This window comes from Erinaceus europaeus, chromosome 15 (genome assembly GCF_950295315.1).
Source record: "Erinaceus europaeus chromosome 15, mEriEur2.1, whole genome shotgun sequence".
Lineage (NCBI taxonomy): Eukaryota > Metazoa > Chordata > Mammalia > Eulipotyphla > Erinaceidae > Erinaceus > Erinaceus europaeus.
Window position 1 is genome coordinate 65,680,551 of NC_080176.1, and position 144,179 is coordinate 65,824,729.

The window sequence follows — 144,179 nt, forward strand, 5'->3', positions numbered from 1 at the left end:
CAGCTTTCTCAGCCACTCATCTGTCATTGGGCACCTGGGTTGATTCCAGGTTTTAGCTATTATGAATTGTACTGCTATGAACATAGGTGTACACATATGTTTTTGGTTGGGCATTATGGAATCCTTGAGGTATATCCCTAGTAGAGGGATTACTGGGTCATATGGAAGGTCCATGTCTAGCCTTGTGAGAGTTCTCTAGACTGCTCTCCAGAGAGGCTGTACCAATTTACATTCCCACCAGCAGTGCAGAAGGGTTCCTCTGTCCCCACAGCCTCTCCAACATTTGTTGCTGCTGTCCTTTTTGATGTATGCCATTCACACAGGAGTGAGGCGGTATCTCAATGTTGTCTTTATTTGCATTTCTCTGACAATCAGAAACCTGGAACAATTTTTCATATGTTAGTTAGCCTTTTGGATCTCCTCTGAAGTAAAAGTTTTGTTCATATCCTCTGCCCATTTTTGGATGGGGTCATTTGTTTTTTTGGTGCTAAGTTTGCTAAGCTCTTTGTATAGAGTAGGAACATTCTAAGCTGCCCCAATATCAGAATCCATCTTCCTCAGGTGTAACACAGCCTCCCTTCAGAGGATGGAACATTCTCTACCAGTTTTGATCCAAGTTGAGGGCAAGGTCCTATGGGGGTCCACAAAGGGGTCTGTTTTGTTGTTCCTGATACAGATGATCACCAACATATATTTTGAAGTCTAATATAGATATACTATTGTGATATCTTCTTCTTAAGCTGGATTTTGATATAATTACATTTGATGTATGGATTCATATTTGAATAATTGCTATATTTACAATATTAAGTTCTTCTCTCAGTGAATACATAATACAGTCTCTTTTACTCTCATTTTCTTTTATACCTTCAAATAGAGTTTTACATATTTACCGAGATCCTTTTTTACCTTCTTTGACAGGTTGAGTTCTACATATTCTGTAGTTTATGGCTACTACACATGATATTTATTGGGTTTCTGAGTCACATGGCATTACATTAACTTTTCCCTTTTATTTTTTTAAATATTTTTTAAATTTACTTATTCCCTTTTATTGCCCTTGTTGTTTTATTGTTGTAGTTATTATTGTTGTCGTCGTTGTTGGATAGGACAGAGAGAAATGGAGAGAGGAAGGGAAGACAGAGAGGGGGAGAGAAAGATAGACACCTGCAGACCTGCATCACTCCCTGCAGGTGGGGAGCGGGGGCTCCAACCGGGATCCTTACACAGGTCCTTGCGCTTTGCCCCACGTGCGCTTAACCCATGGCGCTACCGCCTGACTCCCCTTCCCTCTTATTCTTGTTGTTGTCACTGGGTCTTCACCACTCTGGGCTAACTTATTCAGACATAAGGAGAGAGACAAAGACAGAGAAAAACACCACAGCAGCAAAAACTTTTCCACTGAGCTGTGGGAACCAGGTTCTGATATGGGTTGTGCGCATGACAGAGCCGGTGCACAGTCTAAGGGAGCTAGCTGGGGGTGGTGAGTAGGTCACTGTATTTTATTTTTTAATTAAAAGAGGTCATTTCAAAGGATCTAGAAGTCTAGATCCTCTGAATTCTTGAACCTGATATCTCTCCCAGGATAATCGATCTCCCTTTTGATTAGTATAAAATCAACTAAGAAACTTAATTATATTTGCAAAATCCCATTATCTTCCTTTACCGCATAAGGTAACCTACTCACAGAAGTGACGTCTCATTCTCAGTCCACCCACACACTCCCAAGAGTTGAAGATCATACAAGGACTTGACTCCATGGGGCTCATCTTAGTATTCTGCCTACCACATACTTCTAGCTCAAATTAGGAACGTAAATTTATCAGTTTTTCTTTTTCTTTAGAAAGGGAGAAAGAGGGGGAGGAGGAGAGGCAACAACCACAGCAAAGCTTCCTTGAGTGCAGCGGGGGCCAGGCTTGAACCTCAGTTCTGCTGCACATTGTCTAGACGAGTTATTTTGCCAGCCCACTCATCCTTTATTTTTCTTTACCCTTTTTCTATTCCATCAAAAACCTCAGTTCTCAGTAATACCAATATAATTACTCATTTGCTTTGTTCTGTAGTACATACTATCTTGGAATAATAATACCAAATTCACCACCAATGTAATTATCAAAACAGTTTCTAAGATTTTGCATGTACGTGTTGTGGTTCTTTTGTTCTTTTGGGTGTGTTCTGCTTGGAAGATGATTTTTCAGTATGCTACCAACTTGTTACAAAACTGGGTTAATGTATTTCTTTTTACAGATCGCCTTTTACTTTAAATTTAATTTTTGTTTCATAAATATATTATTTACATGGTTCTGCATAAAATTCACAGAACAAGATACAGTTAGAGATGTACAGCTTTTTATTATTATCTACTTCCTCCTTGTAAACAGCTTTTAATTTTTTATGATTTACTCTTCTATTCTTTTTAAAAATTTTTTAAAATATTTATTTATTCCCTTTTGTTGCCCTTGTTTTATTGTTGTAGTTATTGTCATCGTTGTTGGATAGGACTGACATAAATGGAGAGAGGAGGGGGAGACAGAGAGGGGGAGAGAAAGACAGACACCTGCAGACCTGCTTCACCGCCTGTGAAGTGATACCACTGCAGGTGGGGAGCCGGGGACTCAAACCAGGATCCTTATGCTGGTCCTTGCACTTTGCTCCATGTGTGCTTAACCCGCTGTGTTACTGCCCGACTATCCCTATTACTTCTTAATATAAGCGGTATGTCTATATCTGATAAAACGGGAGGGTTTTCACTATAATTTCCGATTGTCAATGGTTATTTTCTATTCAAAAGTTCCCTCTCTCCAGGTGTCCTTAATGTGTACATTAAGATATCATTATATATCTTATGTCTATAATGATGCAAATATTATATATAATCATTACATTATATATGTGATATAATTAAAGAAGAGAGACAGAGAGAGAGACCACAGTGGAGGTAGAGGCTGGACTTGAACCTGGATTGTGCACATGGCAAAGCAGCCCTCTCTCCAAGTGAGCTATTTTGCCAGCGCATTATATATATAAACAACTATGTTTATATATATATAATATATATATCTAGATTTTCAGGTCATGTATCATGTTCACAGTATTTTTATTTTATTTTTATTTAATTAATTTATTTTTGCCTCTAGAATTGGTGCAGTCAGTACAAATCCACTGCTCCTGGCGGTTGTTTCTCCCATTTTACTGGGTAGGACAGAGAGAACTTGAGATGGGAAGGGAGATAGAGAGGAAGAGAGAAAGATAGACACCTGCAGACCTGCTTCACTGCTCATGAAACTTTCCCTCTGAAGGTGGGGAGCGGGAACTCAAACCGAGAGTGCTGGGGTACTATGTGTGCTTTACCAGGCATGCCACCACCTTGCCCCCAGTATTTTTATTTTATAAAAAAAATATTTATTATTAAGAGATGGAGAATCAGAGCATTGCCCTAGCATAGTGTCTGAGATTGAATCCAGACACTCAAGTTTGCAAATTTTGTGCTCAACTTCCTGGACCACCATAATCCTTTTTAAGTACTGATTTGGTCTGTAAATTATGTCCTCCTTTTCCTGTGTGCTATGTTTATTTCCTTGAGAGCTTGTTTGGAGGTTCTAGCAGGGAAGGACAGGGGAGCGCAGCTACTCCAACACAGGAAGTCTTCCTCTTTGACCAACAAGCAAGCAGCTTTGGGAGGGACACACATGGAGCGATGAGGGAGGAAGGGGACACCTGCTTAGCCAGCCAGATCAGCCAAATCAACCCTGGTGATCAGTGGGGTGACAGATCACCCCCACAGCCACTGTGATTACTTCCTTGTGTATCCTCTACTTTTTCCTGATTATTTCATCAGAGAGGTTGGTCAGTTTTACAAATTTTCAACACATCATCTTTTAATTTTGTTATATGTATTTTATTGATTTTCTTTTTGTCCTTACTTCTTTATATTATTGATTTTTGTTCTTATCTGTATTGCTCCCTGCCTTCTTATTTCTTTGAAGTTTTGAACTTCACTCAGTTAGTTTCAGTATTACTTGTTTGTAAATATATGACAGAATGCTGACTTCTCCCTTTAAATATTGCCTTATGTATATCGATACTTTGACATATGGTACGTTTGTTGTATTTCACTTCCCCTTATAACTTCCTTATTCTGATATTTAATAGTATATTTTAAATTCCCAGACTTTTAGGTATTTCAAACTATGCTCTTATTTGATTCTAAGTTTACTACCTTGTGGCCTGATAACATAAGCTGTATGATGTTAATACTTTGGAATTTACTAAAGTTCATGACTAGTATATGACTGTTGTTTGTGACTACTGAACACACTTTTTGAAAGTATATATATTCTTTATTTATTGTAAATAAACTCTTAGACTGAGCTTACTAACTGGGTCATTCAAATATATTTAATCTTCACTTAAAAAATACTGATTTGTCAGTTTCTACGCTAGTGTATTAAATGCTCCAATTACAGAAATGTGGAAATAGATCACCCAGTAGCATGCATGTCTTGCCATGCACAAGGCCCTGAGTCTCGGTACTAGATGGAGTACCATGGAAAGCACTGAGGGAGATTCATGTATCGTGGAGAAATATTCTGATCTGGTCTCTCTCCTCTCTGTCAATCCTTCCCTTCTTTCATTCTCGGTAAAGTGAGTGGGTGACACAAGTAGCGCATACCTATCTGACGTAACTGTGCATGAGGACTTGACTTCAATCCCTAGACCCACCTGGGAGCACCGTGGACAGCACCCAGAGGACCTTTCTAGATGGTGATGTGCTACATTGGTGCCTCTCCCTCTTCTCTCTTTCCCTCTCTCCTCTCTCCGCCTCTCCCTTTCTCTTCTCTAAGGATAGGAAATTTAGAAATTGGTTCAGAAGCCCACTCAGTGGCATTGTTCAAATATGAGGCTTTCAGCTCATTCTCTGGCACTGCATTAAAAAAAAAAACCAGGGGAGTCGGGCTGTAGCGCAGCGGGCTAAGCGCAGGTGGCGCAAAGCACAAGGACCGGCATCAGGATCCCGGTTCAAACCCCGGCTCCCCACCTGCAGGGGAGTCGCTTCACAGGTGGTGAAGCAGGTCTGCAGGTGTCTGTCTTTCTCTCCTCCTCTCTGTCTTCCCCTCCTCTCTCCATTTCTCTCTGTCCTATCCAACAACGACGACAACAATAATAACTACAACAATAAAACAACAAGGGCAACAAAAGGGAATAAATAAATAAAATAAATATTAAAAAAAAGAAACATACACAGTTTTAAAATAAAAAAAAAAAACCTGCTTGTGTGGTCCAAGAGGTGGTGCAGTGGATAAGGCAGTGGACTCTCAAGCAGGAGGTCCCAGGTTCAATCCCTGGCAGCACATGTACCAGAGGGATGTCTGGCTCTTTCTGTCTCTCTCTCTCTCTCTTTCTCTCTCTCTCTCTCTCCTCCTATCTTTCTCATTAATAAATAAATAAAATCTTTTTAGAAAGCACTATTTGCTTTTTGCCTTCACGTACGTGCTGACTGGTTAGATTGGTGGCTAATGAAGGAATGGTGGTTGTGGTGATTTCTTTTTCTTTCTTTTTTTTAAATTTTTTTTTTTTTAACCAGAGCGCTATTCAGCTCTGATTTATAGTGGTGCAGGGGATTGAACCTGGGACTTTGAAGCCTCAGGCATGAGAGTCTGTTTGTATAACCATTATGCTATCTCCCCTCCACCCGGCAATTTCTTAAAATGAGAAGACAGTGAAGTTGGCCACAGCTATTGACTCTTGTTCACAAAAGATTTCTCTTTATAATATTTCTCTTCCTAATATTGCTATTAGGTAGCATTTTACCAACAGCAGAACATCTTTCAAACTTGGAGTCAATTCTCTTAAACCTAGCTGCTGCTTTATCACCCAAGTTTATTTGAAATCTCCTCTTGCCATTTCAACAGTGTTCATAGCATCTTCACCAGGAGTAGCTCTGATCTCAAGAAAGTGCCTCCTTTGCTCACCCATAATAAGCAACTCCTCTTCTTTTTAAGTTTGATTATGAAGTTGCAGCAATTCAGTCATATCTGCAGGCTCCACTTCTTTCTTTTTTTATGCCACCAGAGTTACCACTGGGGCTTGCGTACTTCCATGGTCACTCCACCAATCCTGGTGGCCATTTGTTTTCTTCTTCATATAAAGACAGAGAGAAATGGGAGAGAGAGAGAGATATGGAGACACTTGCAACAGATGGGGACTGGGGCTTGAACCCAGGTCCTTATAAACTGTAATGTGATATGTGCACTTCACCAGATATAGATAGTATGCCTTGAGAGTTAAAATAGCAGCCTGGGAAGTGACTCAGTGGGTAGGCTTTTTAACCCTCAAACTTAAGGTTCCAAATTTGAACTCTAGTTTAGCATCAAAGTGATGCTCTGGCTTTCCTCTCTCCTCTCCTTTCTTTTTCTCTTCCTCATAAATAAATACATTTTAAAACAAAAGGAAGTCAGAATGATTCCCTGGCTCATGAGCTGAAGACTGGAGGTTATGTACCTGAACATGAAAACAAAAGAAATCTCCTTGTATATCACAGCCTAGGAGGTGGTACAGTAGTTAGAGGCTTGAGCTTTCAAGCATGATGTTCCAGGTTTGATCTCTGATATCGCGTTTGCCAGAGTGATACTCTAGTTCTTTCTCTATCCCTTTGCTCACCTCTCTCTCTCTCTCTTTCTCTCTCTCCCTCTCTTTCTCTCAATAATAAATAAATAAATCTTAGAAAAAAACAAACAAACCTCCTTGTATTTCTCATCAGCACTGCCTTGGGTTATCAAGTGCATTGTCAGTAAACAGTAACACTTTGAAGGGAGCATTTGTTTATTTATTTATTTACTTTATGAGTAGTGGGTCTTAATAGTGGACTTGAAAAATACAGTAAATCTTGTTGTAAACAGATATGCTGTCATCTTGCTTTGTTGTTCCATTTATAGCGCCTAGGCAGAGTGGATTTAGCGTAATCCCAAATGCTCCAGGATTTTCCAAATGGTAAATGAGTTATTGGCTTCAGCCTAAAGTCACCAGCTGCATTAGCCTTTAACAAAAAGCTCACCCTGGCCTTTGACGTTTTGAAGCCCGGCACTGATTTCTCCTCATTAGCTATGCATGGCCTCTTTCCAGTGCAAGGCTGTTTCATCCATTGAAACGTGTTGAGCGCAGAAACTGTGATGAATGAGTTTAGCTACATCTTCTGGATAACTTGATGCTGCAGCTCCTGTATCAGCACCTAGTTGCTTTCTCTTACACTTTTATATTACAAAGCTAGTTTCTTTTCTTAAACCTTATGAGCCAACCTCTTTCTTCAGACTTTCCTTGCACAGTTTCCTTGCCTCTTCTAGCCTTCCTAGAATTGAAGAGTTCGAGCCTTTTCTTGGATTATGCTTTCTCTTATAGGACTGCTGTGCTGGACTTGATCTATGTAGACCACTCACACTTCTTCCAGTCTGTAATAAGGATGTTTTGCTTTCTTGTAATTCGTGTGTTCTCTGAAGGAAATGAAGCACTACTTCAAACACGTGTCCTTTGTATTCACAACTTGGATAACTGGTGCAAAAGGCCAAGCATTCAGCCCAGCTGAGATCTCCACAGGCAGTAAGCTTGATGATTTCTAGCTTCTGATTTAAAAGGAGAGGTGTGTAACTTCTCTTGCACTTGGACACTTGGAGGCCATTGTAGTTATGAACTGACCTCATTTCAATAGTGTCATGTCTCAGGAATCAGAGAAGGCCTGAGGACTGATCAGATAGCGCAGCAGAGAAAAGTCTGGGGTGAGGTGTGGACATTCAACACCCACGTTTATAAATGTGCCATCTCATATGGGTCCCATTCTTAGTACCCCCAAATCACCACAAATTATAGTATTAAGCTCACTGACCACAGAAGTAACAATAATGAAAAATAGAAATATTGACCTAAAGACAGAATGTGAGCATATACTTTTGGGGAAAAAATGGTCCTAGTATACTTGCTACATGCAAGGTTGCCATCGACTATCTATCTATCTATCTATCTATCTATCTATCTATCTATCTATAAAAAGTCACTGTGTCTGTGACATGCAGTGAAGTGACATGCAGTGAAGTGAGACTATGCCTTCACCCTCTTCCACAGCAGTACCTGGCAAACATCAGACACTTAGTGCATTTTTGCTGGATGAGAGAACTCTGCTTTAACCCTCAGGGAAAATAAATCTTTAAACAAGCATGATGAGACCTACTTTTATAGATGAGGTAAGTAAAGCTGAAACAGAATCCATAATCTGCCCAAGAGAAAACAAGGACTGAGCCACGAGTTCAACAATTGTTCTGCTCAGAGTCCTGATGAAGTTGACTGGAAACAAACAAGGAAAAAGGAAAGCAAGTGTCAGCAGAGGGGCTTGTGGCTTTTGGGGTGAGATCAGCTGAGATAGTCATTTGTGGGCAGGTGGTTGGACCCTGGGGATGAGAGACTTGGAGAGGTAGAGAAAGGAGGCAAACCTCAGACCTAGGCCTGTGATGGTGTATGGCAGCCTTGCCTTTGCTGAGTAATCCTTCTGGCTCCTGGGGAAGCAGTGAGAATTGAGGGCAGGCTGCAGAGCAGGGTGAGCTAGCCTGCATTCCTGGGCCTTGGGGTCAAACCCTCCAACAAAGAACCCTTTCCTAGAAGCTACTGTGGACTGTGGTTGGAATGGGAATCAGAACAGGCATTCTAAGCAGTGTTGCCTCAAACAAGTTCAGACTTGGCTCCCCAGTGGTGTCAATTCTCTTTGCAATAGGGAAGAGCATTGAGGCTTTGGAGGGGTTTGTGTGATGCCTGGGCATCAGCATTATTGACCAGGTAGGGGTTGTCTTGGGATCCAGCCTCTCTAAGGAGGAAATGGGAGGCTAACAGCTGCTGCCACTAGGGCCCTTGAGGACATTGAATTCTCCTTTTCTTTCTGGTTAAGGATGTGTATCTGGATATGAACCCCAGATCTGGCAGCCCTTCTCTACCTGGGCTGAGAGGAGGGGGGATGTCTCTGCACCCTGTGCAGACCAGAAGAGAAAGAGCATGGAGGACAGGAAGTGTGGGGACAGTTAAAAGGCAGCAGCTGGGTGCAGCTGGTCAGGCATGCCAGGGAAGTGAAAGTCAGCCAGGGCAAGGAAAGGGGAAGAAGCAAAGCAGAGAGGCAGCAGTAGTCATCGGGAAAAGAGGAGAGAAAAGTCTCCGAGAGGTAAGTGTTCTGGAAGCCTCAGAGGTACTGCTGGAGGTCTGAAAGGCTGAGTTATGGAACCAGTTTCACACAGCTATTTCCTGATTACTGTACATGAAGTACATGATGTTCATAGCTCTGTCTCCTTCAAGTGCCCCATTTCTACTTTTATTTTTTAAAAATATTTTATTTACTTATTTTAATGCAAGAGATACAGAGAGACCAGAGCACTGCTCAACTCTGGCTTATGGTAGTGCTAGGGATTGAACCTGGAACCTCAGAGTCTCAGGCACAAAAGTCTGCTTATCTACTATGCTATTTCCCCACCCTCTCATTTCCAATTTGAAAAGGTGGTTCTTGAGTGGTTCAGGACCTGGCACAGCTGGGAGAGAGCAGGACTTAATGTATAAAGTCCTGAATTTGAACCCCAGCAGTGCATATGCTGAAGTGCTGTTCTGGTTCTCTTTCCTGTCAATCAAGGTTTTTTGTTTTTTGTTTTTTTTTAAGATGACCCTTGGTTATCCTTAAACTTTTAAAATTAAGTAGCTGTAAGTTTGGCCCAAGGTAAAGCTAAATAATTTCCTCAAGGCGATTTTTCCCCCAAATGCTTTAAAAATATGAAAAGATTTTGGTGGGGTCAAAGGTAAGACATTTTCAATATTGTTAGTGAAAGTCACTACATTGTATATCAGATCCCCAGAACTTACTCATCTCATACAACTATGAGATTGTACAAATATACAGACAATACTACACCACCAGCACTAGTCCCAAAACAATTTATATCACCCCAGAAAGAAACCCCAAATCTGCCAAATTTCCCTCTGTCTCCCACCAACCACTAATTTCCTTGCTGTTCCTCTGAATTTGCATATATTACAAAGAAATGATGTTAAACAATAAAAGGAACTAAGGATGCTGATAATTTTCCCTGTGCTAGGCCTTAGTGGCTGCAGAACTTTACTTCTCAGAGGCCAGTTTTCTTTATTTTCTTTTCTCTAGCTAGAGAGTGGGAGACAGAGGGAAGAGAAGCACAGGGGGTGGAGACACTGCAGCCCCACTCCACAGCTCATGAAGCTTCCTACCTGAAGGAGAAAAACTTCACAAGTGGTGGAGAAGTGCTGAAGACAAGTGGTGGAGAAGTGCTGAAGATAAATATTTTTTTCTCTTCCTCTTCTTTTCCTCGCAACTTCTCTCTGTAGCTATCAAAACAACAACAACAAAACAGAGGGAGAGACCATCAGGAGTAAGGGATTTCTTGTGCATAAACCTGGTAGCAAAAAAATTATATATTTTTAATTAGTTAGGTTACTCTATAGACCCAAGAAAGGGTTCCAAGAAAGGTTCATTTCAGTTAGATAACTGAAGTGCTTCTCTTGGGTCCTAAAGTTAAGCTTATATGAAGCAAGTAATAAAAGACTTATTTCTCCCTTCCCTTCCCTTCCCTTCCCTTCCCTTCCCTTCCCTTCCCTTCCCTTCCCTTCCCTTCCCTTCCCTTCCCTTCCCTCCCCTCCCCTCCCCTCCCCTCCCCTCCCCTCCCTTCCCCTCCCCTCCCCTCCCCTCCCCTTCCCTCCCTTCCCCTCCCTTCTCCTCTCCTCCCCTCCCTTCCCTTTCCTCTCCTTTTTCTTTCTTTCCCTCACTTCACTCCCCATTCCCTTCCCATTTTTTCTTTTCTTTTCTTTTCTTCCCCTTCCTTCCTTCCTTCCTTCCTTCCTTCCTTCCTCTCTTTTTCAACGTGTCTATGGAGATCAAAGGAAAAGACTTTGAACATGGAAATGAAACAAAAATCCAGCCGGGAGCTCTGAAGTCAGACAGTAGAGGTGTCTAGATATCAAGGCTGAGCACCAAAGTAAAAACCCAGTGGTGAGGGGTAGACATGCAGCTTCCTGGGCCAGTGGGGGGTGGGAGTGGGCGGGAGGGATGGGTCACAGTCCTTTGGTGGTGGGAATGGTGTTTATGTACACTCCTAGCAAAATGTAGACATATAAATCAGTAGTTAATTAATATGAGAGGGGGAAATCAATTGTATGTCTCAAAGTTTCTCAAAAGACAAACTGAATCTTTTTAATATATAGGCTGTGTATTTGATATGCGGACTCTCTCAAAAGCCTAGACCAAGTAGATTAGAAGCATCCAATAGCACAGCTATATACAAGATACTGGATACTGTACAGCAAACCATAACAAAGGGACTTTTCAAAGTTAACCCAATTAACAAATAATGTGATGATAATATTAACTATCGATTGTCTTTTTGAACCCTAAGACAGCAGGAACCTCACATCTTCACTATAGAGCCCCTACCTCCCCCAGTCCTGGAACCCTTGGATAGGGCCCACTTTCTGTATGCATCTCCCAATCCAAACCAAATAATATTGCATCCGCCGATCACAACCTAACCAAAGCAACGATTGCCACCTCAACATGCTTCACCTCGGACTGTATCCAGAGACTTCATGTGTGGAATGACAACCCTTCAGCTTCATTACTCGGGTGAGACCTTTCCTTTTATAGTACACTCTAATTTCATCTCAGGTAGTTCACTTTCTAACAAAGTCCCATAATCTAGATATACACCAGTTTCTGTGAGAGAGAGCTTATGTGCACACGTATCCATAAACTACTGCAAAATATATACCTGAAAGCAGAAGTACACTAGAGTTTGCAGTGAGTACCTCCCTAACACTTCCTCTCCACTATTCCAAGCTTGGGATCCATGATTGCTCAACAAATTGTTTGGCTTCATATGTTAACTCTCTTTTCAATCACCAGGTTCCAGATGCCACCAGATTGAAGACCCCACCAATGTGTCCTGGAGCTCAGCTTCCCCAGAGACACACCTTACTAGGGAAAGAAAGAGGCAGACTGGGAGTATGGACCGACCAGTCAACGCCCATGTTCAGCGGGGAAGCAATTACAGAAGCCAGACCTTCTACCTTCTGCAACCCTTAATGACCCTGGGTCCATGCTCCCAGAGGGCTAGAGAATGGGAAAGCTATCATGGGAGGGGGTGGGTTATGGGGACTGGGTGGTGGGAATTGTGTGGAGTTGTACCCCTCCTACCTTATGTTTTTGTTCATTAATCCTTTCTTAAATAAAAAATTTTAAAAAAAAAGATTAAAAAAAAAGATATCAAAGCTGAAACATCTCTAGATGACAGATTTGCCCTGGCAAATTAAGTAATGGGGAAGAGTTTAAAGAAAAAAAGGATTGTGTCATTAACTGTATCATATTCCTACAATCTTCACAACTGAACTTGGGTTTTCCTTTTGAAAGAAATTAGATCTGTGGGTAGGAAGAGTCTGTGTCTCCTGGAGAATTATACTCTGGGGACCTGCAAGATCTGGAGATGGTGAGAATTTTTTCCCAGGTCTCATTTAGAGAACTGAGCCCATCTTCTCTTATACCATGGAAGTTGGAGCCGGAGCGTTTGGCATATGCTCTCTTTAGAGAGAGAACCACAATGACTGTGCTTGGAGAAAGTGCACGACTGAGTGCAGTTCTTCCAAATATCTGATGATCTTTGATACCACAGTTTTGTCAATGTTTCACTTTTATAAGTAAAAATTAAAAAAAAGAAAGTGACAAATGGGGAGTCGGCAGTAGTGCATCGGGTTAAGTGCGGGTGGTACAAAGCTCAAGGACCAGCATAAGGATCCCTGTTTGAGCCCCCCCCCCCACTCCCCACCTGCTGGGGAGTCGCGCAAGCAGGTCTGCAGGTGTCTATCTTTCTCTCCCCCTCTCTGTCTTCCCCTCCTCTCTCCATTTCCCTCCTATCCAACAACAACAACACAACAAGGGCAACAAAAGGATATAAATAAATATTTAAAAAAAATTTTTAAGTGACAAATGAGTGTTGGGTACATAACCAAGCACCTTCCAGGTCTAAACTGGAATATTCCTAGGGCCACTCTGGTCTCACTCTATTCCTTTTCCTTCCCCAAACTAGGACAATCATTCTAAATCACTATCTTCATCTAGGTTTCTCTAAAGAGCTAGAAGCAATAGCTGTCTGAGAGATCAGTTGGCAGAAGAATGTGGGGCTTCCTGGTCTAGGAGGTGGCATAGCTGAGAAAGCATTGGACTCTCAAGCATGAAGACCTGAGTTCAATCCCTGAAAGCACATGTACCAGAGTGATGTCTGGTTCTTTATCTCTCTCTCCTGTCTCATGAATAAATAAATAAATAAATAAATTCTTTAAAAATATATTTTATTGGGAGTCGGATGGTAGTGCAGCGTATTAAGCGCATGTGGCGCAAAGCACAGGGACGGGCGTAAAGATCCTGGTTCGAGCCCCCGGCTCCCCACCTGCAGGGGAATCACTTCACAGGCAGTGAAGCAGGTCTGCAGGTGTCTATCTTTCTCTCCCCCTTCTGTTTTCCCCTGGTCTCTCCATTTCTCTCCTATCCAACAACGACGACATCAATAACAATAATAACTACAACAACAATTAAAAAAAAACAAGGGCAACAAAAAGAGAAAATAAATACATATTCAAAAAATATTTTATTTATTTATTTTAGAAAGACAGAAAAATCGAGAGGGAAGGGAGATAGAGAGGGAGAGAAAGAAAGAGACACCCACAGCCAGGTTTTATCGCTTATGAAGCTTTGCTCTTCCTTTTCTTCCAGAGGCTTGAACCCAAAGGCTTGTACATCATAACATGTGTGCTCGACCAGGCACGCCAACACCCAGCCCCACCCATCACTTTTTATAGGCACCATATTTTATCAGTATTCTTATCTTGCCAGCCAAAGGCTGAGTAAAACCTAAAAGGGTAGACACACAAATATACTGATGGGGGCCAGGCGGTGGTGTACCTGCTTGAGCACACATGAGACAATGTGCAAGGATCCGGGGTCCAGCCCCGGGTCCCCACCTTCAGGGCAAAAGCTTTGCAAGTGGTGAAGCAGTGCTCTAGGCTTCTCTCTTTTCTCTCTCCCTCTCTGTTTCCCCTACTCTCTCAATTTCTGGTGGTCTCTGTCTAATAAATAAGGATTTAAAAAAGTCTCAAATATAAAGAAACAAATGGAGGTCGGTTAATTTCCATTAAAACTTCAGATACCATGTAAACCCCACTAGTTCATAAAGGCACAATTAGAAAAATAAAAATCTCAGTTTACCTCTTCACATAGTCAAGCTATTTTTTTTAAATTATCTTTATTTATTTATTGGATAGAGACAGGCAGAAATTGAGAGGAAGGGAAAGAAAGAGAGGGAGAGAGACACATTGACACCTGCAGCCCTGCTTCACCGCTTGCAAAGCTTTCCCCCCGCAGGTGGGGACTTGGGGCTCAAACCCAGGTCCTTGTGCACTGTAACATGTACGCTCAACCAGGTGTGCCACCACCTGACCCATCTCCATTTCTTTTCTATTACTGACAGAGAGAAACGAAGTTTTTCTCCAGTGGTAGTAGGGGGCAAGCTCAAACATGGACTGTGTGTCTGACAAAACAGTTACATTATTTAGATGAGCTAGACTGCTGGTCTAAGCTATCTCCACTTCTTTCCTTCTTTTTTTTTTTTTTACTTATAAAAAGGAAACATTGACAAAACCATAGGATAAGAGGGTTACAACTCCACACAATTCCCACCATCAGAATTTCATATCCCATCCCCTCCCCTCCCCTGATAGCTTTCCTATTCTTTACCCCTCTGGGAGTATAGACCCAAGGTCATTGTGGGATGCAGAAGGTGGAAGGTCTGGCTTCTGTAATTGCTTCCCCGCTGAACATGGGTGTTGACAGATCGATCCACAGCCTGCTTCTCTCTTTCCTTAGTGGTAGTAGTTTAACAGTGGTTTTAAACTACCAACACTGGCTTAATGAAGGAGAACCTTTGTCTTTGTTCTGCTATTTCTGCCAAGCACAGCTCTCAAAATAGTGGCAAGCTCACAAAAGAAAAAATGTTGATAATGACAAATGCAGGAGGAAGACAAAGAAATAGACTGAGATTTCTTATCTTTTAGTTGTTCACCGGCTTTAATTAGGTGATTAAAATCTTCTTTTCGGGGGCAAGCAGTGGCGCTAAGTGCAAGGACAGTCGTCCCAAGGATCCCTGTTTGAACCCCTGGCTCCTCACCTGCAGGGGGTCGCTTCACAGGTTGTGAAGCGGGTCTACAGGTGTCTTTCTCTCCCCCTCTCTGTCTTCCCTTCCTCTCTCCTTTTCCCTCTGTCCTATCCAACAACAATGACATCAATAACAATAATAATAATAACCACAACAATGATAAAACAACAAGGGCAACAAAAGGGGGAAAAAAATGACTTCCTGAAGCAGTGGATTCGTGGTGTAGGCACCGAGCCCCAGCAATAACCCCGGAGGCAAGAAAAGAAAAGAAAAGAAAAGAAAAGAAAAGAAAAGAAAAGAAAAGAAAAGAAAAGAAAAGAAAAGAAAAGAAAAGAAAAGAAGGGGGTCGGGCGGTGGTGCAGTGGGTTAAGCGCATGTGGCGCAAAGCGCAGGGACCGGCATAAGGATTCCGGTTCGAGCCCCCGGCTCCCCACCTGCAGGGGAGTCGCTTCACAGACAGTGAAGCAGGTCTGCAGGTGTCTTATCTTTCTCTCCCCCTCTCTGTCTTCCCCTCCTCTCTCCATTTCTCTCTGTCCTATCCAACAACGAATTGTGTCAACAAGGGCAATAATAATAACCACAACGAAGCTACAACAAGGGCAACGAAAGGGGGAAAAAATGGCCTCCAGGAGCGGTGGATTCATGGTGCAGGAACCGAGCCCAGCAATAACCCTGGAGGAGGAAAAAAAAAAAAGAAAAGAAAAAGAAAAAAAAAACTTCCTTTCTCTAAATCCATGGTTAGAAATTAACAAGTTTTAGAAATTCAAGTTCCCTAATGACCACTAAAATCTTTTTTTTTTTTTGCCTCCAGGGTTATTGCTGGGGCTCAGTGCCTGCACCACGAGTCCATTGCTCCTGAAGGTTATTTCCCCCCCTTTTGTTGCCCTTGTTGTTTTATCATTGTTGTGGTTATTATTACTATTGATGTTGTTGTTGTTGGATAGGACAGAGAGAAATGGAGAGAGGAGGGGAGGACAGAGAGGGGGAGAGACAGACACCTGTAGATCTGCTTTACCGCTTGTGAAGCGACCTCCCTGCAAGTGAGGAGCCGGGACTTGAACTGGGATCCTTACTCTGGTCCTTGCGCTTTGCCCACCTGCGCTTAACCTGCTGTGCTACTGCCCGACTCCCGTGTCCACTAAAATCTTAAGTTATTTTTGGTAATATTTTGTTAAATGGTTTTAAATCCTCCAATTCCCTAGCACTAGCCAAGATACTTTTAAATACAGTTTCTTTTCTTCTGTCTCTTATCAACTTAGTTTTTTCTTCCAAGACTTCCTTGGTGATGACTTTTTTTTATCTTAGATCATGTTTGTAGTTTTTTATATATATACAGTTTTAAAAAATATTTATTTATTTATTCCCTTTTGTTGCCCTTGTTGGTTTACTGTTGTAGTTATTGATGTCATCATTGTTGGATAGGACAGAGAGAAATGGAGAGAGGAGGGGAAGACAGAGAGGGGGAGAGAAAGATACCTGCAGACCTACTTCGCCACTTGTGCAGCAACTCCCTCACAGGTGGAGAGCTGGGGGCTCGAACCGGGATCCTTATGCCAGTCCTTGCGCTTTGTACCACCTGTGCTTAACCCAACTCCCCTATTCAGTTTATTTGTGACTAATAGTAGGTTACAAAATTGTAAGAGTAGTGTATAGTTCCACACCATACCGACCACTAGAGTTCTGTAGTTCCTCCCTCCCACCTCCCAAAGATAACCACTATAGTTCTCACAAGTGTTATAAACACTTATTTACCTGCTTCCCCCTCCAAAGTTCCTGTGTATCAGTTCTCTAGATTCCACATAAGTGAAAACATCTGGTAGTTATCTTTTATCTCTTTACTTATTTCACTAAACACAGTTGCCTCCAGTTCTATCATTTTCTTCCAAAGGACACAGTATCATCTTTTTTGATTGTAAGTAGTATTCCATGGACTATATATCCCATAAATATCACATATTCTTTAGCCAGTCATCTGTTGATGGGCATTTAGGCTGCTTCAACTCTGACTATTGTGAATAATTCAGCTATGAACATAGGGGTGCATATGTCCCTGCAAATTAGTGTTTGAGTGTCCACTGGATAAATGCCCAGGAGTGGTATTGCTGGATCATAAGGTAATTCCATTTTTATTTGTTTGAGGACTCTCCATTCAGCACATGCTACAGTGCGCAAGGACCCAGTTTTGAGCCCCCAGTCCCCACCTGCAGGGGAAGAGCTTCACAAGTGGTGAAACAGGGCTGCAGGTGTCTCTCTCCCACTCTGTCACTCCCTTCCCTTTCCATTTCTGGCTGTCTCTATCTAATAAATAAATATTTTTTAAAGTGAAATATATATTTAAAACAAAAGACCAGCTTAAGGATCCCGGTTTGAGCCCCCAGCTCCCCACCTGCAGGGGAGTCGCTTCATAAGCAGTGAAGCAGGTCTGCAGGTGTCTTTCTCTCCCCCCTCTCTTTCTTCTCCTCCTCTCTCCATTTCTCTCTGTCCTATCCAACAATGATGACATCAATAACAACAACAAAAACAACAACTACAACAATAACTACAACAATAACTACAACAAGGGCAACAAGAGGGAATACATAAATAAATAAATATTTTTTAAAAACTCCTTTGAATACTTAGACCTCTCTCCCCCCTCCCCCAATTTATCCAGCTGTGTACCTGTTGCAAGTAAGCACTTTCACCTGGTTGGTAGAGTCATGAAAGACTGGTCGAAAAAAAAAAAATTCAGAGTAGGGACTAGATAGTGGCACACCTGTTTGAGCACACACATTATCATGCATAAGGACCAGGGTTTGAGCCCTCACTCCGCATCTTCAGGTGAAATGGTCTCTATCTCCCTCTCCCCTTTCAATTTCTCTCCATCTTATCAAATAAAATAAGAGAGAGAGAGAAAAAAAAGGAAAAATGGCCACAAGGAGGGGTGGATTTATAGTGCAGGCATTGAGCCCCAGTGAAAACCCTGGTGGCAATACAAAAATTAAAAATAATAAAAATTAATTCAGGATGATTTGAGATTTTTAAGGATTTTATTTATTTATGAGAAAGATAGGAGGAGAGAGAAAGAACAAGACATAACTCTGGCACATTTGCTGCCGGGGATTGAACTCGGGACCTCATGCTTGAGAGTCCAAAGCTTAATCACTGTGCCACCTCACAGACCATGTATTTTTTAATTTTTATTTATTCATTATTTATTGGATAGAGACTGAGAGAAATGAAGAGGGAAGAGGGAGGTAGAGGGAGAGAGGGACACCTGCAGCACTGCTTCGCCACTCATGAAGCTTTCCCCCTGCAGGTGGGGATAGGGGCCTTAAGCCAAGCATTTTGGTGCACTATAACATGGCATATCACTGCCTAGCCCTGGAATGAAAAGGTTTTTTAAAGGGCTTATTTTATTTGTTTCATGAGAGAGGGAGAGAGCACCTGCAGTGCCAGGGATGAAACCTAGGGACCTGCAGGTACACATGAAAGTCCTGCACTCTAGTCAGTGTTTGTTTGTTTCAAGACTGCATTGTAGTGATTTTAGAATTGTGGGACATAAATAATTAGGTTAATCAGTGTTGAGTGATTTTTTAAATATTTACTTATTTCCCCTTTTGTTGCCTTTTAAAAAAAATTGTTGTTGTTGTTGTAGTTATTATTGTTGTTGGTATTGTCTTTGTTAGGACAGAGAGAAATGGAAAGAGGGAGGAAGACAGAGAGGGAGAGAGAAAGATAGACACCTGCAGACCTGCTTCACCACCTGTGAAGCGATTCCCCTGCAGGGAGCCGGGAGCTCGAACCAGGATCCTTACGCTGTCCCTTGTGCTTCGTGCCACATGCGCTTAACCTACTGTGCTATCGCCGGACTCCGAGTGATTTTTTTTAGGACAACTTGGATGATTAATTTTTTTAAAATATTAGGCTGACTCTAAAATATCATGTTGTTAATGGGGTTGTCAATTGCCAGGCCATTTTCATGTTAATATTTTAGTAATTTCATTCCTAGGTGGGCAGAACTAGAGGTAAGAGTTCTTTGTCTTTGCCTCTGGGATGGAAGATTAAAGCTCTGTTTCTTCTCACTACTGAGAAACTCCAATCCATTGAAGGTGGAGCCATCAAATAAAACAAAAGAAAGAAGAATGTTTCAACACTCTTCCTGACCAAATCAGAGATGCATTTGTAAAATGAAATGTTTCACCTGGAGAAATTTCAGGAAAGGAATTGGCATAACTCGCTGTGTGTACTTTAGCGTCTCGGTGTTCAAAATGTTTTGCTTGCTCACCCCCTTAGAGGAATTTGAGAAACCATGTTTCCTTTTGTACTTTTAAAGGTCATGTCTAAAATGGCTCATCTTAAGTTTAAATAATAGCTAACTTTGTTATTTCTGGAATATTATAAGTATTGTCATTAAAAAAAGATTATTACATCATTCTCTAAGTGATTTCAAGGGGCTCTAATATCATAATGTATCTAACATCCATTTAAAAAATCTGTGATCAAGCTTTTTAAAAAAAGAATTTTTACATCATTATTTCTCTCTTCATCTTTTTTCCTATCCTACTTGCCCCTGAACATTTTTATAATAAGATTTTAAGCTGAAATGCCTTTTATTGATCAATCTATCATATTTCCCTACAGGAATGTTCTGAAAAATCTTTTAAGTCTCTAAGTTTTAAAAAAACTTGTATTGACTATATTATTAATACAATGCTGAAAACCTGTATTGACTTAACAACATAAATATTACACATTTTGATAAATTGTTAAACCAAACTCTTCCTATTTTTCCTTATTATGGATCAAAACATAAAATAATGAATGTTCACTTATTCAACAAATATTGAGCATCTCCTGTGTTCAGAGTTATTTGAGGCATTTGGGGTAGATTTGTAAACACTACAGATAAATGCCTGCCCTCATGGAATTTATACTGATGAGGGGAAGGTTTGACAGATAGTAAACAACATACACCAGTAAGTTATACAGTCAGCAGAAAATACAGGCTATAAGAAAAGACAGTGCAGGGCAAGAGGCATCTGTGGTGTTGAATGAGAGTCTAGAGTGGGCTGTGATTTTTTTTTTTTTAAGTTGAGGATCTCATTGAGAAGTTGACATTTGACCAAAGAAGGTAAAGGACTTTGCAATGGAGGTGTCTGGGAGGAAATGTACACCATGCAGAGGGTATAGTTGATGCAAAGGTCCTAAGTTGGCATCTTCTAGGATTGACAAAGGTACTAAAGTTATAACAGAGACTAGCCAGAGATGAGATCAGAGAAGTAATTTAGGGTTGGCAAAGTGTACAGACCTTGTAAAAATCCTGTAGACTCTTATACGGATATAGGCAACTAAACAAAATGAGGAGACATCGTTGGGATTTAAATAGAGGAGTGACATGATCTGACTTATGTTTTATGAGGACCATTCTGGCTATTATGTTGGAAGACAAGCATATGAATAGGGAGAGTTTTTGAAGAGCTTTAGTTCAAGCATTAATGGTGGTAGTTCAGAATAAGGAGAAACAGTGGAATTGGGGAGGGGTACTCAGACCTGGATTGAATGTGACAGGCAAAAGAAAAAGGGAATGGGTCCAGCATGACTCTAGGGCTTTTGGTCCGAGCAATTTGAAGGATGAACATGTCAGCAACTAAGATGGGAAAGTTGGTGTTAAATAGCTGTGAAGGAGGAACTTGATCAGCTTGTGGTGTACTAAGTCTGAGGTGTGCAGCAGACTACTGGGTATTAGAATCTGGAATTTAGGTAGATTTGAGTTGAAGATATGAATTCTGCAGTTGTCATCAACATAAATCTTAGATGATGATATCATTTAATATTGAAAGTCAGGAGATTTGATGACATCACCAAGGAAATGAATACAGATTGAAAAGAGAAGGAATCCAAAGAATGGACCCGGTGCTTTTGCAAGGTTAGTGGTCTGGAAAACAGAATGAAATCAACAAAGAAGGAAGAAGACAGGGAATGAGGGATTGAGGGATTGAGGGATGGAGGAAAACAGTGTAGTTAAAAAAAAAGTGAATCAATGGTGCCTGTTGCTGCAGACATTACAGACAGACCAATTAAGATGAGAAGTGAGATGAGATCATCAGCTGCAGACAATGTGAAGTTCACTGTTGACCTTGACAACAGTAGTTTTGATATAAGGATGATAATATTAATGAAGTAAAGTTAAGAGCGGCTAAGAGGCCCTCTCAGCTAAAGACTGACAATAACAGTACATGTATCATCTTGTATATGCTGTTATGATTGTTACATGTACACATAGTCTTTTTAAAATTTTTTTGTTTTTATTTACTTGTTTATTATTGGATAGAGATGGATGAAATTGAGGGGGGTGGGGAGATAGAGAGGGAGAGGCAGAGAGACACCTGCAGCCCTGCTTCACCACTTGTGACGCTTCCCCCGTGCAGGTGGGGACCAGAGGCTTGAACTTGGATCTTTGCACACTGTAATGTGTGTGCTTAACCAGGTGAGCCACCACCTGGCCCCATGTACACGGAGTTTTAACATGCACAGGGTATTTGGCATGCTCTTGGGCTTTGTGTAAATTGTATCATATGGCATACAGTCTACTGCTGTGGGATGGGAGAGGAGTTAGAAGAAGGAAGTATAGACACTTAGAAATTTTGCTGCAAAGGAACTAGAGAAATGGGAGAGCTGATAGTGGAAGTGAAATAAAGAGAACATTTAAAAAATATTTATTCCCTTTTTGTTACCCTTGTTTCATTGTTGTTATTGATGTCATTGTTGTTGGATAGGACAGAGAGAAATGGAGAGAGAAGGGGAAGACAGAGAGGGGGAAAGAAAGACAGACACCTGCAGACCTGCTTCACTGCCTGTGAAGTGATTCCCTTGCAGGTGGGAAGCCGGGGGCTCGAACCGGGATCCTTATGCCAGTCCTTGTGCTCTGCGCCAACTGTGTTTAACCCTTGCGCTACCGCCCGACTCCCCAAAGAGAACATTTTATAGGAGTGGAACTGCTTACAAAATTGTGGGACTGACCCAGTAGCGAAGGAAATACTGAAAGTATGAAAAATATGACAGATAATTGCAAAGTGATAGTGGAGATTTTGATCAGGTAAGTGGAGATTGGGATCTATTGCCTTAGGGGCCTGGAAAAAAGGGGTCCCGTGTATGGTGTGGAAGGTGAAGAAGAGGTTACAGATATTGGCAAGTAGGTGTGGAGAGATGAGCTGGTAGGATTCTATGGAAGCTTCAGTCTCAATTCTTCACTGTTCTCAACTGAGATAAGCATTTTTTTTTTTAAATGAAAAATGAGGATGAGATGGAAGGAGGTGTAGGGTAGAAGACAGAAAAAAAATGAACTCTAGAAGAATGGAGGAGGAAGTAGGATTCCTGGGCAGCACCAAGCATCTACTCAAAGTTCATAGTGCCAAACTCAAATAGAAACTAGTCAGTATGATTGTGCTTTTTGATAGCCATGTTCACATACTTGGGTGTGGTGTGGAGTAGATGGAGAGTGGGCTTGTGTCAGGGTTGTGGTTTTGTCCAGTAAGCAAGGCAAAGGGGGAAGAAGGTAAAAGGTTGAAAGTTTATGTGATTGGCAAAGAGTGGTAAGGGTGGGGGAGCATGGATACATGGGTTGAAGAATGGCTGAGTTAGAATACTGCAGGGAGATGGGAAGACAAGAGGTGGCATTCAGAATATGAGGCCTGACCTAGCGATTAAGATGGAGCAGAGTTTGATAAGAGGCTGTGTTCCCAACTTTCTCAAGCTGAGCAATTTTAGAACACAGTATATATGACAGTGGGAAGTCTGGAAATGAATTTCCTTAAAATTAATCTCGAGGTCTGGGGAGACAGAATAATGGTTATTGAAAAGACAGTGCTTTAAAACACAGTGTTTTAAAACATTGTGTTATACACTTTATTTAGAAACAGTTTATTATTTATTATTATTCATTGGATAGAAACAGAGAAATTAAGATGGGGAGGGAGGGAAGGAGAGAGAGAGAGAAAGAAAGGAACAGAAAGAGAAAAAAAAGCTGCAGAACTGTTTCACCACTTGTAGAGCTTCCTACCTGCAGATGGGGATGGCGTTTTGAAGCCTGGTCCTTGCACATTATAATACATGCACTGAACTGGGCCTACCACTGCCAGACTAGCAAAATACTTTTATGAAAGCCTGAGGCTCCAAGATTCCAGGTTCAGTCCTCACAACACTATCATAAGCCAGAGCTGAGCTGTGCTCTGGACTTTCTCTGTGTCCTTTTCATTGTAATCCTCTATCTCTCATTAAAATAAATAGTAATAAAAAAAAACTAGTCTCAGAAAGTCTTCATGAGCTCAAAGGTAAGGGAACACCAGATTGAAGAGAGAAGAGCCCAGCCTGTTCTTCTAGCATTTGACCTTCTTCCGTAGCCAGTCATCAGCGTCAGGTTGAGCCTGATGTAAAGTTTCGAGACCTCCTTTGAATCTGGAGAGGTGGCAGTCGTTGACTATGTGGGTCATAGTCTGTCTGTAGCCGCAGGGGCAGTTCAGGTCGTCTCTGTCTCCCCAGCGATGGAACATAGCGTTGCACCGGCCATGCATTGGATCGTGGTGCATCTCGTGAGTACCCATTCATTGGGGAAACTGACGATCCTTACTAGCCGACTGAATCCACATGGATCCCAGTCACTTTCAAAGCCAGCAACAAGCAGCTCCTGACAGCTTTCAAGCTGTTGGTCCTTCTCTTCGAGCCCAGCCTGTAATGACCAGGTGCATGGCTGGGGTGGGGGTAGACACTGTACAAGGTAGGAGGGGATTAGAGAGTTTCTCAAGAAAGAATTTTAGAACTTTTATTTTCTCACCAGGGTTATCAATGGGGCTTGGTGCCAGCAGGACAAATCCCACTTGCAGCACTGATCTACCACTGACAAAGCTTCCTCCTTGCAGGTGGGAACCGGAGACTTGAACCCGGGTCCTTGTGCAAAGTAATGTGTGCTCTCTACCAGGTGTGCCACAGCTCAACTGCTGTAACTTTCTAATAATTCATCTTGGTGGGCTCCCCAGTGAAAGTATTTCATGGCTGGTGAAAAGTCTGGTTTATTTGTTTATGCCAGAGCACCTACCAACTCTTGACTTTTTGCTTCCGAGATCAGACGAGATCCTGCGTGTTCAGGGTGGTATGGTCGTAGAAAAGCTCTTGACTTTTTGGTGGTGACAGATTGAACCGCTCACCTGCCAGTCTCCCTGCACATCATCGCTGCACTATATCCCTGGCCCATGAAATTTTTACATGAGAAAAGAAAATGCATTCTTTTTATACGACTGTCAAATAAAACAACTATAACGTCAAGAACAGAGTTTACCAACAGGTATCCTTGCAGCTCTAGAGGATGTGCCTTTCTAGTAATCCCCTTTCTGCAAGAGCCGGTCACTTTCCTTAACGCCAGGCCTGCGAGCCCAGGGCGCTGTCTAGCGAGTTTGAACCTTTGAATCTACAGATCCGCGGTTGGTTTGGAGGAAAGAGAAGGAAGGGGCCGCCATCCGCAGCCGCTTCCCGGAGGAAGCTGCTCCCGCTGCCGTCTCCCGGGGCGAAGCTGCTGAAGTCTCTTATTCGTGCAGAGGCAGGTCCTCAAAAACAAGCCCCGGCTGATCGCTCAACACTCGCCGGACGCCCACTACGTGCCCAGCTCTCCCGCGCGCCTGTGGACTGCTTTGCAGAGGGCTGTGCCCATTCCTCTGCTGACCACTCCCTCCAGGCAACCCCCCCCCCCCGCCTTCCACCCCCCTTTCCGGGCAGCACCCTCCCGCCCAGCCCGAGCCCAGGTCAGGACTCCTGGCCGCCAGGGTTGCCCAGCTGGCGCCTGCGCAGAGCGACCCTCCCGTCACTCCGGGGCGGGGGGCGGGGGCAGTCCGGAGAAAGGAAAGCTGCGGGGAAAAAGGGCCAAACCCTGAAATTACCCGGATGTGGTCTCCGCTCGCGCATGCTCAGTGGCCTCTCGACAAGTTGGCAGCAACAACACGGCCCTGCTCGCTGCCGCCGCTGCGGTAACGGAGCGGCTCGGGTGGCAGAGCCTGTGATCGCGCCCGCCCGCTCTCGCCGGGAGGCCCGGTCCCGCCCGCCCCTCGGCTCCACGGCCGCCCAGGGGACGGGAACGGGAGAGGAGAGTCGGGCGCCCAGCTCGAGGGTCTCCCCGCCGCGGGGCGGCCCGGCAGCTCGAGGCGGTCCGGCCCGCGCGGGCAGAGGCGCGGCGCCCAGAGGGGCGGCCTGAGCGGGACGGCCGGGCGGGGGCCGAGGCGCCTCCTGGCCGCCGGGGGAGCCGCGGGCCCGGCGCCCCCGTGGACGAGCAGCCGCCGGAGGAGCGTGGACGCCCCTCTCCATCGTCCCAGCCCAGGTAACGCCATGCCCCCTCCCCTTGCCCGGGCCGGGCCCGCGCACCCCGCCCGCGGCTTCCCCACCCCGGGGCGGCTCCGGGCTCCGGGCTCCGGGCGGCGGGGAGCGCGGGGGCCGCCGGCTGCGACGGGAGAGCGAGCGCGCCGGTGCGACGAGCCGGGCCGCGGTGCCGCGCGTCCCCGGGTCCGGGCTCGGTCGTCGGGCCCCGGCCACTCGGCGCAGCCGGTCGCGGCGCGAAGTTGGACTCGGACGGGGCTCCCGCGGCGGCGGCGGCCGCTCGTCTTTGTTGCTCGGGAGGAGTTTCCCTCGCGGGGCGCGGTAGCCCAGGTCTAAATGAAAGCGGTCAGTGCTGTGTCTTCATTTCTTCTGTCTGTCTCTTTTTCTTTCTTTCTTTCACCCCCCCCCCCAATCTTGTTTTCCCCTTTGTCCCATGCTTTCTCTTCCTGGTTGTGTATTGCAGTTTGTGTCCCAGGCTGGGGTTTGTTTTCTTAGTTTGAGGTGTTGTGGGTGACGGCGGGCTGCGGGACACATTTCTTAGCAACCTGCCCTCCCCCCCCCCCCCCCCCGCCACCAGCACAGGGCGGTGGGGGCATGAAAAAGTCGTCGCGGAATCTCACTGCCAGGACTACAAGTTACTGAGCGTGAAACTGGTGTCTGGTGGAGGGCGGTGGCTCCATCACATGCCCCAAACTGCTGTTCCGATTTCTCAAGCTAGATTATTCCTATCCGCCCCCCCCAAAGAAAGAGTGTGTTAGGTTAACTTTGAAAGGTCCCTGCGGATATGAAGAGGCGCTAAGAAGCCCCGCTGAAGACCCCACTGAGATAACTGCACGCACACGTTTATTTGTAATTAGTCTTGAAATGAGTTTCTTGCTACCTTTTAGTTTGCACCACAGTTCAAAGTGAAACTGCCGGTTATTAAGTAATAAGGAAAAAAAATGACTGGGTAATAATTTTCATCAGTATGGATTGACTTTCTGAAGACGTGCCGTCAATGACCTTTGATTTTTGCCAGAATTATCATTCTTTTAGTCTTCGTTGCAGTTTGATTTATTCGCAGTACTTTCGCTGGCAGAAACCACTGGGCCCCAGCAGAAAATACAGAAATGCATACTTTCGTGAAGTGCTTAAATTTAGAACATGGCCTCTGAATAACTTTATTTTAGATTTCTTAAGTTACCTTTGCTTTGTTGTTCGGGGGCTAAATATATGTCAAGTTAGGTACAGAAAGTTCTAACGAGTAACTTTTCTTTTTCTACCAAAGACTTATATGCTGTCTATAGTGGAAAATTCAGATATGACTAGTGCATGATTTCTCAGTGTTCAGTCATGTCATGATTTTGTTAAATGGGTTCATCACAGTATGAATACAGGCAGGCCAGGCACTTAAGATTTGGAGTATGGTTTGGTTATAGGTGGATGAATTATGTAGGTTTAAGTTGGAATTAAATCTAAGTGCCTTTCGAGAGAAAATTGATACTACAATCTGTGAGTCTATTAATAGAAGTGGCTTTTTCTTGGCTTTCCAGGCTTTTGGGTGAGGTTGCTTTAAAGACATACTGCATCTTATTATTATTATTTTTTTAAGCAGGGGTGCCTAACTAGAAACTGTTGTTTAAGTATCTCCATTATAAATCCCAGACTTGGGGAAAAGTCCTGCAAATCGGTTTCAGATTGAACGAAGATTTATGCTGAGAAAGTCATTTTGAAAATTATCAGAATACGTTTTATGTGGATCACTTACCTTTTCTGGTGGCTTTGCTGCTCAAAACATTTCTGCTTATATCAGGAAGCAGCAAATCTTGTTTGTTAAAAAAAAAAAACAAAACCAAAAAACTATGCTTCACTAAAACTACATTTTAGTTAAGCTCTGTTTCCATTTGTATGTGAATTCTTTTTCTGAGTTCCCGGCAGACCCCCAATTAAAGTGCAAGAATTGAACTAATTTATGCCCAGTCACACTCCAGCTCTCCAGCTTGGAAGCTGTTTTATCTGATTGAGCCGGTGTTATAGTAACATCATTAGGCACTATTCTAATTGAGCTGTGAATTGCTGAGGCCTCTTAACAGGGCAGTTAACCCTGTAGGATCTGTCTGCCTCATTTAAAATCTATATTTAAGCATTTAGAATGCAAGTTTTTAGTCTTGTCTAAAATTTTGCCTATTTTGGGAAGAACTTGTTCTTCTAATATGTTTTGACTTTACTTATTTGAGTTCTGTTTTGTCCCTTACTAGCTAGTGCCTTTTCCACTTTCTATTCAGTAATTTATTTGCAAAAGTGTTTTCTGACTTAATTTGTGTTAGTGATCTAGTAATGGTGTACAGATCAGAAGATCGCATAGATGTAGCTGCACACTACACCCACCACCAAAGTTCTGTGTCCCCATCCCTAGTAATTTTAGAGTGAATGGTTTTTGAAATGTTTCTTATTAACCATTTCAGTGATTATCACACACATTTGATTTCTTTTTTTTTTCCTAGAAAATTGTGTAGTTAGTTTTTTTAAGTAATAATTAAAGGTGACCCTCAAATGTCTCATCTCGCAGTCCCCAGCGGGAGTGGGAATGAGGTTGAGCAGGGAGGGTGCAGTGACAGTAAAACATTGGACTCTCAGGCATAAGGTCCAAAGTTTGATTCCCGGCAGCACGATGTCTGGTTCTTCCTCTCGATTCTCCTTCCTCATTAATAATAAATAAATAAATAAAATCTTAAAAAAAAACTTTGGACTTGGAGGCATGAGGTCTTGAGTTCTGTCTCTGGCATCACTCGGATCCCCCTCTTGTTAATAATAATAAATCTTAAATAAGCTGATGAAAACAGTCTCATGTGACTTCATTTTCTACACAATATGAGAGCTAATGGAGTTAGACCGACGTAGCACCAGATTTAGTCCATTGTAGATACAGTTGGAGATTTGATTGGTTTGAAATGAGAATTTTAGACAGTTGACAAATACATCTAGCTATCTTCCACTTGAGCACACTCTCACTGTACTTTTGACATTTGCATCAGTACCCTAATATGCCAAAACATATGCTTGGTACAGTGAGTCAGACATCAGATTACTTTTCTCATCTACCCGCAGTGTGAATTTTTGGTGATAGGAAATGTGACTGAATTCCAGTTTCTGAGGAACAGGGTATTATAGGTTGTGTCACCTGTGGTCATATGTGGTGTGATTGGCATCTGGGAAAATTTGTTTCAACCAGGAGAGTGACTAGAAACCAGGATAAGTGCTTGCCTATGTGAAACTAAGATTTTGGTTAGACTTTTACAAGTCTTGATTTGCTACTGCAGATTTTGTCATAAATAAGGTAGAGACTTACTGTAAAGAATGCCTATTGTCGGGGGCCGGGTGGTGGTGCACCTAGATGAGTGCACATGTTACAATGCTAAAGGACCTGGGTTCAAGCCCCCAGTCCCCACCTGCAGGGAGAAAGCTTTGCGAGTGGTGAAGCAGAGTTGCAGGTGTCTGTCTTTCTTCCACTCTGTCTCTCCCTACCCTCTAGATTTCTGGCTGTCTCTATCCAATAAATAAATAAATAAATATATATATATATAATTAAAAAATTAAAAAGGAATATCTACTGTCTGGAATTGTACCTTTGGTCTTGTCAGTATTTCAAGATGTCTGTTGTCACATCTTATTTTATAACTTTTTTAAGGTCATTTTTCTGTTTTGTTCTTTTTAAAAATTATTTTACTTATTTATTTTTGAGAGAGATGCAGAGAGAGAAAGACACAGAGATACTCTGGCTTATGGTGGTGCAGGAGATTGAACCTGGACTTGAGTCTCAGGCATGAGAGTCTCTTTGCATAACCATTATGCTATCTACAACCACCCTATTTTATAACTTTTTAAACATAATTATTTATGGGGTGGAGAGAGAGGGAGAGAAGTAGAAAGAGAGAGACCGTCCCAGACCATCACTCTGGTGCATGCTATGTTGGGGATGAAACTCAGGTCCTCATGTGTAAGTCCAGTGCTTTCTCCACTGCTACTTAATCAGTTTATAATTGATAACTATTTAAGCTCAAGGAAAAATAAACTTCATTGTTACATTATTTTGGGTAATGCCAGGGTTGAATCCAGGATCTTCTACATGAGAAGAAGCATGGTTCCATCACTGAACTACATCTCTGTCACTCTTTTTTTTTTTAATTCTTTTTTTATTATTTTATTTATTTCCCCTTTTGTTGCCCTGGTTGTCTTTTTATTGTTGTTGTAGTTATTATTGTTGTTGTTATTGATGTCGTTGTTGTTGGATAAGACAGAAATGGAGAGAGGAGGGGAAGACAGAGAGGGGGAGAGAAAGACAGAAAGACAGACCTGCTTCACCGCCTGTGAAGCGACTCCCCTGCAGATGGGGAGCCGGGGGCTCGAACCGGGATCCTTATTCCGGTCCTTGTGCTTTGCGCCACATGTGCTTAACCTGCTGCGCTACCGCCTGACTCCCTACTCTGTTGTTTTTGCAGTTTGGAAAGCATATAATTGTTAAGATTTTTTTTTTTAACTTTTTTACTCCTTAGGTTTAAGCGGTAGTTCTCAACCTTGGCAGCACTTTGAAATCTCTTGGGAAACTTTACAAAATACTGATGGCTGGACCCCATTCCCAGAAATTGTGATGCAGGCAGTCTGGAGTGTAAACAGATCGAAGTTCTGAAGTGATTGAGCTATGAGCAGTTTTTTAACAGTTTTTTTCCCCCAAATCATTTCCTTTGTGTTGACTTTACATTCTTTAATACAATGATATATGTATGTATAAGGTAATCACCTCACCTCTAACTTACTGGGACCATTAAAAGAATTGTCACATTTGTTTTGCTTCAAGTCTGTCCCCTTCCCTTATTTGGTTTCTCCCCTCTTTGCTTTTTTCTTCATTTTCAGTTTATTTGAAGAATCAGGTAGCCAATTTTAGGAAGCTATCTTTCCCATGATGAAAACTAGGAAAACTGTTCTAAATAACTCCTTTTAGAGTGTAAAGACTTGTCTTAGTACCAAAATTAGCATCTAAGTTCCTAATAGAGTTTGGTCCTCTTAGATGGTAGGTAATGTGCTTGGGAAGTACAAACATTTTTAGCTGCCAATTAGTTTGTCATTCTCTGGTTCTTGGGAACAAGCTGTATTGATTTAACTTTTGCTGTCAGGGGTTAACATACACTGAGGTGGTGGCTCACCAAGTCCAGTTAGTTATCTGTTAGTTTTCTAGAGATTATCTAGGGCAGGAGTGGGGAACATATGGTCCACAAAATCATTTGGTTTGGCCCTGCTAAGGCAGTCACAGCTTTTTTTCTACAGCAACATTAAGTGCTAATTTTTAAGTTGATAGTTTTTGTATGGCCTGTGAATGATATTATAAACATACAAATAGCCCTTGGCAGAAAGAAGATCCTTCACCAGTGATCTGAGGGATGTGTTTAATTCTCCACTTACAGCACCTGAAATATCCCAAGTATTGGCATCTGCTTCTGGAAGAGCTATTAAAAAACAAAGCAGTATTCTTTCTTTGTTCTGTCTTTACACACCATTCTGTTATACACACTGATTCAGAATGGAATAGGAGAGGAGGCATGTGACTGTAAATTATAATGAAAGTACCTCTTGATTTTAAAAGCTTTGTATATTATTTTGTCCTTATTGCTTCATTTGTTTTAGTATAATAGACTTGTCTTTGCAATCATTGGTGCACTGCAATGATTGGAGTAATTTACTGCAAATCTATTGAATGCTAATTTGCATATTTAGAATTAATATAATCTAAAATGTCTGCTATTGAGTATCTTGTCTTTCCAGTAAGGTGTGATTTCTGTATCTCAATGTGGATGAATGTCAGTTCAGCTTTTTTTTTTTTTTTTTTTGCCTCCAGGGTTATCGCTCGTAGCACGAATCCACTGCTTCTGGAGGCCGTTTTCCCCCTTTTGTTGCCCTAGTTATTTATCGTTTTTGTTATTGTTGTTGTTATTGCTGTCGTTGTTGTTGGATAGGACAGAGAAGTTGGGAGAGGAAGAGAAGACCTGCAGACCTCCTTCACCATCTGAATGTGGGTAGTCAGGAGCTCGAACGGGGATCCTTATTCTGGTTCTTGTGCTTTGTGCTGTGTGTGCTTAACCTGCTGTGCCACCACCCAGCCCCCAGTTCAGGTCTTTTTAAAGTAAAAATTTGTTTCTAAATGTTGATGCGTTAAGAGTATTTGTCTCTGGTCTTCACTATTGAATTCTAGAACACTTGATATCAATAGGTGGCCAGTTATATTGCAGTGGCTGAATCATCTGGTGGAACTAGTATTTGAAGGGGTATGATTAGCTAGAGATCGTTGTATGTTAACACACTGGATGCATCTGTGTTATAGATAGGGCCTAAAATTAGTTGAGGGATTTTATGTGTACAGATGTTGAAATTAAGCAGCTGGCTAATTGTAAAGAGAAAGCTGTAGCTTCATGTAATTAGCTTTTTCTTGTCGTCTTTGTCACTGCTGGGTGGGTACAAAATGCAGGGCCTCATAAATACAAAGTATGTGTTCTATCATTGAAGTACATCCTTGAATCCTGTCTTCTTAGTGGTTCGCATAGTTCCCTGATAATTGTAATTGATGTCACTATCTTGTCTGATGATTTCTACAGTGAAGCACATAGAGTAGATCAGTGCTTCGTAGAACTGATAGCACCTCAGACTCTGGAGTGCTTTTTGAAGAGAGGGTCCCTTTATTGTTATCTGTCAGTAGGATTGATAGACTCCTTTATTTGAGAGGTTTTATCAGTAGTATTTTCAGTTATCACTTGTTAGAATTCGCCTTTCCTCCCAATATTTTTTCTTGTTATTTATCTTTTATTTAAATATTTAATTTATTTATTTATTACTGGGTAAAGACAGCATAAGTGAGAGGAGGGCTGATAGAAAGGGAGAGAAACAGTCACCTGCAGCCCTGCTTCACTACTTGTGAAGCTTTCCCCCTGCAGGTGGGGCCCAGGAGTTTGAACCTGGGTCCTTGCACACTGTAATGTGTGCACTTAACCAAGTGTGTCACTCCCTGGCCTCTCTTTCCAATCTTTTTTAAGACGGTGTTTCTCAAAGCATGGTCCACAGTCTCCTGTGAGATCTCCATAACCCTTGTCTTTAAGAGGGTTCACAAAATAAAAAATGTTTTATAATGATACTGAGGTAGCATTTGTCATTTTACTCTGCTGCTATTTTCAGGAATAGTGAAGAAGCAATTGTGGGCAAACCACTGACATCTTTGCCTGAATCAAGATAGTAAGTAGCCCAAACTGTATGAGATTTCTTACTGTTTTTCCTAGCTAGACACAGACACAAATTGAAGTACTAGGACAGGTTGAATGCATATGCTACAATGTGCAAGGACCCAAGTTCAAGCTCTTCTTCCTACCCTCAGGATGGGAGCTTCATGAATAGTGAAGCAGTGCTGCAGATATCTTACCTCTCCCCTTCCCCCCCCCCTCCTCTCGCTGTCTCTTCCTTCCCTCTCAGTTTCTCTCTGGTTTGAACAAATAATAAGTAAATAAAGACAAAAAAATATTAGAACAAAAATGCCAGTTTCCCTGAAGAAAATCCTTGCTGAAAAGTTTTAATTATAACAGCTTTGGAGGTGGCACAGTGGCTAAATCACTAGGTTTACAATCATGAGGTTCTTAGTTTGATCCTTCGAATTGTGTGTTTCAGAGTGATGTTCTGGTGCTAGTTCTCTCCTTTTTATTATTATTATTTCTATTATCTTCTAGAAAGTTTTAACTAAGAAAATTTCAGGGTGGTTGAGCCCACAAGAGCAATGACCTGGGTTCGAGTCCGTAGTCCCCACCTGCAGGAGGAAAGCTTTGTGAGTGGTGAAGCTATGTTGCAGGTGTCTCTCTGTCTCTCCCTATCATTCCCTTCCCTCTAGATTTCTGGCTGTCTCTATCCAATACATAAAATAAAATAAATTAAAAAATTAAAAGAAAATTTCATTCTGAATTGCATATCTTTTTTTCCCCTCTATCTTCTTCCCTCTTTTTCCCTCGCTCCCTCCTTCCCTCTTTTTTTTCTGTCAGTGGAGCATCCATATTCCAGGCTGACTTGTTTAGCTAGAAAGAAAGACACAAGAGAGAAAGAAAGACACTACAGCACAGAAGCTTCTTGCTGGCTCAGGAGTTCATGTCTTTTTATTATTCAGTGTGATTAGATGTAAGTGTCCATAAAGTACTTTTGTACGTTGAAGTTTAAAATACATCTCTAGGAAAAGTATTTGTGTAGTTGAATCGCAAACTAGGCTGCATTTTTGTACAATACCAATTTAAATTTTACTTTAAATATTGACTTCTAGGTGGATCATAGTTATTCAGATTTGGACATTTGACAATGAGTGATTTATTTTTATGTATGAGTTTTTATTTTTTGTAGTGTTTTTTTAGAGGTTTTTCTTATATATTTTTTGATTGGGGATTAGTGGTTTACAGTAAATACATGTGTTGATACTTGTGAAACATTTCTGTTCTATGCAAAACATCTCACCCCCGGTCTAGGTCCTCCTCCACCATCATACACCAGGATGTGAACCCCTCCCCTCTCTGCCCTTTACTTTGGTGCAATAAACCAAACACAGTCCAAGTTCTACTTTGTGCAAATTTCCCCTTTCTATTCTTATTTCTCGACTTCTGTCCATGGGTGAGATCATCCCATATTCATCCTTCTCTTTCTGGATTATCTCACTTAACATGATTCCTTCAAGCTCCATCTAAGATGAAGTGAAGAAGGTGAATTCATTATTCTTAATAGCTGAGTAATATATATATATATATATACCACAACTTTTTTAGCTACTCATCTGTTGTTGGACACTTAGTTTGCTTACAGGTTTTGGCTATTACAAATTGTGCTGCTATGAATATAGGTACATGCATATATATATATATATATTTTTTTTTTTTTAATTTTTTATTTACGAAAGGATTAATGAACAAAAACATAAGGTAGGAGGGGTACAACTCCACACAATTCCCACCACCCAATCTCCATAACCCACCCCCTCCCATGATAGCTTTCCCATTCTCTAGCCCTCTGGGAGCATGGACCCAGGGTCATTGAGGGTTGCAGAAGGTAGAAGGTCTGGCTTCTGTAATTGCTTCCCCGCTGAACATGGGCGTTGACTGGTCGGTCCATACTCCCAGTCTGCCTCTCTCTTTCCCTAGTAAGGTGTGTCTCTGGGGAAGCTGAGCTCCAGGACACATTGGTGGGGTCTTCAATCCAGGGAAGCCTGGCCAGCATCCTGGTGGCATCTGTAACCTGGTGATTGAAAAGAGAGTTAACATACGAAGCCAAACAATTTGTTGAGCAATCATGGATCCCAAGCTTGGAATAGTGGAGAGGAAGTGTTAGGGAGGTACTCACTACAAACTCTAGTGAACTTCTGCTTTCAGGTATATATTTTGCAGTAGTTTATAGATACATGTGAACATAAGCTCTCTCTCACAGAAACTGGTGTATATCTACGATGTGGGACTTTGTTAGAAAGTGAACTACCTGAGATGAAATTAGAGTGTACTATAAAAGGAAAGGTCTCACTCGAGTAATGAAGCTGAAGGGTTGTCATTCCACACGTGAAGTCTCTGGACACAGTCTGAGGTGAAGCATGTTGAGGTGGCAATCATTGCGTTGGTTACATGCATATATTTTTGGATGGGTGTGTTTAGTTCCTTAGGATATATCCCCAGGAGAGGAATTGCAGGGTTATCGGGTCTACTTCTAGCCTTCTAAGAGTTCTCTAGACTCCTCTCCACAGGGGTTGGATCAATTTACATACTAACCAACAATGTAAGCCTACCAATTTAAAGAAAGTAATTTTGTTGCCATTAATAAAATCTGATCTTTTGTTTTGGGAAAATTAGAATTTTGGATTATCTGTTATCTATTACCTGTGGGTTTACCAGTTTCTGAAGTTTAAGACTTTCCTAGTGAGATGGGAATTGATATTAAGGAATATGACTTAATTACATAGACACATACACTCTCACTTTGAGTTTAACTTCATGTACTGAATTTATAGTTAGATACATGTATAGAATTAAACATATCTTCCAAGTGTTGACACACTCTGCTATATAAATGAATATTTACAAATATATAACATATATGAACATATAGAACATGTTACATACATACTTACATACAAGTAACAGTACAAAATATCGCATGGTTAGGAAATCCATATAGACTAATCCAAGTATCATATAGACTAGTGGATCTTTATGTAACAGAGCCAGAATGTTTATTGCTGTGATTTTATGTTGCACATTGCAGTTAGCCCCTAAGAACTATCATTTGTTGAACTTTAGTGCTGAATAGACGATAACTACTGTCGTCTGAAAAGCCTATTATGATAGTTCTCACTTCCAACTACTTCTATGTATGAGGTCTGTCCGTTTCCTCCACATACTTTAACCCAGGTAACACAACACAACAGATTGGATGCAGAAACAGATATGACAATGCAGCTATCTTCCATTAAGTTGGGCATTAAAGAAATTTACAAATGAAAAAAACCTCACTCTAAATACTGACTTGGTTTTTCTGTCTTGGAAAGTAGTTTTTCATAAAACACATGCATAATGGGTTTATTATTTTAAATAAAGTTGATAATCTGTTTTGATTTTAAGTAAGTAAATAAATGTCAGTAGATGTAACTGACATAAGCAAAGGCTATTTGGCATTCTCAGTGACTGAGATTGTAAATAAGGGGACCTGAAACCAGAGAGTTTGACAAGCAGTTTAAAGTAACTAGTTACGCATATTCTTGACTAGATTACTGATAGGCTCGATTGTTTAGCTTGTATTGCATCCATGCTAATTCTGAGAATGTTACTGAATTTTGGTTCAGTTATACATTGGAAAACATTAAATAGTTAAGCTTTAATAAGAATTCACTAACTTGCTCTGGAAATAGAACTAGACTCAGAGGGTAGGGTCTAAGGTCACAACCAAAAGTCTTATCTCCGAACCTTGCTTCCCTTCTTGTCAGCTTCAAGTCCATCAGAAAGAGAACTTTCCTCCTCTGAATTGTCAACAGAGTTCTTGGAGCTTGACTTTTTTTTTTTTTTTTCCTATCTTTGAAACTATTGGGTAAATAGAAAATGACTCCAATTTGTCTGGTTTGTCCCACAGGCCCACCTGGAGAAATCTTGCAAAGTTAGCGTAGTGTACAGAATGGGAAATACATCTATCAGGCAGAATGCAGATGTTAGCAACAGGGCTTTGATTCCCACCCCCCCCCCCCAGGGTTGTTACCGCAGGCTCCACACCTGCATATTTCTATCACTCTTGGTGGACTTACCTACCTACCTACCTACCTACCTACCTACCTTTTTTTCTTTCTTTCCTTATTTCTCACTCCCTTTCTCACTCTCTTTCTCTTTATCTATTTCTTTTTTTAAATAGAGAGTGAAAAACAGGGAGAAAGAAAGAGAAAGGCCCCAGCACTGCTCCACTGTATGTGAAGCTCCCTCTGTGCAGTATCTGGTATGCAGTGCTCTCAGACTCGAACCCTCAGGCCCTTGGACATGGTAAAGTGTGTGCTTTTCTAGGTGAACTAGTTCTTGGCCCCGTTGATTTTTTTTTTTTTTAACACGTTCTGTTAATCCAGGGGAAAAAAAATTTCCAAATCAGATTATTTTCAATGAAGTTAGCATACCAACACAATAGATGTAAGATCTATGTGTAAATAAGAAACATGTTTGTCCCTTGCAATTCATATTGTCACAAGAAAATCTTCTTGTTGCTTTGATTATATTATTCCAAGTCAGATTTTTTGTTTCATTAATATCTGGACTTGTAATCCTTATGCTCTTCGGTATTCTCTTTTTTAAAAAAAAAAATTTATTCATTCATTTATTTATTTTAATGAGAGAGGTACAGAGGCCAGAACACTGCTCAGCTGTGTCTTTTTTCTATTATTTATTCTCTTTTGTTGCCCTTGTTGTTTTATTGTTGTTGATGTCGTTGTTGGATAGGACAGAGAGAAATGGAGAGAGGAGGGGAAGACAGAGAAAGGGAGAGAAAGATAGATACCTGCAGACCTGCTTCACCGCCTTTGAAGCAACTCCCCTGCAGGTGGGGAGCCAGGGGCTCGAACCGGTATCCATACGCTGGTCCCTGTGCTTTGTGCCATGTGCGCTTAACCTGCTGCACTACTGCCTGATTTCCTGATGTTCTCTCTCTCTTTTTTTTTATTAAAAAAATTTTTTTCTTTTATTTACTTATTTATTCCCTTTTGTTGCCCTTGTTGTTTCATTGTTGTAGTTATCATTGTTGTTGTTATTGATGTCGTCATTGTTAGGACAGAGAGAAATGGAGAGAGGAGGGGAAGACAGAGAGGGGGAAAGAAAGACACTTGCAAACCTGCTTCACCACCTGTGAAGCGACGCCTCTGCAGGTGGGGAGCCGGGGGCTTGAACCAGGATCCTTTCATCGGTCCTTGAGCTTTGTGCCACATGCGCTTAACCCACTGCACTACTGCCCGACTCCCTTGATGTTCTCTTCTAACTGCAAGCTGCTTGACAAGTCTGAGCTGAGGCTCTTGGTTGTTCCTTTGCTTAGGATCTAGGCTGTACTTGTGCTGCAGGCAGTTGAACTCAGCCTGTGTACTTTCTTCTTTTCTGCTGTAAACCTGTCCTTAGACTTTCTAATGTTATATTTACCTGTTAACTTCTTTGTATTCCTTGCTAAATTTAAAAGCTCCCCCCAGATATTCCCATACTAAATAGTTTATTCATTGTTGATCAGAATATCTCTAACTTGTATAAACTATGTTTGTGTATTGGTTTCACAGATATGAAACTAATTCAGAAGTAAACAGGCGAGCAGTTAGGAAAAAAAAGTGTCAGAATTCATGCAAGTTTATGGATTTCCATGAGAAACTCTCAGGACAGTGAGAAGCTTTTAAAAACATTTATTTATTATTATCTTTTAATTTGAAAAGACAGGAATTGAGAGGGAAGAGGAGATAGAGGGATAGAGACTCCTGCAGCACTTACTCACCACTTATGAATCTCCTCCCTCGCCTGCAGGCAGGAACTGAGGTCTTGAATCCTGATCTTCACTCATGGTGATGTGTGTGCTCATCCTAGTGTGCCACTGCCTGGACAGTGAGAATCTTAATTAACTTGGTTATTTGGCATCCCAATCCATTAATTCTTCCATATGACCCTTGACCAGCTTGTGATTAATGGCAAGATTATAGAGATGAAACAGACAAAGAATACAGATATAAGAATAAGCCTCTGTCTTTTTGCTGACTTTCTGCTTCCCATTACCCCTCTCCTTTGGGGTAGTTTGTTCTAGGCCGTGAATTTAGCACCTGTATGTGAGAGGTTTTCTAATAGTCCTAATTTCTCTACTGAGTGCCTCAAACTCAGTGTATTAGAAATGGAACCCATTGCTCAACTGCTTTTAAATCGATATCTTTTTTCATCAATTAACCTATCTAGGAGGTTTGTCATTTTTAAATAGACTCTTTTATTCACCCCTTATATTTACTTGACTGAAAAAAATCCAGTTTAGAGGGGGCAGGGAGATAGCATAATGGTTAAGCAAAAGACTTTTATGCCTGTGGGGTTTGAGTTCCCAGGAGAGGAGAGATTTCTGTAGGACTACTCCACTGCTCATAGAGCATGAGGGTGGGATTTGAACCTGGGTAGTACTTACACATAGTAATGTGTTCTCTTCTGGGTGAGCCACCATCCAGCCTACTGGTATTGAAATTTTAAGCTGGATTTTATTGTGGGAGGCTGTCTCAGAATGTTTAGTAGCAATCCACAAGATACCTAGTATTCTTCCTCCCACTTTCCTATTCAAGTTGTAACAATCAAAAATGTCTCTAAGTATTGCCAAGTGTTTCCTGAGAGGAGAGGAGGCACAGTTCTTGTTGAGAACCAGATAGTCCTATATGACTGGTCAGTCAAATAATAGCAAGATACTTAAAAGACATTTAAGGACATATGTAGAGATGGATACTTTGTTTTTGTTTGCCTAATGTCTGAGAGATGACAGTGGATAGTGTTGCCAGTTTGTAATGAATATATTTCAACTTAGGCAGAAAAGAAACCTTTGTTTTAAGACACTGATAGTTGGGGGGGGGGGTGTTGTCACTGTCACTATGACATAGTCTATCCCCATCCTGACTGTTAAATTGTGCTGAGACTTGACTTTGCTGTTGACTTTATGATCCCAAATCACTTCAGCTCCTCTGACATCTATTGCTTAGTGTAATAATATGTTTGAATCTTCTAGTATGTGATGCTCAGTACAGTAGTCTTGCTTTCAATTTACTTATTTATTTTTGTTTCTCCAAGGCTTTACCACCCTCTCCCCTCCCCTCCCCTCCCCTCCCCTCCCCTCCCCTCCCCTCCCCTCCCCTCCCCTCCCCTCCCCTCCCCTCCCCTCCCCTCCCCTCCCCTCCTCTCCTCTCCTCTTTTACCAGAGCACTGCTCAGCTCTGGCTTATGGCAGTGTGGGGGATTGAACCTGGGACTTGAGAGCCTCAGGCATGAAAGTCTCTTTGCATACCATTATGCTATACCCCCACCTGGTGCCCTGTCTTTTTATTAATGAGAAAGATAGGAAGAGAGAAAGGAAGAACCAACCATCACTCTGGTACGTGTCCTGCTGGGGATTGAACTCGGGACCTCATGCTTGAGAGTCCAGTGCTTTATCCACTACACCACCTCTTGGACCACCCCAAGTACTGCTTTTTAAAGGGACACCGTGGAAATTAGTGGGAGGGCCCTGGTGGGTGGGGCCAGAGGTAACCTAGAGTGAAGAACTGGACTACTTGTCCCAGAAAGTTGTGTAGAAGTAAAATGTGTGGGTGGGGGTATAGCATAATAGTTATGCAAAGAGACTTTCATGCTGCCTGAGGCTCTCAAGTCCCAGGTTCAATCCCCCACATCGACATAAGCCAGAGCTGAGCAGTTCTGGTAAAACAACAACAACAAAAAACTTGTAATTAATCCAGAACCTAACTCATATCAACATACTCAGTCTTTTAGGACTTAAGTTCCTCTTAATTTGGTTTCTTTCTTTCCTTCCTTCCTTCCTTCCTTCTTTTAGGACTTAAGTTCCTCTTAATTTGGTTTCTTTCTTTCCTTCCTTCCTTCCTTCCTTCCTTCTTTCTTTCTTTCCTTCCTTTTTTCTTTCTTTCTTTCTTTCTTTCTTCTTTCTTTCTTTCCTATTCTTTCTTTTCCTTCCTTCCTTCCTTCCTTCCTTCCTTTTTTATTTGTTAACAAGAAAGATAGGAGGAGAGAGAAAGAACCAGACATCATTCTAGTACATGTGCTCCCAGGGATTGAACTTGGGACCACCTGCTTGAGAGTCTAGTGCTTTATCCACTGTGCCACCTCCTGGACCACACTTAATTTGGTTTCTTAGTAAAGTTGCTGTATTTGGAATTTTTTAAATTTAGTTTCCCTTTTGCTGCCCCTTTTTTGTTGTTGTTGTTGCAGTTACTATTGTTATTGATGTCGTTGTTGTTAGATAGGACAGAGAGAAATGGAGAGGGGGAGAAGACAGAGAGGGGGAGAGAAAGATAGACATCTGCAGACCTGCTTCACCACCTGTGAAGCGACTCCCCTGCAGGTGGGGAGCCCGGGGCTCAAACCGGGATCCTTACTCCAGTCATTGCGCTTTGTGCCACCTGTGCTCAACCTGCTGTGCTACAACTCCTGGAATTTTTTTTTTACATTGTGCTACACCAGCTTTTTAAAAAAGTATTTATTTATTTATTCCCTTATGTTGCCTTTGTTGTTTTATTGTTGTAATTATTATTGTTGTTGTTATTGATGTCGTCGTTGTTGGATAGGACAGAGAGAAATGGAGAGAGGAGGGGAAGACAAAGGGAGAGAAAAAGACACCTGCAGACCTGCCTGTGAAGCACCTCGCTGCAGGTGGGGAGCTGGGGGCTCGAACCAGGATCCTTATGCTGGTCATTGCATCTCAAGCCACATGCTTTCCCCCCCCTTTTGTTGTCCTTGTTTTTTTTTTAATTGTTGCTATAGTTATTATTATTGTTGTTGTTGTTGATGTTGTCATTGTATAGGACAGAGAGAAAGATGGGGAAGACAGAAACAGGGAGAGAAAGATAGACACCTGTAGACCTGCTTCACTGCCTGTGAAGCGACTCCTCTGCAGGTGGGGAGCCAGGGGCTCGAACTGGGATCCTTATGCTGGTCCTTGTGCTTCATGCCACGTCCACTTAACCCTCTGCGCTACCTCCTGACCCCCTGTATTTGGAATTTTATAGAGTTCACTATATCTGGAAAATCCATGTCACTTTATTGCAGTCACCTTTTGCTCTTGGAGTTACCAAAGCAACACACCTGCTTTGGACAGACTATTATAATGTAGCTATTATATTAATGATAATGATTCTCCATATAAATGCAGGCATCTAACTTCTTTATTGTAATTTCTAAATTTGATATGCCTGGGACCAGACAGTGGCATGACAGGTAGAAAACACACATTACCATGTGTAAGGACCCAGGTTCAAGCCCCTGGTTTCCACCTGCAGGGGGAAAGCTTTATAAGTAGTGAAGCAGTGCTGTAAGTTCTTTCTATTTTATTCCCTCTGTCTCCCCTTTCCATCTCAATTTTTTTCTGTCTCCATCAAAAATAAGGAAATAATAATAATAAAAAAGAAATAAATGACTTCTGGGTGTGGCAGATTAGTCATGTAGGCACTGAACCCCAGTGATAATACTGGCAACATTAAAAATAAATAAGTAAATTTGATATGGTTGACATTTTAGCTAAAACGCAGATTTTATTATATGTTAATCTTAATAGATAGGCTGTCATCATCATCATTATATTTTTTATTTATTTTATTTATTCCCTTTTGTTGCCCCTGTTGTTTTATTGTTGTAGTTATTATTGTTGTCGTTGTTGTTGGATAGGACAGAGAGAAATGGAGACAGGAGGGGAAAACAGAGAGGGGAGAGAAAGATAGACACCTGCAGACCTGCTTCACCACTTGTGAAGCCACTCCCTTGCAAGTGGGGAGCCAGGGTTCGAACCGGGATTCTTATGCTGGTCCTTGTGCTTTGTGCCACCTGCGCTTAACCCGCTGTGCTACAGCCCGACTCCCCATCATCATTTTTTACCAGAGTACAGCTCAGCTCAGATTTTACCAGAGTACAGCTCAGTGGTGTAGGGGATGGAACCTGGGATTTTGGAGTCTCAGGCATGAGTCTTTTTGCATAACGATGATGCTATCTCTCCTTGGTTGGAACTTGGAAGGTCGCTAATAAGGTGATATAAACTATTTGTTGCAAAAATAGCATGGGGCCATTGATGGAACTTAAAGCCATTTCCTTTTCTTAAAGGCTTGTTTTGTTTTAATGAAACCAGAGTGCTGCTCAACTCTAATTTATGTGCATCCCAGTGGTTGGACCTGGGACTTGGGGAGTAAGGCACTAAAAAGCCTGCCCAGTGCATTGTGTCCTCCCCCCCCCAGTCTTAAAGCCATTTGCTGATCATATGCTACTTATTTTGCACACAATATAGTGTTTGTAATATTCTTAATAAAGTTGGTCAACTAATGGTTCCCAAGTTGCTTTTATGTACATTGTTGCATTTGATTACTGCAGTAAAGTAGTAAAACTGACAAGGCGGAAGTTGTTCCCATTTTATAGATGGGAGGGTTATAAGACTGTTAATTTGCCCGGTCATTCTGCTAGAGATTTAGTTTAAGCATTTAATTTTATTTATACCCGTCTCATTTTTTTTTTTTTTGTCTACCATTATTCCATACAACCTAAGAAAAAAATCTAGTGTAGGAGAACATCAAAGCACTGCCATTTTTTTTTTTAATGCTAGGAACTAATATTTCAGGTCTTCGTGGTCATAGGAATACAATGAGGAGAAGAAAACCTAAGAGATCAGAGGTGGCACAGAAGTTAGAACTCTGAACTTAAATGCATGAGGTTCTGAATTTGATTCCCAGCATTGTATATGCACCTTCTCCTCACTCCACCATTAATAACTCTAAAAAAAAAAATGACTAGACCTTTACTGAGTGGGCAACATATGGGCCTGGATGTTTTAAGCAAAAGAAATAACATCACCATGAACCTGAAAGCATGTAGTGAACGGAAATGCATTCATTTGACAGCCAGGACTGCTTAGCATGTCCTAGGAATTGGGCATTAATGATGGCTTAGACATGTACCACCCTGTTCCCTAGAGTTTCCAGTCCAGAAACTGAAGTTGTCCTAAAGTTGGCACTCAAAATTCTCAAAATAGGGAGTGGGGCTGGTGGTGGTACAATCTGTCGAGTGCACACATTACTGTTCACAAGGACCCTAGTTGAAACCCTCTGTCCCCGCCTTTATGAGGGTGGAGGGGTTGCGTGAGTGGTGAAACATTGCTGCAGATCTCTCTTCCTCTTTGTGTCTGTCTCACTTTTTTTCCTCCAGGGTTATCGCTGGGGCTATGTGCTTTTAACACTATAAACCCACTGCTCCTGGTGGCAGAGGAAGTAGAGGGAGATAGAGGGAGAGAGGGAGAGAGCTGCAGACTTGCTTCACAACTTGTGAAGCATCTCCCCTGCAGGTGGCAAACTGGGGGTGGGATGGAGGGTTGCGCATTGAACCCCGGTTCCTTGCACAAATAAATAATTTCAAATTTTGTTTCTCTTGGGCCACATTTGGGTTAAAGGTGTGTGTGGGGTTTTCTTTTTTGTTTATTTGGTTTTGTTTTTGGGGGGTGTGTTTCTCCCCCTTTTTCTTCAAAGTATAATAGTTGCCAATACTTAAAGATGATTTCACTTACTAATGGGCACCAAACATCAGACAGCCAAAGGTTAGACAGCCTGTGGCTATAATTCTCAGAGGCCACTTCTGCCAGGAGTGAGTGGTGGCTACCCACCGGAATGGGGTCCATGTGGACACTCCTCAGGACATTTCTTTGTATCTGTTCATGTATGTGCTTTGCCTGGGTATGTTTTGAGTCCTAGGTGAGTGGTTTACTTCTGTTCCTGGTCTCTTAATTTCTTTTTTTGACAAATTTAAACAAGGGAAAATACAGAAAATTATATAATGTGTTTCACGAAGCTGCTCTCCCCTGAAAACAGTGAAAGAAAGGTCTTGGGAATGGATCAGTGGTACCTGCCTTGCCTGCACTGAGGCCCTGGTTTCGATTCCAGCATCACATAAAAGGATGGAGCAGTGTTCTAGTTTGTCTCTCAAGTGAAAAAAAATATTAATTTTCAAAGAATGGTTTTTCTTCGATTTAGGCACTTCTGTAGATCTTTCAATTCTGTGAGTGCTGTGTGTTTGAACCTGGGTTACACACATGACAGAGTAGGTGCACTATCCAGATTATCCATTTTGCTGACCCCACACACATTCCTTTTTAATGCAGGCTCAGAGTATCTAAGTAATTTGTCTAATGACTTAGTATGAGTTCTGGGACTCTAATCCAGTTTTCTGACTGGAAAATTCTTCTATGCAGGCACTTGTGGCTACCTGGAAAGTATGCCTTCAGGATTTACTTATTGAATGTGGCAAGTACTAAGTATTTAGAAACATAAAAGAAATAGTTCTCCTTAAGTGGTTTATAATTAGTAGCGGAAACATCTATGTAAAGCAGATAACAATAGCAGGATGTACTTGTTAAATATCAGGTAACTGATCAAAATTCTATGGCAACCCAAAATTAAAACAGTGACTGGGAGCACAGAAGGGAGGTGGGTCAAGATGATGATGGTAGAGAATCATGTGAGTTTAATAAGAGGATGATGGCTTATAGTTTAACAACAAATAAAGATCATTAAAAGAACAGCTTTTTTTTTTTTTTTGCCTCCAGGGTTATCACTGGGGCTCGGTGCATGCACTATGAATCCACTGCTCCTGGAGTTCCCCCCTTGTGTTGTTGTTATTATTGTTATTGCTGTTGTTGGATAGGACAGAGAGAAATTGAGAGAGAAAGGGAAGACGGGGGAGAGAACGACCTGTTTCACCACTTGTGAGGTGGCCTCCCCCTGCAGGGGGGGAGCTGGGGGCTTGAACCAGGATCCTTGCACTGTGCTCTTCTTAAGCGCCGTGTGCGCTTAACCTGCTCAACTGCCTGGCCCCCTAAAACACATTTTGCCTTGAGTTTTTATTAACTTGGTAGTGGGGTAATTATTATTATTATTATTATTATTATTATTTGCCTCCAGGGTTGATATAATATGTGACATTTTGTGACTGGTTTTCACTCAGCACATGTTCCCAGCTGTAGCACGCATGTGTCTTGTAATGCGTCAAAAACATCTCATTCACTTTGATGATTGAGTAGTTTTCCAGTGTATGGATATGATCATTCATATCTTCATCAGTTGGTGGGTATTTAGATTGTGTCTAGTTTTTGGCTGTTGAATGGTATTGCTGTGAACATCCATGTTGTTATAAGGTTTTGTGTGATCCTAAGTTTATAGTCATTTTAGGTAGAATTGCTGAGGGTGGAATTGCTGGGTCAATGGTAACTCTAGTGTTTAACATTTTGAGGAATTGTCAGATTGCTTTCCAAAGTGAAGACACCATTTTGTATTCCCACCAACACTGTATGAGGTTTCCAGCTGCTTCTTGCCTTGTTATACTTCCTGGCTGTCCTCTTGATTCTCCAGCCCAGAGGTTATAAAGTGGCATTTTATTGTGAATTCGATTTGCACTCCTCTAATGACTAATGCTGCCAGCTGTTTTCATCTGCTTATTGGCTTCTTGCCTTTGGAGAAATGATTTTTAGAATTCTTTGTCTATTTAAAAATTACTATTCATCTTTTTAAAATTTATTTTTATTTTGTTAGAGACAGAGAAATCAATATGGGAGAGAGAGAAAGAATTTCAGTACTGTTTCACTGCACTGTTTCACTGCTTATAAAGCTTTCCCCCTGCATTTGGGAACTGGGGGCTTGATAACTTAAGTGCTCAACTGGGTGCACCACTACCGAGTCCTTACATTTCATCTTTTTTTTGTCAGCTGGTCTCTTTAATAAAGATGAGTATTAGTACCAGGTGATGGTGACACTTTCATGTGTATTAGTGATAGATTTTTAGGTTTAACCAGTTATTCATCAAGAATATTTCCAAGTGCTGACACTGAAATAATCTAAGAAAGTCCTGTTAACATTTTCTGACTAATGCAGCCAACAGTGCTTGATTTAACATGCTTCCATAATTGTAAGGCCTTTACTATTTTCAGAAAGATACCACCAGCAACTTTTCAGTTAATCATTTGTAAGTCTTAAGTACCAAATGTTAACTATATGTCTTTAACTTCATTGGAGCAATCCTCCCTTTTTTGCTGCATAATTTAAACATACTTTGTGAAATGTGTTCTAATTATGTCTTTTCTCCCCCCCTAGGTTATCAGGAATACCACATGTCTAACAATTTGCCTTGCAACATTAGCCATTATTTCTCACTGCCTCCAAAAGATCAAAATTGTTCCAGAAGGTGGAGACATACTTGATTTCAAAAGAATAACTTTAACAAATGGACACTATGTCTATTACGAATACACCAACAAGTAATGATGCCTGTCTGAGCATTGTGCATAGTTTGATGTGCCATAGACAAGGCGGAGAAAGTGAAACATTTGCAAAAAGAGCAATTGAAAGTTTGGTAAAGAAGTTGAAGGAGAAAAAAGATGAATTAGATTCTTTAATAACAGCTATTACTACCAATGGAGCTCATCCTAGCAAATGTGTCACCATACAGAGGACGTTGGATGGAAGACTGCAGGTTCGTCTCGCAGTAGTGCCCCACCCCTCACACACATAATCTTCTGGAGTAGCAGATAGAATGAAAGTCCTTATTTCCTTTTTTTTGTTGTTGTTTTTTAATTAAAAATATATTGGATAGAGACAGAAATCAAGAGGGAAAGGGGAGGTAGAAGAGGAGAAAGAGAGATACCTTCAACACTGTTTCTCCTCTTTTGAAGCTTTCCCCCTTTGGGTAGAGATTGGGCACTCGAACCCCAGTCCTCACACAGGTGTGCTCAACCAGGTGTGCCACCCCAGGCCCTCTCATATATAACTACGGGATATTTGAATGCTTGCTCTATATCTTCTGATGTTAGATACCCGTACTGACATGTATGTGTTTACCGTATGATGAGAAGATGTATCTCAAAATTTCTAATGTTCTGGCTAAAAAAAAAAATAGTATAGAAAACTTGGAAAATGGGAGTTGGGAGGTAGCGCAGCGGGTTAAACACACATAGTGCGAAGCGCAAGGACCGGCATAAGGATCCCGGTTCGAGCCCCCAGCTCCCCACCTGCAGGGGAGTCACTTCACAGGCGGTGAAGCAGGTCTGCAGGTGTCTATCTTTCTCTCCCCCTCTCTGTCTTCCCCTCCTCTCTCCAGTTCTCTCTGTCCTATCCAATAATAATGACATCAATAACTACAACAACAATAAAAAAATAAAACTGGGAAAATAAAAGTGAAGAGAAAATCCGTATGTTTATCACTATGGTGTTCATCTTTATTACAGTGAGAGCGAGTGAGAAAGATAGACTGGCTAGAGCACTGCTCAGTTCTGGCAATGGTACTAGAGTATTGAAACTGGGAGCTGAAACTCCAGGTATGAAAGTCTGGAGCTCTCTGGTCTTGCATTCATCATTATAGCCTTTAAAAAACGTGTGTGTTTAAAAGTGAGTTCTGACTGACAAAAAAAAAAAAAAGTGAGTTCTATTTTGTCCTCTTATGATTTAGGAATCTGATGTTGGATATTTGGTACTTTTTAAATTAATAAAAAATTTATTAATTTATTCCCTTTTGTTTCCCTTGTTATAGTTATTATTGTTGTCGTTGTTGGATAGAATGGAGAGAGGAGGGGAAGACAGAGAGGGGGAGAGAAAGACAGACACCGGCAGACCTGCTTCACCACCTGTGAAGCAACTCCCCTGCAGGTGGGGAGCCAGGGGCTTGAACCAGTCCTTGTGCTTTGCACCACCTGCGCTTAACTTGCGCTACTGCCCGACTCCCTATATTTGGTACTTTTATTTATGAAAAAAAATTTAGAAGAATTTAATGACCGGGGAGGTTGACTCCGTGGGTGGAGAATGGGGTTGGCACGATTGGGACCCTGGGTTCAATCTTAGCTGCTGCAAGTGCTCAAGATTCTTCTGGTCTCTCTCGCCTACTATCATCTAAATAAATGAATACATCTTTATTTTTTCATTTATTTGTCCCCCTCCCCATGAATACATCTTTAAAATAGGTTTTTGGAGGCCAGGTGGTGGTGTACGCTGTTAAGTGTACATACTACCATGTCCAAGGACCTGGGTTCGATCCCCCACTCCCACCTGCAAGGGGGCTCTTCACGAGCAGTGAAGCAGGTCTGCAGGTGTCTGTTTTTCTCTTCCTCTCTATCTTCTCTCCCTTCTCAACTCCTCTCTGTCCTATCAAGTACAGTAGAAAGGGAAAAAAAGAAAGAACGAAAAAATGACCACCAGAAGCAGTGGATTCCTATTTTATTTACTGGATAGCGATAGAAATTGCGAAGGAAAGAGGAAGTAAAGGGGGAAAGAAAGACTTCTACAGCACTGCTCCACCTCTTGTGAGGCTTCCTTCTACAGGTGGGTAGTGGGGGTTTGAACTGTGCATTGTAGTAGGTGTGCTCACTAGATGTGCCACCACCTGGTCCCCTCATATTTATTTATTATTAGTGAGAGGGAATGAGAGAGGACACACACACACACACACACACACACACACACACACACACACACACACACACACACCGCCTAGCTCTGTTATAAGGTGGTATCAGAGATTGAACCTATGAACTTTGGGATTGACCTTTCTCTCCAGCTCTTGAGTTTTTCTTTACCTTTCATTTTCACTGATTGCTTTTTTCTTGTAGAACTATACAGTGCCTCTCTTGCGCTTAATTTCTTTCTTTTTGGTGGTGCCCGGGCTTTATGTGTGCCTGATCTCATTGCCGGTGAAATAGCCAGTTAGCTCACTGGGATGGTGTGCTGCTTTGTCATGCACACAACACAAGTTCAAACCTGGTCCCTGTCACATAGAAGGAAACTCCAGTGCTCTGGTCTTTTTCACTCTTTTCTGCCTTTCTGTACCTTAAAAAAAATTCTAGATTTAAAAAAATATATTTATTTATTCCCTTTTGTTGCCCTTGTTTTTTGTTGTTGTAGTAGTTATTGTTGTTATTATTGTTATGATGTCGTTGTTGGATAGGACAGAGAAAAATAGAGAGAGGAGCGTAAGACAGAGAGGGGGAGAGAAAGACACCTGCAGACCTGCTTCACTGCTTGTGAAGCCACTCCCCTGAAGGTGGGGAGCCGGGGGCTTGAACCGGGATCCTTACGCTGGTCCTTGCACTTTGCACCACCTGCGCTTTCTAGATTTTTTTTTTTTAAAAAACAACAAACCTGTGTGTGTTTAAAACCTGCATACAGACCTTGAGAGCAAAGAAGTTTACTGCTTTGTGACCCAGCCATGTGTTAGCTAAACTATTCAGAGGTTTAACTTTCTCACTTATATAATGGTTTAATACTGTCTTTGTAGGATTCTAAAGTAAATGAAAACACATGTAAATACCTTGTATAGTGTGTGATTCATAACTAATGCTCAGCAAATGTTCATTTATCCTTAGGTGGCTGGTCGGAAAGGATTCCCTCATGTGATCTATGCCCGTCTCTGGAGGTGGCCTGATCTTCACAAAAATGAACTCAAACATGTTAAATATTGTCAGTATGCATTTGACTTAAAATGTGATAGTGTCTGTGTGAACCCGTATCACTATGAACGAGTTGTATCACCTGGAATTGGTGAGTAGATGTTGCTTTTGTTCCAAGGGAACAGATATCAACATTGTGTTCTAAAATTTTTCTTAATTGTGCCAGGAACAAACCCAGGGCCTTGTTGCACGTATTCTATTGCTAAACCTGTTTCCTGGCCCAAGTTTTGAATTTAATTTGTATGAGGAAGGAAACAAGAATGAGAGGAACACCAGAGCCCTGCTGTGTTGCCCATGGAGTTCCACTTGACTCTGTTCTTGATAAAGCATGGGCTCCTGGGGGAAATATCTTTTGGCCCTTATCTCTGTCCCTGGTGTTGTAACTGGGATCAAACTCAAGGCCTCATACATGGGAGACATGGATTCTGATTGCTGAGCCACCCCGGTGGCCCCCTAAATTTATTTATTTATTAATTTTTCTAAGTTAAAAGTACAAATTTAGAGATAGCCAAGGCTCCAAATAAATTTAAAGAATCAAGCATATCCATGAAATCGAATTCTTTAAACTTGTATTTGCAGACAAACTTGATCTTGTCCACTAAAATTAAAGTATGAACAGATTTTTTTTTTCTCAATTAGAATGTTGTTCTTGAAAAAAAAAAAGATGGAAAGCTTTTCAGAACTGAACACTTAGTGTGTGTTGCCAGATAGCATTCTTTTCATGAGGTTTGAGGAGGGAGAGCATGCCCAACACCAGAGCATTGCTCAGCTCTGGTTTATAGTAGTGCTGGGGCTTGAACCTGGGATGGCTGGGCCTTCAGGCATGAACATCTGGTAAACTATGTATGGCTTTATGCCTGGCCCAGCATTTATACTTTTGAGTTGAAATGTTTCATGAATTTTTGAATCTCTGACTTAAATTTACATTCTATAATTTAAAATATAATGTATATATTTAATGGTAATAATTAATGTTTCATTTTCTTTTCCCCTTTAAAATATTAAGATCTCTCAGGATTAACACTGCAGAGTAATGGTATGTAATCTGTTTCTTGTAATTTTCTTTTATCCTGTCCTTTTTATTGTCTTAGAGTTAGTTTGTTTGAATTTTGGCCACATTAACAAGACAAAAACAACTTACTACTTTGGACATGTACTTTTTTCCCCCTTTGTATGTATCAGTATTTAGAACTGGATTTAAGGGAGTGATGACTCTTAGGATTTGAAATGTTATTTCTGAATTAAATTAATCTTAAAAACATTGTGAGTGAATTCACCATACAAAATATAAAGGAAGAATGTTTTCTAATTGATTAGTTGAATAATTGAATTGATAAATAGCCAGTTATTTTTGGAAAAAAATCCCACAGAGCCAGGTAAATGGTGTAAATATCTGTAAGCTTTGGTTGTTAGGAATTATATGTGGAGTTAAATAAATGCCAGTATTCTAGTATTCCTCTTTAGTCTCATTTATTTTTATATAGATAATTTCAAGTACTACATAAATGTTTTTACTCTACATTTTGAGTAAAACAAAGCTGCTTGACTACAGTAGCTTTGACCACAGATACCTAAACATATACTTTTTAAAGATTAATTTTGTTTCATATGATAGAGTTTCGTGTCAGAGAGAAAGGAGACAGCACCACTGTAGTACATTCAGTGCTGGGGATTGAACTGTGTTTTTCAGGCCTGCAAGTCTTGCACTCTGGCAGTTGAGTTATTTTTCTAGCTGCTCAAAATTAATTGTGATAAAGAATGAGAAGGGAAGAGAAGGAGAAGAAATGAGAGAGAGGGAGCGTGCATGAGAGAGTCCGAGAGAGGGAGAGAGAGATTACACATCTCTTGCATGAGGAAGTAGTGCCAGGGGTAGGGCTCTTTGTCTCTGAGACTTTGGACATATATGCAGTTAGGTGCTTGAACAGGCTGCACCATCTCCCTCATTATTGAAATGGGGAAAGGAAAAACACAGTTTGATGTGTGTTTTCCACTATAGCATTTGGAAACAGATCTGTTAAAATTTTAGCTGTTACTGAAAACCCCTGTTTTGTTGGAGAATCTCAGAGGTAGGTCAGAAATACCATTTGATCTAAAACAAAATTTAGGAAGAGTATGAAAGTCTGCTTGTTCTTCATTCTCTACTTCTCTCCCATGTCACTAATGATAGAGAAGGATGTGCTTGCTAATTAATGGTTAGTAGAGTTCTGAGAATAGTCATTGGTAATAGCTTTCTTGGTGGTCTGGGAAGAGTAACTTGAACATCTGTTAGAGTGCTTTCTCTTTGCCACACATCAGTTATGTCTCTTAGGAAAAAGAACCAAAAAACAACACTTTCATATCTTCACAAGTCATCATTCATGCGTTTGGAGTATTGAAGCTTTTAACTCAGTGGATGTTAGAGATTGGGAGGCTGCAGAGAAAATTATATCAAAATCTCCCTTGGGGAATAGATGCTAAGAGGCCCAATGCTGAAGACTCATCACACTCCTCTCCTGTGCAAAATATAATTTTAAATACTGCTATTGATGGGGTAGTGTCAATCTTTTGAGTGGCTCCAGGGCTGTATTTAGCCTTATGGATCCCTCTAGTGGTGATTATGCAAAGGCTGGCTTCAGTGACATGTCCTCAGAAAACTGATTCTGTTTCTCATAGTTCTGGTTTCCAAAGAACCAGTCCAAGGGTAGGTAACAAAAAAATTAAGACTGGAGTAATTCCATCATTTTTTAAAAAACAAACTTATTTTACTATTTTTTATTATCTTTATTTATTTATTTATTTATTTATTTTTTCCTCCTCCAGGGTTATTGCTGGGCTTGGTGCCTGCACCATGAATCCACCGCTCCTGGAGGCCATTTCCCCCCCCCTTTGTTGCCCTTGTTGTAGCTTCGTTGTCGTTGTGGTTATTATTATTGCCCTTGTTGACGCAATTCGTTGTTGGATAGGACAGAGAGAAATGGAGAGAGGAGGGGAAGACAGAGAAGGGGAGAGAAAGATAGACACCTGCAGACCTGTTTCACCGCCTGTGAAGCAACTCCCCTGCAGGTGGGGAGCCGGGGGCTTGAACCGGGATCCTTACGCCGGTTCCTGCGCTTTGCGCCACATGCGCTTAACCCACTGCACCACCTCCCGACCCCCATCTTTATTTTTTTATTGGATAGAATCAGCCAGAAATTGAGAGGGAAGGGGGAGATAGTTAGAGACAGAGAGACACCTGCAGCCCTGCTTCACCACTTGTGAATCTTTCCCCCTGCAGGTGGGGACTGGGGCCTTGAACCTGTGTCCTGTACACTGTAACCTGTACTAAACCAGGTGTTCCACCACCCAGCTCCCAATTCCTTCATTTTTGAGTTGGAATCTTGTTGATAATCATTTCCCTCCATTCTCATTTCTTTCACCAAACTTTCATGGCCACATAGGCCTGTGTGTTTATTTTAGCTAATATTTGTTAAGCATGTATTATCTGGTACCGTGTCAGGTTTCAGACACTATAGGATCAGCTAGGTGTGTTTTCTCCACTCCAGGAGAGTCACAGTCTAGTGAATTAAAGTAAAGGTAAATAAGATAGCAACACCACCATCAGACAATGCTGTGGCCTGCCGTCTTCTGGTGACAACACAAACCTCGGATGAACCCAGTAGCTCCAGCCTTCCGATCCCCTAAACATTCCACCCCCCTCACAGAACATTTCACAGTGTTCTCTGTACACATATAACTGCTCTGCCAGTATAGTTAAATCCCAGTAATGTTGTTAAGTATTCATATTGTGTGAGGTGCTGACATAACTGTTTTGCAAGTATAGTATCATTCTCTCACAGTACTTTTACATGGTCGGTGGTATCACACACTCTTTATTGGCCCAGGAACTTGGCTGAGATTAGGTAGGAGGTGTGCTAGACTAATGTTCATCTGCTGTTAATACTTAAGCAGTAGAAAAATATGTAAGCTCTGAAGGCAAAGGCCTTTCTTTTGTTTATTAATGTATCCCAAGTGTTAGAATAGTATCTGGAACATAGTGGTTCAATAAATTTTTTTTTTCAGTGAATGAATTTGTTAAATGCTAGTCCATTAAAAGAAATAATTAACAGTTTGGTATCTGTTTTTCTAGACTTTAGAAATATATACTATATGTTTTTTAATTTTATTTTTTTGAATAGGCAATACATGGTCCATAAATCAAAAAACTATAAAAAGGTATACAGTGAAAAGAAGTGCTCCCACCCCTCCCCCCATTCCCCCTTACCTCAGGTAATCACTTTTATTAGTCTCTGGTGTTTCCTTCCAGGGTTTCTTTGTGCAAAAATACATGTATTATTTCCCTCTTTTCTGACACAAAAGAAAACTGTGCACTGTTCTGGACCTTGCTTTTTTACTTACAGTTTATGGTTTTTTAAAAAACATGCATATGATCATAGTGTACCTTTGTATTTTATGATCTGCCTTTTTTCCATTGACAGCAAGGATTGCAGAAATCTGTTTTTGTTAATGCCTATAGTTTTATCTGAGCAACATGTTATGAGTTGTTTGATTAAAGACACCTGTAGACTGGTAAAAGTCCCAGACTTACATCTGGGAAGATTTAGCCAATGTTTTTTTACAAGAAAATGTTATGAGGTATAACTAAAAGCAAAATTCACTTGTTAAGGTTGTCCATTGCGCTGCGATGTTAACTGGAAGGCAGAAGTAATCTATCAGCTATCTCCTCAAATCGTAACTGTCTCCTCAGTGTAGTAGTAGTCCCAAAATAATGCTAAAAGATCGCAGTCACTGTAACAACAGAAGTCCCCAAAATGCCCAGACGTTAGAGATGTCAGAAGCTGTATGAAGAAAACCATGTCTTTGTTGAAGCACATGGTAAGAACTACTGAATAAATATACTCACACCCACTATATGCCACAAGCAATTTTTCTTTGTTATTTTTTATAATATGTTTAACAGTGATGAGTGGTTGAGTCCCATTACAAGTTATGTATGTGTTTATTGGATAGAGATGGGAAGAAATTGAGAGGGATGGGGGCATAGGGAGAAAGAGACATCTGCAGCGCTGCTGCTCCTGAAGCTTCCCCCTACAGGTGGGGACTGGGCTAGACTCCCAGTCCTTGAGCATGTTAGCACATACATGCTTTTCTTTTTTAATTTTTATTATTTTCCCTTTTGTTGCCCTGGTTGTTTTATTGTTGTGGTTATTATTGTTGTTGATGTTCCCATTGTTGGATAGGACAGAGAAATGGAAAGAGGAGGGGAAGACAGAGAGGGGGAGAGAAAGATAGACACCTGCAGACCTGCTTCACCCCTGTGAAGTGACTCCCCTGCAGGTGGGGAGTTGGGGGCTGGAACCGGGTCCTTGTGCTTGCTGCCACGTGCGCTTACCCCGCTGTACTACCACCCGACTCCCAACACATATGCTTTACCTGGTACACCACTGCCCACCCCCTTGAATCAAGCTTATTTACTTGAACATAATGCTGTGGCAAGATCTATTTTTTAAAATTTTACTTAAATTTTTGACCAGAGCACTCCTTAGCTCTAGCTTATAGTGGTGTGGGGGATTGAACCTAAGACTTTGGAGCCTCAGGTGTGAGGAAGAGAGGAATTATTCTTAGTGGAGCTTATAAGTTTTAAAATATCACTATCTTCGTGATTTTTTTAATGTGTGAAAATGCCTTTCAGAATTTGCCATAGAAATTTGAACAGAGGAATTGTAAGACTTACCACTTTGAAACATTTAATTTTAAACTTTTGGGTCCTAATTGGTATTTATTTGTAATAGGTTCTCTTTTAAAGACCGACACTGAGCACAAATACAAGGAGCACTATATATTGGTTTTTAATGAAAAAGAGAATTGGACGACTAATTGACTGTTCTGGGGCGAGAACCTAGCATTAGAGTTCAGTGGAATGTAAAATTTTTGGGTAGTGTTAGTTCAGAAACAGTAAAGCGTTGTTTGCTAGAGAAAAAAAGCAAAGTTCAAAATAATAGCCCAAAAACAAATACGGAGGTTCTGGGCAGAGAACAGTTGCCATTATAAATGCAATTTCATTTTTTTCTCCCCTTTATAACAAAGTTCCCTGGTTTACTTGCAGAAAGGTTTTTAAGTTATACTAGATAGAGCCCAGTTTTACTTTTTGAGCTGCAAGCATATAGGTTAAAAAAAAAAGTTAGGGAGTCGGGCTGTAGCGCAGCGGGTTAAGCGCAGGTGGCGCAAAGCACAAGGACCGGCATAAGGATCCTGGTTCGAGCCCCGGCTCCCCACCTGCAGGGGAGTCGCTTCACAGGCGGTGAAGCAGGTCTGCAGGTGTCTTTCTCTCCTCCTCTCTGTCTTCCCCTCCTCTCTCCATTTCTCTCTGTCCAACAATGACAACAACAATGATAACTACAACAACAAAAAAAAAAAAACAGCAAGGGCAACAAAAGGGAATAAATTAAAAAAAAAAAAGTCTGGCAGTAGCGTCACGGGTTAAGTGCACATGGCGCAAAGCGCAAGGACCCGCTTAAGGATCCTGGTTCAAGCCCTCGTCTCCCCACCTGCAGGGGGGCACTTCACAGGTGGTGAAGCAGGTCTGCAGGTGTCTGTCTTTTTCTCCCCCTCTCTGTCTTCTTCTCCTCTCTCCATTTCTCTCTGTCCTATCCAACAATGATGACATTAATAACAATAACTACAACAACAATAAAAAACAAGGTCAACAAAAGGGAAAATAAATATATAAAAAATATTTTTTAAAAAGTTGATTATTTAGCTCCTACTCTCTCTCTCTCTTTCTCTCTCTCTCTCTCTCTCTCTTTTTTCTTTGGTTGGTTTTCTAGAAAGAAATTTTGATTTGCCACTTGGGCTATTTTTTCTGGTTTGTTCTAACCCTTTAGATAACATCCAGTATACCGTTTCAGTGAATATGTTCCTTTACAGTAATTCTAGATCCCTGAAATTTTTTAAAAATTATTTTTATTTTGATAGGACAGAGAAAAATTGGGAGGGGAGGAGATAGAAAGCGAGAGAGACAATTTTCCCCCTGCAGGTGAGGACCAGAAGCTTGAACCCAGCTCCTTGCACGTGGTGACATGTGTGCCAACTTCTAGCGCCTTAGGTCCATGAATTTTTTTTTTAAATTTTTTAATATTTATTTTATTTATTTATTCCCTTTTGTTGCCCTTGTTGTTTTATTGTTATAGTTATTATTGTTGTCGTTGCTGGATAGGACAGAGAGAAATGGAGAGAGGAGGGGAAGAGAGAGAGGAGGAGAGAAAGACAGACACCTGCAGACCTGCTTCACCGCCTGTGAAGCGACTCCCCTGCAGGTGGGGAGCTGGGGTTCGAACCGGGATCCTTGTGCTTTGCGCCACCTGCGCTTAACCCCGCTGCGCTACAGCCCGACTCCCGGTCCATGAATTTTGAATCACTATCAGATCTCACTCATTTCTCTACCAGGTAAAATTCACAGAATGACACAGTAACTTAGTACTTGCTTTCAGTTTGTACTGAATAACTGGTCTTTTCAGCATATTTTCCCTAGTCATGTGATTTTCATCTACGTGTGTATTTGTGGTGATTGTTATTTCTCGGTTAAGAAACTAAGAAATACCTTCTCAAAACCACTGCTGGAGGTTGTTAGAATATAGACTTACTTCAAATTTCAAGGAGTCAGATTGATTGATAAAATATTATCTGATGCACTACTTCTAAGTAAGTAGCTTTTACTGGTAAAGTATTGTGCTTTTCCAATTATATGAAAACAGTCTGATCTAGAGTTATTTATTCAGGTTTAACATGTTATACTGTTTACAAGATTTTCTTTTCTCCTGGGAACAGAAGTTTATGAGACTTACACATATATTTAATTTTCTGTATAGCCCCACCAAGTATGTTGGTGAAGGATGAATACGTTCATGACTTTGAGGGACAGCCGTCATTATCCACTGAAGGTCATTCAATTCAGACCATCCAGCATCCACCAAGCAATCGCACGTCGTCGGAGACATACAGCACCCCAGCTCTGTTAGCCCCATCTGAATCTAACGCTGCCAGCACCACCAACTTTCCCAACATTCCTGTTGCTTCCACAAGTGAGTTGTAAAATCAGATATAGTAAGCTGATTGAATTTCCATAACCATTGCTATTTGTATGTAGTCATTATAGAAAAGTAAATAAAATATTTAAAGTGTTATGGTATCTTTCATAGATAAACAAGTACTAAGTAGTTTTTTAAAAATATTTATTTCCTTTTTGTTGCCCTTTTTTTTATTGTTGTTGTAATTGTTGTTGATATCATCATTGATGTTGTTGTTGACTAGGACAGAGAGAAATGGAGAGAGGAGGGGAAGACAGAGAGGGGGAGAGAAAGATAGACACCTGCAGACCTGCTTCATTGCCTGTGAAGTGGCTCCTCTGCAGGTGGGGAGCCGGGGGCTCCAACTGGGATCCTTACGCGGGTACTTGAGCTTTGCACCATGTGCGCTTAGCCCGCTGCGCTACCGCTCGACTCCAATACTAAGTAGTTGTTTTTGGATTGGTCTGGTCAAAACAAAGTATGTAATGTAGCAGTTCACTGAAATTTAAGTAATAACTGATTCTATTGTTGAAAATTAATGGCCCAGTTTGTACTTTTCTAAAAGTATGCAGGAAGGCTCTTTAGTTTTTTGTTAGAGAATGCTAGATAGTTTTCAAGAAGTTTTGAACTAAGATGTTTATAAAAATCTGTTAATGGAGTTTCATGCTTTCCTTTATTCAGTTTTCTTGTTTTGTTTCATCTGTCAAAGTGTAACTTTATTATAGTCATCTTGGTTTTCCATTGTGCAAAGCTGAGAAAAAAGATCTTCAAAAGTGTGTTTATATACCTATTAAAAGATAGTTGTTCAAATCTTCAAACCAGTTTTGATGAAAAGCTAAATTTTATGCATCTGGTTTTTTAAAAACTAGTGTATTTCAAAAAAGTTCTTACTGTGATAATGATGCTTCTGTCTTAGAGGCAGGTGATGATTAGGCCTGGCTTTCTTGGGTCCTGATCAAGGCAGTAGTTACTTGGTTCTTTTAATACTGCTATTTATTCTCTACTAACCAATCAGTTTGCTGCTTGGCAAATGGAGTTGTTGTATTAGTCACAGACACAGGGTCTTAATATTTGTATTTTATTTACACCTGTTTGCTAAGGGAATTGCATCTGCACCTACTGTTAGCACTAAATTGTTGATTGATCTGAACTGATGTTTGTTAATTTCTACCAAAGGGAGCATTATTTTATTTACTTTAAGGTTAGATCTGATTAAACATAGAAATTTGATCTTGGAGAACTGATTTCTGTAATTGGGTTTGCAAATAAAATACACCACATTGTTCTGTTTGTTTCAACTCTTCAAAGCACTGTTTTGTGAGTTTGCTACATGAAATAATTATCTCAGCACATAGAGCAGAAATAAATATGCCACCATATAGAGCATATTCTAAGTGAGTCACATAGGTTAAGCATGTACTTTAGAACTTGGAGACTTAGCCACTTAGTGTTTCTGTTATCTGAATACTCTCAGCTTAGCAATTTGGGAATGAAGTTGACAAGCAGAACAGGTCGTAATAAAGAATAAAGGAAGGGGGGAGTTGGGCAGTAGCGCAGCCGGTTAAGTGCACATGGCGTAGGGATCCTGGTTTGAGACCCCGGGCTTCCCACCTGCAGGGGAGTTGCTTCACAAGTGAAGCAGGTTGCAAGTGTCTATCTTTCTCTGCCCCTCTCTGTCTTCCCCTACTCCATTTCTCTCTGTCCTATCCAACGACGATGACAACAACTACAACAACAACAACAACAACAACAAAAAAGGGCAACAAGAGGGAAAAAAAAAAAAAGAAGAAAGGAAGGCTTATTCTAGCTACTTAAAGATAGGTCAGTGCAAGAGCACCACTGCTTTTTATATTGTTTGGATATGGAATTGCATGTCTTTGTTGATGCTTGCGAAAATTATTTCATTCCGACTATCCTGCTCCCTATTGCTGAATTCTTGTTGAAGACCAGAAAAATGGAGATGAGTGAAGTGCAGATAATTTTGTCACAGTATTTTGAGGTGTAAATTTATTTCTTTGTTTGTTTGTTTGTTTACTTATTTATTTTTGCGAGAGATGCAGAGAGAGGAATACCAGAGCACTTCCCAGCTCTGGCTTATGATGGTGGTGGTGGTGGGGGTTTGAACCTGGGACTTTGGAGCCTCAGGCATGAAAATCTGTTTGCATAACCATTATGCTATCTACCCCCACCCGAGGTGTATATTTACACCATAGACTAAGAATTACTGTAGGTTTTAAAACTTACAGCAAAATGTTTTCTTAGAGTTCAAATAAATATATTGATACAATTGAAGGAAAATAAATTGTATTTAAGTAGGGGCTGTAGAAGATTGCTTCACATGACCTCTTTTCATTGTATTTTTTTAAAAAAATATTTTATTTTTGAGAGAAATGCAGAGAGAGAGACAGAGATAAACATCAGAGCACTGCTCAGCTCTGGCTTATGGTGGTGCGGGGGATTGAACTTTTCACTGTATTAATTAATTTTATCTTTTATACTGGAAATACTCAGTACAGATAATCATAGCGGTCTAACAGTTTATATTCAACTGTTAGTTAAAGTTATGTGTAATGATAGTTTTTGTAAGTTAGCTAAAATATGTAGGATAAGTAGAAGTATAATTAACATTTAAAAAGTAATTTGTAAAAATTATTGGCATGAGTAAAAGTTGAATGCTAAAAGCATTTGTAAAAATAAACTGAGTAGTGTTGAAATTTTCTTACTCTTTTAAAAATCTTACAACCTTTTTTAAAATTTTTAAAAATTTACTAATTCGATAGAGACAGAAATTGAAAAGTGAGGGGGAGATAGGGGAAGAGACAGAGACATATCTGCAGTCCTGCTTCACCACTGCTGAAGCTCTCCCCTTGAGAGTGGAGACTTAGGGGCTTGAATTGGGTCCTTGCGCACTGTAATGTGAGCCCTTAACCAGGTGCATCACTGCCTAGCCTCCAAAATTTTACAATCTCAACTTTATGGAAATTTATAGAGAGTAGAAAAATGTTCCTTTCCCTTGATGTTCTGAGTAGTGATATGATTTACTGTATCTCACCTAATAATACTTCTATTTAAATGAGAAAGATTGAGCCAGTGACAAATAACAATTATGAATTGTCACTACCTTCCAAATGAGATACATGGTTGACTTAAAAGGTATGTTTTAAGAAAGCAAGCTTTTTCATTTACAAAAGTAATCAAAACCTACAGGTCAGTAAACAATATTATAGAGTAGGTTTAAACAGAAATTTAAGAAAACTTGTTCTCTTCATATACTGCAAAGAGAGAGGACAACTCGTTTCCTGAAAATAAAGGAATGTGATAGTACTCTTGAAAAGAAGTGATTCTTGGTTTCTAAAAGCACATAAAAAGTAGATTGATAGTTTTCTTTTTTTCTTTTCTTTCTAAACTAGCAGCTAGTATACTGATCGGAGAGTACAGCTAGAATCACTATTCTTTTTCATAAAGCACTGCTTAGCTCTGGTTTATGGTGGGGTGCTGGGGATTTCACTTGGGCCTCTAGGTGTCTCAGGTAGAAAACTTTTTCTGGGGGGGGGGGGCAACAACTATTTTGCTATCTCCCCAGCCCAGAACTTTTTAAAAAAATTCTTTTTTAAAATTAATTTCCCTTTTGTTGCCCTTGGTATTTTTCATTGTTGTAGTTCTTGTTGTTATTGATATCGTTGTTGTTAGAAAAGACAGAGAGAAATGGAGGAGGGGAAGACAGGGGAAGAGAAAGATAGACAACTGCAGACCTGCTTCATCTGCAGGTGGGGAGCCGGACATTCAAACCGGGATCCTTACGCAGGTCCTTGCACTTTGCGCCACGTGTGCTTAACCCGCGGCACTACTGCCCTACTCCCTTTTTAAATTTCTTTGTCTTACCTGTTACATTCTATTTGGAATATTTGCCGACTGTGCATCTCTTTTATGAAACTCTAGGATTCTGTCATTATGCTATTAATGCACCCTGCAGTTTCTAACGTTTTCTTGAACGTAGACTTTTGTAGTTCTAACCAGAAGTGTCCAAAGCTAGATTTCCAGGGGGGAGCTGATGTCCTTCTGAAGAAAATTATGATATTCTAGACATTTAGTGGAATTTTGCTAGCATAGGCAGACTATTTGTGAAGAGTTAGAACTCTTACATGAGAGAGGTATTTCTCATGATAGAATAAATTTGAACTTCAAGGTGTTTGCCCATGTGGATAACTTAAGATTTTTCTGTTTCGTAAACTACTGGTGAGCTCCACTTTTACTCATGCTTATAATTGTGATTATAATAAGCAAATATAATTGGTCTCTCATTTACTGTATAAAGCCATAGGATTTCATCTGTAAATGTACCCCATTAATGTCTTCTTGTTCCTCTAGGTCAGCCTGCCAGCATACTGGCAGGCAGCCATAGTGAAGGATTGTTGCAGATAGCTTCAGGGCCTCAGCCAGGACAGCAGCAGAATGGATTTACTGGGCAGCCAGCCACTTACCATCATAGTATGTACACGCTTTTTAACGTTCTTTTACATAGTTGAGAAAACAGAGGCAGACTTTATAAAAGCAAATTAATCCATGTGGGCCTTAATTTTTAGACAGCACTACCACCTGGACTGGAAGTAGGACTGCACCATACACACCTAATTTGCCTCACCACCAAAACGGCCATCTTCAGCACCACCCGCCTATGCCGCCCCATCCCGGACATTACTGTAAGCTCTTGTTTTTGTTGTGAGGGCCTTTTCTTTTTTGAGGACTTTATTTTCTTTCTGTTTTTTAAAAAGCATTTTTCATCTTTTATTCATCTTAAAATTTAGTTTCATTAAATTAGTACTTTTTTTTTGTAGAGTAGTATTCCTTATTCTTTATGATCATACCTTTGTTTTAGAGGAATAATGTCTACTAAGCACATTTCTCTATTGCAGATGTTTCATTAACACCTCATCTATTTCCATTCATTACTTTGTTTGCTTTGTGTATGTGTCTGTGTATCCATCCTAAGTGGATCGAAACCCCTTGAGTGTCAAGATCCCTCACCATAATACTCAGCATTCATTGGCACATAGATGTTGACTCCGTCAGTCAGTGCTCTATGCAGGCTTGATTGGGAAGGAAAGCCTATTGATATCCATAGGTTAGAGTGTTAGAGTAAGAACATTGTTCCTTTGGCTTAGTTAAATAAAAAGTATAAGTCTTTAATATATATTAAATCCCTTTTTCTCCCATTTAAAAACTAATAATACTAAAGAAAACTTGGAAAATACAGTAAATTATATAAATAAGATAAAAAATTATCCCAAAGCTCACTACCTTAAGATAGTCACTACTAAAATTTGGCATAGTATTCCTTCCAGTCATATAAATGGGCATATATAAATGTGTATGTGGGGGGGAGGGCAATGCTTAATACTGTATATATATTGTTGTATCCTGCTTCTTTTTTTTTTTTCCTACCTATGTTACGATTTTCCATGTTTTAAGAGCATATAAATTTTAATGGCTGGGCCAGCAAAATGGTTAAGTGGTCTATTTGGACCTTTAGCTTTGAGAGACCTTGGGCAAGTTACTTAACATTTCTAAGCCTTAAGAATAATATAGTAATATCTACCTTGAGGGATGTTGTAAGGAGTAAATTTAATGATTCATGTGAGGAATGATGGTTACCACATTGTCTTAATACATAGTAATCTCTCAATTCTCAATTATGTTAGCTGCTAATCATTATATAAATATCCTTAACTTATTAAGTCATTAACATTTTCTTTTAGAATATGGACCTAGCAATTTTAACTGTCATTATGTTGCCTTATGTTATATTGTATGACTTATTACATGAATAATTCATTTATATTTACATTAAATTTTGCATATAGAACTGTTATAAACTGTTTCAATAGCATTTGGCACATAGTGCTAAAATGTAAGCCATTAAATTATTCACCAGAATAATTCAAGAGTATTTGCTTGTTGTAATTATAAACTAATCTAAACTAAGCATTTAAGTTCTTAGACATTGCTTGATCTAAGCCGCTCCAGAGGTATGGTAGTTAAATTTCAATTAAGTTTTATTAAAAGTTTTAGCATTAGAAAACTTGTAATAAATAAAAATGGGACTTCTATTGTCTTTTCTTTAGGGCCAGTTCACAATGAGCTTGCATTCCAGCCACCCATTTCCAACCATCCTGGTAAGTATGCTTCAATATTGATTCCCTGTACGTAGAATTTTCTTTATGATAATTGAAAGGTGTGTACACACACACACACACATGTTTTAATATAACTAGAGTAACTTTTCACCTAAGTATATTGCTCACGATAGCACTAATCAGCAATTTATCACTAGCTCATAAAGTCACACATAATCTATATTTGATTCTTTTTAACTGTTTCCCAAAGAAAAGATAAGAACTGTGTTTTCAGCTAAAATGTACCACCAAAATGCTGGTTTCAGCAGTGAATACATAAATATGCAGTAGAATAAAACTAGGTGTCTAAATAGAACAACTTGTAAAAAGTTGAGCTTAAAAAGTCAGGGTGTTATCAAGTAGATGACAGGGAAAAATAATTCACTGTGACTTAGTAGACGCAGAAACCTCTGGTTAACAGGAATTTAGCAACTGATTAAAGTTTGGGGTGATGACTAAATAAAGTACATTTTCCTCAACTCACTGTTTAGATATCATGTTTTAAATTATCAAGGTTATAAAAACAGTTTGAAAATAAAATACTAATGGCTTGTTAATATAAATATAGATTTTATTTTTCTTCCCTCAGTCCTTTCAAATTTATTTTTGTTGGCTCAAGAAATTGCAAATATGTAGTTCCAATAATCACCTTATTTTATTTAATTTATTTTTTTTCTTATCTCTGGATGTTTATTATTATTATCATCTTTTAATTTTTTATTTATAAAAAGGAAACATTGACTAAGCCATAGGATAAGAAGGGTACAACTTCACACAGTTCCCACCACCAGAACTCTATATCCCATCCCCTCCCCTGATAGCTTTCCTATTCTTTAAGCCTCTGGGAGTATGGACCCAAGGTCATTGTGGGATACAGAAGGTGGAAGGTCTGGCTTCTGTAATTGCTTCCCCGCTGAACATGGGCGTTAATAGGTCGATCCATACTCCCAGCCTGTCATTCTATTTCCCTAGTGGGGTGAGGATCTGGGGAATTGGAACTCCAGGACACATTGGTGGGGTTGTCTGTCCAGGGAAGTCTGGTTGGCATCATGCTAGCATCTGGAACCTGGTGGTTGAAAAGAGAGTTAACATACAAAGCCAAACAAATTGTTGACTAATCATGGACCTAAAGGCTGGAATAGTGCAGATGAAGAGTTGGAGGGCCCTCCATTTTGTAGATAGCTAGTAGGCATATTTTATTTATATTCCAAAGGGCCTGTGGCTATACTAGTTTTTTTTTTTTTTTTTTTTGCCTGAGCCTGAACTCTGATATTCAGGTGGATCCTAATTATTGTCTGGGGAGGTGATGTCATGACTGGCAGAAGGACCAGGAAACTGGATCAGGGAAGAGAGTAACTCCCTAATATGGGAAAGGGGTATAAATATTGTTGACTGTAAATCCCATCAATTTGATGAATCATCTTATTTTATTCCCCCAATTAAAAAATTGTTTTGAAGACGTTCGAACACCATAATAGGGAATCACCATTGTACTCATCTCTCAATTTAACCATTTTCTTCTTTTTCTTATAAATTTTTTTATTATCTTTATTTATTTATTGAATAGAGACAGCCAGAAATCTAGAGGGAAGGGGATGATAGAGAGGGAGAGAGACACCTGCAACACTGCTTCACCACTCGTGAAGCTTCTCCCCTGCAGGTGGGGACTGGGGGCTTGAACCTGGGTCCTTGTGCACTGTAACCTGTGAACTCAACCAGGTACACCACCACCTGGCCCAACTTTAACCGTTTTCAATGATTGCCAATTTTATTTTATTTGTACTCTTACCTACTTGTTTCTTTCATATCATCACCAGTTATTTTTGAAGGAAATCTTATTTGTGTTGCTTGTAAATATCCAGTAAGTATTTAAAAAATATATAACTATAGTAACCACAAAGATCTTTTTTTTTTTTTTTTTAAGATTTACTTATTAGCAAGAGAGAGAACAAACCAGAGCACCACTCTGATTTATATGATGCTGGTGATTTAACTTAGGACCCCATACTTGCAAGTCTAGTGTTGTAGCCACTGCTATATTTCCTGGGTCATGATAATGATTATTTAAAAGGATAACCTAGTTCCTCTAATAGAGCTACATAATTTTCTTTTTATTAACAGAGATCTATAATTTATCAGGTAAAGAGGGATAGACTTACCAGAGCACAGATTCAGCACATGGGTTTCAAGGATTGAACTTGGGGCTGCACGTATTAGAAAATTGATTCTACCGTCTGAGCCAGTCCCTGGCAGCCCCTTCCACCAACACACATATTTCCAATGACCAGGACCTTATACACATGTGACACCATCACTGAGTAGCACTCTGGATGAGTCTTCTCACTTTTGGGGGCGGGAGGAGAAAATAACATAGCATTGCTCCACCATACCTAGAATTCCTCTAATTCTGCCCATCATGCTCCCTTATGGTGCTGAGACTTGAACTCAGGTCCTTGCATGTGCTTGGCAAGGCAAGGCAAGAACACTTCTAGGGGAACTATCGCCCTGTCTTACCCCATCCCTTTTAAAGCTGAGGGGAAAAGAAAGAAAAAAAAGGAAGAAAGCAACATACATAAGAATTGAATGCTGTTGGGAGTCAGGCTGTAGCGTAGCGGGTTAAGCGCAAGTGGGGCAAGTGCAAGGACCAGCGTAAGGATTCCTGTTCAAGGCCCTGGCTTTCCTCCTGCAGGGGAGTCGCTTCACAGGCGGTGAAGCAGGTCTGCAGGTGTCTATCTTTCTTTCCCCCTCTGTCTTCCCCTCCTCTCTCCGTTTCTCTCTATCCTATACAACAATGATGACAATAATAATAACTACAACAATAAAACGACAAGGGCAGCAAAAGGGAATAAATAAATATTTTTTTAAAAAGACTGAAGAAGAAAAAAAGAATTGAATGCTGTTACGTAAATCATGCAGCAGCTCGGAGAGGGCAGTGCACACATTCCTTGCATGGACACAGTGTGATCTCTGTCACTGCAGGTGATTGAATGGTGCTAGACAAGCTCCTAAATAAATAAATCTGTAGCAGGCTGGGCGGTAGTGCGGCGGGTTAAGCACTGGTGGTGTGAAGCGCAAGGACAGGCGTAAGGATCCTGGTTCCCACCTGCAGGAAGCGTTGCTTCACAGGTGGTGAAAGCAGGTCTGCAGGTCTTTCTCTTCTCTCTGTCTTCCCCATCTCTCTCCATTTCTCTCTGTCCTATGCAACAACAATGACAACAACAATAATAATAACCACAACGATTAAGGAAAAAAAAACAACCAGGGCAACAAAAGGGGGAAAATACCCTCCAGGAATAGTGGATTCATGGTGCAGGCACTGAGCTCTAGCAGTAACCTTGGAGACAAACAAACAAACAAATAAATAAATCTGTAGAACAACATTGAAGAGATTATCTTTTTTATTTTTTGTATGAAAAATTTTACTTTGTGATTAAAGTAGGTCACAAGATTATAAGATTACAGTGTATAGATAGCTCCACACCGCACCTACCATCAAAATTCTGTATTCCCACCCAAAGGTAGCTGCTATAGTTCTCACAAAGTCTTAGAAACAGTTTGCTTGCTTCTGGGTTTTGCTTTTTTTTTTTTTTTCTCTCAATTTTATGTTTGTCAGATTTCTAGATTCCACATGAGTGAAACCATCTGGTAGTTTTATTTTTTTTTATCTCTTTACTTAATTTCACTTAAGTATAATCACCTCCAGTTCTGTCCATTTTGTTCCAAAAGACACAATTTTTTTTTTAATTGCAGAGTAGTATTCCATAATTTCTTTAGCCAGTCATCTGTTGATGGGCATTTAGGCTGCTTCCACTCTTTGGCTGTTGTGAATAATGCAGCTGTGAACATAGGGCTGCATATGTCCCTGCAAATTAGTGTCTGAGTGTCCACTGGATGAATGCCTAAAGGTGGTATTGCTGGGTCATAAGGTGACTCCCTTTTTATTTGTTTAAGGACTCTCCATACAGTCTTCCAAAGGGGCTGCACCAGTTTGCACTCCCACCAGCACAGTTAAAGGGATTATCTTTATAAGCAGATACTTTTAAGAGTTTGTAAAGTTCTTTCTCTGTCTGGGATGTGCTGTTTTTTAATTTAATTTAATTTAATTTGATAGAACAAAGAGAAACTGAGGGGGGAAGGGAAGACAGAGAAGGAGGAAGAAAGATGCATACCTGCAGGATCTGCTTTACCACTCATGAAGATTCCCACCTGCAGGTGGGGAGTGGGAGCTTGAACCCTGGTCCTTGTTCATGGTGATGTGTGTACTTTTAACAAAGTGAACCACCACCCACCCCATTCCTTTATTTTAAAGATTGATTTTATTATGCATGAGAGAGTTTCACATGAGGCAGAAGATAGAGCAACACTCTGGGCTGGGGAAGTAAGTAGCACAGCAGTTTAAGCAACAGACTTTTTATACCTTAGACTTGGAAGTCCCAGGCTCAGTCCCCAGCACCACCACAGACAGAGCAGAGTAGTGTTCTGGTTAAAACAAAAGACATACACCAGTCTGGTACATGTAGTGCTAAGAATTGAACTCGAAGCCTCCAGCATTCATCTTTGACTCTATTAGTTAAATTATTGCTCTCATAGCAGTACAGAGGTTTTGTTTATTTGTTTTTCTCTAGCTTTTGTACCTTGTGTATATGTGATTCCTCTGCTCCATGGACAATTTTCTTAATCTTTTTACTTCAGCTGCAGAAAGAGAGAGGGGGAGGAGGAAGGGAGAGGGAAAGGCTCTGAGGAGCTCCTCTGATGTGGTCCATGGTGCTCCCATGAAGTGCTAGGACTCAAACCCAGGACCTTATGCATGTTATGGCATATCTTCTTGCCTGTATCTCAGCCCCTGAAGAAACATTTTTAGCTGTACATATTTATTAAAACTATCATCATTAGTGTATTTTCAGTGTGTTATTTGTTATTTTAAGCGTTCCTGTAGGTCAAAGATCCTTGCTATTTTAGAAATCGCAATATGCAGAAAAGCATATAAACCATCATTTTTTTTGATTTTTTAAAATTTATTTCTTTATTGGGGAATTAATGTTTTACATTCAACAGTAAATACAATAGTTTGTACATGCGTAACAGTCCCCAGTTTCCCATTTAACAATACAACCCCCACTATGTCATTTATCATCCTTCATGGACCTGTATTCTCCCCACCCACCCACCCACCCCAGAGTCTTTTACATTGACGCGATACGCCAATTCCATTTCAGGTTCTACTTGTGTTTTCTTTTCTGATCTTGTTTTTCAACTTCTGCCTGAGAGTGAGATCATCCCATATTCATCCTTCTGTTTCTGACTTATTTCACTCAACATGATTTTTTCAAGGTCCATCCAAGGTCCATCCAAGATCACCATTTTTTACAGCTGAGTAGTATTCCATTGTGTATATATACCACAACTTGCTCAGCCACTCATCTGTTGTTGGACACCTGGGTTGTTTCCAGGTTTTGGCTATTACAAATTGTGCTGCCAAAAACATGTGTACACAGATATTTTTCGATAGATGTGTTGGGTTCCTTAGGATATATCCCTAGGAGAGGAATTGCAGGATCATAGGGTAGGTCCATTTCTAGCCTTCTGAGAGTTCTCCAGACTGTTCTCCACAGAGGCTGGACCAATTTGTATTCCCACCAACAGTGTAGGAGGGTTCCTTTGACCCCACACCCTCTCCAGCATTTGCTGCTGTTACCTTTTCTGATGTATGACATTCTCACAGGAGTGAAGTGATATCTCATTGTTGTCTTTATTTGCATTTCTCTGACAATCAGAGGCTTGGAGCATTTTTTCATGTGTTTCTCGGCCTTTTGGATCTCTTCTGTGGTGAATATTCTGTCCATGTCCTCTCCCCATTTTTGGATGGGGTTATCTGTTGTCTTGTTGTTGAGTTTGGAAAGCTCTTTATATATGTTGGTTATTAAACTCTTGTCTGATGTATGGCATGTAAAGATCTTCTCCCATTCTGTGAGGGGTCTCTTGGTTTGGGTAGTGGTTTCTTTAGCTGTGAAGAAGCTTTTTAATTTGATGTAGTCCCATAGGTTTATACTTGCCTTAGTCTTCTTTGTAATCGGATTCGTTTCATTGAAAATGTCTTTAAAATTCATGTGGAAAAGAGTTCTGCCAATATTTTACTCTAAGTATTTGATAGTTTGTGGTCTAACATCCAAGTCCTTGATCCACTTGGAATTAACTTTTGTATTTGGTGAAATACAGTGGTTCAGTTTCATTCTTCTGCATGTTTCAACCCATTGTTTCCAACACCATTTATTGAAGAGACTCTGCTTTCCCCATGTAATAGTCTGGGCCCCTTTGTCAAAGATTAGATGTCCATAGGTGTGGGGCCTCATTTCTGGGCTCTCAATTCTATTCCACTTGTCAGTGTGTCTATTCATGTTCCAGTACCAAGCAGTTTTGATGACAGCGGCCCTATAATATAGTTTGAGATCTGGGAGTGTGATGCCTCCGGTTCTGTTCTTTTTCTTCAAGATTGTTTTGGCAATTCTAGGTTTTTTCTGGTTCCAGATAAACATTTGTAGCATTTTTTCTATTCTCCTAAAAAATGAGCTTGGGATCTTGATGAGGATAGCATTAAATTTGTAGATGGTTCTGGGTAATATATTCATTTTGATGATGTTAATTCTTCCAACCCATGAACATGGAATATCTTTCCACTTCTTTGTGTCTTTTTCAATTTCTTTGAGTAGTGACTCATAATTTTCAGTATACAAGATAGGAATGGACACTACTTAATGCTCAGAGGATCAGTCAATCAAGAGGACTTAACAATTATTAACATCTATGCACCCAATGAGAAGCCATCTAAATACATCAAACTTCTACTGAAAGAGCTACAGCAATATATTAACAGTAACACAATCATAGTAGGGGACTTCAACACCCCACTCTCTCAACTTGACAGATCATCCAGGCAGAAAATCAATAAAAACATAAGGGAGCTAAATGAAGAGATAGATAAACTAGAACTATTGGACATTTTCAGAGTCATTCATCCCAAGAAACTGGAATACACATTTTACTCAAATCCACATGGGTCATTCTCAAGGATAGACTATATGTTAGGCCACAAAGACAGCATCAGCCAATTCAAGAGCATTGAAATCATCCCAAGCATCGTCTCAGACCACAATGGAATTAAAGTAACACTTAACAATCAACAAAAGATTAGTAACAGTGCCAAAATGTGGAAGCTCAACAGTACACTTCTTAACAACTTCTGGGTCAAAGAGGAAATCAAGGAAGAAATCAAAATGTTTCGAGAGTTCAATGAAAATGAAGACACAAGCTATCAAAATATTTGGGACACAGCTAAAGCAGTCCTAAGAGGGAAGTTCATAGCTATACAAGCACACATTCGGAAACAAGAAAAAGCACAAATAAACAGCCTGATTGCACATCTTAAAGACCTAGAAGAAGAACAACAAAGGAACCCTAAAGCAACTAGAAGTCAGAAATCACTAAAGTTAGGGCAGAAATAAATAACATTGAGAATAGGAAAACCATACAAAAGATCAACAAAAGTAAATGTTGGTTCTTCGAAGGAGTAAACAAAATCGACAAACCTTTAGCCAGACTCACAAAACAAAAAAGGAAGAAGACTCAAATAAATCGGATAGTAAATGAAAGAGGAGATATCACAACAGACACTGCAGAAATTCAACATATCATGCGAGGCTTCTATGAACAACTATATGCCACCAAGCTAGAGAACCTGGAAGAAATGGACGATTTCCTAGATACCTACCAACTTCCAAAACTAAGTAAAGAGGAAGTAGATAACATGAACAGGCCCATCACAGCTAATGAAATTGAAACAGTTATCAAAAATCTCCCCAAAAATAAAAGTCCTGGACCAGATGGTTTTACAAATGAATTCTACAAAACCTTCAAAGAAGAACTAATACCTCTACTTTTAAAAGTCTTCCAGAAGATTGAAGACACTGGAATACTCCCTGCCAGCTTATGAAGCCAACATCACCCTGATACCAAAAGCAGACAGGGACACAACCAAAAAAGAAAACTACAGACCAATATCTCTGATGAACATAGATGCGAAAATATTAAACAAAATTCTAGCCAACCGGATACAGCAGTATATCAAAAAGATTGTTCATCATGACCAAGTGGGGTTTATCCCAGGCATGCAAGGTTGGTTTAATATACATAAATCAATCAGTGTGATCCACCACATCAACAAAAGCAAGACCAAAAACCACATGGTCATATCAGTAGATGCAGAGAAAGCCTTTGACAAAATACAACACCCCTTTATGATCAAAACACTACAAAAAATGGGAATAGATGGAAAATTCCTGAACATAGTGAAGTCTGTATGTAGCACACCTACAGCCAACATCATACTCAATGGTGAAAAATTGGAAGCATTTCCACTCAGATCAGGTACTAGACAGGGCTGCCCACTATCACCACTACTATTCAACATAGTGTTGGAAGTTCTTGCCATAGCAATCAGGCAGGAGCAAGGAATTAAAGGGATACAGATTGGAAGAGAAGAAGTCAAACTCTCTTTATTTGCAGATGACATGATAGTATACATGGAAAATCCTAAGGAATCCAGCAAGAAGCTTTTGGGTATCATCAGGCAATACAGTAAGGTGTCAGGCTATAAAATCAACATTCAAAAGTCAGTGGCATTCCTGTATGCAAACACTAAGAAGAAATTGAAATCCAGAAATCAGTTCCTTTTACTATAGCAACAAAAACAATAAAATATCTAGGAGTAAATCTAACCAAGGAAGTGAAAGACTTGTATACTGAAAATTATGAGCCACTACTCAAAGAAATTGAAATAAACCATCATTTTAATGAACAACATTAACACCACCTTCCGGAGAGGCCTTAGATGTGTGGCACTTGCTAGAAACTTTGTCCAGGCCTTTGGTCCTAATCAGAAACCTTTACTGTACTCTTCTGTTCCTCCACAGGTGACCACTGTTCTGCTTTTAGTGATTTTTTTTTGCTCTTTGACAGTAAATTCATCCCTAAACACTGTACTTTTACTTGTTTCTATATAAACAAGGTCATTATATCAGTGTTTCAATTTGCATGTAAGTAGATATATTTTGATAAGGATAGGAAATATAGTGTCCAGAGAAAGAGAGTTTTTGTTGACTCCAGGGAACATCATTGAGAGACAGTAGCGACTCCTTGCAACTTGAGTGTCTCACTGTTCATACAGCTTTATGGAGGATGGTGGGCTGGGGTGAGGATAAGCAGGCTTCTGAAGGAAGACCTTATCTGGAGGGTGTGGGATGAGCAGAAATATGGTCTGCGTTGATTTTTCCCTGCTGGTAATCACATTCGTGTGTAGTCCTCTCCCCTGAGAAAGTTTAAAAAAAAAAAAATCTGAGACTCTGTCCTGGTTTTCCTGACCACCACTCTGGGGGAAAGCTAGCTGCCAGGTAAAAGCACTCAAGAGACTCAACAGAGCGATTCATGCAGATAGAAACTGTAACTTTCTGCCAGTTATCACACACCCTCCTAACTGTGTCATACTATTGATGTTGAAGACCCAACTCAAGAACACTACTGTTGGCAAGACTTTCTTAGTCACTTGTAGCCTACCCAATGCTTTCAGATCCTATGTTAATCTAGCATGTCCTAATCCTACTAAATTTGCATGTATTACCACTGTTATGAATGAGTTGGAATGAAATCAAAGTGAAATTCCTTCAAGTCTGATTAAGTAGTGTTAAAACAATTATGTCACAGACTTAAGATCATATAGTTTAGAAATATGCGTATCCCTCAGATATCATGTAAAACAAACATTTTAAGTGGTTTAATATATGAATAACCTATAGTAAGTATTTTTAGAAATCATTTTAAAACTATGCAGAAATATTTTAGGAGATATAGGTAAAAATTGTAAAATTTTAAACTAATTAGTATTTGTGATTACCTTAGAATTACAGATTTCAGACAGACCATAGATGTGGTGATTTCTTTCTTTTTTTAATTTTTAAAAAAAATTTATTTCCCCTTTTGTTGCCTTTCTTGTTCTTTTTATTGTTGTTATTGATGTCATTGTTAGATAGGACAGAGAGAAATGGAGAGAGGAGGGGAAGACAGAGAGTGGGAGAGAAGGACCCCTGCAGACTTGCTTCACCACCTGTGAAGCGACTCCCCAGAGTCGGGGGCTCGAATCAGGATCCTTATGCCAGTCCTTGCGCTTCACGCCACATGCTCTTAACCTGCTGCGCTACCCTCCGACTCCCTGATTTGGTGATTTCTTTTTTCTTTTTATTTTTTTAATATATTTATATATTTATTTTCCTTTTTATTGCCCTTGTTTTTTATTATTGTTGTAGTTATTGATGTCGCCATTGTTAGGACAGAAAGAAATGGAGCAAGGAGGGGAAGACAGAGAGGGAGAGAGAAAGATACCTACAGACCTGCTTCACCGCCTGTGAAGCGACTCCCCTGCAGGTGGGGAGCCGGGAACTCGAACCGGGATTCTTACCCCGTCCTTGTGCTTTGCGCCATGTGTGCTTAACCCGCTGCGCTACTGCCTGACTCCCTTTATTTTTTTTAAAATTTATTTATTCCCTTTTGTTGCCCTTGTTGTTTTATTGTTGTAGTTATTTATGTTGTCGTTGTTGGATATGACAGAAATGGAGAGAGGAGGGGAAGACAGAGAGGGGGAGGGAAAGACACCTGCAGACCTGCTTCACCTCCTGTGAAGCGCCTCCCCTGTAGGTGGGGAGCCGGGGGCTCAAAGCGTGATCCTCACGCGTGTCCTTCTGCTTTCCGCGTGTCCTTCCACTTTCCACCACCAATGCTTAACTCGCTGCACTGCCGCCCGACTCCCGATTTGGTGATTTCTATGCTTTGATAACTAAGCACATTTTTTTTAAAGCTTAAACACTTCTGTTCATTATCATGAGCATCGTATTTTCTTTCTATTAAAACTAAGATATATTCATAAACTTCAATATTAACTACAAATTAGTGAAGAGTTTCGTAGGTATCCTTGAGATTGTTCAGTAGTTCACAGGTGGATTTGAAGTCTACAAATTTATAAATCAGGTTGTACTTCTTTTTTTTTAAGATTTTTTATTTATAAAAAGGAAACATTGACTAAACTGTAGGATAAGAGGGGTACAACTTCACACAATTCCCACCACCAGAACTCTGTATCCCCTATATCCCATCCCCTCCCCTGATAGCTTTCCTATTTAACCCTCTAGGAGTATGGACCCAAGGTCATTGTGGGATGCAGAAGGTTGAAGATCTGGCTTCTGTAATTGCTTCCCTGCTGAACATGGGCGTTGACAGGTCGAACCATACTCCCAACCTGTCTTTTTCTTTCCCACTGAAGATAGTGTCTTTGTATTCATGAAAGATTCTCTAATGGCATCTTGTTCAGATTTGAATAAGGGGAGGAATTTTAAGATCAGACTCACCATGGGTTTCCTAGGTGCTTTTTCAAATTGCTTACTTTTTTGAATGATTTTTATTTCAGAAATTGAAGATAATTCCTTGAAGACTTACATTTCTAAATAATTTTTTATTAGTGAGTTAATAATGATTGACAAGATTGCAGTATAAGAGGGGTACAATTCTTTTTAAAAAAATATTTATTCCCTTTTGTTGCCCTTGTTGTTTTATTGTTGTTATTGATGCCGTTGTTGTTAGATAGGATAGAGAGAAATGGAGAGAGGAAGGGAAGACAGAAAGGGGGAGAGAAAGATAGATACCTGCAGACCTGCTTCACCACTTGTGAAGCACCTCCCCTGCAGGTGGGGAGCCGGAAGCTGGAACTGGGATCCTTATGCTGGTCCTTGCGCTTTGTGCCACCTGCACTTAATCCGTTGCACTACCGCCCAACTCCTGGGGTATAATTTTATACAGTTCCCACCACCAGAGTTCTGTATTCCATCCCCTCCATTGGGAGGTTCCCTATTCTTTATCCTTTTGGTAGTATGGATCATTATGGGATGCAGAAGGTAGGAGTTTTGGCTTCTGTAATTGTATAACAGATGAGATTTGGGGTCTTCATATTGGAAGGAGCTAGGAAATCTATTTTAGGGATATTCTTTTTTTTTTTTTTATGCCTCCAGGGTTATTGCTGGGGCTTGGTGCCTGCACCTTGAATCCACTGCTTCTTGAGGCTATTTTTCCCCCTTTTGTTGCCCTTGTTGTGGTTATTATTGTTGTTCTTGATATTGTTCGTTGTTGGATAGGACAGAGAAAAATGAAGAGAGGAGGGGAAGACAGAGGGGGAGAGAAAGATAGACACCTGTAAACCTGCTTCACCGCCTGTGAAGCAGCTCCCCTGCAGGTGGGGAGCCAGGGGCTCGAACCGGGATCCTCATGCCGGTCCTTGCGCTTTGTGCCACATGTGCTTAACCTGCTGCGCTACCGCCCGGCCCCCTATTTTGGGATATTCTAAGGGGCCTCTGACTTTACTAATTTTTGCCTGAGCTCAACAGCTAACATGCAGGTGGACTAAGAATATTGTCTGGGAAGATGGTGTCAGAATTGAGATTAGGACTAGAAAGCTGGATCAGGGCAGAGAGAAGCTCCCAAATATGGGAAAAGTATATAATACCACTAACTGTAACCCCCATCGATCTGACTTCTGGTCCATGTCTATTCATATTTATCACAGGAACCTGTGTAACATCTGCATCCCTGTCAGTCTGAGTTTGAATTCCAAGGTCATAGCTAGAAACATTCTAGGCTGCACTCATTTCAGGACCAGTCTTCCTCTAGTGACAGAGTGTGTTGACCCAGACTCCCTATGGAGAGTGGGGCAGTTTCTACCACTCTTGTTCTACACTGAGGGCAATGTCCTGTAGAGGCCCACAAGAGTGTTTATGATGTTGTTCCTAATGGAGATGACAAGTGATAGTGGAGAGAGGGATCTGTTAGAGGTCTGGGCCCATCATATCTATATGGGAATCCCAGAGTTCCCTGACTAGGACCATGATGGAAGACTTATATTTATTTAAAAAAAAATTTATTATCTTTATTCATGTATTTGATAGAGACAGCCAGAAATTGAGAGGGAAAGGGGTAATAGGGAGAGTAGCAGAGAGATACTTGCAACACTGCTCACCACTTGTAAAGTTTCCCCCTGCAGGTGGGGACCAGGACCTCGAACCCAGGTCCTTGTGCATTGTAATGTGCACTTAACTAGGTGCGCCACCACCTGGACCTGAAGACTTAACATTTTTTATTATATTGATAATCAAAATTTTATTTGGTAAAACTTCTTTGTAATACATTTCCTCATTATAAAAACATTTACCTAAGTTATTTTGTCATTTAAGATTTGTTTGAGAAAAAGAAAGAATATCATTCTGGTACATGGGCTTCTAAGAACTGAACTTGCACCTCATACTTGAGGGTTCCACACTTTCTTCACTGCTCTACTTCCTGGGCCACTTAGCTAAGTTCTTTAAAAATTTTCATGTTGTTAGCTCAGTCTTTTAAAACTTGCTGAAATTCCATAGATTTCATGAGGTCTGCTCAACTTCTCTAACTTAGCAATCAGAAAGTAAAAATAACAAAGTTAACAAATATATCACAATCCCACTGCCTTTCAAACGAATCGAGGCATTAAGAAACTCCTCTCTACACTTTATCCCTTTGGGAGTATGCACCCAGGATCATCGGAACTCTGGTGGTGGGAATTGTGTAGAATTGTACCCCTCTTATCCAACAGACTTTCTATAATAATTAAAATACCTTTAAAAAATCTCCTCTCTGAGCTGAGTAGTTATGCCTCACTATTCTGCTGCTAGTGCAGTGCAAGCTTGTCACTTATATGGCCATTGGTCTTTGGAGCAAAAGAGCAAAATGAGATCCAGATTGCCTTGATGGATACTTCCTGTTACCTTCTGTTTAAAAAAAGAATGTTCCTTTCTGAATCATTATACAGTAGAGTTAAGAGTGAAGTACAAAGGTTTTTCACATAGAACTTTGTATCCCAATTTTGTCACCAAATTCTCAGGAATCCACTTAGACTACTTCCAGTGCTTTACTGTCTTCACAGAGTAATTTCTTCATCCTGCTTTCCCAAGCTTTAAGAATCCTCAACTCGGGGAGTTGGGCGGTAGCACAGCGGGTTAAGTGCAAGGACCGGTAAGGATCCTGGTTCAAGCCCCAGCTCCCTACCTGCAGGGGAGGAGTCACTTCACAGGCAGTGAAGCAGGTCTGCAGGCATCTCTCTGTCTCTCTTCCTCTCTATCTCCCCTTCTCTCTCAATTTCTCTCTCTATCCAATAACAAAAAAAAAAGTTTAATTAAAAAAAAAGAATCCTCAACTCAAAGGGAAACTCAAAGCAGAATTTGACTGAGTTTGGAGTAGGCACCAATGTAAAAATCTCTGGGTGGAAGGTGAGGGCAGATGTTGGGCTTCACAGGTTGGGGTAGAGGGGGCAGGGAGGATGGGATGGGACACAGTCTTTTGGAGGTGGGAATGGTGTTTATGTACACTCCTATTAACCTGTAGTCATAAAAATTTAAATTAAAAAGAAAAAGAATTCTCTCCTTTGGTGCCATGGTGTCTTTCCCTTGCTGTCTACATGAAAGAGGTAAAAAGAGTTGACTCTGAATGATAAAACTTTGTTGATGACAAAACAATTAAAAACCAAAACAGAAAACCTTACGAAATGACTTTTTTATAGCCTTGTTCTGTGGTGCAAGTCATTTTTAAAAAATTTTTTAAATTTTTATTTATTCCCTTTTGTTGCACTTGTTGCTTGATTGTTGTAGTTATTATTGTTGTTGGATAGGACAGAGGGAAATGGAGAGAGGAGGGGAAGACAGAGGGGGAAAGAAAGATAGACACCTGCAGACCTGCTTCACTGCTTGTGAAGCAACTCCCCTACTGGTGGGGAGCCAGGGGCTCCAACTGTGGGATCATTATGCCGGTCTTTGCGCTTTACGCCACGTGTGCTTAACCCGCTGCTATCACCTGACTCCCCTTTTTTTTTAAAGCTAAAAATCTCTTAAAATTCTTTTTTCTAGAGGGCCAAGTGGTGACGCACCTAGTTAACCACACACATTACAGTGCAAGGACCCAGGTTCAAGACCTGGTCCCCACCTGCTAGGGGAAAGCTTCACAAGTGGTGAAACAGGGCTACAAGTGTTTCTCTGTTTCTCTTCCTTTCTATTTCCCCCTCCCCTCTCAAGTTCTCTCTGTCTCTATCCAATAATAAATAAATAACATTTTTTTAAAAAATTCTTTTTTTCTAATACTAGCAGGTTAACTCACTGAACCTGTTCAGAAGTGGAGCATTATGTGACTTCCGTTGTTATGTAGTGTCAGAACTCTTAGGAAAACAAACAAAATTTTTTGGTGATTGAGAAGTAATAAAGCAAGGCTAAGCATATTTGCATAAGTTGCAATTCATGATGATAAAGATATATTTTTCTTATTTAAGCCTGTAGTTTATACTTTTCTTCTCCTTGAATTGATTCTTGTGGAAATATGTGTTTTGCTCACTGAAGTAACTTTACATTTGGATAGTGCTCTTAGTATGAACCTGGTAATAAAAAAAAAAAGCTTAGTATTATAAATATTTGCGACTTCAGTACCTGTAATGGAATTTACCATTTGGATCGACTGCTTGAAGACCTCTTATAAGTGATTTTACTAGTCTTGTTTTTACTGCCAAAATATTGAGTATTGTTATCTTAGATTGTAGCGTTAGCTTCAATCACTATGTGGCAAGTTTCCACTTGTCCATGCAATGTGATGTCAAGTACTTAACTATTAGAAAAACTTCAAAAATATTTAAAAATGGCCTCTTTCGGGAGTTGGGTGGTAGTGCAGTGGGTTAAGCGCACGTGGCTCAAAATGCAAGGACCCATGTAAGGATCTGGGTTCGAGCCCCCGGCTCCCCACCTGCAGGGGAGTCTCTTCACAGGCAGTGAAGCAGGTCTGCAGGTGTCTATCTTTCTCTCCCCCCCTCTGTTTTCCCCTCCTCTCCCCATTTCTCTCTGTCCTATCCAATAACAATGGCATCAACAACAACAATAAAAAACAAGGGCAACAAAAGGGAAAAATAAAAAAATATATTAAAAAAAAGAAAAAAATGGCCTCTTTAGGATACTTTAGGAGGATAGTCTTAGATTTCATGTTTTGTTAATAATCATATGTATTAAAGGAATGTGTATTCATCACAGATTGATTTGATTTGTTGTAAAACATTAGGTACTCCACAAATGTCTGTTAAACTATTAAAAAAAAAATCAAGGAATTTTCATTTGTGTAGTTATATAATTGTATTCAAATAAAAATGAGAAAAACCTAATCAGGTTTTTTTTAAAACCAAATCAGATACTACCTGTTTTTTTTTCTCCCAACCATATGAAATTATTTTGTTATTCATAAGAATTCATTAAGTGCATCTTTAGAGGTACAGTTATAGTACTTAATGTGAGTTAACATCACTAAAAATAAAGATGGAACACCTTTAACCAAGAGACAAATTAGCAGCCCTGCTCAGAGCAGCTGTGTAGTTAGGAGTGTAATTAACCTTGACTCTGGTCTGGATGACTGCCTTGCTTATGCTCCTTCTCTCAACAGGCAATGTGTAAAAACATGCCATGGATTGATGTTACTCAACACTGCTGGAATACATCTTTAGAGTTGGTGTGTTTTAAGAAAAAGAAGTTCAAACTATGTAGAATATGGACAGTCATAGGAAACACTATGGGAAAATAACTTATATTTTGATTACTATTTTTTAAATTCTCATTTAACTAGGTTTGCCTTTTGAAATAAGAAACAATTTGGGGTTGGGCGGTGGTGCAGTGGGTTAAGCGCATTTGGCGCAAAGCACAAGGACCGGTGTAAGGATCCTGGTTCAAGCCTCCGGCTCCCCACCTGCAGGGGAGTTGCTTCACAGGCAGTGAAGCAGGTCTGCAGGTGTCTATCTTTCTCTCCCCCTCTCTTGTCTTCCCCTTCTCTCTCCATTTCTCTCTGTCCAATCCAACAACGAACAGCAATGGCAATAATAATAACCACACAGAGGCTACAACAACAAGGGCAACAAAAAGGGGGAAATAATGAATGGCCTCCAGGAGTGGTGGATTCATGGTGCAGGCACCGAGCCCAGAAACAACCCTGGAGGAAAAAAAAAAAAAGAAACAATTCTTGGTTGAAAAAAAAAGTTTAGAGTTTTGAAAACAGTGCTAGGTACTGAACTGAAAATAGAAGACATGGAAACTATTTTTTATGCATTGTGTCATTTTAGTAGAAATCTTTTGGGTGCTTTTCAAATACTTCTCCCTACATTTTACTCTTTCTTTTAGGAAAACCTCTGTCTTGTAGAGTGAAAACATTATATCTTTTTCACATGGGTGGGTGTTCTCTCCCATTTATCTCCTATAGCTCCTGAATATTGGTGTTCCATTGCTTACTTTGAAATGGATGTTCAGGTAGGAGAGACATTTAAGGTTCCTTCAAGCTGCCCTATTGTTACTGTTGATGGATACGTGGACCCTTCTGGAGGAGATCGCTTTTGCTTGGGTCAGCTCTCCAATGTCCACAGGACAGAAGCCATTGAGAGAGCAAGGTATTGGTTATATAGTTAGTTTTTTTTTTCCCCCTAAATGAACATAGTATATTGTCTGTTGTTTGAAGTTATGATTTGTTATATAAAATATAAGGAAACTACTTTTAAAAGTAAGTCAGGCTTTTATGTTGTAAGCAGTTACTAGAATATTTTTGCATTCAGTTTGAAAACTTACTTTCTTCCGATCATTTAAAAAAATCTGTTGGAATAATATGAAATTCAGATGTTTCTGAAAGTATTATTTACACTGAAAAACATAATAAAAAGGAAATGGTTACGTAAATGCTAACTTTATATAATAAAATTAAGGTGAGTAAGATGACGTATTATAATTTAGGTGCTATGTGGTCTTTTCTCTTTAAGGAAGAATGTGATGTACTGGCAGGCACACTCATAATCTCTGTCTCTAGCTTTGTGGTTTTGGCAGATCACAAAGCCAGAGATAGAGGTAATGAGCTTGCATGTACACCACTCTCTCTTTTTCTTTTTTAATCAGAACACAGCTCAACTCTGGTTTATGGTGCTGTCAGGGATTTAACCTAAAACTTTTGGTGTTATCTCTCCAGCCTGGATTACTTACGTTTTTAAGCCATTGTTACCAAATGGACATTTCTGTGGAAACTGCTTATGTCTGTAATGTCAAGTACACAATCACTAACCACATGCAGCTATTGAGCACTTAAATGTGGCATATGCAGTTAAATGAATTTTAATTTAATTGTATTTAATTTAAATAGTAAATCCAAAAGTAGCTAGTTAGCTGAGTTGGATAGTAGCTACAAAGGTGGAAAAATAAATATTGATAAAATAAATATTGATATTGGTAATATGATAGGCATGTACAGTGTTTTAAATTTTAAAATTCTTTGTAGTTTTTAAATATCAGATGTAATATGTAATCTGGATTAAAATTTACTTTAAAATATTTATCAAAATGAAATGTAATTTCCTTTTTTCTTCCTCAGGCTGCACATAGGCAAAGGTGTGCAGTTGGAATGTAAAGGTGAAGGCGACGTGTGGGTCAGGTGCCTTAGTGACCATGCAGTCTTTGTGCAGAGTTACTACCTAGACAGAGAAGCGGGGCGCGCACCTGGAGATGCTGTTCATAAGATCTACCCAAGTGCTTATATAAAGGTTAGTTGCGATCTTTCTTCAGAGTTTTAAATTTGGAAAACTATAGATTTTAAAGAAAGAAATTGGAGCTGAGCTGTAGAAAAGTTCTCTTAAACAGTCAAGCACTGTTTGTGTATTAAACACATTTCTTGGGATTAGTTATATTTGTTCCATTGTTGGTTATCTAGTTTTGTGGTTGCAGTTAAGCCCTACTGTTCTTTTTTTTCCCCTTTATTGGGGGATTAATGTTTTACATTTGACAGTGAATACAATAGTTTGTACATGCATAACATTTCTCATTTATCCACATAATATAAAGCCCTACTGTTTTCAAAACAAGTTTGCTAGCAGTTTTTGAGTAATATATATGCTTCTTAAAATACTGAGTAAAATCTTTACTGTTGTACATTTTTAAAAAAATAGTTATTTCCTTTTGTTACCCTTGTTGTTTTATTGTTGTAGTTATTATTGTTGTTGATGTCGTTGTTGGACAGGACAGGGAGAAATGGAGAGAGGAGGAGAAGACAGAGAGGGGGAGAGAAAGACAGACACCTGCAGACCTGCTTCACTGCCTGTGAAGCGACTCCCCTGCAGGTGGGTGGCCAGGGGCTCGAACCGGGATCCTTACGCCGGTCCTTGCGCTTTGCGCCACGTGCGCTTAACCTGCTGCGCTACCGCCTGACTCCCCGTGGTTGTACATTTTTTATATAGCATAGTTGAAAATCATACTTAGCAAATTTATGCTAGCCAGTCTTTAAGATTTTATGGGAAGGAGTTCTAAAATTCATAGCTTTTCAAATTAAGAAATGAAAAATTCTTAACCAGTTTTTTTTCAAGGTTGTATAAGTTTACTTATTTTTTATTCATTTTTTTAGATTTTTAAAATAATTTTTAATGTTTTAATTTATTGTATAGAGACAGAGAAATTGAGAGGGGCGGGGAAGATAGGGAAAGAGAGACACCTCTAGCCCTGCTTCACCACTCATGAAGCTTTCCCCCTGCAGGTGGGTACCAGGGGCTTGAACCTGGGTCCTTGTGCACTGTAATGTGTGCACTTAACCAGGTGCGCTACCGCTTGGTCCTTAAATTCATTTATTTTTAAAGATTTAATTATTGGGTTGATTATACAAATGACTTTTAAGCTTGAGACTCTGAGCTCTGAGGTTCACATCCCAGTACCACCGTAAACTGAGCAATGCTCTGATAAAAAAGGAAAGGAAGGAAGGAAGGAAGGAAGGAAGGTACGTTAGATAGTTTCTTTCTTTTTTTTCCCTAAATGAACATAGTATATTGTCTGGTGTTTGAAGTTATGATTTGTTATATAAAATATTAGGTGACAGTACTTTTAAAAATAAGTCAGGCTTTTGTGTTTTAAGCAGGAAGGAAGGAAAGAAAGGGAGGGAGGAAAAGAATAGGAAAAAAAGAAAAGAAAAGAAGGGGTGGTTATTAACATGAGAGAGAAGGAGAGAACCAGAATGTGTCCTGCTGGGGACCTAACTTGGGAGGGGCCTCATGCTTGAGAATCTCATGCTTTACTCTCTGAGGCACCTCCCAGGCTAAAGTATTTAATATCTTAAAGATCATTTAATGCAGGAAATAATGGTTTACAAAACAGTTGTTGATATATGGTATGAATACAGCTTATCTCCCCATAGTAGGTATCTTTGCATCACTTTCAGCACCTACCTGTTGTCTTCTGGGTACCTGACATCATCTCTCCTTGACCCCTTTCCCAGAATCCTTTACTTTGCTGCAATACAGCATACCCAGTACAGACTTAACCTTGTGCTTTCTCGTTCTGTTCTTGTTTCCTATCAATAGTTCCTACCTATGAGTTGGATCATGTGCTATTTGTTCTCCTGTTTTATTTCACTTGTAATTCCTTCAAGTTCATTTAAGATGAGGCAAAGGAGATTATTCTTATTGCCATCAGGGTTATTGGTGGCTCAGTGTTTGGTAATAAATCCACCATTCCTGGTGGCTGTTTTTTCCTTTTTTCTTTTTTCTTGTTGTATTTGATAGGACAGAGAGAAATTGAGAGTAGAGGATGAGATAGGTGGGGTGCACAGGCTTGAACCCTGGTCCTTACTCATGGTAACATGTGTGCTCAATTGGGTGCGCTATCACCTGTCCCCCCTCATCTTTTTTTGAAACTGCTAAATAGTATTCATTGTGTATACATGGTACAGTTTTAACAGCTTACTGTTATTGGGCATCTGATTTGTTTCCAAGTTTGAGCTATTACTAATTGTGCTGTTATGAAATAGATACACATAGATCTCTTTGCATACATGTGTTTGTGTTCTTTGGGTAGATAACTAGGAGAGGGATTGCTGGATCATAGGGTAAGTCCATTTCTAGTATTCTGAAGAATCTCCAGGCTATTTTTCATACAAGTTGAACCAATTTGCATTCCCACCAGCAATATGGTTCCCTTTTCCCCACATCCTCACCAGCACTTGTTGCTTCTGTCTTTTCTAATATATGACATTCTTATAGGTGTAAAGTGTTATCTTATTGTTGTCTTTATTTGTACTTCTCTGATAGTCAGTGACTTTGATTATTTTTTCATGTCTGTTGGCCATCTGGTTATCTTTGGAGAAGTTTCTGTCCATGTTCTCTACCCATTTTTTTTTAATGGAGCTGATTTATTTACAATTAAATGATTATTTTCATTATTAAAACTATTATTTTATTATTTTTAAAATTTTGTGAGCTCTTTATATAGCTTCATTATTCTTTTGTTGGATATATGCCATGTAAAGATACTCTCTCATTCTGTAGATTCTCTCAGTTGTAAAATATTCCTTTGACTGTATGGAAGCCTTTCTGTCCAGTTTATTTTGTTTTTGTTTTCCTTGCTGTTGCACTTTATTCTTCAAAGATGTTTCCAAAGCAACATCCTGAGTGTTCTGCTAATATTTTCTCTGTATTTATTTGATGGTTTCTGGCCTAATGTCTATGTCTTTGATCCATTTGGAGTTGACATTTATGCATGGTGATACAATTTCATTTTTCTGCATGTAGGATTAGTTATTTTGTGTACCAAGTGGGCTTTATTTATATAAATTTCTCTCCAGAGGTAACATTACAAAGTTGAATTGTGTAAACCCTAGAAGGAGTGCCACACACTGGTAATACATAAGCACACATAAACATTTCTACCTTTTTAGTTAAAATGAAGTAAACTTAACTTGGGAGAGTTATTCTTCCATTTTATGAACTGAATTGTGTGTTTCTCTTGTTTGTTTCTCCTATTACATAATAATAATATTACATTCATGAAAATTTAATGAAAAAAAAACTACCCCAAATCTCACAATACTTTAACTGGAAGTGTTTACAAGCTTGAGCTATTACTAAGTATGAAGTCTGAGTCTAAAGAAATTACATAGACACAGGTGGGTGCAGCCATGTTTGGTAAGGGGTATGGGAGAAACCTTCAAGACAAAAACAGCTTGAACTAGGAGCCAGCAGCCTGCCTCTGGTGCCATTTTGGTAGTTGTACAACTGAACATATAATCAGCATCAAGAATACAGGGAGCCTGCAAGGGAAAAACATGGTTGAAAACTGAAACTTTGTGGCCTACCCAGACTGTCATAGTAGGCTTCCAGAAGCCAAAATACAGTCTGAAATGGGCAACAAGTCTAAATCTGCCCATGGCGTTGTGTGAGACTTTTCTCTCCCCCCTCTGTTATGACATATAAGCAGCATAGCCACAGTGCCACCTGCTTACACCTAACCAAACCATGGGGGGAAATTGCAACTGTTTAAACTCACAAATATTTGGAAAATGTGTCTAAATTTGAATTCAGAAAGCTTATCATGAAGGTAATTCAAAAGTCTAACTAAAACATACACACACATTTCCTGGATCTCAGAGATCATTTCACCAAAGAGCTATAAAACACACCAAGAAAACTCAAACAAAACTACAGGATATGAAGATACTTTCGATGGATTTAAGGCTCATGTAAAATGCCTAGAAAATGGAATAAATCAGCTTCAGGAAAGAATGTCTGGTCTAGAAAATAAACCACCACACCCTTTGAGTGCAAAGCTGCTGGGGAGGAAAGGTTTATGAAAAATGAAGTAATTCACTGTGAAATAGCAGACTCCACTAGAAAAAAGAATGTGAGAATTAGGATACCTGAGGACAAAGAGGAGAAAGAAGCAGAGGACATTTTCAAAGAAATCAGAAAAATTTCCACACCTGTACAACACTTAGGACATATACATCCAGGGAGTTGAATGAACACCCAAGTTCCTGTATCCAAAACGGCACACATTACAACATATCATAGTAAAAAACTATCCAGAAGCAAAGGCATGGAATTAATATTTCAGGCTGCTAAGGAAAGAGAGACTGAGATACAAAGGTAGAACCATCAGACTTTTCCCAAATTTCTCAGCACAGACCCTAGAGGCAAGAATGGAGCGGATCAGCATATTTGTAGATGTAAAACATAAGAATTACCAGCTGGGAGTCAGGCGGTAGCACAGTGGGTTAAGCGCAGGTGGTGCAAGGATTGGCGTAAGGATCCCGGTTCGAGCTCCTGGCTCCCCACCTGCAGGGGAGTCGCTTCACAAGCGGTGGAGCAGGTCTGCAGGTGTCTATCTTTCTCTCCCCCTCTGTTTTCCCTCCTCTCTCCATTTCTCTGTGTCCTAGCTAACAACAAGGGCAACAAAAGAGAATAAATAAATAAATATTAAAAAAAAAAGAATTGCTAGCCATGAATACTCTCTCTTGCCAAATTGTCCTTGAAGTATGAAGGAGAAACTAAAATCTTCCCAAACACACAGAAACTGAAGGAATTCACCACCACCAATCCAGCCTTGCAAGAATTATTGAAAGAAGTCCTGCATGAAAAGAAGCAAAGGAATTCCAACTCTAAACGAGGCGATCAATGGTAGACTAGAATCAGGAATACAAATAGCAACAGAAGAAAAAAATAGATAGGAAAAGGAAGGGCATTGTGACCAAACTTGGTGAAACCAAGCCAACTGTCAAAGTGGATGGGATGAGTCAGGAAGAGAGGTAGGAATAGCAGATGACCAGACAGAAGTGTGTGTGTGTGTGTGTGTGTGTGTGTGTGTGTGTGTGTGCGTGTGTGTACGTGTGTACACTATCTCTTTCCATAGTGGGGAAGGGGCTTGGGGAGTTGGGGTCATCTGCCCCGGGAGGCCCAGTTATCATCATGGTAGCACCTGGAACCTGATGGCTGGAAAAAAAAAGTTAAGATATAAAGCAGAACAAATTGTTGACTGATTATGAACCTAAAGGCAAGAATACTGCAGATGAAGATTTGGGGTCTCCGTTTTGGAAAAAGCTAGCATGTCTATTTTAGGTATATTGCAAGGGACCTATGACTTTACTAGTTTTTGCCTGAGCCTGACAGCTAATATGCAGGTAGACCCAAGTTATTATCTGGGGAGATGGTGTCATAGTTGGAAAAAGGACTAGAAAGCTGGATCACGGAAAAGAGTAGCTCCCAAATATGGGAAGAGTATATAAATATTGTTAACTATAAACCCTATCGATTTGATCTGAGGCCCATATGCAGCACAGGAGCCTATGTAACCTCTGCATCCCAGTTAGTCTGAACTCACATTGTGTGGTCACGGTTAGGAACATTCCAGGTTGCACCAATTTCAGGAACCATCATCCTTGGGTAATAGGCAGAGTATGCTACCCAACCTCCCTTCAGAGAATGGAACATTCCCTACCATTGTTGATCCACATTGAGGGCCAGGTCTTATAGGGGCCCACAAAGGGCTCCATTTTGTTGTTCCTGATGGAGATGACCAGTGACAGTCACGAGAGGGATCTATTAGAGGTCTAGGCCCATCATGTCTGTGTGGGAATCCCAGGACTCCCTGACTACTTCCTCAGGTGATAGGATGGTCTGGTAGTGACTAAAGAGTCATCAAAGTATGCCAGTCTCTTGCCCTTATTTAGCTTTTGTAGTCCTTACTTTGTCTGACGAGGTTAGCTTTGGGGTGATTGAGGAAAGTGAAATAGGAGATAGGTGAGGAGGGTATAAGGTCTAAGTAGAAATTGTTACAACAGGTATTTTATACAGTGAAGCAGGTGTGAAGGTGTCCCGTCTTTCTTTCTCCCTATCTATCTTCCCATCCCTCTCAATTTCTCTGTCCTATCCAAAAAAATCTGGGGGAAAACTGGCCGCAGGAGCAGTGGATTCATAGAGCAGGCACAGAGCCCCAACAATAACCCTGGAGGCAAAAAACAAACCAACAAACCTTAACCCATGTAATTAGCAAGTACTGTGATAACAGACCCACGTAGTTAGTAAATATTGGTAATAGAATTCAAAGCTAGAATTGTTGTGACAGTAGGAAAAGTTATCCTTGAATGAGGTTATAAAACTCTTTCAGCTTAGTTGTACTAGGAGCCTGAAATTATGTTATGAACATATTCAAATATACAGGAAAGTAAGGAGACTTCAAGAGAGATCCCATCACTTAGATTCAGTAGTGAAGAGCTGATACTTGCAGATCTGTTCTTCTGTTTCTCAAGCATTTTAAAGCCAATCCCAAATAATCATATTATTTTGCTCTGTGTACTAAGTATGACTCTTCAAGCATTACAGCTATTTTCTTTTTTAAAAATAAAATTAAAATATTTTTATTTGTTTACTATTGGATATAGGGAGAGAGAAATTGAGAGGGGAGTGGGAGATAGAGAGGAAAAGAGACAGAGCCCTACTGCAGCCCTGCTTCACCACTCGTGAAGCTTCCCTGCAAGTGGGGACCAGGGTCTGGAACCTGGGTCCTTATGCACTATAATGTGTGTGCTTGACCAGGTGCACCACTGCCTGGCTCCCCTATAGCTATTTTCTTACAGTGACTTTTTTTTTTTTTGCCTCCAGGGTTATTGCTGGGGCTTGGTGCCTGCCTGCACCATGAATCCACTGCTCTTGGAGACCATTTTTCCCCCTTTTGTTGCCCTTGTTGTTTTATCATTGTTGTGGTTATTATTATTGTTGTTGTTGTTGCTGCTGTCGTTGGATAGGATAGCACAGAGAGAAATGGAGAGAGGAGAGGAAGACAGAGAGGGGGAGAGAAAGATAGACACCTGTAGACCTGCTTCACTGCCTATAAAGCGACTTCCCTGCAGGTGGGGAGCCGGGGTCTTAAACCAGGATCCTTACGCCAGTCCTTACACTTTGTGCCACGTACACTTAACCCGCTGCACTACCACCCAACTCCTGACAGTATCTTTTCTTATACTCCTCCAAATACTTAGAATTCATCTGAAAGAAGTTGGTCATGTGCCTAAAGACATCAGTTTAGCCTCAAAAAACCCAGCAACAAACCCAGCAACGTGGTTATGAAAGTTGAGGGTGATTTCCCAGCTGTTCATTTTGCACATTTTTGTGGATTTTGATAAGGACAGTAGTGGCCCACAATGAAGTAGAAAGGATACAGATAGTGTGGCAGTCAGCACTGTCCTGATAGTATACTGACTGCTGTGCCTCTTGGGAACCTTTATGCCATCTCTTTTTTTATTTCTTTTTAACTTAGGAAATGTTCTCCAGGCTTATTGTCATAGGGGACCAGGCAGTGGTGTCCCTGGCTGTGTACATGCTGGAAGGATCTGAGTTCCAATGCCCAGTCCCTAACTATGGGGGGAAGAAGCTTCATGAGCTGTGAAACAGTGATGCACATGTCTGTCTGTCTGTCTGTCTATCTCCCATCTCCCTCTCCCCTCAGTTTCTCATTGTCTCTATCAAATAAAAGAAAGGGAAAAGGTGTGCATGTAAGGGGGGCAAGGGGTAAGAAGAATGGCCCCTGGGAGTGGTCTGTGTTTGCAGAGCCCCAGCACTAACTCTGGTGGCAGTTTAAAATGGGGCTGCCTGGGGACCAGGTGGTGGCGCACCTGGTTGAGCGCACTTTACAGTGCTCAAGGACCGGGGTGCGAGCCCCCAGTCCCTACCTGCAGAGGGAAAGCTTTGCAAGTGGTGAAGATGTGCAGCAGGTGTCTCTCTTTCTCGCTTCCTATCTCCCCTACCCTCTCGATTTCTGGCTTTCTCTATCAAATAAATAAAGATAATTTTAAAAAAATAAAAAAGAAAGGCTTTATAAAAAATGGGGTTGCCTGTTTTTCTTTTGGTGCTGAGCTCTTGTATTTTGGTCATTAGTCCTTTGTCTGAGGCCTTTTGTGTAAAGATCTCCTCCTCCATAGTACGGTGCCTTTCTGTTTGGGTAGTGATAAACTCTTTGCTTTGCAGAAGCTCTTTAGTTTAATGTAGTTCCACTGGTTTATTTTTGCTTTTGTTTTCTTTGCTGTTGGGTTTGAATCTTCGAGGCTTTTTTGAAGCATAGATTATGAAGTATCCTGCCAGTGTTTTTGATAGTTTCCTTCTATGTGTTTGATAGTTTCTGGCCTAATGTCCATGCCCTTGGTTGTTTTTATTTATTTTTTAATCTTTTTGTAAGCTCATGTCTGTCACTTCTCTAGATATGAGTGAAACTATCTAGTACTGTCTTTCACCTCTTTACTTATTTTGCCAAGCACAATTACCTTTAGTTCCATTCATTTTGTTCCAAGGGACATAAAGTTAACTTTTTTGATTGCAGAGTAGTATTCCATGTAGTGTATATCATATAATTTCTTTAGCCAGCCATCTTTTGATGGACACTTAGGCTGCTTCCACTCTTTGTCTATTGTGAATAATGCAGCTGTGAACATAGGGGTGTGTATGTTCTTCCAGATGGGTTTTTGGGTGTCCTTTGGTATTGCTGGGTCACAGGGCAATTTCACTTTTACTTGTTTGAGGACTCTGTTGAAGTATGGAGTCTTTTCTAATGAACTCACAGTGGTAAAAACAAAGCTTACCCTTTCTTTAAGGTCTTTGATTTGCGCCAGTGTCACCGGCAGATGCAGCAGCAGGCAGCCACTGCACAGGCTGCAGCAGCTGCCCAGGCAGCAGCCGTGGCGGGGAACATCCCTGGTCCAGGATCAGTAGGTGGAATTGCACCAGCCATCAGTAAGTACCCTTTGCTTTTCTTTAAGTTTAAATTCATTCGGTTGCTTAGTTATTTTAAGCAATAAAGAAATTAGAATTCTTTTTAACGGGGGTGAATTTTTTTTTTTGCATTTGTAAAAAACGATTCTTTTGTAATACTTGGCCTTTGTCATGGACCCTATCTTCCATTCTCTTTATAACAAAAAGCGGCTGTGGGGTAAAGGAGAAAGGGGCTACTGTTAAATTGCTCAGCCCCCCAAGCCCCCCTCCTTTTTTTTTTTTTTTTTTTGCTGTTGTTGACACCTTTAATTCCTGCTGCATCAGCCAGGGCGGGTTGTAATCACCTATCTGCTTCTTTATTCTGGAAAGAAAACATATTTCAATTTCGATTTAGTTACCTCTCCAGCTTTTTAAGTATGCTAATAAAGCGTGGAGTGAAAGCTGAGCGAGGGGTGGTATTTTGATAACTTGTAGACTTCTTAATTTTAGGGTAAAATTGAACTGTGTGCCAGGTTTCACACTGATGGGGAATTTTTTACTGCAGAGTTAAACTCCTGACTATAGACTTTTATGATGGAAACACGTGGCACCCATCTTCCACGTCTGAAGGCATAACTAGTGATTCATTCAACCCCTGTTCTTAACCTCTTCAGTGTGGTAAGCAAATCACACTGGCTAAGAAAACTGCAGTGGCCCTGCAGGTTTCTCTACAGTACATGCAAATTCCTCCCATTAGTTTCATTGTTATACTGATGAATGCAGATTGACTATTTGACTGTGTGTTTGGAAAATTAGATTTAGGGTCTCCATTGTGAATTATGTTCAGGAGTTTTTTACAATTAAGAGCTAGATAAAGCATACTCATCTAGATAATTTAATTTTTTAATTGGGTATCAAAACCATTAATTTGATGTTATAAATATGCTTTGTTTAGAATTCCAGAACTATTATTAAAATTTTTTATTCTTACCTTCTATCCCCATTGAGTATTTGCATATTATATCTGTAACATTTTTGAAATTAAGAGATAGATATAATCTGAGTTATTCAAGAAGTCTTAGGAGAACCAGTACTGTTACCCATATCATTATCAGTTTCGTTTCATTCTGAACTATGCCAGGTAGAGTCAGTCAGTAAGGTTCTTAGAACCAACCTGTGCACATTCACTACCTCCAAAAAACCAGTTGCTTTTTATCTCTTCATTTCCAGTTCTAAAGAGAGAAAAGCTGCGTGTTGATAGATTGATAATTTGTGTAAACTGTTTCAACCAAAAGTTTTGGTAAAGATTAGATTTACATTTGCTTCTTGGCACTTTGATGGAAAGTTACATGCTGAGGAGAATGAATACAGAAAGCTGGTCACTTGATAGATTTGGGATGAGTGAGCAGAGATTAGCCTCTCCTTCTAACATTTCTCAAATCTTCTCTGTTAGGTTTGTCAGCAGCTGCTGGAATCGGTGTTGATGACCTTCGTCGCTTATGCATCCTCAGGATGAGTTTTGTGAAAGGCTGGGGACCGGATTACCCGAGACAGAGCATTAAGGAAACGCCCTGCTGGATTGAGATCCACTTACACAGGGCTCTTCAGCTCCTAGATGAAGTACTTCACACCATGCCTATTGCTGACCCACAACCATTAGACTGAGGTCTTCCACTCTTGGAGCCCTAAACATTATCAGGATGGTGGACTATAAAATACAATCCTGTTTATAATCTGAAGATATATTTCACTTTTGTTCTGCTTTATCTTTTCATACAGGGTTGAAAAAAATGTGTTTGTTGCCTTGCTCCTAGCAGACAGAAACTGGATTAAAACAAACAAAAAAAATTTTTTTTTCTTATTTAGAAATTTCAGGCATGGCTCAGAGCTTGAAGATCAGGAAAAACACATTCTTATTAAAATCCTTACCAGTCACGTGTGGAGGAATCATTCCAATGCTGGAAAATTTAGCCCTTTTAAACATCTTAGAGCCTTTTATATGCAGAACATTGGTGTGTGTTATTGCTGATTTTAAAGGCAGAGAAGTTCTCAAAGTTAATTCACCTATATTACTTTGTGTGCAAGTTGTTACTGTTGAACATACTTTACTCCAAAATATTGTGCCATGTGGGTGAGTTAATTTTACCAAGAGCAACTTTACTCTGTGTTTAAAAAATAAGATGTAATGTATTATTACCTTTTATCCAAAAATATATTTTGCAAGTTAAACTATTGAAGTTGATCTCAATTCAGACTGTCTTACTTTTATTTTTGCCAAGGCAAAACACTAATCTGTGTATATATGGACAATTCCTTAGAATTACCTAACCAAAAATTAGCGTTTAAAATACATGTGTTATTCCTGTTGGATAACTATCAAGAAATATACTTTTGCCCTATTAAATAGTAGATGTATTTCTAGGCCCAAGGTTGCAAGGAAGCTGAGAAGAGGAATTTCTTTCCTTCATTAATTCATAGGGAAAGATTTTGTATTTTTAAAACACTAAAAGCAGTGTCACTCAACCTAATATTTCACTGTTCTGCAAAGGTGGCAATGCTTAAACTAAATAATGAACATTTTGCAAACTGCTAAATTCTATGTTAAATACTGTGCAGAATAATGGAACCATTACAGTTCATAATAGGTAGTTTGGATATTTTTGTACTTGATTTGATGTGTGACTTTTTTTCCCGTATACTGTTTAAATCATGTATGTTACAGCATTGTTTAAAATTCAGTTTTTGTATCTTGGGGCAAGACTGCAAACTTTTTTATACCTTTTGGTTATTCTCAGCCCTTTGCCATCAATGAGCATATCAAACTGGCAGTGACTTTGTATAGAGAATTTAAGTAGAAAAGTTGCAGATGTATTGACTGTACCACAGACACAATATGTATGCTTTTTACTTAGCTAGTAGCATAAATAAAACCGAATCTCAACATAAAAGTTGAATTCTAGGTTTGCTTTTTAAGTTTTTTTTTTCCTTTTGCACTTTTTGAGTCCAACCTCAATGGCAAGACACCTTCTACTAAATGACTGACAACAGCCAGCACTATTGGGCAGCTTTGGCTTTTTCTCTTAACACTCTACCAGGGCTTCCCTTGGACGTTAGGTATCAAGCATAGAGCTATTTTTAAAACTTTTATTTTACTGTAGCAAAAGTATGCCTGATTGTCTATAAGAAAAATAGGTTGTCTACAAGATACGTAGTGTGAAACAAAGGTCAAGGTTTATCTTTCAGGTGATTTTTTACTTTTTGCTTGGAGAGATTTTTCTAAGTGAAGAAGATTCTTTAAAAGATGTTGTAAGTTTGAGATATGAGAAACATTTATTCATGATAGTCATCCTTACATCAAATTAAATGAACATATCTTCTACTTCTTGTTCCGAGGGTCTTAATAAGCCCATCCTAGAAGCCAGTGAGATCGCTGATTTCTATGGTTTATGTAGATCTTGATCCAGGCTATGGGTTTTTTGTTTTGAAAATAGTTTAAATCAACTCATTTGTACTGCCAAGCACCTACAGTTATTTTTGTTAAAGTCTTATTAAAGTTTATAAACAGTTGGTGGTTTAAGTTTTTATTGGCCTTTTTTTTAAGTGTCTTCATTCTCTAGAAATTAATGATCTCTTTCATGTGAGTGTAGCAAAGAGATTTAGAATAACAGATTTTTTCTAAACCCAGATTTGATTAGAGCCATAAGCAAACTCATTGTCTTTTTTTTTCTATGTTAAGGGAGTGTCTGCCCCCCCCCCCCATAATTTAATCCGGGGAAAATATTTGTTAAGAAATCTCTTGTTGAGGCCAAGCCACCTGTCTTGGTTTCTTTCTGCTAAGAGCCATAAAAGTTCTACAAGTACATAGAAGTACTTGGGTCACTAGCTACTTTATATTTGTACCTAGATAGAGTCACATGCTTTTGAGAGAGTATCTAGTATGTATAATCAGTTATTTCTCAGTGCTCAATTGTTAAAACAGTGTAACTGTTATTTAGAGGTGATCATCTTTGATGAGTGAGACAAGCATCATTAAAATGTGTGACTACTTTGTGGGTAGAATCACTTTCTGCAGTTCTCAGAATTTGAATATTATGAGGATATGGTTCTGGGTTGGTTTTCTCTACCTAGTTCATATCTCAAAGACTGTCAAGATGTTGAATTTCTGAGTGAGAGATGCACCACGTATGTACTTTTATAATCCATTATGCAGCCCATTCCACTTTTGTCCAGTGCCTTTCAGTGCATTTTCAAAGGGAATCCTTAATGGTGTTGCCTTGATCTCCCAGGGAGTAGGTTGTTTGTGAATATAGTCTGTCTCATTTCTTAATATACTACCCCTGGTATACAAAGATAATGGTAATGAATCACTGCCGAAAGCATGACCCATTTCTGTTGGCCTAATCTCTGAATAGTCTCCCATCTCATTCTTCCAGTAAACATTGTAGGTTTACAGGATGGGTAGTCTGGCTATTTGCTGTATTGTATTTCATAGTTAGGAGCCAATTTTTGTGGGGAAGGCTGTGGTGTAAAAGAAGGTTTTAGTAAGAAATATTTCTTCCAGAGGATACATACCTTTTAAAAAAAAGTTTATTGCAGCTATCTTCATCATGCCTGTCTGGAAAGGATAATTTTTCCATTTTTCCATGGTACTCTTTAGCTATCTAGAGATTAAAGAAAATAAGGTAAAATGCTTCTTCTACTCCTGGTTTGGTTGTAACTGATTTAACAGTTGCTCATTAGCTGATAGGCACAGATTAGTTTGCATCAGTCTGGAGAACCTTTTGAAAGCTGCAGTTCTATTCTGAATAGAGCCGAATCCTTTTTTTGTTGATAGTTCCTGTAGTTAAGTCAACTTTGGTGACATTATATTTAATGATAGTATACTGGGAAAATGGTAAATTTTAGGTCAGTAGGGTAAATTACTATATGAAAGTAACTACCTATAATGTCAGTTAACAGTTCTTGTAGATGGAGTTTGAGAATAGCAGACAATGGAATGCTGAAGAAATGCCTCATTTTCTTTCTAAAGGCAGAACCCTTTATATTGCAGACAGCTATCTGTAAATTATCATCTAAAGCCTCCTTTGCAAGGTTGTGGAGAATAGACTGAACATCTTTTGTACAAGCGTTTGCTTTATTTTCTGGCAACGAGATAATTTTCATTTCTCCTCAGATAACAGGAAGGGTGTAAAAATAAAGTCAGTGGCCTTTTTCATAGCAATATTCTCAAGGCCCAGGCTGCTCCCTTGTCCTTGTCCCAGTACTGTGTGATGTCGGATGCAGTTTTCAACATAATTCCAACTTAAATTTAAGAAATTAAACTTGCTTATTTTGGCTATTTTGAATGGATTACTTAATAAATATTTGATGAGTATACTAGTTAAAGCTTTTTTTTTTTTTTTTTTTTTTTTTTTTTTGCCTTGCTGTCTGTCTTCATCGACTTTGGACCTGCTAATATTAGTTGGACTCTTTTGTCTTTACTAAATGATCCCAACTTCTATAGTTTTGAATTTTATCTTTGCTGCATCTTCTCCCATTCTGACACTAACCACTAACAGTGCACTATCAGTGCTCTTCCCCATAGTGTTTTCTTTTTCCATTCTTTATTCATTCTTTCCTGCTATCCATTCTTTATTCATTCTTTCCTGCTATTTGGGTAAGGAAACCAGGTAACCAAACTAAGCTGGGCAGGACCCGAGGAGCTTTTCTGTGAAGTGTTGAAAAGGACATGAGTGTTTAGGTTTGTGACATTGACTTGACTCTAGAATGCTTCCTGGCTGAGTTTCAGGTAGTTGAGATAGGGAGAAGTGAGTCATCAGACTTTCCATCTCTGAAAGATTTTGAAAATTTAGTTGTTTCCACTTGAATGCTACTCATACAAAAACTAGGGTCAGAAGGGTTACCAAATTAGCATCATCATTAGCCAGAGCCGAACTGTTTGCTAGAGGACACTGGCAAAAAAGCAAACAACAGAAAATAAAAACAGACCTTGAAAAATGAGAGGGTCGTTTCTGCCTTGTTTTTATGTCCCCCTTCAGATACTATTTTCTGGCCTTCCACCTCCATAGATATTTTGACCTATAGGTGCCTTGATGAACATCTAACATCCTGCCCCAGAGTAGCTAAAGTATTGCTGACATTTTCAGGGATTTTTAACATCAGACTTGAATGAACGAAGCCTTCTCTGTCTTTCTCTCCCTCTCTGATTCTCTTGTCTCTCTTTCTCTCCCCCCCCCATCTCACTCTTGCTGTTTTTCTCTCTTAATGTAGAGAAGAAAAGTCTGGTGAAGACAGTCATTTCTCTTTATGGATGTGGGTAGTTTTCACAGTGTTTATTTAGAATGCTTTTTTTTTTTTTTTCAGTAGGTCCCAGAACCAGTGTTCTCAGTCAGCCTGAAATTGGTGACTTTGGGTGGGGACCAGGCATTTATCCTCTCAAGCTTGTGCTTTGCCACTGACTAGATGTATGACCTTGGGCAAGTCTTTTACCTTTGCTGGGCCTCAGTTGCCTCATCTGTAAAATGAGGGGGTTGGACTAGATAAGTTCTTCCAGCTCAGAAGTTCTAAGTGACCTTGCCTACCTTGCAGCAGCTTTTGACTTTTTTTTCCCCTTACTTTTGCTCTGCTGTTTGAGGAGGCTTTTTACTTATTTCCACTTTGTTCATATGAGACTAGGCTTGATAGTTTACTACTGTTCTCCTATGGACAAGAAGTTACATAACATGCCCTCAAGACTTAAATTTACCAAAGGCCTAGCACCATCTTGGGGGTTGCAATAAATACTTAAGAAAAAACTAAAGCAGGAACAGAAAAAAGAGAGGGGGGAAAAGCCTTTTCCCATCATCTCTACTCAAGGTTTATTAAGGCTTTTTTTGAGTCATGGCATATATTCCACCTTTGGGATTGACGTGTGTGTGACACCTTTTTCCTAGATACTGTGTGTTCATAATTGTTTTTCAACTAACATGGATTGAAAACTTACTGTCAATGCCTAATATTACTAGAAGAGGTTGTTACTTTGGGCCTTTGGTTTCTTAATTATTCTGTGTTTAAAACAGGAAAATTCCTATGGGCTGTATCAATTAAAATGGTTTGTATGACTCAAGAAAACGGTACCAGTGAACGATTATTCATTTTATTCTTGGCTCTTTTTAGGTCCATTTTGATTAGAAGACTTTGAGCTGGAGTATCCCTTTCAGAGTTCTTTTCCACTCTGTCCTTGGATGACTGTAATGAACTCGACTTTTTCAAGGACCTTGAGCCTTCTTGGGGGGGGAGGTGAGAGTGGGGCATTGGGGAGTCCTGATAGAGGCCACTTCCGTTGCAGCTGGGGAGGAAGGGATGAAACCAGCTGCTGTTGCTATGGCTGCTTGTCATTGATAGAGGGACTCATGACTTACACTGGTTAAAAGACTAAGTGTGGAGTTGGCAAACTTCCTCTAACCATTGGGTTTTGGCCAGTGCCATTTTCCTGTGACTTAAGGACGAGGAGTATGAATGCTTATAGATGATGCAAGTCTGGTGGTCTGCAGACCATTTGGAGGAAGTAATGAGGGCTTGGGGACAGATTTGGTGGTGGTATCTCCCAACTTTGTGTCCTTCTCTGTGTCCTATGCCAAAACCCAGAATAGAGCCACACTTAGCTCCTACTTAGGGGAAAACTGGTCTGCTAAAGTTCTGGTAGTTCCTTTGTGGCTTTCTGTATGCTTTTGCCTGGTTGAAGTCTGTGGCTAAAAATAGTTGAACCTTTCCTGAGACCTCTGTAACAAAGTATGTTTTTGATTAAAAGAGAAAGCCAATTAAATCATTATGTGCTCATTCTTTTTCTTAAGCTTGTGGATGTCCTGAATCGGAAAGGGTTCCCAATCACTTTGAGGTCAACATCTCCCTTAATTTTGTTGTAGCCATTGAAATGGGAAATACAGGGTTTCAAACAGGGCCATTGCAAATGCGTGCCTGCTCTTTTTTCACTTCTAAAAAGTCAGGGTGGAGTAATGGTTGTTGGAAAAACAGTGGGTGCTACAGGACTATGCGAACCAAAATGCTCAAAGGAAAGACAAATTAGATGCTGAAGACCTTGTCATCACCCACCTAAGGATTAAGGAAAGTGGTTTCCCATGTGCCTGTCATTTTTATGAAATAATTGATGGTCAGCATGGGTGAGGTGGTTCTAGACATAAATACCATGACCAAATCATTATTTTCTTAACAGTCTTGCTAATTAAAAGTAGGCTAAGAGTTGTCCTCACCTACCCTAAGATTTACAGTATCTGCCTAGAACTTGTAGAGAACAGCAGATGGGCATTCAGCTGGGGTGGGGTGTCATTTGTGGGGGTCCCTTCCAGAGGAAGGGCGGTTGTAACTGTTCATTTCTCTACACTCGACTCTTCACCCATAACTCTGCTTTATTTCATCTCCTGCCTCATCAGAAGAACTCCCACAAATGGCAAAGTTGGGACTCCCCCCAGCTCCCCGTCAAGCCTTTCCCACCCTGTGGTCTACAGTGTTAAATTGCAGTGGCCTTTCCCACTTATGTCTTCTCTTCTGCAAACACTGTTCTTTTTCCCTCCTCTTGCTTGAAGAGTAGCATCCACTTCTGTATTTTGATGTGATGCTATTGGGCCACCACTTGGCCTTACAAAGTGGACAAGGTGGATTCAAGGAGTTTAAAGACCGGATCACCAGCAGACCTACTGTTAAAGAATGGTTTAAGAAATTTAAACAGAAAGAAAATAAAAGAAGATAAATCAGACTCATGCAGAAAGAAAAAATGTGTTAAGCACAAATACAAAATTTTTAGAAAAGGAAAAAATAAGTTAGTGTCTTCAGGGCTGGAGAGACAGCATAATGGTTCTGCAAAATATTAAAAAAAGAAAAAAAGATAATACAAAAAAGGATACAAATGCCATAGATAAATCAAAATGAAATTCTAAAGAAGGTTTAAATAACTTACAGTGAAACAGGTGAGAGCAAAGAGAAAGTAAAATCATAGACTTGATCTCTAACAATAATTACAGTAAGTGTAAATGTTCTATTAGTTAAAAGGCAGATATTGACAGTGGATTAAGAAAATGACTGAGCAATATACTGACTAAAAAACTTTCAAATTGAAGTTGGAAAGTAAGAAGACACAAAGCAGAGCTTGGACTGGTGTTCGTATATTGCACCAAAGTAAAAGGCCATGGGTAGGGAGGGCGTTCAAGTCTTGGAACATGATGGCAGAGAAGGGCCTAGTGGGGGTTGAGTTGTTACGTGGAAAACTGAGAATGTTACATATGTACAAATGACTATTGTCGACTGTAAGCCATTAATCCATGCAAAAAAAAAATTAAAAACTTCAAACATAATGATATAGGCAAGTTGAAAGAAAAAGTATGAAAATATTTTTGTGTCTGTATATATACATATCATGTAAACATTAACCAAAGAAAAACAAGTAGATGTGTTAGTATCAGATAGGGTAGAACTCAGAACAAAGAAAATTACCAAATATGAAGAGATACATTATATGATTAAAAAGCCGGTCCATCAAGATGATGCAGTACTCGAATGTGTGCATGTCAAAGCACAGAGCTGCAGATTGTGAGGCAAAAAACCAGAATCTAGTAGAGACGTCGACCTACAGTGGGTGGGTACTTGAGCACGTTTCTAAAACAATAGAACGACTAAACACAAAATCACTAAACACTTAGAATAACTTGATTCCATGAACCAGTAAGATTGATTATTTATTTATTGGTCCCATAGTGCCTCATTCATGTATGATCTCACTGCTCTGGGATGATGTTTTTTTTCCTCCTAGATGGAGACAGGGGAGATAACACATTGCAGAAGCTTTCCCCAGTGCTGCTGGATTTTCCATGTGTGTTGAGGACTGTAATGTGGATCATATGCATAGCAAGGCCAGCACCTTGTCCGTGAGCTACTTGCTGGCCCAATCAGTAAGATGTATAGAGTAAGTCATCATCTACCAATAGCTATGCACACACTTAAGCTTTTCAACTGCAAACATACCAAGATTGGGAGACCATTTCTTAGATAGACCCAAAGCTCATCAAACTTAAAAGAACTGAAATCACATGAAGTGTTCTCCAGCTATAGTGGAATCAAATAATAACAGAAAAACAATAGAATCTCCAAACACTTAGAAACCAGACTTTGGGAACTGGAGGTGATATTGCTAAGTGAAATAAGTGGGAGACAAATACTATGTGGTTTCTTTCATATGTGAAATAGATAACTAACACAAGGGCTTGGGGAAAAAAACCCTGTCTCTTGGCACATTAGAACCGTGTGTCTATTGGGTTGGTGGGGGGTGGGGGAGGGGAGGAGGACTTTGGTGATGTGGTAATTGTGGTGATCCACATACACACATATATGGATGTGAAACTAAACCTCTGAAATCTAAGCACTTTGTAAACCACTGCTAATACGTTAATCAAAATCTCGAATGTTGTGATCAGTGGGTCAAAGAGTAAGTTTCAGGGGATTTTTTTTTTAAAGAAAGACAACTAAATGAAAAGTTAAAAGAAAACATCCTAATATTTGGGAGCCAATTGATGTAAAGCAATGCTGAAAGGGGCACTTATTAGCAGAAAATGCAAATTCTAAGAGGAAAAATCTCAAACCAATACTCCAACCTCCCACTTTGAATATGTGGAAAAGCCCAAAGCAAAAAGAACAGAAATAAAGACAGGAACAGAAACCAAGTTCAAACAGGAAAACAAAAAAGAAAAAAATTACTGGAAAAAAAAAAAGCTGGGTTTTTGGAAAGACTAGTAAAATCAAACTAGTAAGACAAGAAAAGAGAAGACAATTTACTAATTTAATGAAAGCACAATACCACAATTCTGAAGTAGATTACTTGAACTCTACGAGGTGGCAAGGCGAATAAAACATTGGACTCTTAATTTTGAGGTCTTGAGTTCAATCCCTGGCATCCCACATTTCAGAGTGATTCTCTGGCTCTTTTTTTTTTTAATTTCTTTATTGGGGGATTAATGGTTTACAGTCAAAAATAAAATACAGCAGTTTTTACATGTGTAACATTTCTCAGTTTTCCACTTAACAACTCAACCCCCTCTAGATCCTCCTCTGCCATCAAGTCCCAGGACCTGAACCCTCTCCCCCCAACCCCCTTGAGTCTTTTACTTTGGTGCAATACACCTACTTCAAGTTCTGCTTAGTGTTTTCCCTACTGTTCTTATTTCTCAGCTTCTGTCTATGAGTGAGACCATCCCATATTCTTCCTTCTCTTTCTGGCTGACCTCACGTCACATGATTCCTTCAAGCTCCATCCAAGAGACTCCCTCCCTCTTATTAACAAATCTTTCGAAAATGATTAAAACTTTAGAATTATTAAGGATATTAATAATTCTTAAATATCAGATAGGAAATTTCCAGTTCCAGATGGTTTCTGTGGAGATTCTACTAAATAAAAGTACCTTATCTACATAGACTTGCCCAATTTCATGAAGGAGATGTTACCTTCACATAAAACCAAAGACAGTACAAAAATAGACATTACATGACCTCTTATGAGGATGCATAGAAACATCTAACAAATACTGGCAAATAGAATTTGGTAATGTATAAGATCATATACCATGGACAAATGCTGTTTATCCTAGAAACAGGTTGGTTTAACATTTGAAAGTCTAACATTAGTAATCATTAAAAAGGCCAAAGGGGGGCTGGGTAGTGGCACGCCCAGTTGAGCGCATGTTGCAGTGCTCAAGGACCTGGGTTTGAGCTCCCGGTTCCTACTTGCAGGGGGAAAGCAGGGCTGCAGGTCTCAGGCTCTCTCTCCCTCTCCCTCTCCCTCTCCCTCTCCCTCTCCCTCTCCCTCTCCCTCTCCCTCTCCCTCTCCCTCTCCCTCTCCCTCTCCCTCTCCCTCTCCCTCTCCCTCTCCCTCTCCCTCTCCCTCTCCCTCTCTCCCCCTTCCCTCTCAGTTTCTGGCTGTCTCTTCCCAATAAATAAATAAAGATAATTTACCAAAAAAGGCTAAAGGGAAATCTCATTGTCAGTTGAGTCAAACAAGCATGCAGTAATATTCAATGCATGTTCACAGTAAAAACTCAAAGATAGGGTGGAGGCTAGATAGCATGATGGCTATGCAAAGACGCTCTCATGCCTGAGGCTCCAAAGTCCCAGATTCAGTCCCCCCGCACCACCATAAGCCAGAGCTGAGCAGTGCTCTGGTAAAAGAAAAATTAAAATTAAAATTAAAAAAAAACCCTCAAAGATAGGAATAGAGGGGAACTTCTCAATTTCATAAGGTACATCTACAGCCTACATTTAATACACACACACACACACACACACACACACACACACACACACACACACATTATTGGATAGAGACAATTGAGAGGAGAGGGAGGGAGGGAGATACAGATACCTGCTTCACCACTCGTGAAGCTTTCCCTATGCAGGTGGGCACCAAGGGCTTGAAACTGGGTCCTTGTGCACTGTGGTGTGTGAGCTTAATCAGGTGCGCCACCACCTGGCCCTCAGTTTATGTTAGATTTAATGGCACCTCAGATCAGGAACAAGCCAAGGATGTCTGTTCTAATTCTTTAACACAGTGCTGAAAATTTTAGTCAATGTAATAAGGCAAAAAAGAAAAAGCATACAGATTGGAAAGGAACAGATAAAATGGTATGTGTTTCCAGGTGATATGTTCATCCATGTAGAGATTTCCAAGGAAAGTGTTTAAAATACAAAGACCTCAGGTGCTGGGCAATGGCTCATCCTGTAGAGTGTGCACATTGCCATGTGCAAGGATCCGGGTTCAAGTCCCCAACCTTTATCTGCAGGGGGCAGTGAATACAGACGTCTTCCTCCCTCTCTGCCTCCCTCTTCCCCCCCTCTTCCCAGTGTTTCTGTCTCTATCAAACGTAAAATAAAGATAAAATTAAAGAAAAAAACACTTCTCAAACTGTTACGTCTAGTAATTAATCACTGAATACAAAATTGGCATACAAATGCCAAGGGGTGGTCTTGTTATTCGTGTGTATGTGGCCATTGGGAATTAAAATGCAATGCTGTTGACAATCACTAAAATGAGAAGAGCACCTTAGGTGAAAACTATCAGTGCGGATTCTTCTTCTTCTTCTTCTAGCGTTTGCCCTTCTTCCGTAGCTAGTCAACAGCGTCAGGTTGAGCCTGATGTAAAGTTTCGAGACCTCCTTTGAATCTGGAGAGGTGGCAGTCGTTGACTATGTGGTCATAGTCTGTCTGTGGCTGCAGGGGCAGTTCAGGTCGTCTCTGGCTCCCCAGCGATGGAACATAGTGGCGCACCGGCCATGGATGACATAAATCAACAGTCTGAGTGAATGAACAAAGATAGCGTGTCCGTAGGTTAGAACACTCGTAAAGATGTCAGTTCTCTGCAGATTGATAATAGCTCAATTCCTATTAAGATTTCAGATTTTTTGTAAATGTATAGACATGGTTTTCTAAATTTTTTTTTTAGAAAGGGAAACTATAATAGCTAAGACAGTTCTCAGAAAGAATAAGGATCCACTTAAATCCAGGATATTATATAGCTATAGGAATCAGGACTGTATAGCACCAGAAAGATGGACAGACACAGATCGGTGGAACAGAATAGAAAATCTAGAAACAAACCTACACAAATCAGTCCTTTTGATAAAGGTACAAAAGCAGTATGTGGAGGAAAGATAGCTTTCTTACCAAATGGTTATAGAAAAACAGAACATACATAATTAAAAAAAAAAAACAAAAAACTTTGACCCAAGTCATAACAAAAATTTTAAAAGTCATAGATTTACCTATAAAACTTAAATAGAAGGGGGAAAAAAGTTCTTTAGGATCTATCGTTATGCAAGAAGTGTTTAGGTTTGATGCCAAAAGCAGGATTCACAAGTGGAAACCTTGATAAATTGGATTTCAGCAAGTTTTCAAATTGCTTTCTGAAAGACTTGGACAACAAGGTGAAACAGTTTACAGACTGGGAGAAAATATCTACAACTATTTATCTGGTGAGTACTAGTATTTTGGGCATATAAAGACTGCTCCCAATTCAGTAATCAAAAACCATCACCAGTCAATTCAATTAGAAAATGTGGGGAGTCGGGCGGTAGTGCAGCAGGTTAAGTGCACATGGCGCAAAGTGCAAGGGCCAGATTAAGGATACCGGTTCGAGCCCCAGGCTCCCTACCTGAAGGAGAGTCACTTCACAGGCGGTGAAGCAGGTCTGCAGGTGTCTATCTTTCTCTCCCCTTTTCTGTCTTCCCCTCCTCTCTCCATTTCTCTCTGTCCTATCCAACAACAATGACATCAATAACAACAACTGTTGGTATGCTTCTAGTTCTGCTTCTGGGATCTCTTCTGTTACATTGCTTGACGTTGTGGTCTATTTACATGGTCATTCTGTTACATTGGTTTGGTCTCACTCCCCCTGCCTCAGAGAGATTTTAGTTTAGTCCTTGCTAGTTTCGCGCTTCTTGCTTCTCCCCGTCCCCTATCCTATATACTTCCTGGGTTCCTGACGCTGCCGCCAGAGGAGAAAGATGCAGGATAGAACTGTGTGGTGATTAGATTCATTTTTTGAACCGTTTGCTCTTGAATAAAGAAATACAGCTTCTACGCTCAGTCTTGTGTCCCTAGTCGTCTTGTCTACCGCCGTGAAGCTAGCCTGGTCTAATGGTGCCCTAAACTTTGACAACAAACAAGAATAAAACAACAAGGGCAACAAAAGGGAATAAATAATAATAATGAAAAAGTGTCGTGAGCACAGACCTACAGGGATGCACAGTTACTGGCAAAGTGCATTTTGGTTATTGCCAAGTTTTGGCTTCAGTGACTAAAGTCCCTGTGACTAAAAAAGTTTTTAAAAGTAAAGTGAAATGCTGATTTTGAAGGAAAAAAGAAAACCGGTTTGCAATATACGTCTTTAGCACAGAGGAGTGTGCCACTTCAGTTACCTTCATCCTTCTCGTTCCCTCCTGTCATCTGTGCTGTTGAAGACATGCATTTATTTCTTCACAGGGTACAGCCCGCACATGACATCACTGTTGTGTTTGCTTAGTCTACATGTCTTAAGAAATCAAAAAGAAAAAGATCCTTGATTTTAACTTATACTTTCTGTTCTGGTGATTTCCATTCTTTTATGTGAATTTAAGTTTCCATCTGGTATATTTTGCTAATGTCTGAAATGTTTGACTTATAGAACATGTCTTCTGGAAATGCACTCTTTCTGCTTCTGTTTGTCTTAACAAGTGTCACCTTTTGAAAATTCTACTCGGTGAAGAATTCTAGGCTGCCAGATTTTCTGCTTTCATCACTTTTTAAAGATGTCATCCCACTGCTTCATGGGTAAAGATGAGCCTGAGTGTAAACTTCTGGAAGAACCTGTCACTGAGATAAGTAACACCCAGAGTTTGGGTCCACTGAGCATGGCATCAGACTCCTAAACAAAAACAAACAAGCAACTACAGCGGAACAGGATAAAGACATTTCAACTCCTGTCTTTGTAACTGTTGCAGGAGATAGTCTCTAAGCTCATAACCTTCCCTTCCCAACCAGCTTTCCCCCTAAGCAGACCACAGGGCCCAAGCAGAGAAGCCTCTTCCCTGTCTGCTTGCTACTCACGCAGGGTAGGGACTTGGCTGGAGGGCCAGAGGCCAAGAGAAGAGCAGGCTGGTGATTCTGCCACCATCACAAGCTTGTTGTTGTGGTTCAGACAAATTAGCAGCACCTCAGCCAAGAAGCAGGACCACCCTTCCAAATTCCCAATACTTGCAGCTGTTTCTGGGTTTTCTGCTTAGTGCCACTGGTCTATCATACTAAATCCCTTACTATTTAAATTCCTGTAGCTCTATAAGTTAATGTAGGCTATGACTTCAGGTATAGCGCATTAACGTAATAGACCATAATACAATGATAAAGTTGTAATAATTAAAATCACTTTTATTCACTTACTGAATAGAAACAGACAAGTCCATAGTGAAGAGGGAGATAGAGATGGAGAGAGTAAAGGAGAAACACCTACAGCACTGCTCCATCACTTGGGAAGCTTCTGCCCTGCAGGCAGGAACCAGGGAACTTGAACCTGAGTCCTTGTACATTGTGGCATGTGTGCTCTGCTAGGGGCACCACTGTTTGATCCCAAAGTGGCATTAATTTAATGAGAAAGATAATATGAGAGAAAGAGAGGTAGAGATAGATAGAGAGATAGATCGAACAAAGCACCACTCCTTCACATGCAGAGCCAGCAGTAAAAACACACTTGCAAAGAAAGAACTCTACCCAGTGTGCTATCTCCAAAACTACATCTGTTTATGATCTCTTGAGTATGTAGTAGCATTTTACATCTCACAGGACTAGTGCATCCTTATTTCAAAGCAAATACAGGGACAAGTGGAGTAGTGTTTGAGCATTCTTTGCTGCTCCCACCCCACTCTCTTCCCGAAAGCTGACTCTTCCCAGCTGTGCCAGATCCTGCCCTCATTCTAGTCTTTTATTAGTGCGTTTACTAGCTCGTGTATATGCACCTGCAGGCATCCTTTACTTCCTGTTCACACAGCGTCTTTATCAGTTTCAAGAGCCATCGGTAATAATATGCACTGCCATGGGCCAGGAAGAGTAGAGAGTGCAGGGAACAAACACAGTAACACAAAACTTTTCCTTCACTTACAATTTTTATTTTGTATTTATTGAAAGAGTTTGCTTAGCAAACTGTTTCTAAGACTTTTGAGAACTATGGTGGTTATCCTTGGGGGGTGGGAGGTTAGGGACACACAACTTTGGTGGTGGGTATGGTGTGGAAATGATACATTATGATCTTGTAACCTATTATTAATCACAAATAAAAAATGAAAAAACATTTGCTTAGATTTATTTACTCTCTCTCTCTCTCTTTTTTTTACTAGAGGTAACCCTCACCCAATGACCAGGTTCTATTCCTGAAATGAATTTGTCAGTGAACAAGGAACTGTCTCTCACTGCTATTCCAGGACTAAATTAACCACTGTCAGATAGTTTAATGCTACCTGCACATCACTGATAACATTTTATTTACTTATTTGTTGGTTTCTTTATTATTTGATAGGACAGAGACAAATTGGGAGAGAAAGGGAAGAGACAGAGACAGCAGCACTGCTTCACCATTTGTGAAGCCCCCCCCCACAGATGGGGTCAGGTCTTGGTGCAGGGTAACATGTGCATGTTACCAGCTACCCCCTCACCCAGCCTTAACATTCTAAATATAGTCTTAAGTGTTAATTCAGTTGCATACTGTACATTGTTCTGTAGTAAAAGTAGAGGGAATAGAGAGAAGGGTGGTAGCACAGCGGGTTAAGCGGACGTGACACAAAGTGCAAGGACTGGCATAAGGATCCTGGTTTGAGCCCCCAGCTCCCCACCTGCAGGGGAGTCGCTTCACAGGTGTTGAAGCAGGTCTGCAGGTGTCTATCTTTCTCTCCCCCTCTCTGTCTTCCCCTCCTCTCTCCATTTCTCTCTGTCCTATTCAACAACAATGGCATCAATAACTACAACAATAAATCATCAAGGGCAACAAAAGGGAATAAATAAATACAAAAAAGTCTAAAAATTTTTTAAAAATAGAGGAAATAAACAAAGCACAAGTCCTGTAGATGCAAAACACTCATCTAATGGACTGACCCCCTGTGGGAACTAGACCAAGAGTAAGATGCGAGGCAAGTTCTCATCCAGCTCCACAACCCTGACTCCTCAGAGAATTAGCTGTAACTCAGAGCAGTGATAAGCAAGCAGGTCACATGGTAGGACTCACTGTATAATTTCAAGTCTGCGCATCCAGTAGAAAATGTAAAGAATAAGTTGACCCAATGTTTGCTAAGCTTTTTGACTATTCAGATGCTGACTCTGCTGAGTCACTTCTGATCCAGAACTGTCCAGGGTGGTGTTTCCATCCACATATATCAATCACCAAGAATTTTAATCCAATAGATGACTTCACTGAAGTCTTGAGGATGGGGCGGGGGTTGGTGGGTCTTGCAGGTTACTGACACTCATTCTGCAGTTTCTGATGTCGATACTTCCTTGATCTTACCAGGAGTAACAGAAATCTTCAGACAGCAGCCAGGATTTGTGGTTCTTCAGTGAATGGTCTTTGAATGGTGTGTTCAGGTCCTAGCAGAAGGCTCAGTGATAAGAATACAGATCTTACTCTGTGTGAGGGCCTGGGCTTGATCCCTGGCCCAGGAGGGAGCACCATGGACAATACCATGTGTGTGGCAGTGCTTTTCTCCCTATCTCTCTCTCCCCCTCTCTCTCTCTCTCTTTTTCTCTCTCTCTTTCTCTGTCACTCTCTTCCTGTCTCTCCTCAGATCCACTTGCATATCAGATGTCAGGCTCAGGAAAAAACAAACAAAAAACAAAACAACCACCTGACCCCCAAAGATAGATTTATTAAAGGAGATGGGTGATGTAATTGTGCTGTGATGTCGTTTGCATTGCTTTGGCTATTAACCAGCAAGGTGGGAAGATTTTTCTGCTTATCACTTTTTTAATTTCTTGTGCCTCACCTGTTTGTAATTTTTCAAAGTAGCAGTACAAGCTTTGATGTATTGTGGACATTTTTCCATTGCATGTTGTGAAGGTGTAACCAAAAATATTTTAAATTATTTTTCTTAACTTTATTTATTAGATAGAAACAGCCAGAAACGAGAGGGTAGGGGGAGATAGAGAAGGAGAAAGACAGACACTGCCTCACCACTTGCAAAACTTCTCCCCTGCAGGTGGGGACCAGGGACTCCAACCTGGGTCCCTGGGTCCTTGCCCATTGTAACATCTGTGCTGAACCACGTGCTCCACCACCCAGCCCCTTAAACAAAAAATTTCACTCCCACTCTAGATCTTATTGGTCCCGACTTCAAGGTAATGGATGTTGTCAGTTAAATCTCCTGTGTCTTTTTTTTTTTTTGCTTCCAGGGTTATCGCTGGGGTTCGGTGCCTGCCCTACGAATCTATTATTCCTGGAGGCCATGTTTCCATTTTTTTTGTTGCCCTTGTTGTTGTTATTGTTATGGCTATTATTGCTGTTGTTGTTGGATAGGACAGAGAGAAATCAAGAGAGGAGGGGAGAGAAAGATAGACACCAGCAGACCTGCTTCACCTCTTGTGAAGCGATGCCCCTGCAGGTAGGAAGCTGGGGGCTCCAAACCGGGACCCTTTCTTGGGCCTCGGACCATGTGCACTTAATCAGGTGTGCTACTGGGGCGCCCCACCCTGCCCCACCTCCAAGTCTTCTGTGTCTTATGTTTTGATTGTGGAAACCTTCCGCATTCGATGATTTACATATATTAATTTGTAGTTTTGAAAAACTGTAGTGTTTTACCGGTCATGTTATTATCTAGTTACTCATTTATTTTAGTCATGTGATCCAGCTGTAATTTCTAAGTGGTTTGAGGCACAGGAGCCTAATTTTCCCAAATGGGTATACATATATATTTTTTGCCTCCAGGGTTATCACTGGGGCTCAATGCCTGCACCATGAATCCACTACTCCTGGAGGCCATACCCCCCATTTTTGTTATTATTGTTATTGCTGTTGATGTTATTGGCTAGGACAGAGAGAAATCGATAGTGGAGGGGAAGACAGAGAGGGGGAGAGAAAGATAGACACCTGCAGACCTGCTTCACCGCTTGTGAAGTGATCCCCTCTGCAGGTGGGGAGCCGGGGGCTCCAACCGGGATCCTTGCGCTTCCTGCCATGTGTGCTTAACCCACTGCACTCCTACCCCCCCAAATGTGTATCTTAGCCAATTTTACACCATATATTAAGTGAACCATCATTTGCTTATTGACTTAGTTATCACGATATACTTCCTTTTTCATGAACAGTCACATGCTTAGTTCTGGATTCATTACTGCTTCTTCTTGTTTTCTTTAATATAATTAATTTATTTATTTCATCATCATTATTGTTGCTACTTTTTTTTTTTTTTACCAGAACACTGCTCAGCTTTGGTTTATGGTGGTACAGGGGATTGAACCTGGAGCTTGGAAACCTCAAACATAAAAGTCTTTTCTCATTACTGCTATGCTATTTTGTAAACCCTTATCATTGCTGTCTGTTGATTTGTTAAGCTATCTGGACCCTAGGAAATTTTGTTTCTTCTGGCATTATATCATACTTCAGTACTACTGAGCGTGAATTTTTCCATATTGCTTCCCCCCTCACACACACATTTGCCTCACATTTTGGGGTAGGGAGAGGCATCTCTAGCCACTAGAGCTACCTTTAGTGGGTTTGAAGGTGTACATGCTCCCCCCCCAGGAGTCCAGGGAGGTGGACACAGGCATTAGTTTATTATTATTACTATTATTACTATTATCATCATCATCATCATTACTCTTTTTCCTTTAGAGCTATACTGAATAATTGCTTAGAGTTTAGACTTTTTTATTTTCACCATTCCCATCACCAAAGGTCTGTATCCCCATCCCCACCCCCACAGCTCACCACTGTCGTTCTCCTATAACCTTAGATCTAGGTTGGCATTTTTTCTTCACATTTGTATGTGTAATTCTCTATATTCTGCATATGAGTGAAACTATTGTGTAGTCCTTCACCTCCTTACTTGCTCCACTAAGCGTCATCTTCCCCTATTCCATCCACTTTATCCCAAAGGACACAATCTCATCTTTTTTTATTGCTGCCTATCTATTGAGTTTATGTCCCATAACTTTTTTATCCAGTCATCTGTTGAAGGACATTTTGGCTGTTTCCAAGTTTTTGTTACTGTGAATAAAGCTGCTGTGCACATGGGGGTGCATATATCCTTTTGAATCAGTGTTATAATATTTTTGGGTATATGCCTACCAGTGCAATTGCTGGGTCATATGGCATTTCCATTTGTATTTGCTTAGGGCCTCTCCACATTGTTCTCCAGAGTGGCTGCACCAATTTGTATCCCCAATAGCAGTGCAGTAGGGCTCTGTTCTCTCCACATCCTCTCCAACACTTATCTTCTCTTGTTTTATTGATGGAGCCCATTCTCACAGGTGCAAGGTGAAATCTCAGGTTTTTTTTTTAAACAAATTTTATTTATTTTTTAAAATTATCTTTATTTTCTTATTGGATAGAGACAGCCAGAAATTGAGAGGGGGAAAGAGGTGATAGAGAGAGAGAGACACCTGTAGCTCTGCTTTACCACTTGCAAAGCTTTCCCCCTGCAGGTGGGAACTGGGGGCTTGAACCTGGATCCTTGTGCACTGTAACCTGTATGCTCAACCAGGTGTGCCACTACCCGGCCCGTCAATGTGGTTTTAATTTTGATATAATCCCATTTTGTCATTCTTGTTTTTGTTTCCCTTGCCCATGGGGTGGAGTCTTCAAACATGCCTTTAATATTAAGGTCCTGAAATGTTTCACCAATGATTCTTCTGTGTATTTTATTCATATCTTTGATCCACTTTGAGTTAATTTTGGTGTATGGTGTTAGGTGATGGTCTAGTTTCATTTTTTTTTTTTTCTGCATGTAATGTTAGATACACCCAACACCATTTTTAGAGAGGTTTTCTTTTCCCCATTAGGAAGTTTTGGCCCGTTTATTGTATATAAGGTACCTATGCATGTGTGGGTTTAGTTCTGAGTGCTCTGTCCTGTCCCGTTGGTTCAATGTCCATTTTTGTTCCAATGCCACACTGTTTTAACTACTATTGCTTTGTAATATAAACTGAAGTCAGGAATTGTGATGCCTCCATTTTTCCTTTTTTTCCCCTCATGTGAGCTTTTGCTATTCATTGTTTTTTATAGTTACGCACAAAGTTTTGGATAAGTTGTTCAATTTCCTTGGAATATGTCATTGGGACTTTTAAAAAAGATTTTATTTATTTATGAGAAAGATAGGAGGAGAGAGAAAGAACCAGATATCACTCTGGCACATGTGCTGCTGGGAATCGAACTCAGGACCTCATGCTTGAGAGTCCAAAGCTTTACCACTGCGCCACCTCCCAGACCACAATGTCACTGGAATCTTTTAAAAAAAATTTTTTAAATAATTTATTTATTTATTAATGAGAAAGAGGAGTAGAGAGAAAGAACCAGACATCACTCTAGTACATGTGCTGCTGGGGATTGAACTCAAGACCTCATGCTTGAGAATCCGATGCTTTATCCACTGTGCCACTTCCTGGACCACGTCATTGGGATCTTAATAGCAATTGCATCAAATCTATAGATTTTATTTATTTATTTATTTATTTATTTTAACCAAAACACTACTCAGCTCTGGCTTATGGTGGTGTAGGGGATTGAACCTGGGACTTTTGGAGCCACAGGTTTGAGAGTCTCTTTGCATAACCATTATGCTACCTACCTTCACCCCTATAGATTGCTTTTGACAGGATTGCCATTTTAATATTTATTCTTCCAATCCATGAATAGAGGATGTTCTTCCATCTCTCTGTGTTGTCCTGTATTTCTTTTAACAATGTCTCATAGTTTTCCTTGAAAAGGTCCTTCATGGGAGTTGAGTGGTAGCGCAGTGAGTTAAGCACATGTGCCACAAAGCACAAGGACAGGCTTAAGGATCCTGGTGTGAGCACCTGGCTCCCCACCTTCAGGGGAGTCGCTTCACAAGCGGTGAAGCAGGTCTGCCGGTGTCTATCTTTCTTTCCCTCTCTCTGTCTTCCCCTGCTCTCTCCATTTCTCTCTGCCCTATCTAACAATGATGACATCAATAACAACAACAATAATAACAACAACAACAACAATAAAAGCACAAGGGCAACAAAAGGGAAAATAAATACATAAATATAAAAAGGAAAAGGTCCTTCATGTTAGATTTATTTCTAGGTATTCTATCTTTGTGGGCTCCGTAAATGGCATTGCTTCCTTGAGTTCCCATTCCTCTGGTCCACCTTTTCTATAAAGAAATGTCACAGATCGTGGTCCGGGAGGTGGCTCAGTGGATAAAGCACTGGATACTCAACCATGAGGTCCTGAGTTCAATCCCCGGCAGCACATGTACCAGAGTGATACCCAGTTCTTTCTCTCTTGTTGTTTAAATTCGGTAGCTCCAGCTGGCCGGGCTAGCTTCACGGGCGGGTAACAGAGACGCAGAGACAACGGCTGGGCAGGGAAGCTGTATTTCTTTATTCAGGAACAACGATTCATAAACTAAGACAAACTAATCACCAAACAGAACTCTGCTGTCTCTTTGCGGCGGCGCAAGCACTCTCTCTAACTCTGTCCCTCTCCAACTCCAGACTCTCCAACGCTCTCTCTTACTCTGCAACCCTCCAACCCCGGACTCTGGAACTCTGGTGGGGTTCCTTCGGGGCGGGGCCAAGCAGGTCCGCGAAACTAACTGGACTGATCCAATTCTCTTGGCGGGGGAGAACTACCCAATGTAAAACATACAACACTCTCTCTGCCTATCTTTCTCATAAATACATTCTTTAAAAAAAAAGAAAGAAATGTCACAGACCCCTGAGTATTGATTTTGTAACCTGCTACTTTACTGAACTTACTGATGATCTCCAGCACAGGCATTAGTTTTCACTTTCTGTGTAGCGCACCACCACATGCAACATAAGTTACACCAGTTTCCTAGCCCACAGTTCTCATGGGTGGGAAGGCCAGCACATTTCAGGGGGTCCTCTGCTCAGCATCTAAGAGGCTGGCATCATGGTGTCACATCAAAGTGTCACATTGTGGTGTCAGTCAGCTGCAGCCTCATCTGGAGGCCTGGCTAGGCAAACATCCAGAGCACCTAGCAGCCTCTCATAGGTCCTTGTTGTGTGGCTTTTGATGTCTCAGCCCTGGAAGACACTCCTCACATCAAGTCTCACTTACACTGTGAACTCTGGAACCATCTTTTCTGTGCCCAGAAGAAGGAAACTTTGCTTTGAAAGGGCTCATCTGACTCTGACAGGCCCTCAGAGAAGATCTCCCTATTGCAAATTCAACTCTGCTATCTGAGGAAACCTCACTACAAGAGTAGAACTGTTTTCTTCACAGACCTTGGATTATGCAGAGCAGGTAGAGCTAGGGGTTGGGGGGGGGCAGGTAATCTTGGGGGTCATTTTAGGGTCTCCTACACTTCCTGGAAAGATTCTACATTCGTAAGGTTATTTCACAAGGAACTCAGAGTCTGACTTCCATAGTTGAAGGCAGCTGGAAGTCTCTTACTTCCCAAGTAGAAGTGAGGGAGGGAGAGGAAGGCTTGAATCTACTGCAGATCAGGGCAGCATGTGGTTAGCACTTTACCTGAAGGCCAGCAAGAGCTACCCGAGGAGGAAACTAGAGGAGGAGGGAAGGAATCCAGGAAAAGGCAACTTTTGGACTTGATGCTGCAGCCTGGGGAGCATTTCTATAGGAGCAGTTGGCTATGGGAAGAGCAGTCCAGGAAGGACACAGCACAGGCTTGTAGGAGGAAACCCGAGTGCATAACCAGAAGAGCAAAAAGACAGAAGGGTCGGGCAGACCTGTGATGGGGCTCAAGGACCAGGTAGACCTCTGCAGGAATGCAAGGTCAGGGGAACAGGTTTGCTGAGGTGCATGTGTTACCACATTCCAGGAACTGGGTTTAAGCTCCTGGCCCCCACCTGCAGGGGCGAAGCTTCTTGAATGGTAGAAAAATACTACAGGTGGATAGGCCTCTTCATCTCTCCTGCCCTTCTCCCTTCTGTTTCTTTGTTAAAAATTGTATTAGTGATTTAATATTGACTTATGAAATTATGAGATAACAACAGTATGATTCCACACCGCTCCCACCACCAGAGTTCTGTCTGTGTCCCCATTCCCTCCATTGAAAACTGCAAGTAGTTCTCCCAAGGTCACAGACATGGGTTGACTATTATTTCTTTTTTTTAAAAAGTTTTATTTATAAAATGGAAACACTGACAAGACCATAGGATAAGAGGGGTAAAATTCTTGCCACTGGAACTCCATATCCCATTCCCTCCCCTGATAGCTTTCCTATTCTTTATCCCTCTGGGACTATGGACCCAGGATCATTGTGGGGTGCAGAAGGTGAAAGGCCTGTATTCCCTGCTGAATATGGGCGTTGGCAAGTTGATCCATACTCCCAGCCTGTCTCTTTCTTTTCCTAGTGGGGCAGAGCTCTGGGGAAGCAGGTCTCCAGGGCACATTGGTGGGGTCCTCTGCCCAGGGAGGTCCGGTTGGCATCATGGTAGCGTTTGGAACCTGGTGGCTGAAAAAGAGTTAAGATAGGAAGCAGAACAAATTGTTGACTAATCATGAACCTAAAGACAAGAATATTGCAGAGGAAGATTTGGGGTCTCTGTTTTGGAAATAGCTAGTAGGTCTATTTTAGGTATATTCCAAGGGGCCCATGACTTTACTAGTTTTACCTGATCCCCTTTCTGTTTCTGTCTCACTCTCTAGCAAAAGAATAAAAAAGCCACCAAGAGCAGTGGAGTCACCGTATAGGCACTGAGCCCCAGTATTAACCCTGGTGGAAAAATAAAAAAAAAAAAAAGGCAAGGTCAGTGTGACCTGTTTTGACATTTGAACACTTCTTGCCTCTGACTGGGAGAGAGAGAGGCTATCTTCCAAGTTAATATTCCATTTTAACACCTAACATGAAAGAGAGCACAGTAAACACAGGCACTTGGGCCTGGAGTAAACACAGTCATTACTGATGGACTCGTAAAAAGGGAAAGCGGTCACGGGCGAGACAAGCGCACAGTCTGAGCACACTGCAGTGATATAAGGCGGCCGCATTTCATAAAGGCCATGGACCTTTCACTTGTTGAGACAAACCAAGCCCAGAGAGCTTAGTTTTATTTTTACTTCTAATTTAAAAAACTATTTATTTGCTCATTTTGATAGAAACAGAAATAAATTGAGAGGACAGGGGGAGAGAGAAAGAGGCACCTTCAGCACTGCTTCACTGCTCATGAAGCTTTCCCACTGCAGGCAGAGACTGTGGGCTTGAACCTGGGTCCTAGCACACTGCAATGTTTACACTCAAGCAGGTGCACCACCACCTGGCCCCAGAACTTGAATTCTAATGAAAGTCAGGCAACCAGCCGACTGACTGCCTTTGACAATTTGGGGATGAATTGTGCCACCCTCACAGAAAGATGTGTTAAGGTCCTAACTCCTGGTACCTGTCAGTGTGACTTTATTTGGCAACAAGAGTTTACAGCATTAAGGGGAGGTTACTGGGGTGGTGTCTGCTGTCCTTGTGAGCTGACATGACACAGGCTGACATTACAGGGAGAGGGCATGCAATGGTGGGGCCATCAGAGTATCCACAAGCCTCAGACTATCAAGATGGCTGGTCCACTGGAAGGAGTGAGCATGACCTTGCTGATGCCTTGACCTTGAATTTCTGCCCTTGAGAAGTGTGGGAGAATAGCTTCTGCTGTGTTAAGCTGGCTTTGTGGTGCTGTGCTACAGATGCCTTGAGTCGCTAATACACCACATTCATCTTTCTTTTCTTTTTAATTTTAATTGGGAGGATTAATGGTTTACAGTAAATACAGTTGTTTGTATAAAATTTCCATTTTCTTTTCTTTTTTTAATATTTATTTATTTTCCCTTTTGTTGCCCTTGTTTTTTATTGTTGTTGTAGTTATTATTGTTGTTGTTGTTATTATTGATGTCATTGTTGTTAGGACAGAGAGAAATGGAGAGAGGAGGAGAAGACAGAGAGGGGGAGAGAAAGACACCTGCAGACCTGCTTCACCACCTGTGAAGGGACTCCCCTGCAGGTGGGGAGCCAGAGACTCAAATCAGGATCCTTGTGCTTTGCGCCATGTGCGCTTAACCCGCTGCGCTACTGCCCACCCCCCTAAAATTTCTGTTTTCTGCAAAACACTCTCACCCCCAGTCTAGGTCCCCCTCCACCATCATGCACCAGGACCAGGAAATCCTGCTCCAGAGTCTTTTACTTTAGTGCAATGCACCAAACCCAGTGCAAGTTCTGCTTTGTGTTTCCCTTTCTGTTTTTATTTCTCAACTTCTGTCTATGAGTGAGATCATCCCATATTCATCCTTCTCTTTCTGGCTTATCCTGCTTTACATGATTTCTTCAAGCTCCATCAAAGATGACATGAAGGAAGTAAATTTACCATTTTTAATAGCTGAGTAGTATTCCATTGTGTATATAGACCACAACTTCCTCAGTCACTCACCTGTTGTTGGACACCTGGGTTGCTTCAGGTTTTGGCTATTACAAATTGTGCTGCTATGAACATAGTTATACGCAAATCTTTTGGGATGGATGTGCTTGGTTTTAGGATATATCCCCAGGAGAGGAACTACAGGGTCATGGGGCAGGTCCACTTCTAGCCTTCTGAGAGTTCTCCAGACTGTTCTCCACATGGGTTGGAGCAATTTACATTTCCATCAGCAGTGCAGGATGTCTCATTCTCACAGGAGTGAAGTGACGTCTTACTGTTGTCACAGCCAGCCACCCATGCTTCACACCTGTGGTGTGTGCCCTTGGAGCCAAGCTCTGTGCTGGGTGCTTCGGGGTGGCTCTGTGGGGTGCGGTGGTGGCATCGGCACAGAGGCAGGAGGAGGCTGGCTGCCCTGGCATGTGAACAGGCCAATTGGCAGTGTGCCTGAGGGAACTGTGGGGAGCCAGAGTCTGTGGAGGGGCACATGGGAAGAGCAGGGTTTGCCCAGGACTTTTGCTGCCCACTACTGCCAGCCTGGCAGTGCCTTCCCTTAGCTACTAAGGACTAATAAAAAGAACTGCTCAGACAGGGAAAGGAGCAACATGTCAAGTCCTGGGCTGCCTGCAGGCCTGCATGGTGCTGGTCCCAGGCCATGACCCGGCACAGACCTGTGTCCACTCCCTGGGCACCGGTGGCTATTTCTCCACCCTCTGGAGCTCTGGCTCCTTATCTGTAAGACATGGATGAATGAGGCTGGAGTGAGGAAATTACGTCAAGTGCTCACAAGTGTTTCTGCACAGAGACAAAGCTCAATAAGGTTCAGCTGTCACCACCACAGTCACCTCCACCAGCATTGTCAGACTCTGCAGGAGAGAGAGAGGGAAGACAGAGAAAGGGAAGGGGGAAAAGAGGGGAGTGGAAGAGAGGGTGGGGTGGAGAAGGGAGGGAATTAGTAAGGGAGAAGAAAGGGAGGGGTGAGGAGGGAGGAGAGGAGAGTAATGGCAGCCAGGAACAGGCGAGGAGCCTCTGCGCATGGCTTGGGGGGGGGGGGTCAAAGGAAGCTGGAAGGGGACAAAAAAGCGTAGGTCCAGGACCTTTCAGAGTTGGGAGTCCTGGGTTTTAGGATTGGGGTGGTGGAGAGGAGGGAGGGAGGGAGGAAGGGAAGGAGTGAGAGAGGGAGGGAAGGAGGGAGGGAGGGAGGGAGGGAAGGAGATGAGGGGAAGCGCCGCTGCTGGCGTTCCACTTCCCGCAACAACCAGCAGGTGGCGCTGTTGCTCCGCCAAGACAGTGGCCTCCTGGTTCTCCGAGGCGCCTGTGCTCCTCCTTCAGCACCTCCCGCGCCAGAACCCGCCCCAGCCAGGGATTCGGTCCCTCTTGGCAGGAAGGGGCCTTGGACCAGATCAACACGTGGTCTGGTGGCTCCTGACACCAAGATCAGGGCAAGTTAGGCGCTGCAGAGAGCCCCGGGACACAGCCTTTGGTGACAGCGGCGCTTGCCCCCCAGGCTACACCCTGCAGAGAGACAACTGGGCTCTCCCCATGGAGGCCGAGCCCTGGCGGTTTGCAGGCGCCCTGAGCCCCTCCCAGCCCGGGGCCCACGTGGGTCTGGCCTGAAGTCTCCCCCCCAGGGCTCTGACTGGACTCCCAGAGCGTCAAAGTGTCTCTAGCCCCCATCCACTCCCAATTCTATTCTCCGTTCTCAGAGCTCTCCACTCCCAAGTATACAGAACTAAAGGCCAAAGAGACTATCTTAGAGCCAGGTCCCCGAGGCTTGGAAATAAACAACAATAATATTCAACCGTAGTAATGATGGGACTTACTCTCTGCCAAGTGCTGTTCCAAGCAGGCCACCTCCTTTAGTCCGCAGGCTTGAAGAGAGGCCATCGTGCGCCTGGGAGTCGGCACAGTGGAAAAAGCCTTGGACGCTGGAGCCCGAGGTCCCGGGTTTGATCTCCAGCATGGTATATGCCAGAGCAATGCTCTGTCTCTCCTCTTCCCTTTCACTAATATATAAGCAAATCTTTACGTGCCCAAGCAAACAACTACCACCTTTGACTTCTGAACATAATGAAGCTAGAGACCTTAAGCCTCCTTTGTTCTCAGCTTCCCTAAAATACAATAGTTTTAGAGGAAAGAACCCCTCCCGTGCTCCATGTTTGGTATAAATAATTTCGCTGCTGCACAAGTAATCAAGCATCTAATTGTTTTATTTCTAAGGAACATCACTCTAATTGGAAAAACGTCAGAGTGTATGTAGTGTGTGTTAAGTGGTGGAATAATGAAGGAAGAAGGAAAATAGAGGAAATGCTGTTTGATTATTGATTTGTTCAAAAAATGAGTGCAGCATACTGGAATGTGTGCTGTGCAGATTATAGTTTTTGTTTACTCTTGTCCATGGATTAGAAATAAACAAGTGCTAAATATCTAAAAAAAAAAAAACACAAAACCCTGAAATGCCAGATAGTTTATGGTCAGTAGAAAAGTATAGGTGTAAGAACAGGAAAATTGCGAATTTTGTGGCTCAGGGTGTCTGCAAACTGCCAGTGCTCGGCCTCCATGGGGAGAGCCGGGTTGTCTCTCTGCAGGGTTTATCCTGGGGGGCAAGCGCCGCTGTCACCAAAGGCTGTGTCCCGGGGCTCTCTGCAGCGCCTAACTTGCCCTGATCTTGTGGTGTGTATGTGCAGTGGGTGAAGAAGAGGGATATTTGTGGAAGAACAAAGGGGCTCTTGATTAAAAAAAAAAACACAACTCTTAAAGCACCCCCTGGTGGAAAGGATGGGCAATGCACCACCTTGACAAAGGTCCTTGGGAACTTTCCTCCTGGGAAAATACTGGTTCCTACAATTCTTTGTGAGATATTGATAGGATATTTGTGTTGATAACAATACCAGGTTCGCCTCTGGAGTGTGAACCTGGAAGTCTGAACAAGGGGTATATTGGTCAGTAGACACAAGTTGGGCGGGACTCCTGCTGAGTTGCTGTCCCCACTGGTGGCCTGAAGCCTGTGTGGGCATCCTGATGAGTGAGCCCTTCACGCTGGTGGGTCCACCAGGGCTGGGGAGCAGCGGGGTGAAGGGCCACGGCAGCTCCAGAACTGCTGGCAAGGTGAGAAATTCCATCACCAGCAGAGGAGGTTAGGCCTCCTCAGGTCAGGCCTCAGTTTTGCCAACTCATCTTATATCCAGAAAGCCCTTCCTCCTGCAGACACTACTTGGGGGTAGGGGCAGGAATGAGAGCTAGGGGAGTGATGGGCAGTGGTGGTTGCCCGCCCTGGTTAAGAGCTGCCTCTGAAGGAGTCAGCAGTAGGTTAAGCGCAGGTGGCATGAAGTGCAAGGACCAGCATAAGGATCCCGGTTCGAGCCCTCGGCTCCCCACCTGCAGGGGAGGCGGTGAAGCAGGTCGGCAGGTGTCTGTTTTTCTCCCCCTCTCTGTCTTCCCCTCCTCTCTCCGTTTCTCTCTGTCCTATCCAACAACAACAGCAGCAGCAGCAACAATAACAACAATAATAAGACAAGGGCAACAAAAGGAAATAAATAAATGCTAAAAAAAAAAAAGCTGCCTCTGCACTAAGCACTCAAACTGCTGCCAGCTGCCACCTCAGGTGTGTCTAAAGGTGCAGGACACCCAACATCTAGCCTTCTCTCCCCCTCCCCCAACTTCAGAATCACTCCACTTGTTATTTTTTATTTTTATTTATTTTTGATAGAGACAGAAGTTGAGGTGGGGGCTGATAAGAGGGGGAGAGCTCGAGACCGTGCTCTACTTGCACTGCTTTACTACTGATGAAGCTTTCCCCCTGCAGGTGGGGATTGGGGATTTGAAGCAGGGTCCTTACACACGGGTGGCCACAGCCCAGGCCCCTGAGTATCATTTTATTAGGGAAGTGACTTACAGGACAGTTGTACTCACATTTCCACATCCCCCTAAGATATGTATCAGGACACCTCAACCTCCACTAAACCATCATCTATTTCCACCACAGGGACTTCGGTGTCCCCTGTCCTTTAGTGCTCCTCCCTCTCCCTTCTGAGTCCCGGATGTGCTGAGATAGGTTGTGGTTTTGGGGATTCTCCCTGCATCGTCCTGTGCTGTGTGTTAGAGCCCAGCTGTGAGTGAGGTCGTCTGTATTCACGCTTCTCTGGCTGGCTGCTGTGCCTCCTGTGTTGTAGCAAAACAGAAGATGTCGTTGTTAACATCTATATGTTTTAAAATATGTTATAATGTTTATTATCTCTTTATTGGATGGAGACACTTATTGGAAACAGTGAAACTGAGAGGGAAGGGGGAGATGGAGAGGGAGTGAGAGACACCTGCAGCCCTGCTTCATTGCCTATGACGCCTCCCCTCTGCAGGTGGGGACTGGGGGGACTTGAACCCAGGTCCTTGTGAATTATAACATGTGTGCTCAACTAGATGTGCCGTGATCCAGCTCTTGATATCTTTTTTAAATGTCCCCCCAAAGTGTTAACTTCTGCTATTTTAAACATTCCCATTCCATCTTCACCTCTTGTTCTTTTGTCCAAGATCAAGCATAACGTTTTTCATGGGGGCTGGATGGTGGTGCACCAGGATCAGCATCCATGATACATTACCAGGCTCAAAGGTTCGAGTTTGAGCCCCCACGCCCCACCTGCAAGGAGGAAGCTTCATGAGTAGTGAAGCAAGTACTGCAGGTGTCTCTCTTTTTCCCTCTGTGTTGTTGTGCGGGCCGTGGAGGAGAGATGAGGTCCAGAGCGAAGAGGGAACACAAATCTTTATTTGCGCTGGCACCTCAGAGTTGGGTGCTAGAGAAACAGGTTGGGCCACGTGGAGGTAGCGAAAATGGCCGCCTCACGCAGTAACCTTTCCTGCATCTGAACACCGGAATGAAGCGCTGGCAAGAGAGCGAGGTGCAGAAGAAGAAGGGCTTTTATAGGAGCAGCTTTCACTAGAATGGGAAGGGGGAGGAGTAACCATAGCACGCCAGGATAGGATGATAACTCTCGTGAGAATGGGAGGGGGGAGGAGTAACCAAAGCACTCCAAATATCGCGGGGATATAGACAATGTCCTGAGGGCACAACATGGCGAAACAGGCACTCGGAGAATGTCCCAACTCTCGCGGGAACTAGCAGTAGCCTGAGGGGACAACATGGCAGATGTGACTGCATCGGCACAATTTCCCAGCATCTCCCCCTTTCCTTTTATCTAATGCCCAGGGCAACAGTGTGTAAAGTCTATGAACTATGGGAAGCCAGAGCAGAGGGGGGACTGGAGGTGAGGTGGACTGGATTCGGGTGGTTGACAGGACTCTTTGGGAGGAGTCGTGGGAGGGACCTGATGATCCCAGGAGGCAGCAAAACTCTAAGACCACTGATGGGCCCTGCCTTGGCCCCTCCTGCCTGTGAGAGGCCCTTCTGCCATCTGTCAGCACCGAAACTGCAGCGTTGGTGGGAATGGAAAGCAGAGAAAATGCTCTGCAAACAGCTTGGGAACCTTGTTCTATTTTATTTTATTATTTTTTTTTACTGGAAGATGATGGTTTGCAGAACAGTTGGCCCAGGGGTACAATGTCTCATCTCCCACGGCAGGTCTCTGCAGAACACTCTCACTCCCAGCTTTGGTCTTTTCCTTTCACTCTGCACCAGGACTCCAACACCCTCCCCCCCCACCCCCCGAGATTTTTGCTTTGCTGCAATACACCACACCCCATCCAAGCTGCGCTCTGGGCTTTCCATTTCTTGTTTCTTGAGTTCCATCTACAGATGAGATCATCTGGTATTCTTTGTTCTCCTTTTGGCTTATCTCACTCAACATGATTCCTCTGAGGCCCATCCAAGATGTAACCAAAATATATAAAGTCTCGTTCTGTTTTGAACTCAGCAGACACTTAACCACAAGACCCAGCCAAGCCTTTTATTCCCGAGAAAGAGAAACTCTTGTCCTCACAAAAACCGTGCAGGAGGGCTCAGAACCGTTTTCTCTGTCACTCTCTCCCCGAAGGCAATCTCCAAATGACACACATGCTACGATTCCATGTATATGATTATAGTGGTGAAAAATTAAAAATTTCTGGCTTTCATGGGGGTTTAACAAACAGCAGCTGTATTACAACACGGGTGTGTTTAGGTACATTAGAACTGTGGTAGCAAAATAAGCAAAGAGGGAGAGATGGGCTAGCCATGACGTGAGCCACGGTCCTTAAGCATCCTTTTTGAATGTTCAGCTTCAACATGCATGTCCCCAGGGGACAGGGCACCATCAGTCTGGGTGGAAGGCAGAGATGTCTAGCTGAAGGGCAATCAGGAAAAGAGTGATTTCCACCAGACAGCTTCCTATCCCCACAACCCCCGGTGAACTTGCATGTCCTCTGCTCTTGACTCGATGTCAGGTTGATGCAGCCGTATGTTAACTACATTCATGTCCTGTGATCCATTTTGTTCACCGTAAGTTAAGAACAAGGTTCCCAACATATGGCATTCCTGAAATGGTGACAAGAGAGAGAGGTAGAGCTCTGATGGCCAGGATCTGGGGGTGGAGGAGGGTGGGTGTAACTCAGTGGAAAACTTAGCAGTGCTGGGCGAACTGTGTCTAGAGCAGGGCTGGGGTGGGGGCAGGCCTGGGGGCAGGGAAGAGCAGGACACCAGGCACACACATCCCAAGTTTGATGTCTCACTGTGTCTGCAGAAATGTAAGAGGTCACGGTGGGGGAAGCAGTGCTATTTTTGCAACTTCCTGTGGGTCTATAATTACTTTAGATCAAAAGGTAAACAGATCTTAAAGAACACTTACCTCTGAGGGGAATAACATGGAGGCTGCCCCTCTGTTGGGGCAAAAGATCCCTCGTCCCACTGTAAAAGAAACATCATGAGAGCACTGTTTCTGCTCCTTTTCTTTTTCCTCCCCAGAGAACAATCTTCCAGAAACCGTGCATGGTCCTTTTTCTAAAAGTATAAGCAAAAGGAAGAAACACACACATAAGCAAACGGCAGTGAGAATGCCGTGACAGTCAACGGAGCAAGCGAGAGCCCCGGGTTAGAGGCTCCCTGACTGGGCTGAGAGTCCAGCCACCTCCCTGCACTGTGAATCTTTCCCTCCACTCATCTCTCAGGTCACTGGGGGTCCTGTCCCTCACCATCTACCTGGCGAGCCCTGCATGCCACCTAGGCTGCTCCACAAACGTGTCTCCATGTTGGCTCATCAGTCTTGGGGACAGATGTGACAGTCTTCTGCCCGCTGCCAGAGACACTGACATACTATGTTCTCATCCCTTAAAGTCACACCACTGCCCCAATAAAGCAGAAAATTTTTTAACAATATAAGCAGTCCTAGCATGCGGCCCGTGGCAATGCACTTGGTTGAGCATACACATTACAGTGAGAAAAAACCCAGGTTCAGGTCTCTGGTCTCCATCTCTCTCTCTCCCTCTCATTTCTTTGTCTCTATCTAAAATAAGATCTATAATATAATAAATACATAATAAATATGTATAATATATAATATATATATATATTCAGCAGTCTTAGTGAGAAGGAAAGCCTTTTGCCCAGAAGTCTCCTGGGACAAACCAGATTGCCCCTCTAAGAGCTCCCCCTGGCTTTAGGGGCCAGAGGTGGTATGGGGGGTGGAGCCTGTCCCATTCCCTCAGGGTGCTGGAGCCCCCAAGGCAGCTTTTTTTTTTGCCTCCAGGGTTATTGCTGGGCTCGGTGCCTGCACCATGAATCCACTGCTCCTGGAGGCCATTTCCCCCCTTTTGTTGCCTTTGTTGTTGTAGCCTTGTTGTGGTTATTGTTATTATTGATGTTGTTTGTTGTTGGATAGGACAGAGAGAAATGCAGAGAGGAGGGAAAGACAGAGAGGGAGAGAAAGACAGACACCTGCAGACCTGCTTCACCGCCTGTGAAGCAACTCCCCTTCAGATGGGGAGCCGGGGGCTCCAACCGGGATCCAGGGGCTCGAACCGGGATCCTTATGCGGGTCCTTGTGCTTTGTGCCATGTGCGCTTAACCTACTGTGCTACTGCCCGACCCCCCCCCCCCCCAAGGCAGCTTTATCCGGGACTCACCTGGCTGCTCCAAAAGCTGGCAGTGTCCCCGGGAGCGTGGCCGGCCCCATGCAGCAGAAAGGAGAAGGGACTCCAGGCTAGTTCAGAGCAGGAGCCTCTTGGGATGGAGGATGGGTGATTAGGTCTAGGACAGGCGACAGAAACAGCCTACAGTGAGTCTCCTGTGTTCTCCACCCTTGGGAGTCTCTCTCTCTCTGATTACTGGATTGCCACCTCCTCCTTAGAGGTGCATTATTTGTCCTCCAAGCCCTGGTGGGACAAATCCTGGTGACTTGAGCTGGGAACACCAGAGCCGGAAGTAGATGCAGAATACACCTGGGGCCTCAGGGACTGAAGTCCAGGCCCAGATGGCTGCTTCTCAGCTCTTCATGGAAGTCCTCATGGAAGGAAGATGGAGAAGTGTCACCTCTCCTTTTAGCAGAGGAGGCAGCAGAATGGAGTGAGGTGGCTCTGGTGAGGAGCGAGGTGATGTGACAGCACAGCATCTAGGGAGAGGCCTCCCTCCGGCACAGCTTTCACTCCTCTCCACAGGGACAGAAGTCAAGAGGCCACTTGACTTTTCCTCTAAGCTCTGCTCTGGGCAAAGCTGGCGAAGGTGGCTGCCTCAGGTTCTGTGAGGGAGGGTCCAGGACTAGGGATACAAGTTTGGGGTGTGTGTGTGGGGGGGACTTGGAGGTACACAGAAGGGCCAACAGACAAGGAGATGTATTGTCACTACATCTGGTTGTACAGGAGAAATCAGAAGCCGATTTTTAATCAATAATTCCTAGTGCTGAGATGCTGGCACAGGATTTAAAAACTCATAGAATAGTGCAGGCCAGTCAAAACAGGATCGTGTCCAGATGTGGGCCTTGGGCTGCCAGCTCGCTGCCCTCTGCCAGGTCAGGGCTGTCTGCGGGCACATGCCCAGCTCTTCCTGCCTGGGCTTGGCAGGGGTGGGGCTGGCCATCTCAGCTCCCTGCCTGCCCTGCCACTGACTATTTTATCGTGAGAGGTGACTGCAAGGTTTCCTGCAAGGTGACTGCAAAAGCGCCTGTTCTTTCTGCTGTCTCACAGGAGCAGTGTGTGAAAGAGCACCTGTGATCTGGGGTGACACTTGGGGACCCCGAGCCCAGTCGCTTACTTCTTTCTGGGCCTCTGTTTCATCATCTGTAAACTGAAGGGGGCCAGCCAGTCACTCATCCAGGTCAAACGGGCTCTCAGACTAACTAGTTTTGGGAGAGTGATTGGGGAAGTGTTTGAAGCAAATCATGCAAATGTCCAATTTCACTCTGCTTGTAGTTGAGGCTCTAGTAAGACAGGGCATGCATTTCAGCTTTACATTTGCTAGTCACCACAAGGAAAATCAAAGAGACTCAGAAGATAACTCACCTGGTAGAGTGCACACCTTACCATGGGCGAGGACCCGGGTTCCAGCCCCTAGTCACATACAGGGGAAGTTTCACTACCAGTGATGTCTCTCTTCTCTCTCTGTCTCTCCCCTCTCCCTCTTGATCTAGTGCAAAAATTAAAGGAAGAAAGAAAGAAAGTCTGCTGGAAGTGGTGGAATTTACTACTATGTTTGGGAGGGGAGAAATAAGTGAGGGGACTAGGTGGTGGTGCACTGGGCTAAACCCACACAGTGTGATGCACAAGGTCCCACATAAGGATCCCAGTTTAAGCCTCCACTCCCCACCTGCAGGGAGGTCACTTCACAAGCAGTGAAGCAGGTCTGCAGGTGTCTCTCTGTCTCTCTCCCTCTTATTCCCCTTCTCTCTCAATTTCTCTGTCCTACTGAATAAAAAAAAAAGCCCTCTAGGAGCAGTGCATTCATAGTGATACATGGTGACGTGTGCTCAACTAGAAGCACCACTGCCCCTCAGAATACACTTGATTTAATGCGAGATGTACAAATATTATCAACTCAGCATGCAATCCACATAAAAGCCCATGAAGACAACTTGCATTCTTTTTCTAGCCTGTGTCTTGAAAATCTAGTGTGTACTTTACCCTCCGTGTGTATTTCAAGGTCACAGGTGGCTCGAGTGGCAACTGTATCAGACAGCTAAGCACCAAGCAAAAGAGGACATCTATTCTGCCTGCCCAAGTAACCAAAGGGGAACCAGAAGGCTATCCTTCCCCTTGAGGGACAAGGCAATGCATATTTCCTTCTTCCTAACACATTTTTCTTGCCTCAAAAAACAGGTCTCGCAGATTAAGACAGCAACCTCACGTCTGGTGTATGCAGTGTCCCTAGCTCTCCCAACAGTTCCACTCAGGAGTCTGTCTGTCATCTGTCTGCCAGCCTTTGAATGAGCAGGCCAGCCCTGAGGGGAGAGGAGTGGCCCATTGCATCTGCTAGCGAATCAACACTTCTGCCCATGGCAGCCAGTCCGAACATGCCCTCTGCCCCACAGCTGTCAGCCTTGGAGAAGAAGAAAGGAGAAGGCAGAGGGACAGATGACACCACCCAGGGCCCCATGGACAGGTCGTCTCCACTGCGTGACAGTCCGGGTGGAGAAGCTTCAAAGTTTTGTGGAGTTTAGAAGCCTTAGAATCTTTCACCAGCCTCAGCTGACTCATTGGGGAACTTGGGTTATTTTTGTTTCTAAAAAGGAATCAGAAGATTTAAAAATATTCCTGTAAAAAACTCAGAGTGTGTGCGGGGTGTGTGGGGGGGGATGCTATGGATAAAATGAGCATGGCTGTTGATGGTGTCTGAAACAGGGGACGTTGGTTCCACTGGGGTTCACCACACCATTTTCTTTGATTTTTGTTGTGAGTAAACTTTTCCATAATTAATCAATTTTTGAAACAGAGGAAAGTTTTCAAATTGGGAGTTAGCGGGAGAAAGAACCTGCCAGATTCATCTTTGGGGGCTTGAAAGCTAGCCATCCCCTGTCCCCAAGTAGACTTAAAGAGGCAAATGGTGAGCTGAGGAGAAAATAATAGAACTATTTAATTAAGTACTTTATGGTGTCTTTTTAAAGTTCTTTCTACTTGTTTGTGGCACTTATTGAGTCACAGTAAATTACTGTGCACTTTTACTTTAAGATATATGTTTTCTCCTAACTTATGGATACATGTGCTCTACTTCGTGGGCCCTGGTCTATATCTAGGTTCCACAGCTTTGTTAGGAAGTGCACCACCCAAAATGGAATTGAGGAGTGCTATGAGCTAGGAAGGGTCTCACCAGAGTACTGGAGCTGGAGGCCTGACAGCCCAAGCCTGGTATCTCTGGGCACCATGCAAAGTGAAACATGTTGCCCACCTTACAGATCTTGCTGATGAGTGAACAGAGTCTTGCCTAGTCCTGTACCTTGGGTCTTGAGGGAGGTGTTAGCACTGGACTCATCAGCTCAGGAGGGTTTGAGACTGGCTGCGCCCGTTCTGTGACCAGATTTCAATGTAGGTTCTACTCCAAAGAGATTCCATTTAAATCCTTGGTCACCAGTCACTAAGACACACACACACACACACACACACACACACACACACACACACACACACACACACACACACACACACACTTGTGGGGGGTTGGGTGGTAGCGCAGCGGGTTAAGCGGACATGATGCAAAGCGCAAGGACTGGCGGAAGGATCCCGGTTGCAGCCTCCCGGCTCCCCACCTGCAGGGAAGTCGCTTCACAGGAGGTGAAGCAGGTCTGCAGGTTTCTATCTTTCTCTCTCTGTCTTCCCCTCCTCTCTCCACTCCTCTCTGTCCTATCCAACAACGAACAACATCAACAACAATAATAACCACAACAAGGGCAACAAAAATGGGGGGAAAAAAAGGTTCACTTGTCAGATAACTTAGGACACTTGCTATTAGATGTTAGGTTCAGGCCAAAACTAGTAGGGTCATGGACCCCTTTGGAATATACCTAAATAGACCTGTTAACTTTCTCCAAAATGGAGACCCAAAGTCTTCATCTGCAATATTCTTGTCTTTAGGTTCATGATTAGTTAACAATTTGTTCTGTTTTATATGTTAACTCTTTTTCAGCCACCAGGTTCCAGATGCTATCATGATGCCAACCTGACTTCCCTGGGCAGATAACCCCACCAATGTGTCCTGGAGCTCTGCTTCCCCAGAGCCCTGCCCCTCTAGGGAAAGAGAGTCAGGCTTGGAGTATGGATTGACCTGTCAATGCCCATATTCAGCAGGAAAGCAATTACAGAAGCCAGACCTTCCACCTTCTGCATCCCATAATGATCCTGGGTCCATGCTTCCAGAGGGATGAAGAATAGGAAAGCTATCAAGGGAGGGGATTGGATACAGAGTTCTGGTGGTGGGATTGTGTGAAATTGTACCCCTCTTATCCTATGGTCTTGTCAATATTTCCATTTTATAAAAAAAAAAAAAAAAGATTTCACTTGTCAGGAAACACATTCATTTACTAGTCCTTTGATTTTTATTTATAAATACCTAATTCCCCACTTGGCCTCTTAAGCACTTTTAATCAACTCATATATTATAAAATGAGAAAACAAATAAAAATACTGCAAGCAACTACCTTTTAGCAACCAAGTGCAGATGCTACTATGATTCCATTTTGACTTCCCTGGGCAGACAACCTCACCAATGTGCCCTGGAACATCACTTCCCCAGAGCCCTGCCCCACTAGGGAAAGGTAGGAACAGCCTGGGGGTATGAGTTGACCTACCAACACTCATGACCAGTGGAGAAGCAATTATAGAAACCAGAACTCCCACCTTCTATACCCCCCAAAAGAATTTTGGTCTATATTCCCAGAGGGGGGAGAAACGTTAGAGGAAGAGGACCAGAGGGCTTTAACTCCCTCAGGACCTGGAGAGAGAAGAGGAAAAAAGGAAGGCTATTTGGAAGTAGTAATAGACATAAGTGTGACTTAGAAGAGAAGGCAGGACCATAGGGAAAAAAATGGGCAAATATATACAAATATAGATAGTTATAGAAATAATAGTCAACCCATATCTGTGACTTTGGGAGAACTATGGCATGAGTAGTTGGAGGAAATGGAGGAAATGGGGACACAGAACTCTGATAGTTGGAATAATGTGGAGTTATACCCCTATTTCCTTCTACTTTTGTGAAGCAATATTAAGTAACTAATAAAAAATTTTAAACACATTGCAAGTAGAAAAAAAAAAGAGTGGATTTTGGCCCTAAGTAGAATTGATCTTCCTTTTAACCACCCCTAATCTTTTCTTTGCCCCCCTTGGTGTGGGTTGGGGTCAGGCTTGTTTCCAAAAGTATGTCTCACAGGTGCTTAATGTGAATTTACTCATTCAAAGACCCCCCAAACTCAGAAATACTTAGTTATTTGCATGTGTGTGTATTAGTTATGCACAGAAAACAGATTAATCCACATGCACAGATCAGATAATTTTATTACCAATACCCAAACTGCCAAACAAGTGCTATCTGGCTCCAATGTCCTTGATAGTTTCTTTTCTATCTCCGTGGCAGTACACTCTAGGGTCATCTTGTACAATTTTTTTTTTTTTTTGCCACCAAGGTTGTCATTGGGGCTTGGTGCTGGTACTACAAATCCACTGCTCCTGGTGGCCATTTTTTCCATTTTAGTGGATAGGACAGAGAGAAATTGAGAGGGGAGGGGGAGATAGAGAGGGAGAGAGGAAGATAGACACCTGGAGACCTGCTTCACTGCTTGTGAGGCGACCGCCCTGCAGGTAGGGAGCCGGGAGTTTGAACTGGGATCCTTGTGCTTTGTCGTACTATGTGCACTTAACCCTGTGCGCCATCAGGTCCCTGTCTTGTACAGTTCTTGCCCCAAACACATCTCCTTAAACACTGGCTTCTCTTTCATTGGGAAATGTATGCTATTATCAAAATTTAGTCACTGAACACATATGCTGCATTATCATGCTCAGAACTTGAAGGCATCATTTTGAGTGAGACAAGCCAGAAAGAGAAAGACCAAAAAAGAAATACCAAATGATTTCACTCATTGGTAGAACTTAAGAACAAAAACAGTAAGGGAAAACATGAGGTGAAATTTAGACTGGGTGTGGCATATTGCACCAAACCAAAGGGCTCTGAGGAGAGGGAAAGAGGTAGGATGAAGGGACACTGGGGATCCTGTTGTGTCTCCTAGACACCAGTCAAGGAGAGATGAGAGGCTGTCTAATTGTTACAAACCAGAAACTATTAACACCCCCAATAAAATGAAAAAAAAAAGGAAAGAATAAAATTTGTTTTTACTTGAAAGAAAAAGGATCACTGTGTATTCTTACCCCATCCTCCCTTCTCTCCTTAGGTACATGAAGTGAATACAAATTACACGGGTATATCAGTCCCTCACACAGTTACATACACACTAGCGTACGTGGTAGTCCCTGTGTTTTACACACAGACTGTTTAGTTGACCTTCAGCAAACAGTTGGTCTGATACACTGATTGTCACTAATAGAAGTGGAAGCGTGGTGCTCGGCTGAGGGAGAGCCTTGGAGCAGGTGTTGGGGCAGGTGAGCCATCTAATTCTGCAGCTCTCAGCCTGTGGTGTCTGGGCAGGGTGACTCACAGACCCGGCATGTGCTGCTGTCCCGAGGGCAGGGCCATGACAGCCAGCCCCCGGGAGCTACACTCTGAGTAAACAGAATCCTAAGGGGCACCTGAGGTGGCCTGCATGGTCCTGAGAGCAGATTCTGGCTCATTGCCTGGTGTCATTGAGGCCTTTCTAGCTTCAGGGATTGGTAGGAAAACAATCTCTTTGTTCCACCTTAGCTGAGATGGAGGCCAGAGCCGGCTGTTGGTTCAAGAGGTTGCTGGTCAAAGGAGCCTGGGTCAGGGAGAGAGTCAGTTCATCCCTGCCAGGGGCCAAGGAATGGTAAACCAAGCCACCTCCTGTCACTGCAGTCTTCTTTTGCACAAGGCGGATGTTGTGACTGTGGGCCAGGTTTCTGGACCGCCTCACTGGCAGGGAGGGGCATGCATCCCTCCAAGTCATTTCCTTGGTGTGGTGGACTGAACTGTGTTCCCCTCAGCTCCTGTGTCGAAGCCCTAGTCTCAAATACCTCAGGACACCTGTGCATTTGGAGCCCAGCTTTTAAACAAATACTTGAGGTCAAGTGAGGCCACACAGGTGGTCCTTGGTCCAACAGACTGGTTGCATTGGGATGCATTGGATTGACCTTCCCGTGGTGCCTCCCGTGAGTACCCATTCATTGGGGAAACTGACGATCCTTCCTAGCCGACTGAATCCACATGGATCCCAGTCACTTTCAAAGCCATTAACTGGCTACGGAAGAAGGGCAAATGCTAGAAGAAGAACAGACTGGTGACAGTATAGGGGAGAGACATTAGGTGAAAGGTCAGGTAGGGTCACAGTGCGGAGGCAGCTGACTGGAAGCTGGAGAAACAGGCCTCAACCCTTCCTATACCTTGCTCTTAGACAGACAGCTTTTAAAAAAGTATTTACTTACTTATTTATTTATTGACACCAGGGTTATTGTTAGGTCTCAGGGTCTGTGCAAAGAATCCACTGTTCCTCGCAGCCTCTTTTCCTTTCTTTCTTTCTTTCTTTCTTTCTTTCTTTCTTTTTTCCTTTGTTTCTTTCTCTCTCATTATTATCTTTATTTATTTGATAGAGATAGTCAGAAATCAAGACGGAAGGGGGAGATAGAGAGGGAGAAAGACAAAGAGACACCTGCAGTCCTGCTTCACCGCTTGTGAAGCGACTCCCTGGCAGGTGGGGAGCCGGGGGCTTGAACTGGGATCCTTGCGCCAATCCTTGCGTTTTACCAACTGCACTACTGCCCGCCCCCCTCTCTTCTCTCTCTCTCTCTCTGTCTCTCTTTCTTTCTCTCTCTCTCCCTCTCTTTTTCTTTTGCTTCCAGGATTATCGTTGGGGCTCGGTACCTGCACTATGAATCCACTACTCCTGGAGGCTATTTTTTCCCTTTTGTTGCCCTTGTTGTGTATCATCATTATTGTTTGCCATCATTATTGTTGGATAAGAATGTTATTGTTATTATTGTTGACCTCGAGAAATCGAGAGAGGAGAGGAAGGAAGACGGGGTGGGGGAGAGAAAGAAAGACACCTGCAGACCTGCTTCACTGCTTGTGAAGCGACTCCCCTGTGGGTGAGGAGCCAGGTCTTGAAATGGGATCCTTACACTGGTCTTTATGCTTCACACCATGTGTGTTTAACACGTTGCTGTGCTACCACTCGGCCCCTTTCTTTGCTTTGCTTTCCTTTCTTTCTCTTTCTTTCTATCTTTCTCTCTCTCTCTCTCTTTCTTTCCTTCCTTCCTTCCTTTCTTCTTTCTGTCCTTTCTTTCTTTTTAACTAGATGGAGAAAAATTGAAAGGAAAGTGGGAGATACAGGAGAAGGACACCTGCAGCACTGCTTCACTACTCGTGAAGCTTCCTCCCTGTATGTGGGGACTAGAGGCTTGAACCTGGGTCCTTGCACATGGTAACATGTGTGCTCTACTGAGTGCCCCACCACCCAGCCCCTTGCTCTTGGACTTCTAACCTCTGGGATGTAAGAAAACAAACTGCCACTGTATAGACACCTTGTTGCAGGTACCTGTGTGGCAGCCCTAGCAAATGCATATATACCTGTAATGAGGCCAGCCTCAGGTGACAGGGAGGTGATGGTGGGGGCCTCTGTGCTCCGGAAATGCCCCCTTCCTCTCCCCACATGGCCCTGAGGACTCTGGTGTTTGGAAATGGATTCCCAGTGTTTTGCTTGCTTCTCAGTGTGTAGTTCTGTGAGCAGTTTTTCGTATCTTCTTCGTTAGCTGCCACTTCTGCTACTTCCGAGGGAGGAGTTGCTAGCAGGCACCCGACTGGGAAGGCAGAGAGCCCAGGTCTCCAGGGCTTCTGTCCTTAGAGTCCCTGGCACCTGAGTCCCTAGCTCTGCTGAAAGCAACCAGGGCTGCTGATTGGCTTGGCTCTTTGTTGGGATCCCCAGTCCAAGAAGAACAGGGGCAGTTTACCACTCCCACTCACTGAGCTTGTTCACTGGCTAGAGAGTTCTGGCACTAAACTGAGGTGTGGGTGGGTGGGTTTCCTTGCTCTGCTCTTGTGGACCCTGGAGTTTCTGGGAAATCTCAGAACCAACCCGAGGCCCTTGCCCTTCTGACTGACAGCCCAGCCCTAGCCCTGCTGACTACTTCCCCTCTCCCCCTGACCCAACCTCAAGGGGTGCTTAAAGCTGGGGAGAAGACAGGTACCCACTCTGGGGAGATGAGCTCACCTGCAGTGGCTGCTCCCTGGAGGCTAGGTGTTCAAATCCTGCTTCATTTTGTTCACTAGGCAAGAACACACACAGACACACACACAGACACAGACACACACACAGACACACAGACACAGACACACACACACACACACAGACACACACACACACACACACACACACACACACCACTTTTACTTCTTGATCACAAAGTTCTAGCAAAGCGATGCTGAGTGACTGGGAGATTCAGCTCCCAGTGAACTCCCAGGTGATAAACATCTCTCCTCTGAGTCTTTTCTACTTTGAGAACCTGAGACTGCTCCCTAAACCTCAATCCAGAAAATTCTGATGCAAACTCCAAAGCAATGGCTTTCTAATCTGAGTCATAAATAAACCTCTTTTGACCAAAGGAAACCAAAAGTCTCATGATGCACCACAGTTGGCTTATTTTGCTTATACAGCTATTTAAATAGTCCCCCAGACAAATTCAGAAATAGTTTTGAACACAAAAGCATTTAAATTATACTTAACAAGTTGTCCATAAGTCTAAATCCAAAAAAAAAACAATGTGCAAATGAGATATAAATGTCCTAACGACATTATTATGATTCAAAGTAGCGTAGTTTAATTTTGAGATGATGTGCTGGAGAGATAATTTATCAGGGTGGGTACCTGTACTGCCTCATGAGCAACCTGGGGTTCGAGTCCTGGCACCACCTGAGAAGCACTATGGCAGCTGAGGAAGCTCTGGTGCTAAGGTGTCTCCTCTCCATTTTTCCAGTCTTCTGTCTAAATGAAAATGTGGCCTGGAGTGGTGACACTTGGCATGTGTGAGGCCAGGGTTCCAACAACAACATACATACATACATACATACACACACACACACACACACACACCACATTGTGTAAATTGTTTGATTTTTTTAAAAACAAAATTATTTTCTCTTCAGAAAATTATTTTAGGGGTGTCAGGTGGTGGCATTCTCAACTAAGCACTCATATTGCTATGTGTAAGGACCTGGGTTCAAGCCTCCAGTCTCCATCTGCAGGAGGGAAGCTTCATGAATGGTGAAGCAGTGCTGCAGGTGTCTCTTTCTCTCTCCCTCTCTCCTTCCTCTCTGTCCTATAAACAAACACTTTTCAAAAATTGTTTGTATGAGAGAAAGAGAGGGGGGGGGAATAGATGAACAAGAGTACTACTAAACATTAGCATAGGGGGCACTGGGAACTGAACCTGAGGCATCTAGGGTTTTAGGTATGCAACTTCTGCTCTACACCCAAGCTGTCTCCATCTCACCACTCTCATTTTCCCTTTTTGTTGCTAGGACTTCACTGCTCTGGGCCAACTTTTTAGATAGAATATGGGGCAGAGAAAGGGAGGGAGAGACACTACAGCCCTGAAGGGCTCTCCACTACCATGACATCTCTGAGGTGGTGTCTGGAGTGGGGTGGAGGAACCTGAACCTGGGTTGCTCATAGGGCAAGGCAGGCACCCTCCTGGGTGAACTGTCTTAATGGCTCCCAAGCTCGATGCTTTTTGTTTGCTTGCTGAAATTTGGCAGCACAAGAGGGAGAAAACCACAGCATCACTCTGGCAGGCTCCGTAGCCGTCATGTCTCCCCCTGAGCTGCCTGAGTTTGTTTTTTTTCTTGAGTGTTTTTTTATTTATTTAATTTAATTATTTATTTTGGATAGAAACAGAAAGAAGTTAGAGAGGGAAGGGGGAGGGAGAAACAAAGAGAGCTACCTGCTGCCCTGCTTCACTGCTTATAAAGATCCCTCCCTGTACATTTAAACTGGGTCCTTGCACATGGTAACACATGCACTCAACCGGGGAGCCACAGCCTGACCCTATTCCTTCCTTCTTCCTTCCTTCCTTTCTTTTTCTTTCTTAATTTCTTTCTTTCATTGCCACCAGGGTTATTGCTGGGATGTGGTGCCTCCCCTTCCTCTCTCCATTTCTCTCTGTCCTATCCAACAACGATGGCATCGACAACAACAAGAAAACAACAAGGGCAACAAAAGGGGGGGGAGGAATCTATGGCCTCTGGAAGTTATTTTTCCTTTTTTAAAAAATTTCTATTTTATTGGATAGGACTGAGAGACACTGAGAGGGGAAGGGAAGGGAGAGAGAAAGAGGGACACAGGCAGACTTGCTTCACCGCTTGTGAAATGTTACCCCTGCAGGTGGGGAGGGGGGGCTTGATCCCAGGTCCTTGCACATGGTGATGAGTGCATTCAACTGAGCACACTACCTTCTGGCCCTTTAAATGAGTGCATTCAACTGAGTACACTACCTTCTGGCCCTTTAAATGTGTTTTTTACTGAATGCAACCTGCTATGTTATTTTTCCTTCTTCAAACTCTGACAGTTGGGCTTAGTCACAGTGACACCACCCTGTGCAAATGACGTGGCTCTTCCAGGTCTTTCCTCTCCTGGAGAAACTCCCAGCATTCCACTTGTGCAGAACTCCATGATGCTGTTAAGCTGTTAATGAATGAAATGTTCTGCCCCATCCTCTAAGATTTACTAGTAGGATTTGGCCCTAAAATCTCTTTTGTAATGACACAGTTCATGCTTACATTTTTTCTTTTTAAATTTTATCTATTTATTTATCTTAGCTATTTAATAATTATTGCAAGAGTATAGAATGACAGGGGTATAGTTCCATACTATGCCTACCACCAAAGTTCTGTGGTTACACCTCTCCAACAGTAACCTCCATCATAATTCTCCCAAGGTTTTAGAGACAGTTTGGAGAGAAAAAAGTCATGTGTATGTGTGTATACATATATATCAGTGAAGAGATCCAGAGGGAAAGATAGGGAGATCAAGAGATAGATAGATAGATAGACAGATAGACAGATAGATAGATAGGTAGATAGAGGGAGTACTTGAGACCAGAGCACTTCAGCTCTGACTAACGGTGAAGCTGGGCTTTGAACCTGGGGCATCAGAGCATCAAGCATGAAAGTCTTTTTGCATAACCATTATACTATCTCCCCAGTCCATATGTGTGTGTGTGTGTATTTTTTTTCAAGTTCATGTGTTTCCATTCTCTATATTCCACAACTGTGTGAAACCATCTGGTAGAACATAATCATTTCCAGTTCCACCCATTTGATCTGAAAGGATACAAACTCATTCTTGAGATTTTCATTCAAATGAAAGTGAAGACTCTCATGGAGGTTCAGGGACTTCCAGAAGGCAGTGTGTGACACTTGTGTGAGTGGTTGAGCTCCCGGTGTCAAATCCCTGGATGGGCCCAAGGTTCTGGCTTTGGTGTGAAGACTCTAAGCACTTCCCTTGGAGCTGTGGTTTGTCTCCAGCTTCTCTGATGCCCACGGGCCCAACAGCTCCCTAGAAAGAGCAGACCTGGCTTGTTTGTGATTTGCTTTCCTGGGTGGGGCCAGGCACACTCTACAAGTGTGATTTAACCCAGACACAGCAGGCTCTTGAGAAGTCCCATAGGATTCCCCCTGGGCTGGGGCGCTCAGGCTATCTGCACAGTGTTCTGTCTCCCTGGTGGCTGCCTGCCCAGGGAGGGGCTGGTGGCACAGTAGCAATCCCGTCTGGGGGACTGTGCCGCCACCAGAGGAAAAAATAGCAGCTCAGTCTTTGGAAACAAGCAGCGACTCACACGACCGGAATAGCAACTGGAGCCGTCTTTAAAAACAGAAACACCTGCCTCAGATTTGTGACAGGAAACAAGGTTTCAGAAAGGCCACTAGGAAGATGGGGTGAAGCCCAGACCAATCCTTCCTAGTTCTCCTGTGGAACAAGTATGGGTTTGCCTCCCCTCCAAGGCCAGCCCCTAGTCTCCAAGGCTGACTGGTGGTCCAGTAGTGGCTGGATGTAGGGTCAAAGCCATGGCCTGGTTCTGACAAACAGGAGGTCCTTCCAAGCTGGCCTGAAACTCCACATGCCCTGGTGTGAGCCTCCTGGAGAAACAGGGGGTGGGAGTGTGTGTGTGACCCTCGTCCCCTACATATCTGGGCTGAGCTATTGGCAGGTCTCCTTGACTGATGATGCTTCCATGTGGTGTTGGCAGCTCAAACTTGGGTCCCCACACATGGCAAGGTGTGCACTCTGGCGGGTGAGCTATCTCCCAATCCCAGGACACACATGTCAAGGATGCTGGTCTAGCGCAGGGCCTTGAGCTTTTCAGGTCAACTCTGGGACAGGTGTTAAAGCACAGATCACAGGGTGCAACCCCAGAGCTCTGTGCAGGAGGTCTGGGCTGGGAGGACAGGAATGTCTGCAGTGCCAGCACCTTCCCCTGCGACACTTCTTAACACACCACGACAACATCTGTGCAGTGGGACAAGCCCACCTCACTTCTCTGCTCCTCTGGCTCCCTCCTGAGGAGAAGCTTCTAGTCTGCAGGGCTCAATGAGGCAGTGGGTTTGTGAGCTGATAGGAGAGAAGGGGAAGGGTGGGTAGGACTTCTGGGGAGAGGAAGAAACTATAGTTAGCACAGGCAGGCAGGCAGGGGTGGTGGGGGGAGGCAAGTAGAGAGCTGCAAGTCCAGGGGGTGCCCCCCCTCAACCCTCCTCAGCAGCACTGAGGCAGACAGCAGCCCAGCTGAGCTGGAAGGGCCTGAGAGTGCTGTGTTGTCCCAGCTCCCTCTGCCAGAGCACCTCCCACGCACGTTCACATCCGGTTTCTTTTACCATATGTGTTTCAGAGGGGAGAGCACAGCAGCCACAATGGGCTTCGGCTTCCATGGTGGAGAGTCAGGCTGGGACAGTGGAGCCCAGCACAGCTCCTGCAGCCCAATCAGCCTGGGCCTGGTGCAGGCCAGGGGATCCTGGCTCCCTCCCTTCTCAGCACCTTCTCTGGGGCCCAGGCTTTGTGTGTAATCATGGAACCTCCTCTCTTAGCGACTCAGGGGCCATAAAGCTGGTAAAGACTGTGTAGAAACCCTCTCCTCACTGCTGAGCCCCAGCATCTCGATGATCAAAATGGAGTGACAGGTGTGTCACCTGTGGTGAAGGTGGGACAGGCACTGGGCACAGCCAGGAGCTCGAGATCCATTTCTACCCCCAGACTAAGCAGCAAAGGACTCACAGAGCGGCTGCCAGGCCTGAGGACCCGGCATGGAGCTGAGGGTTGGCCCAGCTTGCCCTTTGCTTTGGATAGGGTGTCAGCTACTGTCCCTGCTGGAACCTTGACTGTAGATGTCCCTGGCACTAGGAGTCAAATATGACATAAAACCTGCTCTCCTCTGCCTTGGGCAAGTCATTTTGGTTCCTAAGCCTCAGTCTTTCTATCTATAAAATGGTGAGAGTCACATCTCGCTCACTCTGCTCAGGAGAACCACAGGAGGGAGAGCTTACAGGACCAGAGCCTCTGTCACCCTCTGTACACTGTGTGCCACCCAAGTGTCAGTTCATGGTGGCAGCCTCCTCCCCAAATGGACTTTAAAAAATAAAAAAAAAAATTTTATTTATTTACTTTCCCTTTTGTTGCCCTTGTTGTTTTTACTGTTGTAGTTATTATTGTTGTCGTTGTTGGATAGGACAGAGAGAAATGGAGAGAGGAGGGGAAGACAGAGAGGGGGAGAGAAAGACAGACAGACAACTACAGACCTGCTTCACCGCCTGTGAAGCGACTCCCCTGCAGGTGGGGAGCCAGGGGCTCGAACCAGGATCCTTACACCAGTCCTTGCGCTTCGCATGTGAGCTTAACCCACTGTGCTACCGAACTCCCTCAAATGGACTTTTGTATGTCTTTATGTTAAGATGTGTCTGTTGTGTGTAAGTGTGTGTATGAGGTGTGTGTGGGGTGTGGGGAGGAGCCCCACTTGACTCTGGCCTATGCAGTTGGTCTGACACGAAGTCAGAACATTCGAGCTCAGTTGCCTGAGCCCTGTGTGCTACTGCTGAGCTACCAACTCAGCCTTCAAAAGGGCTTTTAGTTTTTCAGGACACAAAGCATCTCAAACCCAACAGCAGCCTGGAGCAAGCTGCCCTTCCAGCTCATACGTCAGGAGGTCAGGGATTCTGAGTGTGGGGAGAGGGAAGGATGCTGGGATGAGTGCAGCTGTGAGACAGAAGGGAAACAGCTGGCTCATCCTGGGCTAGCTGCCAGGTGCTGCTGTGACCGTAACAGCTATTTTGAGGTCTGAATGGCTCTGGGGGTGTCACAGGTGCAGTGGCTACAGAGATGGCCCTGGGGACTGCAAATGGCAGCAAGCTAGTTGGTCCCCTCCTCCCTGCCTGGCCATGTGAGGAGTCTCTTGTTTAGGATTTCCCACCTAATGCTTCCGTCAAGGCCTTTGCCAGCAAAGCACAGCCATTGGGCAAAGACACCTTACTGTTAGAGATAGGAGCTCGATTCTAATGTTGGGTCTCTGAGCAAGGGTGGCTCCCATGTCAAATCTTATCAAGAGCATACTTGGTGACATATAAGATCATATAACATCCTGTCATAATGCAGAATTAAACAGTTGTGACAGAGACCCAACGATCTACAAGACCTTTTTTTTGTGGGCTGTCTTTTTATTCCTTTTATTTCAGACAGTGATAGAGAGGAAGGGAGAGACATCATAGCACCAGAGACACCCCTGTGTGCTGCTGGGGCTTGAACTCAGGCTGTACATACAACCAGGCCTGAACCCTATCAGATGAGTTATCTCTCAGTCCTAAAGTATCTATTATCTGACCCTTTGCAGACAGCATTTACCAATTCCCAGAGATACATTCTTCCTGGGGACACTTGCACTTTAATTCACACTCATGCTTTAAACAGAAGAAGCTCTAATGATGGAGGTTGGATATCTGTCTATGACAGGTGTTTTTTCCTGGATGTCTTTTCAGGGGTAGGAGAGAAGTGTGTGTGTGTGTGTGTGTGTGTGTGTGTGTGTGTGTGTGTGTGTGTGTGTGTAGGTCAGGTGCTAGAGCCAGATAATGAAGAGGCAGCAAGGTGTTATATGGAAGACTGGAAGATCGGACATTCTAGTTCTGAGTTCAACTAATAAACAATATGTGACTCTGAGCAAAATGGTTCTTCATGTTTTGGTGTTTTCTCACCCATCCAAAATCTGCCCCCTTGGCCTCAAGCAGGGCCCTGAAGTGCTCTGAGGCCCAGAATATCAGTTATCTGCAAAGGTGGTTCCAGAGCCTCCTGGTGAGGTACATCTTTAACACCAGGGAAACAAAAGCACCTCTGGGTGCCGTGACCTTATTCTCATCCCAAGACAAAATCTGTGTTTTGCCAACGAACCTGCTATAGGTCTTGGTTATTGTGCAATTGCCAGTTGAGTCATCCCCAAGTGGTCAAGAAAGTCCCTGGCCAGTGTATTTGTCATTTTGCTGAGGCACAGATCTGAGAAGCTCACTTGCCACTGGACCTCGTGAGCAACCCAACATATACATCTACTCATGGTCCTCTTCATTGTGACACAGAAACTGAACAAGTGACTTACTGTAAGTGCACTGTGTTCAGGACATTGGTCTCTCAGAAGTCTAAAAGGGATGGTGCATGAGTGAGCTGACATTACAGGCTTTATTTGCTATCAGGAGACTTTGGGCTTGCAGCAGCAATTTGAGGCCCAGGAAGTGGCTTCCTTATATGGCCATCTATTTCCGGTTTCTAGAAATTGCTGATAGCACCTGAGGCCCAAGGCTAAGAATGAATGACAAGCGCATTTTACCTAGCAAGCAAAGCACA

At 41.9% G+C, this 144,179-nt stretch overlaps 1 protein-coding gene across 3 annotated transcripts; it reads left to right on the top strand.

Moving 5' to 3' along the window:
• Positions 1–25,129: 25,129 nt before the first annotated feature.
• Positions 25,130–99,985, top strand: SMAD4 (SMAD family member 4). 3 transcript variants are annotated; one of them, XR_009545082.1, is made up of 13 exons: positions 25,130–25,584; positions 46,968–47,346; positions 50,225–50,399; positions 51,315–51,344; positions 58,153–58,365; positions 62,719–62,838; positions 62,934–63,050; positions 64,473–64,523; positions 81,915–82,098; positions 83,064–83,232; positions 92,085–92,223; positions 92,747–92,859; positions 93,635–93,772. XR_009545082.1 is itself a non-coding variant. In XM_060173894.1 (12 exons), exons 2-12 carry the CDS (start codon positions 47,098–47,100, stop codon positions 93,844–93,846), a joined length of 1,659 nt encoding a protein of 552 aa, XP_060029877.1. In that variant the 5' UTR covers positions 25,136–25,584; positions 46,968–47,097; the 3' UTR covers positions 93,847–99,985. The 3 variants fall into 3 exon arrangements, 2 of the variants coding, with proteins under 2 accessions (XP_060029877.1, XP_060029878.1); XM_060173894.1 differs by lacking the exon at positions 92,747–92,859 and having other exon boundaries at positions 25,136–25,584; positions 93,635–99,985; XM_060173895.1 differs by lacking the exons at positions 25,130–25,584; positions 92,747–92,859 and adding an exon at positions 25,797–25,925 and having other exon boundaries at positions 93,635–99,985.
• Positions 99,986–144,179: the final 44,194 nt, after the last annotated feature.

Coding starts and splice junctions, on each gene's coding strand:
- SMAD4 (XM_060173894.1), top strand. CDS start 47,098: ATGGACACTATGTCTATTACGAATACACCAACAAGTAATGATGCCTGT. Junction 63,051..64,472: donor GCCCCATCCCGGACATTACT/GTAAGCTCTTGT, acceptor TCTTTTCTTTAG/GGCCAGTTCACAATGAGCTT. Junction 92,224..93,634: donor TGGAATTGCACCAGCCATCA/GTAAGTACCCTT, acceptor CTTCTCTGTTAG/GTTTGTCAGCAGCTGCTGGA.